We start from the raw sequence: 144,179 nt of genomic DNA on the forward strand, positions 1-144,179 counted from the left end.
CTTTTTTGTGTATGTATTTATTTCTTTATTCATTTATTATAAAGATTCAATTCCTTCTAAATTAATGATTGGCCACAAAAACAGAAAGCATTTGCTATCATGCTGAAGCTTACATTTTACATGTGATACCATATTTCACACAAAAATTATAGTTCCATTATTCTGTATATATATATTTTATATACATATTTTGATAATAGTAGCTCTTATACCAGTGGTATGTGACTACTGCTTCTTCAGAAATAATATGAATTTTTGTATACACGATAACCAATTCCACGTATATTTCTGCTCCAAGTTTATTTTACCATAAATTAATATTTATATTAAAATATATTACAGTGCAAAAGGAAATTGTCTAATCTTCTATGTAGAATATCTTACTAAATTTGCAATCACATTGACAATAACTTCATATGTACCAAAGACCTTATGTGCTAGCGGCGGCCCGGAAGGGACAGACACGCACGCATACATATTGCTTCCCAAACTCAAGATTCACTCTGGGACTCCAGGTTAAGAAAGGCTAAACAACCAAGTCAATCCTGTCTCTTGCAGGTGACCGCTTGTCAACTTGGAGCCAGTAGTTAAAACGCCTGGAGGACACCCCTCTCTGGGAAAGTTGTTTCGGGACCCCCACCCTATTCCACGCTCTGCCCAGCCTCCAGGATTAGGGCCCGGCCTGGGTGGCTCACCTTGGCTGAGTAAGAAGTGTAGCCAGACGATCAGCAAGAACAACAGCAAGGCCACGGGCAGGCAGAGCCAGAACACCAGGAAAGAAAATGTAAGCTCGTTTACCAGCGGCACCAGAGGGTACTTCATGGTGCGTGTGTGGCTGGGCCGGGCCGGCCTGGGCTGGCAGGGCTGCCCTGGGGACCCGGCGGGCCGGGCCACGCTCTGGTCTCAGCCCAATTGTGACTGAGCCGGTGATGTAACAAGGAAGCCACCACGTCCTCCAGGCAAAGAGAGAGTGGTTTTGGACAAGTGGGCAGAAGCTGGGGTAGTGGGACAGTTTGGCTGAGAACAAAAGCCCAGGCTTCCAGGCGGGCAGGCCTGGGTTTGAATCCCTGTAAGATGCTGTGGGATCACAATCTTCTGGTAGAATGGAAATAATCCTTACCTCACCAAGCTGCTAAAAGTTAGAAAAATGGATACAAATTGCCCCCAGTGGATGCTCATATGTCTGAGATCACAGATTCCTTCTGGAGCCAGCCAGGCCCTCAACAAATGACTATTATTTGATCTGGAAGCTTCTGTATCTCTCCTTATTAGGGTTTTCGGTGAAGAGCTTCTAACACTTTAACCTTGTTCCTTTCTCTCCCAAGTGGGCAGGACACCCCCAAACACCTGGAGCTGCTCTCTCCCCCCTCACCCTTGTCATTCTTTCACTCATGGAGTAGTCAATAACTCTCCATGTGTCAGGTCGCACGACAGGAAGGAGGCTCTGGACCTCCCAGCGCCCAACAGCCCCTAAGCTGGAGGGAAGACTCTGGCCCGGCTGGAGCCCGATGGGTGTGGGAAGTCCACACGAAGAGTGGCTGCTGCTTGTGGGGGGGAGGGAGGCAGAAGCCTGATATTCTCCAAGCAGGTGCGTGGCCCCCCTGCCTCAGCCACTGCCAGCAGGTGGGGGGAGGGAGCTGAAGGGTACTTACGAAACATGCCAACTGGCACTCTCATCCTGCTCTACTGGGTCAGAATCCCCAGGGGGTGAGGCTCAGACCCAACACATCAATGGGCAACCAGTCTGATGCCAACTTGATTTTGAACCATGGCATCTCGTGGAGTACAAGTTGGAAAGCCAGGAAGACCCAGTTCCAGGCTGGGGGAGCAGCTGCAGGAAGTGGGTGGTAGACGTAGGGGAGACATGCAGTGGAAAGACCCCCTTAGAGGAAGACAGTGGCCCAGGGAGAAGGGCAAGGGGGGGTCCAGCTACAGTAAACATGGGGGTGGGGACAGCTGGGGTTTGGAGGGCCAGTGTGTTTAGAGGGAGTCTAGCTGCGGAATAACCAGAGTCCCCAGCAGAGGTCAGGGCAGATGCATCCATGAAAAACACGGTGGCCTGGCGAGCTGTGCCACTCAGGGGCCAAGAGCTGGGTGGTCTGGGTTGGGGCGATTTCTCAGCACTTTTTTTTTTAATATTTATTTGGCTGCATTGGGTCTTAGTTTTGGCACGTGGAATCTTTGTTGCAGCATGTGGGATCTTTAGTTGCAGCATGCGAACTCTTCGTTGTGGCATGTGGGATCTAGTTCCCTGACCAGGGATTGAACCTGGGTCCCCTGCATTGGAAGCTTGGAGTCTTAGCCACTGGACCACCAGGGAAGTCCCTTGGCACTGGATTCTGAAGGGGCTGGGGACACAAAGAGCTGAGCAGCGCAGCTGAGAAAGGCTTGAACACGCATTTCCTTGCCAGACCCCAAAACAGGGCCACCACACAGTCAGCCCAGGGCCAAGCTCCCTGGCCACCAGAACCCAGTGGCAGGTGCTGTGGTGCGGTGGCAGAGCAGGCGTGGACACACACCTGCAGGGGACGCAGCTCCCAGCCCTGGCTTCCAGGTGAACTCTGGGGGGGGCGGGGGGAGTATGTCACACATTAACATCACATGGAGTCAGTGCCAGGCTGGAGGGGTGGCTCTCAGCACAGACACGCACCATTGCTGTTTGCTCAAGTGGTACAACCACCCCGCCATGTGTGACCTTGGCATTAGGTGTTAATTTGGCCCCACGGAACCTTCCGCAGCCAACCCTACTCAAAGGGCCAGTGGGCAGGGGGAAGACCTCCCCTGCATCTCTGCTTTCCTGACTGGCCAGCCCTGGCAGAGCTCAGATGTTCTGCAGGCAGGGAGCACAGCTGGCATTTCTGTGTTCCCAAGACACAGAGAGCCCGCCAGCCCCTTGGCAAGTGCTAGCCTCTGTAAGGTTGGCAGTGCTTTAGTTACACAAGCTCCTTTCAGCATAGAAGGCCAAACACTTTTAAAATTTACCCAATTTTGAGTATTTCATGATACTCTACCAAACCAGGGTGAAAACCCACTATTTAAATTATGAAGAACACCCATGCCAGAGTCAAACCAAAAGCACACATGACATTTTTAGATAAGAATCTCCTTAAAATTTAATTGACTAAATGTATTACATTCAATATTCCATGGGTTTCTTCTGGACAAAGGGTCTGCATAAATACAAACAAGCCTCTGGGCCTTCTTCCCTAACCGACGAAGAGGAAACACAGGAGGCGAGGGTACACGGGACACCTTCATATTTACATGTCGCCTTTACTTTACAGTTCAGTGCCAGAAATATTTACAGAAAATACAATAAGAAAAAGATCATGTCTTGGCAACATACCAAAATTCATACAAATTGTGTATATGATTTCAAGCAAATAATGATACTGCTTATTTTTTAGCCACAACTGCCAAGCCCTTCAGAGGAGAAAGGTGTTCTTGGTCACTGCAAGAGACAAGGACTTGGGAAACTTGGTTTGCTTCAACAAATATTTATTGGGCGCCTACTGTATGCAAGGCACTGTGGAATCCCAAATTATACCTTTCCCTCACCATTAAAAAAGAAAAGCATCTGAAAAACATGAGTTGATACTCTGAGAAAAACACTATACAGTACATGGCTTCTTTAGCTACTGAGAACCCACAGCTTGATTCCACATTGAACAGGTGGATTACCTCCAATCTCTCTATCTCGGGAAAAGAGGCTGTCACGGAAACCCCTAGAACAGACCATCTAATGCAACTTACCGTTTCATGTAAACATATAAATCAGTTCTTTTTAGGAAGATATAACCTGAACGGGTTTTAAAATGCTGAATGGAGAACTACTAGCAGGAGTGTCAAATTACCTCCAATACATTTTTTACCATCTACCACGAAACGTGTCTTTGAGCAAGGCTGACTCCCACTTTCTTTGGGTAAAGTTCCATCCTCCAATATAAATAAATACTCTTGAAGACTCCGCTTCTCTAAAAATCACTCTGCAGAATCTGACAAATGTTTCCTCAGTGTCTATGGTAAGTAACCACTCACGAAGGCCTCACACACACAACCTCTAGAGAACTGACATTACTGGCCAAAGATGTAGGTATTCTGTTTTTATAAATGAGTCCAGAGGAGAATGGGCGGCCTCAGGGAACCTGAAGACCTAGAAATGGAGGACAGCATGCATGTGTGTCGTGTATATACTGCCAGGACGGGAGGGGCTCAACCCACCACGAAACTATGCCTGTCGAAGAGCCAGTGGACAGGAGGGGAGTCTTAGGAGGAAGCACTGGACAAAAGAGAGCTGGCTGAACAGGAAAAGGCAAAAGCCCCCTCACTGTCCTCAGTGCTCCCAATCAGAGAAGGGGAGAGAGCCCCAATTGCAAATGTGAGAAGGGACTTGGAGGGGCTACCTGCGTCTGTCCCCTGGGTAATGCTTTCCTTGTCACCAAATGCCACACTCATTCATACCCTGGTGCACCTGTCACATGCAGCAACTAAACTGTTTAAGCCAAAGATCAAAGTGGTCCTGGCTTTCCCTCAAAGGTTCTGAACCTAAGTTAGCAAATTTATCAAGTGGACTACTAAAGATTATCATTAGGGACTAAACATGCTCCTCTGGCATTATTCTACTCAAAGTGATTTTCACAAAGGCAGTTGAGAGAACTTAGTGACCATGAATTCAAACCCACACTAGGGAAAGCTCCAAGGGTCCTCACCACACTCCCTTCTTAGGCAGATGTGATTTTGAGCAGAAGGAGCCAGCGCCTGACGAGGTAAGCACCTCCCATATCCTGTCTGCGCTCCACACACTGGGGTCTCATGCCTCGGGGAGCAGCACAGTCCTGAATCCATCCCTCCTTCCCTGGGAGACCACAAAGTCTTCCAGATCATAAATGCATCCAACACAGTTGTTTACTGACTTATCAAAGCCGTAAGAATTACAAGGAGTTGTCAGATTAGAGCAAACTGAAGCTTCAGGAAGCCCGTCCCTAACACCCCGCTGTACATTTTGCTGACAGCAGAACTATGCCAAAGGTAAGAGCATTAACTGAAGAGTCACACTGAGGAGGTATACCTACATCAGTTATTTTTAACCTCTGGAATGTTACAAGTTGCACATTAATTTATAGCCTTCTTTGTCCACATCCATTAGAACAAGGGCCCATTACTCCCACGAAATGTCAATCTGGAATTTCCATGAAAGTTGTTAAACCTCACTTTATACCTGCTGAGCTACTAAAACATTTTTAGGGTAGAACCTGCTACTCATACATCCCCCTCCCCCATGCTACCATCTGGAAACATCAATTTATTGCCCAGATGAAAAAGAAAATCAATTATTGAATAATATTATACCCTGAATGGAAACTGCAGTCATCGAAGGAGGAGGTCACCTTTACCTGAGCTTAAAACAAACATGAAGGAAAAGGTACGGCAAACTTAAAACCAAGAGCTGCTATGCCCACATTTCTTCCTCATAGATATCAATACATACTTCCGGGACAGCAATATCTGCACAGGGAATTAGGTCCTATACTATCCCCCACCCCCTAATTTAAACTACCAAAACATCAAACCAACAGACCACTGTAGCCCTGACCCACAGAATCTACTGACATCGGAGTTCAAGTGGGAAATCACCCCTTACACAACTGTGATCACTCCTCTTTGGACTTTTAAATGCCACTTATTTTCTTAACATAAAATAATCTTAATAAAGAAGAAAGCACATAAGAATAGGAGAAATGAGCAGTGTATACTCTAGCACTGTAACAGGAATCCTTGTAAGGATGTTCTGGGTCTGGCCACCTCAAAACATTTATCCCTGGCAGAAAAGTAGCAGCGAGGTAACAGAAGTATTTCAAAAACCCGGGCAGGGATTTGTTGTGCCTTCAACTGGCAAAGTCCAGAAAACATGACATCAGCCATTTCTAAAAGCAGCCACCCAAGGAGGTGGCCACTAATGTTTGTCGATTATGATGAAATCCAGTAGCTCTCTGGGAGAGACCTGAATTAGTAGCGTTGAGAGGCTATTTCCTGAACCCCAAATTAGAATCCTTCATAAACTACTGTAGTTTCCTGCTTGGTCCTGAAATAAGAGAGTAGATGAAACCAAATAATGTTTAACCTTTGCTGTGAATTTGTACTTCTTAACATTTAACCAAGAAACTACCAAGGAATTATATAAATGGTTAACCTGTCATTATGTCACTGAGCTAGACAACAATGGAGACAGTGGAAGCATCACTGCTGTCTTCTAACTTGTAACTCCACGAACTCCATTTGCATCCCCACTTAAGGACCAGGCCATGCCTCCATTTTAGATCCGTTCCTGGGCTGCCCAGAAACTGAGGCCTTCAGACAGACCTTTGCAGTGATGAGAGTAACTTTTTGAAATGTGGAGAAAAACTATGAAATATTTTAATGTCAGACTTCTTATCTGAGCAAAAAACACTTATGTTCTTTTCTGTCAGTTTGACAGCTGGGTGACAGCCAGATGACAAATGGACCTACGAGTGAGCAGAAAGTTGAGATTTCCTTCCTTCTCTTCCATGCTATCAACACGAGTCTTTGAATGTCCTGGAAGATTCTGAGACAGATTTTAATTTTGTACACGACCTCCTAAAAAGTGAGGTATAAAACTATCTTCAACTTCTAATTTGCAAATTTGAAACTACCAATGCACATGTTTAACTGAGATGCATAAAAGCCTTTCTCCTCAAAAGGCTTATATTTAACTAAAATTGTCACTTTTAAAAGAAAGTTTATGGCTAAAATGTGTATCATCATTACCAGCAGGAATATGATTGTGTCTGGGAGCCCATTTCACTAGAAAGCTGAAAAATCTTCTCTCAAATGGGTTTATAATGTGTCTCTTCTATTCTGGTGATTAAACAGTAAGCTCTTGGGGAGTGATTCGTTTTATTTTTTACAGTGATCACCTATCAAACTGTTTTGCTTTGATATCATAGCCCCAAACTAGAGTTCCACAGTCCTACACAGGCAGGGGTCTAAGAACTGCAGTTCTTGAGTCCAGCCTCCTGAAAAAGTGCAGTATAAAACTCTGGCTCCAACTGCTTGCTCCGGTACTTGTTGACAATGTCGCTGATCTTCTGTTTCCGGCGCACATGAGGGGGGCTGTAGGAGTCACTCTCCAGTCTCTTTCTTCTACAAATATTAATTACAGTCTGCCTCACCAGAAAACCTTGAAAACAGAAGGTTTTAAAATCAATGTGAATAACCAGTCAGCTAGGTGAACTATCAGTATTCAAGTGAACTGTTTTCTGCAAACTCATACTATTTCATTCCATTCGCAAAACTCCTCATCCCTGGAGAGACAAGTAGAGCTCTAAGATAAAAATGTCAGAAGAAACACACAATGACAAGGAAAAACAAAATCAACATCTAGCCTGACACTCTATTTCCTGCCCTGGAATATAAACACCTGTATCTGTTTTCCACTGCTGGCAGTTTGTGAATTATGGTTTTACTTGTACTTAGTAGATGATGCGCACTTCAAAACAGAACAAAACATGCTTCCTTTTAACAAGAGCCACAGGATCTTCTACATATGGGACCTGTTAAATATTATCACCATTTCCTTATTTATACTTCTTTTTGGTTCCTGAAAATGTTAAATTTAAAAAAAAAAAAAAAAAAAAGGAAACAATCCTTCAGCCACATACGAAGCTTACCGAGTGCTCGCCTGCTGACAATCATCCCATCCACAAGAGGGACGACCATGTTAAATTTTCCAGTGGCTCCTTGAATTTTAATCCGGAATAATCCAGTGTTTAAAGGGTGGATGAAGAGGACAGGAACTTCTTTTTCAAGAGCAGTAGATCTTAAGAAAAGAAAAAAAAAACTCTTCTTACCCCAGATATTCAAGAGCTAAAGTCCCCCATGTGTACTATAAGAACATCAGTGTTTAAGAAAAGCCAAGTGATCAGTCTGCTCAGAACCTTCTTTCTGGGAGCCCGCTCCCCCCAACACCTGACCCTACTGGGGTCTGCCTTTAGAAGCTGACCAAAAAAGGGGTTAAAAATTGTGCTTAGAAAACCACTGGGGACACAGCATGTAAGGAAAGGCCAGAAAAATGTATGGTGGGAAATCAGCAACAGCAACCAGCTGTGGGACTTTTACTTAGTTTCTCCTTCTTGTAGGGAACAAGAGTAGGGCTGCCCAAAGGGCAGGGAATTCCACCACAGTCAATGCTGGCACCTCAGAGCAGAAGTGGGAATACAGCTTAGGCCGACTATGGGAATCCCTGATACGATTTTTTCAGAGGTGGGGGAAAGAGGTCGGGAGGACCTTGGTCTGGGACCTTGGCAAACGTCCTCCTCATCAGAGGTGATAAATGGCTGAATCTTAGCACAGCCAAAGCCCTCAAAGACTCTGAACAGGTAACAGGCGCCAAGGTCAGCAACCGTACCCTTAGAAGACTGAATTACACACCATCACATGTCGGGGATATGTCAATACATCTGGAGGTTCCCATGTTACTACTCGATGCTATATGTCAGGGTTTTGGTTTGTTTTCTTTTGCAACACAATGAGCTTTCTTTCTAAAGTGATTTTGGCCAAAGGAACAGTGAGTCAATTTTTCAAGACGTTTAATAAAAATCAATCCTATACTAATTCTGTCCCCAAGACAAACTCTAAACTTTGCTAAACAACTAGTAAAACACAAATTTTACAGCCCAATCATATTAGAACTTTTAACCTAAAAAAATTAAAACAACAAAAAAAACAGTAAAAGACACTTAAAAGTTCTTTTCCAAACTAGTTCTAGAAAAGTACACCTCATGAAATCTATCCTGGTCTCTTTCGCAAGTCAGTGTCCTGTGTCTTTAATACAGGGCTTTCTGTATTAAAGAGCGACTGAAGGAATTAATACCAGATACAAGCCTGAAATGGATGCTGGTTTAAACAAACCAGCTCTGCAGACTATTTTAGGGAAAATAGAGAAACGTGAATATGAACTGGCTACTAGATGAAATTAAGAAATTGTTACTAACTTTATTACTTTGATAATGTTATTTTTATCTATTTGGAAAGTGTTCTTGATTTTCAGAGGTGTGTATTTAGAACGTTAGAAAATCTGTAATTTGCTTTAAAATACTTTAGCGTAAAAAACATGGGGACTCTCCTGGTGCTTTCACTGCAGGGAGCACAGGTGCTGATCCCTAAGTTGGGGAACTGTCAATAAGACCCCACATGCAGTGCAGTGAAGCCAAGAAAAAAAAAAGGAAGTTTTAAGAATGATTTGCCCTATTCTAGAAATTTAATATGATAATGTTAAACCATCTTTACTGACTTCATTTCTAGAACAATACTCTAACAGTGTTAGACTAAATTCACCTTACATGCAATCCAAACCAGATCATGGAAATAGAAAGAACTTGCTCAAAGGTAAAGGTTTAGCTTGATATAAATTATTTGTTTAAACAAAGAGAAGCAAGCAAAAAGCTCTGACGTGATGAAGCCTGCGCAGGTGCATTTTCATTGTCCTTAGAACCATACTACTCTGTTTTTATCCCTTTTGTGCATGAGAAGCTAAAATAAAAATCTTAATATTATAATAAAGTTAGTATTATGTTTTACTTAGGAATATCTTTCCATTAAATAGCTCATATGATGAGGATATTTTAACTGTTATCTATCCAGAATGTTTTGACCAATTTAACTCCATTATTTCTATCTAATATTGCTATTCTATTATCAGCCTTCATTAATACTTCTTCTCCACCTTTCTTTTAGCCTCAGATAAATGTAAAACAGCAATTAATTATGCCACTTAAAAATCCTTGCTAATTTGATCACCTTGTGCATTTACCTACAAACTTTTCTTTGATTCTTTTTCCCTAATTACGTTCACTTCTTACTGCCTTCATCCCTTTTGTTTCATTAAAGTCTTTATTCAATTAAACTGCTATCAACAGATTATAAAAAATAGGTTTCTCTATGCTTAAAGACAATGCTGATAAACTTCAAGCAAGTCACAGTGTACCTCAGAGAAGTGCTACTATTTGCAGTAGTTTCCACACCAGTACTGATTTCTGTCATCAGGTCTGAGAGGGGAAAGTTTTCTGGAAGAAAATAATTAGCATTACAATTAATATCTCCGTCCTAGGAAACCTAACTTCCTAATCTCTTCACACAGCGGGCAACAAATATATGGACCATGCTATTCTAAAATATATAATGCTAACTATTCGTCACACACACACAAAAAATTCTCCCTCAAGACAAAGAGCCTTTAGAGAACATAATCTATAGTCTTGGAGGGCTTGGAAATAGCTTTACAAGTGTTGGAAAGCAACTATCACACTTTCCTATAAACTCTGAGCTGGATGAGATCCTAGGATAAACACACATTTCTGATGTTCTTATGCAGCTTACATAAAAGTCATGAGAAACATAGCCACAGCAGAACCCCTAAGGACAAATCAACATTTACACTAAAACAAGACAGCAGGGTCTGTGGAAACAGGGTGAGGGAAGTGCTCCCTCTTTGTCTTTCCAGAGGTTCTGGGGTGACTGGGAGCTACATGCAGTGGGACCACGTGGCCACAAACCGGTAACTGTCATACCAAGAAGACCCAAAGGCTTTTTATCCACGAGTCTCATCAAATCTTCACAACTATGAAATAGGCGCCAGGTCACTCATTTAACAGATGAGTGACCTAAGGCTTAATGAAATCCAGGCTTGCTGAGCTCTTGGCCACTACATAAGGTCTATGCTGACACTCCCTTTAGACATTTAACAACTCATTGTCATCCTATTATAATTTTTTATGGACAAAGTCCTAACATAGTACCTATATCATCATAGCGTTCCACCCACACTACAGAAACTCTTGTCTCAGGTCCAAGGGGAGGCACAGGGCGACCCTGAGGCAGCTTCTTCATTCTGGAACTGGGACTGAGCTATATGAGGCAGAGAAAAGCAGACGAGGAAGAAAAAACAAAACAAAACAAAAACTGGCTTAATAAAACTACAACCACACATTTATCAAGCTACCTAGTGACATAAGGATCAGGTCATGGGAAGTCACTTCTGGAAAAAAGTATAAAATACATTTGCAAAAAAGCCCTCCTTTGGCTCCTCTGTTTATTAAGTCTCAAACTAGAACAAGGAAATGAAGGTCTAAAATCTACAAATGAAAAAAGATAAGGAATACCGAACAATTATAATTCACATTAATAAAAATAAAATAAATTTTACATGTGATGTCTTAATGAGCGCTTAAAAGGATCTGGGTCTCCAAAAAAAAGAGAAAAAAGGATCTGGATCTATCTCTATGGTCAGAAAGCAGTACACTTGTTCCACCATAGCAACATCACTGCTTTGCCTGGGGATCCTTTCAGTCTTGAATTCTTGTCAACTGCTTTTCCTGTATCTACTGAGATAATGATATGATTTTTCTTAAGTTTGTGAGTAGTCTGCAAAGCACGTGGTAAATGAAAACATGGTGTTCTAAAAGTTGTCATTCTTTGGATTTTAAGAAATAACCAACCTTTATGCATTTTATTTCTTATTTCCTTGCATAAAACCTCCACTATCATGCTGAATAAAAGTGGTGAGAGCAAACATCCTTGCCTCCACTTAAGGGGAAAGCTTCTGGAATACTGTGTAAATATAATGTCAGCTGCAGGTTTCTAGTAGAGTTCTGTTTCAGGTTGAGCAAGTTCTCTTCTAATCATAACCACACTGGCATTCAGAAAATGAGTACAAGGGCAGCCAATCCCTGACTATCAGGTTCGACTAAAATTCTGCATTACCTGACTTGTTCTTCTCCAAACTGTATTCTGTGAAACCTTTTTAAACGTTAGCAACTCATGATTGTCAAAATCAGTCTACTTCAGAGTTTTACACAAGCTAACTTTATTTTCCTAAATCAATTTTAAAGGTGAACCTCTCCCATATTCTTTTAAGCAAATACTTATGTTAAAAATAATTTTAAGCGTAGAAAGAGGAGCCAAATTAAAATCCTTTACAATGGAAGAAGGGCTTCAGAAAAGTTCACACTACACTTCTTTTGTCTTTTTTATTGTTTGTTCTACATCAATTTTCTTACACCTGTAAACTGATCCTGTACTCTTGCTACCACTTACTGGGTCACTTTCCAGTAAGGATTAAGAGGTAAGGAGAGGAGAACACATATAAGACATAACATCTACTCGTAAGGTAAGAAAATAGTATAAAAGCCAAATGCTGTCTTCTGGTAGTAGCTGCTGTGTTGCCTCACTCAGTGCATTTATTCAAACACTGGGCTATTCTTCAAAATGCTATTATCTGTATGCTGTCAGACTTAAGTTGAATTTTGCATGATTAATGCCGTGAAATGTATAGTTACTGTTGTACCTTTAGTGAATACTTCAGGGACCAAACAAAAACCTAGGCTTGAGAAGGAATGGGTGAGAGAGCCAAGCATGGAACTGAAATGGCTTAATCAAGGAAAACAACAAAGGCTGAATTAGAATGAATTATTTGTTGCAAGCTAAAAAAAAGAAAATCATGAGAATTTGATTTTAAAAAATTAAAATACTAATGAATTAGTACTGCTATAATTACTCTCTGGGTTAAAGTTAAAAGCTTTTCAGGTGTGATTCTATAATTACCTCTATTTCACTACAAACTTTTGGAGATTTATCAACAAAGTGACTTACCCTCTGTGAGGAATTGAGATTGTCTGTGTGATTAGGGAAAAGCTCAAGTGTCAGGGATGGCTGTTTCAGAATTCCTGGCATAAGATCCATATTTGAATCACTATCTTGGTCTGAGATGTTACTTTCCAATGAATCAGCTATAGGGTTAAAAGAAAATAAAAAATTAAATACCTGCTACTTCTTTAGCGCAAACATGTTTATTAAACTAGTTATGCTAATAGTCCAATCTAAGTCACTTAAGCAAAGCATTGCTTCTGGAGTAAGGGTTGGCAAATTTTTTCTGTAGAGGATCAGGTAATAAATATTTCAGGTTTTGCTGGCTATATAGGTCTCTACTGCACATTCTTCTTAGTATCTTATTTACAACTCTTTAAAAATGTAAAAACCACTCTTAGTGTTCTGAATGTGGCCTGTGTGTCATAATTTACTGGCTCTGGCTCTACCAAGTTGGTGCAAACAGGCTGCGCCAGAGATACCAGGCAGGTACTCGGTCCACAGAGGATGGAAGGGGCCTGGCTTCTGGAATTAAGGTGGTAGATCACCAGCCTTGACATGAAGGCAAACAGCTGCTAAGACACTGACCTAGACCATGGAAGGCCTCTCCTGCCAGGGACACAACTGGCCCCAGAGTAAGAGACAGAGAGGAGCATCAAGTGCAAAATCAAGAGTCCAAGTACAAAGGTTAGGAGGCTGCCAAGGCAGGGTACACACAAAGTCATCAGCCTAGAGATGAGATCAGGAAAGTGTGATGTGCAGCATGCCATCCTGTGGACAGTCTCAATGAAGGTGAAGTTTTCCACATACTGCCTGGTCAGGCACAAAGAAATAAGCTGAACTTGTAAGAAGCAAAGGTTCTAGGCAAAATAAGACTAAGAATTCAGACTGGGGAGTAACGATCACTCCTGATCTTTGTGAAGAACAGGGTTAATCGCCACCTTTTCTAGGCTGAAGTTTCTCCTCCTCAGTGTTAGAAGATCAGCCAGATGTCATCATGAGAGCCTTCCAACTCTCAGGTGACATATAAAGGCTCTCACGTGGAAACAGGGAAGCAGGTGAGGGCTTACTCATCATCAGAGAAAGAAAGAAAGAAACTGGAAAATAGGGCTTCTACGTATTAGGTAAATTAATCAGATTAAAGAAAGTTTAAAAGTGGGTCATAAGTGGACCTCCTTTATTTAAAAATTATTATTAGAGGGTCAGTCCTCTTGTTTTTAACTACTTTCCTTTAGTTAGGAGGGGATAACGTCCCACACCTCTGCATAATCTAAAAGTTGCCATGTCTCCGAAGCTGAAGGATGTCTTAGATGACTTCAGAACCTCCCCCAATGCAATAATACTGCACAAGCCAGTGAATACAAAAATAGTTCCATACAAAAAAAACAGCACCATACAGAAAATGCCCTTACTTAAGGACTCCACAGGAGAAGGAACCACAAAAGCTATTTCCGTAAGGGCATCGGCATAATACAGCACCTTCTTCTGTCCGTTGAAAATGCTAGCCCCAACATCTTCAGAGGAAATCACTTCATCTAGGAATGAGAAACACTACATTACTGCTCTACAAAGTGGGGAAAACCAATATCATCCCGCTTCATGAAATTTTAACTGGTTAATAAAGTGATAATAAATAGAAAGTACACTTCCAACATAAACCAATCACTGTGCAAGAAGAATAAGCGATACATGTTCACTAAATGTCTTTACACTAACTTTAAATCATAAAATCTTAATTTCATACTTTCTGAAATGACTCTAAATCAGACCACTTCTGATTAGTAGGACCTTTAGCTCATTTGTATAAGGCAGATTTAGGGAATAGTCTTTTTGCAAGAGGTAACAGTAATCAAAAGGGAGAAGACCACCACAGTCCCTCTGAAGGGAGGTGGGCCAGATGTCTGCATGGGTGTACTCTTGCTTTCAAGGCATTTCTCTCCCTGGTCTCTCTCTACTGCTCCTCAGCTTTGCTTCTGTTCTACTTTCCCCAATGATCAGTGATATAATATGAAAATGTATAGGCAATTTAGTAATAGTATCTGCTCTAAGCCAGCAAGACTGAATTAACAAAAGTAACACTCCTGAGGGCTAATACAGTTTTCAATTACAATGAACACAATGCCCTACCAGTAATACATAAAAGATCGACAACCTGACAAAAAATTGGGAAGAGGAAATGAACAAGTAATTCTCAGGTAAGAAATAAAAATATGAGAAAATGCTGAAACTCAAGCATAATCAAAAGTAGAAATTTCTCACCTAATAGATCAGAAGACACCTAATTTGGTGAGGATGTGGCAAACAGGAAATTTAGACCAGAGGTTAGCAAACTTTTTCTGCAAAGGATCAGATAGTAAATAAGGCTTTGCATGCCATATGGTCTCTACCACGACTACTTAAGTCTGCTGTTGCAGCATAAAAGCAGTCAGGTAATACTTAAACAAGCATGATGGCGATACAATAAATTTTATTTACAAAAATAGGCATGGGTTGTAGTTGCTGACCCCTGGTTTAGATGTTGGTCAGGCACCTGTGTCTACCTGTAGTAGACACTGCGGTTACTGCCCCAACACCTACTCCACCCTCCTTCCTCTACCCTGTTTATATCTGTCAGGGTCATTCCATCTCTCCTGGCACAGCAACAGGACGGGGGGGGGGGGGGGGGGGGCGGGAGGGCTCCCCAATCACTGCTTAGCTCATGATGTGGGGAGAAGGGAGGTTCTGAGACCCAGCTAATCTCTCCTCTCCAAACTAGCGTGGTATGTGAATGTAAAGCCTGGAACTGCCTTTTTTGCACTATGAGGAAAGCCAGGCTGGGACAAAGCCAATACATGGAAAACAGCTAAAGGATAACCAGAGAAATAGAACAGGCGTGCTGATCAAATGGCAATAAAAAATGTACACTAATCTCTGGAATTTTCAGTTATATGAGGCAATAAATGACCTTCAAAATCTAAGCCAATTTATGTCAGGTTTTCTATTACTTGCAACCTTAAGCACCCAACTGATACATTTACACATTTATCAAACTGAAAAATGTGCAAATCCCACTTATGAGACTCTACTTATTAGAATTCAGTCTATAAACACACTCAAGCACATATGAAAGCATATATTAAAGGTTATGTGGCAATTAAAATTAAAGCATATCCTTAAATACTTTGATTCAGCCTTGGATGAAAGTAGAAAAAACTACAAGTCACAATGGTATTTAATGGGAAACCTTGAGAGAGTATAATCTTGAGACAGAAAAACTCTGCTAATTCAAAGCACTGGACACAGGCATCACCCACTTGAGAGAGGTCTTATTAACTTTCCAGTGATTTCAAGAGCCCTCAGAACAAAAAGCATTAGCCAGGTGGGGCAAAGGCCTTGAGTGTGAACTTATACATGCTCTGGTACTCGTTATCCTGATTACAGTTCCGCAGGGGGATCTGCAGAGATGGGCATGAATCTCTCAGAGACAGTCTGCTGTTTACTACAGAGATTTTTACATAATACCCCAAGAATGTAACCTTAAATGACAGCCACAAAGTCTAAACAACACATCTGTTAATAGAAAACTATATTTATTAAGCAAAATACACTTGTTAGGAAACTACTGTTTGCTATAGATAATTGACTTTATCATAATATTGTTACAGAAAATGGAATTTGTTCATTACACTATAAAAAAAGGAAATTCTTAACCTTGTGATAATTAAGCCATTAATTTTATATTAATTGTCATTATTATGTATATAACATATAAGTTCATTTATATATACATATACATAATTATTCCCCATATTAACAGAAAATGTCTGGAAAACTATATAAACAATTATTAAGTGACCTCCTGTGAGGATTAGAGGAAGGAGACTTTTCCATTCTATACCTCTGCCTGTTTTTTTTTTTTGTTTTTAATAAGACTACAAACTCATAGTAAAGGGGGAAAAGTCAAGAGTAACAGAACAAGAAAAAAACAAATGACCATATAAGTTTTACCTTGTTCAGGTCCTTCACCTTCATCACAACTGTTAATAGACCAACTGGTGGAAACATGCCCAGTCCAGCCAGGGTGTCTGCCCACATCTACTGCCCAGCCAAGGGAGAGCAAAAATTCTAGGAAATGTGGCTGAACATTTCTGGAAGACTCCACATTCTTTAAAATCTGAAATACATACCAATCATCAGCTATAACGAAGGAAACAAAAGAGCATATCAAAATAATCTTCATAAAAATTGATTCACTTTGAAGTGTCTGACAAATCAAGGCCAAGCTTAGGATAAACTGGGGACTATATATATACCACTGCAGTTAAAAATGCATGCTTCCAAGTTAGACAGATTTGGGTTCAAATCCAGGCTGGGCCTTGGGCAAGTTTCTTAACCCCAATGTTTCAGTTTTTTCATCTATAAAGCAAATAATAATGATGGTCGTGAAGACTGAGATAATACAAGAAAATCCTTTAGCTCCCTCCCTAGCAAAATAATTATTGAACTAGACATGTTTGCTAAAAGTAAACAAAAAAACACTAGATCCCTGCCTTCACGGTCTGATTAGTGAAAAACGTTGCATAGGTATGTGATTGTTTACTTATAAATCTTGACAAATCTATAAATACAAACCTATTAAAAATTCAATAATTAATGACTGGGAAAACATCCTTCTCTTAGTCCAAAGAAGAGAATGCAACCATTCTAGAAAAAAATAAAGTGACCAGAAAGGTCTCTCCTCTTCACCAAGTACCAAATTTAATTCCTGGGCCTCAGAAAGAAAAATCTCTTGTTCTAAAACAGTGGTTCTCATGGGGGTGATTCTGCTCTCCAGGGTACTTTTGGCAATGTCTGGAGACATTTTTGATGTCACAACTGGTGGAACACTGCTGGGATCTAGTGAGTAGAGGCCAAAGATGCTGCTATGTGTCCTATTCTTATACAACAGTTCCCGTAACATGGAATTATCTGACCCAAAATGCAACAGTACTGCTGTTGAAAACCCAATGTTAGAGGAAGAAAAACCAGAAATCCTCTACAAATTAAAAATGAAATGGGGAGAGGGGTAGTGTATCAAAATCACCTGGGGAATTTCTTAAAACATAAGATTCTCTTAGCTCACTCCAGAACTTCTACATCAGATCAGCAGAGACAAGATTCTGGAATTACTGCTTTTAAAAGGTCCCCCAAGTAACATTTGATGCAGCCAGTCCACAGATCACTGATGTAGTTCATACAATGTTAATCTATGGCAAGACCATCTGGAGGCCTAATAAAGTCAAAATATGGGGTATTATATCGAATACATCTCAATCCACTGGGCACCGCTGCCAGGCCATCATCTCTTAAACACATCATCTCCTTAGAAGTGTACCTAGTTAGTTCACCCACATCTCTTCATATTCTTCTAAGTGCCAGGAAACTGATTTGACAGCCAGTTCTTGTTTTCTTCCAATTAAAATTCTTTTTCAGAAGCGAAACTTTTAAATAAACAATTTGAAATTTTAGTCAAGATGCAATAAGTAAGTCAAATTCAACTTGCAGGCCACTGGCTGGCAGCTGGAAATTAATCTAAATCTTCCCTGTGGCTAGGGAAGGCAGGTCTCAGCCAATCTAAAGGAGGCCTCAGAAAATCTTATTGTTTTCTAGTCACAGTCCCTAGGAAGCTAAGGAAATTCAATTGGTTTAAGAATCACCTCAAGGATTTGTAAAATTTACAGCATAAAAAATTATCCCCAAAATCCAGAATTCTTACCTCCTGGTTTGTTTTCTGACCTGGCTTCATATAGAAAATAAAAACTGTGTCAAAGGGACGACATGGCAAGAGATCCAGATACCCAATGTCATCAAAAAATCCAGGTATCGTGGAGTCAAGTGCAATAAGGTGAGGAGGTAGACGACTATTTGCAGGTTCCTACCACCAAAGGAAGAAAGGAGAAATTATTATCTTTTCACTATTCTAATTATAAAAGCAACACTTGCTCATGGTTTAATAAACATTAAGTAAAAAAAAAAAATTATAAAGTGGCAGGAATAAGTACAACCATAATCCCAAACTACAGAAATTATTTAACATTCTTGTGTACTGCTTTCCAGTTCTTTTATTTGCCTTTTTTTGTTAAAAACAGTTGAGATCATACTATGTATATAATTTAAAATTCTATTTTCTCTATAACATATCAAGCTTTCTAGAAAAAAATTTGTATGTATTTTATTCTTATTCATTGCTGGCATTAATGCAAAAAGGTACAGCCATGCTGGAAGGCAATTTGGCAGTTTCTTGCAAAGCTAAACAGTCTTACCATACAATGCAGCAATTACATAACTTGCTTTTTTCCCATATGAATTAAAAACATGTCTACAAAAAAACCTGCACATAAATGTTTACAGCAGCTTTATTCATAATTGCCAAAATTTGCAAGCAACCAAGGTGTCCTTCTGTAGGTGAATGGATTAGCAGACTATTCATACATCTACACAATGGAATGTTATTCAGTGATAAAAAGAAATCAGTTATCAAGTCATGAAAAGACATGGAAAAAACAAGTGCAAAATTACTAAGTGAAAGAAACCAATCTGAAGAGGCTACATACTATATGATTCCAACTATATGACATTCTGGAAAAGGCAAAACTGTGGAGACAGTAAAAGATCAGTGGTTGTCAGGGGTTGGGGGAAGGAGAGGGGATGGGATGACTAAGGAGACTATGGTGGATTTTTAGGGCAGTGAAACTATTCTGTATAATGTTATAATGATGGACACATGTTATTACACTTTTGTCAAAACCCACAAAACTGTATAACACAGAGTGAACTCCAATGTAAACTATAGACTTAAGCTAATAATCCATCCCATACTGGTTCATCAATTGTTACAAATGTGTCACAATAATGCAAGATGTTACAATATGAGAAACTATGTGTGTGGAGGAAGAGAGGTTATATGGTAACTCTCTGTACTCTTACACTCAATTATTCTAGGAACCTAAAACTGCTTTAAAAAATAGTCTATTAAATTAAGGAAACTCTCCCATTCACCATTGCAACAAAAAGAATCAAATACCTAGGAATAAACCTGCCTAAGGAGGCAAAAGACCTGTATGCAGAAAACTTTAAGACATTGATGAAAGAAATCAAAGAGGACACAAACAGATGGAGGGACATACCACGTTCCTGGATTGGAAGAATCAACATCGTGAAAATGACTGTACTACCCAAAGCAATTTACAGATTCAATGCAATCCCGATCAAATTACCAATGGCATTTTTCACAGAGCTAGAACAAGAAATCTTACGATTTGTATGGAAACGCAAAAGACCCCGAATAGCCAAAGCAATCTTGAGAAGGAAAAATGGAGTTGGTGGAATCAGCCTTCCTGACTTCAAACTATACTACAAGGCCATAGTGATCAAGACAGTATGGTACTGGCACAAAAATAGAAAGGACGATCAATGGAATAGAATAGAGAACTCAGAAGTAAGCCCAAACACATATGGGCACCTTATCTTTGACAAAGGAGGCACGAGTATACAATGGAAAAAAGACAGCCTCTTCAATAAGTGGTGCTGGGAACATTGGACAGCAACATGTCAAAGAATGAAATTAGAACACTTCCTAACACCATACACAAAAATAAACTCCAAATGGATTAAAGACCTACATGTAAGGCCAGACACTATAAAACTCCTCGAGGAAAACATAGGCAGAACACTCTATGACATCCATCAAAGCAAGATCCTTTTTGACCCACCTCCTAGAATCATGGAAATAAAATCGAGAATAAACAAATGGGACCTCATGAAACTTAAAAGCTTTTGCACAGCAAAAGAAACCATAAAGAAGACTAAAAGGCAACCCTCAGAATGGGAAAAAATAATTGCCTATGAAACAACGGACAAAGGATTAACCTCCAAAATATACAAGCAGCTCATGCAGCTTCATACCAAAAAAGCAAATAACCCAATCCACAAATGCACAGAAGACCGAAATAGACATTTCTCCAAAGAAGACATACAGATGGCCAACAAACACATGAAAAGATGCTCAACATCACTAATCATCAGAGAAATGCAAGTCAAAGCCACAATGAGGTACCACCTCACACCGATCAGAATGGCCATCATCATAAAATCTGGAAACAACAAACGTTGGAGAGGGTGTGGCGAAAGGGGAACTCTCCTGCACTGTTGGTGGGACTGTAAGTTGGTACAGCCACTATGGAAAACAATTTGGAGGTTCCTTAAAAAATTACAAATAGAACTACCATATGATCCAGTCATCCCACTACTGGGCATATACCCAAAGAACCATAATCCCAAAAGAAACTTGTACCATAATGTTTATTGCAGCACTATTTACAATAGCCAGGACATGGAAGCAACCTAAATGCCCATCAACAAATGAATGGATAAAGAAGATGTGGCATATATACACAATGGAATATTACTCAGCTATAAAAAGGGATGAGATGGAGCTATATGTAATGAGGTGGATAGAACTACAGTCTGTCATACAGAGTGAAGTAAGTCAGAAAGAGAAGGACAAATATTGTATGCTAACTCACATATACGGAATCTAAAATTGGTACTGATGAACTCAGTGACAAGAACAAGGATGCAGATACAGAGAATGGACTGGAGAACTCAAGGTATGGGAGGGGGCGGGGGGTGAAGGGGAAACTGAGACGAAGCGAGAGAGTAGCACAGACATATATATACTACCAACTGTAAAATAGATAGTCAGTGGGAAGTTGTTGTATAACAAAGGGAGTCCAACTCGAGGATGGAAGATGCCTTAGAGGACTGGGGCGGGGAGGGTGGGGGGGACTCGAGGCGGGGGGAGTCAAGGAAGGGAGGGAATACGGGGATATGTGTATAAAAACAGATGACTGAACTTGGTGTACCCCCAAAAAAATAAAAAAAAAAATAGTCTATTAATTTCTTTAAGGCATTTTTTGTTTTGTTTCCCCCCAATCCCTTATCTTCTTTGAGATCTTGATCTTGCCCAGCAGGATGTGCCACCCATGATATTTTTCAGGAAAGCATCCCCCAGAGACGGCAAGGATTACTCTTTTCTATATTAGCAAAGACACTGAGACTGGTCTTCTAGCCCATTATGTAACATCCCTAACAAGGGCTGAGGCAACACCCTAACATCAAAGACATTACTATTTCTGCAGTCAAACAGAAGAGTATTCACCCTATGAAATAAGTAAAGACTACAAATAGCCTCGCATCAATTTAGATCAAATTTTTCCACTAAATGAATTTTCTACAAACATACAAAAAACTTCTGGTTTTCATTTTTCACTTTGAAATAATGGATAAGGAACTGTAGACCTGCAGCATGCTACAATACATCTTATTGGACAAAGGCTCCTCTTTTTTTTTTTTTTTTTTTTTTAAAATAAGCTATCTCATCAGCTTATTCTTCTGGGTGATCTTCTAATTCAGGAACATAACATGCACATATTTTATATCTCTTAAAAGCATTTTCCTCTAGGAAAGTTTAGAAAGTTTTTTCCTCTAGGTCTGTATTTTTGCTAATACATTTTGTTAGAATTTCTATCAATATTGCAGTTGTAACTGAGGTATTTCTGCATCCTATTTCTAACTGGATATTACAGCTATAGTCATTAATATCTGTACTTTATGTGTAGTGATCTTAACTCTCATTTACTTTTAAACATCGTATTGATTCTTGTATGGTTGTCTAATTAGAAATCATATTACCTGGGAACTGTCTTTTCCTTTCCAATGGTTTTTGCCTCTTATTTAGTTTCTTTTAATATTTCATTGACCTTCCTGGTTTTGATATTATACTATCGTTATGTAAGATGTTACCCATTGGGGGAACCTCCCTGAACATTTTTTTTTTTTTTTTGGCACACGGGCTTAGTTGCTCTGCGGCATGTGGGATCTTCCTGGAGCTAGGATCGAACCCGTGACCTCTGCATTGTCAGGCGGATTCTTAACCACTGCGCCACCCAGGAAGCCCTGAACATTTTTTTAAAAACTTTCTGTTAATCTATAATTATTTAAAAATTAAAATAATTTTTCATTAACTCTCAATGTTAAACAGTGGCCAAGGCAGATATCCTTTACCTCTGATTTTAACAAAGCGTGGCTCTAGTTTCATTTCCTCATGTCCCACCCTCATTTTCTAAATGGGCTGCCATTTACAAAGATCTACATTACTGGCCCTGACTAAGTTTTTGGGTTTTTGTTTATTCATTTTTTAAAAAATCAGACAATTTTATTCTATTGAATATTGACTAGTTGTTTTAATGACTGATCTGCTAATAGGATCAAGTTATTTTCTTAATAACTTTACTAATATTTACCAGTATCTGACTCTTCTTGAGTTCCTAGGATAAACTTTACTTGGTTATAGAAGTTAATTTGTTTAACATGCTGAATTCAGTTTTACTAGCATTCTCCTTAATACTTCTGCACATATATTAACAAGTAAAGACTGGTTTACAGTTTTTCTGTATGTGTGTGCTGTCAGGTTTTAAGTTAGAGATATGCTAAGATTCATAAAATAAACCAGGTTACTTTCTGACTTTTTCCTATGTTCTGAACCAGATGAGAAAGCAGGAGAATTATTTTTCTTGAAAGGTTAAAAATTTCAACTTGAACGGATAACATGAAAGGAAAACTGCAGTTTCAGGGACAGGGCTGTTAGGGCTCTTCTTGTCTCCCTTCAGTCCACAGGATGTAATATTTTCTTCAAGTATATTTTTATTTACTGCTTCTACTCTGTTCAATTTTCTCCACTAGGAATACCACTAATCACTTGTAGGTTGTACCTTGTTCCTGGCATTCCATGTTTATCACCGTATTTCTCATTATTTTCCTCTTTCTCTTCTGCATTTTAGGAGTTTTTGTTACTCTCCACCACTAACTCAATTTCCTACAGCATAGAATATTTTTCATTTACATGCTGAAATCCAAACTCAGACAGCAATGTTCCCCTCTGCTTTCTCTAAAAGTTAAATGGCCTTTAACCAAGTAGCTGCTAGAGAGTAAGGGCAGGGGGCAACTTGCGCAATAAGCAACTTCTTGCCTGGCAATCTTCCGTTGTGCTTTTCGAAACAAACAGGCCTTAGTACAAACTCTAAATCCACATTCAGGGAAGCTATTTCACATTTCTGAGGCCCTGTTGCCACACCCGTGAAGCAGAGATACCATCATTTCCCTTGTAAAATTGTTTTAATGGAATTAAGAGTAATGGCAATATTTACCTTACAAGGCTGGCTGACTTTGCACTACGTACTACATGAAACACCTGCATGGTCACAATGAGATGGATACCCTTATCACCCCTATTTCACAGCTGAGGAACTAAGACTCAGAAAAGTTGGGCAGGACTTCCTAGGTGGCGCAGTGGTTAAGAATCCACCTGCCAGTGCAGGGGACATGGGCTCGATCCCTGCTCCAGGAAGATCCCACATGCCGCAGAGCAACTAAGCCTGTGTGCCACAATTACTGAGCCTGTGCGCCACAACTGTTGAGCCTGTGTGCCGCAACTAATGAAGCCCACGTACCTAGAGCCTGTGCTCTGCAACAAGAGAAGCCGCGGCAATGAGGAGCCTGTGTGCCACAATGAAGAGTAGCCCCCACAATCCGCAACTAGAGAAAGCCCGTGTGCAGCAACGAAGACCCAACACAGCCAATAAATAAGTAAATAAATTTAAAAAAAAAAAAGAAAAGTTGGGCAACTTGTCCAAGATCACACAGCTGGCAGGTAGTGACGCCAGGACATAAACCTGGACAGCCTGAGCTCAGAAACTGCACAATGTAAGAAGTGCTTACACTTGTTCCTTTTTAAAAGTGGTATAAAAGAGCAGAGTCAATTGTAGCCCATGCTTTCAGTAATAAAGTTTACTGGGGAAGATTTGTAAGATTCTTTTTTCTAATTATCTATAGATTTCATTAATACGTGTGATGTGAGTCCTACGTTACCTAGGAAAATTCAGAGGTGGATATATTATCAAAGCAGTCCTCTCAGACAGAACGCTGAATAATATTCATGGGAAAACTGTCTTGGAGCTCATATTGTAACCTACAGCATCACAGAATTTCATTTCCTTGTATGAAGGGTAGGTTTTAAACAGTTTTTGTGTTTTTAAATTCCTTCTATTGTCACAAAAATGCTTTAGCTATCATCAGTTGAATGTTAATTTATGAATATATTTACTCATAATAAAAGTTTATAAAAATTACCTTCAATGCTTCTAAGGACAAAAATCCAAAGTGTGAAAGGAAAAGGCGTGCTGTTTGGAATTCCTGGGCGGGAGGTGGGGGCTTACAGTCTGTAACTGGATCAGGAAAACTTCTCTTCTGCAATTCCTCCTCACTTTGTTGTTCAAGGTGTATTTCATAAGCAATCTGCTGGGCCATGCCATTCCTTAATTTTTCATGTCTCTCTTCTAACTGAAATAAACAGAACATTTCATTTTTTTGGAGTTATCATAAAAGTAATAGCATTAATCTTAAGTTTTAAATGAAAATAAAACTACAAACAACAAAATAAACAAAGATAATTTTCAGTGATCAACACTGAGTTTCAATTTAGTACAACCAAGAGCACACAACCAAGCAAATACTTTCAAATTAAAACAAATACACAAAACATGTCCCCACAGCCTCAAAAATTGCTCCTTTATCTCCTCGCTGTAAGTGAAACCATTCTGTCTCTGCCTCCCTTCACACTGGCAAGAAGAGGGGCAGAGGTGCTGCTCTCTGCCAGATCCCTGTCCATCTTTATCCTTCAGTGATCCTCTCACGTTTAAAGTCCACAACCATATGCATTAGTTGCTATACTTTTGGAGTTACCTCTGCTTCCCCTCTGATCCATCCTATTTAAAATTCCATCCTCTTTGGTGGAAAAACAACCTGGCTTATGTTCCTCAACCTTCATGACTCTGGCCATCCATGACACACTTTGTTCCTCAGATGTGCTGTGCTTTCAACAGCTACAATTCTGAAATTCCTTTCCTACAGCTCACCCATACCCCTACTCTCCCTTTACTATCACTGTGAGGCAAAAAACCCCTCCCCAGGTTTCCCCAAGCCATTAGGATCCTTCTGGCTTCATCTACTTCCCAACCAAAACTAAATCCCCACACCTGACATTTTAATACCCTCTTCTAAGCATATAAAATGGCTATGTTGTTCCCTATGCCTTCTTATTCACCTGGCCAATCTCCACATCATTCAAATTTTTTACTTATTCCTCCGGATACCAAGGACTTTTGAAGAAAGTCAGCAGAGTTAAGTAACTTCACTACAGATGACACTACTTAAACCTAGCTGGGCTGCCTGACAATTTTAAGAATCATCTTTGCTTCCCTATTTCACTGCTAAGAACTAAGATTAAAATTTACAGAAGCTGCTTCAATTTCCCTCCTTTCCGCCTCTCTATGTCTCTGAACCTTCACCTACCCTCTCGTTTCTCCTGTCTTATTAGAAGTGTCCCTCTTCTAGACTCACAGATTCTTGACCCTACTGCCTCCAGGGCCTTTCTCTATTACTTATCATGTCCCCAGCCCACTTTACAGGGTTAGCAGGTGCAGACTCTTCTCCACTGCCTCCTTCCACCTCTAATTCTTCTTGAATTAAAAAAAAAGAGAGAAAAAGAAAAACTAGCCCTGCCTTTCCTCAGCTAAGGCTATTTCCTTACACTATCTTCCGCTCTGTACCCTTTCCTTTACTGCTAACAGTAACAGTGTAGTTTATATTCACTGCCTTTTCCTCATTCACCACTCATTCTCCAGACCTTTACACTTTAATACTCCTTTGGACCTGCTCTCAAAGGTCACTGACATTTCATGACAAAATCCAGGGGCCTCATCTTAGTGCTCCTTCTCCCTTTTCTCTCTAGCATTTGATGTTGCAGGCAGTCTTCACTCCTGCCCTTCTATTCTCTCATGCCCTGAGATACCTGTTTTCCATTTCTTAAAATTCTTCTCTTGATCTAAGCAATCATTTATTTAATCTAGCTAAGTACTTAAATTAATCTAAAACCAAATAATTTTCTCCCATTTTCCCAAACCTGTCCTCTTCCTAATGTCTATATGTCCATTATCTTTGTCACTCAAGCCTTAAATCTAAAGTTTTTCGGCTCTTTTCCTTCCCTCTTCAATCCCAGACTGTGTGGATCTACCTCTACAAGACATGCCATATATTTAAACTCCCACCATCCATAAGGTAGTCCTTCCCATCCCTTGCCTGGATTGTCATAACCGTCTCTGAACTGGTCTCTCTTCTCCAAATATCCTCAACTAGAATCTTATCATATCACCACACTATTGAAACCACAGACCAGCCCAGGCAGCCCAGTGCCACCTCTATAAGATATGTCCAGTTTGGAGCTTCCCTGGTGGTGCAGTGGTTAAGAATCTGCCTGCCAATGCAGGGGACATGGGTTTGATCCCTGGGCCTGGAAGATCTCACATGCCTCGAGCAACTAAGCCCGTGAGCCACAACTACTGAACCCAAGCACCACAACTACTGAAGCCTGCACACCTAGAGCCCGTGCTCCGCTACAAGAGAAACCACTGCAATGAGAAGCAAAGACTAGCCCCCGCTCTCCACAACTAGAGAAAGCCTGTGCACAGCAACAAAGACCCAACACAGTCAAAAATAAAATAAATAAATAAATAAATAAATCTTAAAAAAAAAAAAAAGAAACGAAAAGATATGTCCAGTTTCTTTCAATCAGCCACAAGCTGTATTTGTCTTACTACATGGTAACCTCCTGGATGACAAACAGGTCATCTTATGAATCACCTCCAAGAATACCAAAGAACGGCAGTGTCTCGACCACAGAAGTTGTTTAAGAATGTTCATAGTCATTCTCTTAACAACAGCTGATAACAATTTATCTTACTTCTTCAGTGACGATTTCATGCAAATCTGGAATGCTCAGATCTGCTTTCACAAAAGGAATCTTATCCACCTCTTCAGGAAATGGTCGATGTTTCACAGTATATTTAAATCCAACATCATTTTTAGGAACTGGACGAGGTTCAGGCACAAAAATCTGTTAAAACAAATAACATTATGTTTACTACATTTGGTGCCATCTGAAATGACATATATTTCCTTGGTCTCTTAGATGCCTGTGTTTCCCTAGGATTATATGACACAGAAACTCAGTAAGAATCTGCAAATACTACCACTAATGGTAAAGGTACCAGTGTACTCTATTTTATGTTTATAAAAATGTTCATCAACTTATGATAGGTTTTTGTGACTAATAAATGGGTTACGGACCTCTACTGCATCAGGCCTGAATCTTCCATATTCAGTGGTAAGCCAATAGATAAGGCATTTCAGAGCTCAAGGCTCAAACTTTCTTCTTCCCCAAGGGCTCTCGAATCATTCCATAAAATAAAGTACAAGTTAACATCCCCTGGACATCTCTAGACAGTGAATTCAATAATTAGAATCTCAGCATGGCTTAACTGAAAAAGTATGGCACCCAATCTAGGTCTTCATGGCTCCAAATCCCTGCTTTAATATAAATCAGCTGTGTGACTTCCGTTTTCACACCTGAAAAATGGAACTAACCCATCACAAGACTGTTGCATGGATTAAATAAAAAAATACATGGCACATATTAAACTATCAAACAGTTTTAGTGCCTTTCCTGATCTCCTTCCGCCTCAGTCTTTAATGGACTTCAGTGGCTTACACAGTGCTGCTGACAGAATGTGAACGTCATGACACCACCAGGAGAAAACAGGGGTGTGCTCACAGCAAACACATCTCATCTAACAGAGACATCTAGAACGTTACATTGTTTTAGGCATGTGCTCTAATTTTATAAGTGTCTCTCTTAAATGCGGGTAAAATTTTATTGTTATGTTTTAAAGAATTTTTAGTAACAAGTAAAAGCTTATAATGTGATAAGTGAAAAGAGCAGTATACAAAAATGACTAAAATTCTATATACGTGTTATGTACAGAAAGGAAAAAAAGATCAGAAGGAAAGCCACTAAAATATTAACAGTGGCCATCCACTTCTGGAGAGTGAGAGCACAAGGAATTTAAAATGTCTTCTTTATTATCTGAATTTTCCAACTTCCTCCCATGAGCAAATTTTATTCACATAATTACAACTGTTATAAAGAAAATAAACTGTGCCACCCCAAAGAAAGATTTCATTAAATTATAAAGCACATTAAAAAAATTATACAGCATATTACCAATTATACAGTTATATGAAACAATTTGAAACTAAGTACTGTTGCCAGAGACATCAAGGATCTGGCCAATTTTTTTTTCACAATGGCGTGTATCTAAATTTTATTATATTTAACACTGCATGAAAAAAATTAGGGTCACTGTTCAGAACAGTTCTTAATTGTAAGTGGATGTCTGAGTCACCTGGAAAGCTTTTTGAAAATACACCTGCCTTGAAGATGTCTTTAAAGAGTATTTCAGTGCACCTGGAATTCTAGACTCCTAGGATGATTCTGATGTGAACTCACTGACTGAGAATCTAGCTAGGATCAAAAATATCTATTTTATCTGTAATTTTTGTTGGAATATTATTTAACTTTAAATCACAACACACACAAACATGCAAGCGCACACACTCACTCCTAGTCACTTCCCTGTAACTTCAGATGGTTACCTTCTGATTTGCTTTTGCTCCTCTGGGTAAAAGGCAAAGTTGTTGTGCCCAAGCAAGTCTTCCAGACATTCCCCGGACCAGTACAGTGACAGAGGGGAAAAAATCATCTAGAATAAAATGTTGGTGGAAAAGTTTTTATTTCCGACAACATATAAAATACACCTGTTGTCAATTTTAGAGCCTCTAATGATCAAAGTCCTAGCACAGTGCTTCCTTAACTTTTATCCTTCGTAAACCACCTTGTGGATTCTTCCATATCCATGTACCACTGTTACTATTATCTTATATCAACCACCTTCTTCCCTTTTTTTTAAACTTAAAAATTTTTAAGGAAATTATATATTTCTATCTTAAAAGGAAAACCATGAATTCTGGTATGCTAATTATATATTTTTAAAACACGTTTAAAAATACATAAAATAATGTTCACCGACATATGACCAAACATCATCTCACATACCTCCAGCAGTACACATACACATTTTTGGGAAACACTATCCTAGCAAATACTCTTAACTTTCAGTGTTGGGAATGACCTACGTGCAGAGGACAGGCTCGCTACTTGCGATGCTGCTGTTACACTCACCCATGCCTTTGTGAACCACTGCCCACCACAGGCAGGCACTGTTTTCATCCCAGCACCATTCAGGGGCAGTAAGAAGAGGGGTAAAGAACTAAGGACTGACGTCCTGACTATCCAGATCCTTCTTCCTACTCCCTTCTTTTGGCTCTAGTGTAGGAGTCAAACTTGTTCAAACCTCTCTCTCACTTCTGTGATTAACTATTACAATGAACCATTAAAATGTCCTTGTACATCTATAAAATCCCAATTGTTTATATTCTTGGTAGACTTCCAAAGCAATGAAATTACTTAGAATGAGAGTAGAGGAGTCTTTAAAAGTCTGGAAAAGGGTTGACACTTACCCCTCAGGCCAGGGAACCTGGAGGGGATACTGGGATTTTACACTCTTTAGCAGGTGGCTTAGGAGTGGGAAGCCAGAGGAACCATGGGTAATCGGCACAAGCCAGGGAAGAAAGTCAAGCAATTCCCAGGTCTAAGGTAGAGAAGGATCAGGTACCTGCAGGAAAGACTTGGAACCAGTGCTTCTGGAGCTGGGCAATGACTAAAGGCTTCACCTATTTCATATTAAAGTCACTATATCTTACCACAACATGAAGGAAACCTGTCATGGTATTCACTCATCTCCGAACCACTGGGAAACGTCTCATTTCATTTCACGGATTTATGAGATCCTACCTATAGGATCTGCATGGGACTCTAAGACCCTTTACACATTTGCAAAAGTAAGAAGGTAAGTCTTTAATCACTAAGAAAATCCTATCACTGTGGGGCAACAATAACAAAGACAGTATGAGGTTCAAAAATTTGAACTCTAGTCCTGGTCATACCATATACTTCTCAAGTAACCCTGGACAAGTCACATATCCTCTCTGAGCCCCAGTTTCTTCATCTGTAAATGAGGGAACTGTATGCTAGGTGATTCCCTGGGTCCCTATAAGTCCAAAGATTTGTAACCTTCACTTTCCCTCACCTTCCCAGCATCAAGGGTCTCTCTAAGAATATGCTTCCTTTACATACTGGCTGATTCCAATTACCATAGAAAAAAACGTACTTTGAGTAGCCTGCACTGCAGTAGTAATCACACACCTTGATATGGTTTGTAAGTGGGGGAAAGAGGGGAAGAAAGCAGTGTATGTTCTGTCAATGGAAAATCACTAACGGATTTTCAGGAGGGCCCTGGCATGGTCAGATCTGAATGCAATGGTGGCAGCAAGTAGGAGGTAAGGGTAACAAATTGTGGGACTGGAAGGAGGGAGAATCAGATAAGGTAGGAAGCAACTGCAATAATCTAGGTAGAAATAGTAAAGTCCTGCATTTGGCTATATTGGGAGGGATGCAGAGAAAAGAAGACTCCAAAGTCACTAGGGGGGTAGAAACTTGGAAACCAACTACATAAGGGAGTAAAAGGAAGGAGCAGGCAAAGATGATCCCTCCAATTTCCAGCCTGTTTGGGTGGCATCAATAAATGATAAAGAACAATGTGGAGTGAGGGGCGGGAAAGGACAAGGGCAGGATCCAAAGTTCAAGAAGGAAGGAAGAGTCATAATGATTTTTATACACAGTAAACAGAAAATATCCCACCAAAATAAACTTTCTATAAAACCACGGAGCTCTTTTCTAATGGATATACATAAAGAGCCTCTAAAAGATTCTATTTAATATGTATATTGCATTTTCTGACCCTCTATTTTTCAGTTGCTATTCTCTCATCAACTAGAAGACTTTTTGACAAATGCAAAATCACTTAGAATTTGCAGTTTTTCCTCCCCTGATGCTGGAAAACAGCCTGCTAATACTGATGAACATGCTGATTTAGCAGTGGAAAAAGCCCAAAGTGCTGAAACTTACTCTGTTCATTTCCAAGAGGTTGCTCCAGCATTGCCAGGATGACACTGTTATCCAAGACAAAGTACCGGAAACTATGCTTGTTTATGGTTGGCAGTCTGGAGTATTTAATCAAAGTGGTCTCATTCACCAGACTACAGGGAGAGGCAGGACCACTGGGAGAAGGAAATGCGCCAAGCAACTGCATAATACTACGGAGAATGCAAAAGATAACAGTTAATCCCCAAAGGAAAGTCTTATTTACGTTTACCTCATGCATCAATCTGTCCTTCTGTTCTTTTGGATTTATTTGACCACAGCCATGCTTCCTCTTTGAGAGTCAGATTTACTCCCTGTGGTGGATGCCGTGGTGTGCTGTCCAGATCTCCCTCTCCAAGACTGAAAGACCCCTTCCCCCAGATGCAGGAAGATAGTGGCCAGAGCTTTCAGCTGAGTCCAGGAGAGGTCAATGAGAACCACTTCACTCAAGATCACAGCTTCCTCCTGGGAAGTTCACATCCAATGAATTGCTGATGCACAGGTATAAAGTCCCAGCCCTCGGGACCCAACATGAGAGAATCCTGAAGGGTCAGGCCAGCTCCAGAGCTCTTTGTTGCAAATACGTCACAGTTTAGGTCTTCCCTCTGCTCAAACCTACTTCATTCATTCCCCCACAAGGCTTGATCCTCAGAGCACTTTCCAATAAACTTCTTGCAAGCAAATTTCTCTCTCTCAAAGTCTGCTACCCAGGGAACCTGACTAATCATACCTCCAAATCATGAAGCTCCTAAAGATACATTTCAGGATAATGCTAAAGCACCCTAGACCTAGAAAAGGATCCAAAGATCAGCCAAACCCCCTCAACTTTTCAAACAAGGAAACTCAGGCTCAGAAGAGATAAGTGATCATCGAGGGACCAGAAACCAGGGCCTACTGACTTCTCACTGCGTGGCCATGAATCAATATCATCATTTTACAGATGAGGAACTTGATGCACTATCAGTTACATCTCACAGAACTGTTGTAGTTATTAAACGAGAATATATAAGAAAAAATGCTTTATAAACTGGAATTCAATTGATCATCTTAACATTCCACAATGTTTATATCCACAGAGATTTCTGCATGCCCAACACATAATAGTAATAGCTTACACATACCACTTACCATGTGCCAGGTCTAACTACTTTACACACATTATTTTATTTAGTTATCATAACAACCCTATGAGATAGGTACCATTATTATTCCCATTTTATAATTAAGAAACTGAAACACAGAAAGAACCTTGTTAAGAAAACTTAAAGATTTTACCTTGTGGTCCTAAACCTGATCCTTCATATACAACTCATTTGGAAAATTAGTATTCCCCAATACCACTTTCCTCATCGCAATCCTCTCCCTCTTTCACTCTAATGCTTGAACCCAAATCTCTCGATAATAGAAGTCAACATTGCTCAACAGATACTTTCCTTCCATTTTCTTTCCTCCTAGGAGGAGGACAATCTAAGAATTTTAAGGACCAGGAGAATTTCATGATGAATTCATGCCCAAGAATTTGTGGAAAACCAGGAGACCAGTAATGGGAAAATGTGGGTTTTCTAATGTGGGACAGAGATGGTTGTCACAAAGCTTATGGACCATGTGAGCTTATGCTCCATGCAAGATTCTAAGACACTATCAAATAGGTTGATGGCAAGGGAATAGTCACTAAGATCAAATCACACCAACATAACCACATTTTCTCTTCTTGATAATAACTAGACTGGAAAGGCAGAGAAATATCTCTGAAATCAAGACATGCAAGTATTTGGCAGTGTAGCATTATAAACTTACAGACAAGATTTAAAAATCCCTGAGAACCTGAAGGGAAGCCTCTTATCATGTGCTTTTTGAGTCTTTCTCCGTTCAAAAAAAAATTTTTTTTTTTTTTTTAAGAACTAACCATTTATTTTTTTGGCCATCCTGCACAGCATAACGCGTCTTCCCTGACCAGGGATAGAACCCATGCCCCTAGCAGTAGAAGTGGAGTCTTAACCACTGGACCACCATGGAAGTCCCTGTTCAATATTTTTATCAGTGTTTTTGGTTAGGACACACAGGGTAGGCTCATTAAATCTGTAGTTGACCAAAAGTTGAGCCATGGAGTTAATATATCAGAATAAGAGTTGGGATCCAAAAGAATCTTAAAAGATTAAAAATAATGAGATAGATCTTACATAAAGAAATTTCAAGTTTAAATGTAAAATTCTGTACATTACATCCAAATACCCCCAAACAAATAAGTACAGGATGAGAAAGACAAAAGGTAAATATGTTAAAAAAGCCTCTAAGATCTTAGTTGACTTAGTACAAATCACCAGGTTCGTGAAAACCCAATGCAGTCTCCAAGTACACTTTAATGAAAATATATTCTATAGAGTTTAAAGGTTATTAACCTTTAAAGAGGTACATAACCAAACCTATGCCATTGAAAGGAAAATGACCAGGATGATAAAGGTACTTTAAATCCCTGTCATATGAAAAATAGTTGAAGGTACTGGCAGAAATAAATCAGAAAGAACACGAGCGCTGTCTTCAGGTATCACCACTCCTCTGAAAACAGCGTTTCATTGTCAAAAGTTTGAAACAGAACTAACGGGTAGAAGTTAAAGTGGGAGAGATTTCAGCTCAATGTAAACATCAAGTTTTTAACAGTAAAAATGAAATGGGCAACCTTGGGGGTTAAAGTGTCCCAAAATTAAAGGCTAAATAACTTGGTAAATAAGTCTTTAAGGTGACTAAGCAGAGGGGCTGCTGAAAGCACTTCCAAGAGTCCTAATGCATATAATACAACAAGGGGAAAAACACCAACCAGCTGCTCTGCATTCCATAACTATCTCCTGTGTCCTCAGCACTGTGAGGGGTGTGAAGACGGAAACATGGCCTCTACCCAGGTTGGGGAGATAACACTAGCATATATCAAATACAACCAGGTATGATCATGACACTACAGAATTCATGCAGTGTGGTAGGGTCAGACTGAATGAGCACAGAGGTGCGGAAAAGAAGCAGAATGACCAAAGAAGGTCCATGGAGGCAGTGCATGTGATGTGATGTGATGTGATGTGAGCACTGAACAATGGAGGATGTAGCCAAGAGGAGAAGAGGGAAGACCTAAAACCCAGGGGAAGCATATAGGCAGGTATGAATATGTGCACGTCACAGCCACAAGTGGCTGCCAGTTGTGGCAGAAGGGATGTGCTGGGAAAGATCAGACAGTTTGAGTGTGGACCCAAGGAGAGCCTTGAAAACGAGACCAAAAAAATTGCATACCATATGGCAGCAATCTATTCGGTTTTCAATCACTCAAGCAGCAGAATGAGCACAGCACCTAAAATGATGAGATCAGCAACAGAGCGCAAAACGAAGAGGGTAGGAGACAAAACAGGGCAATCAGGGAAGAGGTGAGAAGGGCCTGGACTGGGAATGCTATCTGGGGTTAGCAGGAATGGAGGAAATACTTTCAAAAGTAAAGTCTATTGGACTCAGCCACCAGAATAGCTTCATATGGGGAATGACAGATAAAGCAGAGATACATCAGAAAAAAGGCAGTTTTTGTGTTTGCATAACTGGAAAACAGCAATGATACTGACGTAAAACTGTAATTGTGAGGAAACAGAAAAAATTGGGTTTGGATATGTTTCATGATGACTCTTCAGGACCCTCTTCAAGACTTAAACTGAAGACGCCTTTCGTAAAATTGCCAGCAGAAAGAAGACAGATGAGCCACCTAGATAACTGCTGCTGGCTAGGTTAGGGGGAAGCATCCCTGACTCTCTACTCATTCCAAGCTCATATTCAGTCCTTGCTGCCAATCATATTCTCAACGGAATGTCCCATCCAGGCTAGGATGGAGCAAACTTATTTTTATATAATGCAGAGTCCCAGTGAGAAACATCCTTCCCCCCTTCTCCATATTCCTCTTACTCTTTAAGGTACACAGCAAATCTTAGTTTTTTAATAATGCTTTTAAGTCCACCCCAGCCCACACATGGTCTTCTCTCTGGACTTTTATTATTTCTAGTACTCAATCCCATTTTTCTGATTTTCTAGCAATTAGCCAAACCTCCACAAAGTCAATGAAAGCCCAGCATTAGCAAAGTGAGCAGTGAACTAAAGCAAGTATGTTTCTAAAACTTTACTGAATGACCTAAGCCCATCGGGAACTGAAACCCAACTTCACTGTGCATACCCCAAGTTATCAACAGGTCACGGAACTCATAAAAGATTCTGGGATCTTGGTAAGGGCTGATTTACATACAAGTCTTCTACAAGCTGTCCTACCTACCACTTTACTAAAGAGACCGAGATGAGCCAACCCAGACTGACTGGACATTCCTCCTTCCTGCTTTTATGTTGTTCTGGGTTCTCATCCATATATGCCCTTTCATAAGCCTCATCTTTCCATCTGTACCAATTCTACCTAATCTTCTCCACCTACCTCTTCCATTCAGTCGATAAACTGCCTTTCTTCCCTCTTTCTACTCTGTTCACTTACCAGCCAAACACAAACTCTTTCAATTCTCTCTGCTACTTTCTCAAGATACCAACCTGTCTCTGTCCCTTCACTACCAAAATGCTTGAAACAGGAGTCTTCTTTTGCTGCCTTAACCACCCTGCAATCTGATTTATAGCTCAAACTTTATCTATTCTCTAAGGTCAGGTAATGTCATTTTCCTTAGGAATCTTACTTTGATTTCCCCAAATTTGGAAGTATTCATTTCCTCTTTCCAACACCCCAGCATTTCATTTGTACCTCTTCTCTTGGAGCATTTACTTTCCATTTAACATTATAGGTATTTGTGTTCACATCTTATCTTTCCTACTGGACAAGAAGCTCTTTGAGGATGGTCACTGAATCTGATTTATCTTTACAATCCTATTACCAGTTCATAAGAAGAATTTTATATATCTTGGCCGAATGAACCTATAATACATAATATAAATGGTGCAGCAGAGAATACAAACCACTGAGCTGCCAAGTAGGAGACCTAATGGTGTGACCACAGACACATCCTGTCTTTAGACTCAGCCATCAAAGTGAGGGGGTGGGTAAGGCTCTCCAAGATTCTTTCCAGCTCTATAACATGATATGACTTGAATTACTGACAACCAGCATAGAAAAACAAGGACCCAAACTCTCAGTCTCAAGTTCCTGGTTTTCTTTGGTCCAAAAAACAAGACATTTTCTTTTCCATTTTATTTCTGGAGAAAAAGTATCCTAAATGGGGTTATGTCACTTAATGCTGAACAACTGCAGAGGAGATGAAACAACATAGGATGACATCTAATCCCATTTAACTCTTCGGCACAATCCCTGTGCAGTCACTTTCATACCATGTTAGGGTGGCTTCAGCAGCATCCTTTACCCTCATAGATGCAGGGTTTGGCTCCTTATCTCCTTTGTACTTGACCTCCTGCTCACTGTTCTTGGACTTGCTTCCTGAAATACCCAGTTCCACAATCTCCAGCACTTCCTTAAGACAGTCCTAGAAAAAGGAAAAGCAGATTAGCTTTTGTAATACACCTATCTCATGAGAAGTCAAGGCAATACATCAAAGTGTCAATACTGATATGTTTTGGTGGTGGGACTCTAATTTTTCATTTTCTTTAATAGGTACATATTAACTTCATAATAATTTAATATAATAAAACTAGTCCCCCCCCCCAATTTTTCTTTAAAGAACTAAATTTGAGTGTAAGAGATTTAGATAATAAGTAATAATAAATTCAATTCAATTTTATCAGTCACAATTCTTGTAAAATTACCATGGACTGTAAATTATGAAAGCCCAAGTGAAAGAGATGTAACAATAATTCAGTTACACTTAGATGGTTAAAAACACGTTACATTATCCAAAGGGAAGCTCATCAGTTATTGATATTTTAAAGCAATTTTGGTATCATAACCTTAAAAGTCATCATGAAAATGACTAAGATTTAATCAACAGCATTATTTTTAAAAACTATGTAAAGCTCTCTATAATTTTCTTTTATTTACACTGTGAATTCTTTGTAACTGCCTGCCTTCCCATTACAAAAGTATTACATGGAACAATGGTAGAGAAAGCAGCCTAAATATCTGTGTCTACTTGAAAAGAAAGAAACACGTGAAAAGAAATTTTTAGATACAGGCAATCTTTACAAACAAGCCATGCTCTAGGTTTGCAGCCTAGCTATCAACTGCCCTTCTTGGTTTGATGATAGGTGACCAAAGTACCTGGTGGCTATCTCAAGGCTACCATCCTTTCAAGAAAAAACAATCTTGATAGTTCACAGATAAATTATTCAAAGCCCCATCTTTGAAAAGAATTTCTCTATGGGTTAATTTGCAACCAAATACAGTTGACCCTTGAACAACATGGGGGTCAGAGGTGTCGACCCTCAGTACAGTCGAAATCCACATAAAAATTATAGGCGGCCCTCCATATATGTGGTTCCTCCTTATCCACAGTTCCACATTCATCGGTTCAACCAATCATGAATCATGTAATAGTGTAGTATTTAATATTTTTAAAAATTTGCATGTAAGTGGACCCACACAGTGCAACCCCATGTTGCTCAAGGGTCAGCCATACAAGCATGAATGACAGTTGCTGAGTTATGCTCAACAGGTCATGTCTTCTCCTGAAATGTAACAAGCATACTCAGCTTAAAGTATGCAATGTTGTATTTAGATTTAGATACTCTCTTTTAAAAGATATTTTCCCAACATACATTTTTGTTTCTATTTATTGTTTTACCTAAGATCTATTTACTGTTTAAGTAAACCTAAGTTTACTAAGGTTAGTAAACTAACCTTTTCATCAAGCATATCAGGGTGCTCTGTCAGCCAGACGCAGAGACACTGAAAAGCGGCCACTATCATGGAGTGCAGATCCCGGGAGTGAAGAGGAGCTGGCCGACTACACTGGTACACAATGTAGCTGCACACGGAACTGATGGCTCGCTTCCGGTCTCCTGAGTCAACCATCACCTTCACCTGAGCATATCCGTATGGTGAACACAGTTAGCCAGGAACCACTGTACCAATGTCAAAGCCTCTACACTGAGGCCCAGCCTCTCTCAGAATGTGACACACCACAGGAAGCCTTGCTTTTTAAACTATTATTAATATAGAAGAACATAACATTTCAGATGTACTATCATATACTACTCTATAAAAAGAGGGCATTATTCACATTCTAAAACAGTATTTCATTTTAGCATACTTTTTCACGTTCTAAAGCCTAAACTCCTGGAGTGCAGCTACTCATCACTGCCACAGATCATAAGGAGAGCTGGCAATGGAACATGTGCACATTTCTTAAGCTCCTTAACCCAACCCCACAGCAATGCTCTGTGGGCTACAAAGTTCTGTGCAGCTACTTAGAGGTATAACTAACATCCAGTAAACTATGCATATTTAAAGTGTACAATCGGATCAATTTTGGCCTAAGTATACACCTGTAAACTATCACCATGATCAAGATGGTGGACATAATCATCACCCCTCAAAATCGCATGTACCTTTGTAATCCTTCTTCCCACTCCTTTTTGCCCCCTCCTTAGGTTACTGCTGATTTGCTTTCTGTCACTATAATTTGCATTTTCTAGAGTTTTTTATAAATAAAATCGTAGAGTACTGCACTGTTTGGTGGGGGCGGAGGGAGGTGGGAGTCTGGCTTCTTTTACTCAGCATAATTATTTTGACATTTATCCACATTTTTGTGGGTATCAATTGTTCATTCCTTCTTATTGCTGAGTCATATTCCATTATATGGATTATACCACAATTAATTTATCCAGTCACCTACTGGACATCTGGACTGTTTCCAGCTTCTGAATATTACAAATAAAGCTGCTATAAACATTTACATACAAGTCTTTGTATGGGTATATGCTCTCTTCTTTCCTAGGAGTGGACTGATTGGATCATATGGTAGATGTATGTTTAGTTTTTTAAGGACCTGCCAAGCTGTTTTCTAAAATGGTTGCACCATTTAACATTCCCTTCAACAGTATATGAAGAGTTCCAATTCTTCTACATCGTCACCAAACATTTGGTATGGTCAGTCTTTTAAATTTCAACCACCCTAAAGTGTATGGCATGGTAGCTCACTGTGGTTTTAACAGCGCTTCCTTAAAAAGTAGTGATAATGAGCGCCTTTCCTATGCTTGTTTGCCATCAGTATATCTGGTAAAGCATCCGTCCAATCTTTTGCCCATTTTAAAACTGGGTTGTTTGTTGTATTATTGAGGGCTTTTGCTGTCATTGTCATACTGTCTTTTTAAAAGATTGTATTAAAGGTCTTTACAAAGCAATATCCAGACTCCAGATCCAGGTGCCAAGAAGACCCTGTTATGCAGTGGGGACTGGCTCGAGCATGGCAGGCAGCTCTGGCTTCCTATCCTCTGTCCCAAGATGGAAATAGTGGATAACATCTCATCTTTAGGGTACACAATGTTCATGTGGTCAGAAAGGGGCTTCTTAGGGCCACTCTTACCACTTGGGTCCCAGGACAACATGATCTTCACTCTGATGCCCAGCAAGACACTGACACATGGTGGTATCAATATAGTAATTAACAGGGTCCCCACTGTGGATCATCACACCATCCAGAAACTTCAGGGATTCAGCCACCTGCTCTTGGAGTTTCCCTGACACCCATGACCCAGTAGTCCTTGACAGCCCTCTCTATGATGAACTGCAGCACCCCATAGCAGGCTCTCTGCATAGCAAGCCCTCCTAGCAGTTTGATTGCAGAGACTCTGTCTGGGTAATGGCAAACAGACCTTGTTTGGCCACCTTTTCAGCACAAAGCTCTATCATAGCCCTCAGGGAATCCACACATCTTCTGAACTATGTCAGTCAACTCCTGGATTCTTCTCATGAAGAATACTCTGCTCCTGGAGGCCAAGGTAATGATTTCTGTCCTGAATGGTATAATTTAGACCTCAATAACAGAGTAGTCATTTACAGCAAGTCTCTGGATGAGGGACTCAGTTTAATTCTGAAAAATCCATGAACAATAAACCTCTTCTTAGAAATTTTCATCACCATATGCTGCTGCACACCACCAAAATGAAAGGCTATTACTCAGTTTTGAGGATTCTTTATATGATCTGAATACAGGTCCTTCATCACATACATACACTGTAAAGATTCTCACCCAATCTGTAACTTTTCATCTCATTCTCTTAACCGTATTTTTTGAAGAATAGTAGTTTTTAATTTTAATAAAATCCAACTTATTAGTTTGTTCCTCTATGGTATATATCTATATCTAAGAAATCGCTGTATAACCCAAATCTTTGTACAACCAATAAAGATTTTTCTCCCATGATTTCTACTAGAAATTTAGAGTTTAGTTTTTATATTTAGGTCTATAATCCATTTTGAGGTAATTTTTGTACATAGTACAAAGTATGAATCAAAGTTCTTTTTTCTTTTTGTATATGAATATCTGATTGTTCCAGCACAATCAGATATTGTCGAAAAGACTATCCTTTCTCCTTTGATCATGGTACTGTTGTCAAAAATTAGATGTCCATACATGCGTGGATCTGTATCTGGACTCCCTATACTATTCCATTGATCTAGTTGTCTAATCCTATTCTAATACCAGACTGTTTTGATTACCATAGCTTTATAGCAAGTCTTGAAATTAGGTAGAGTTAGCCCTTTATGATTTGTTAGATCCAGAGAGCACTCCATCTAGCACTAATTATTTCTTACTGCTGCAAGTGCACTGAAGGTCACAGGCAACAGTACCTTGCTCTCGAAGACAGTGTGGTCCTGCATGTCTCACAAATGGCTGTTCTTACCTCCTGCATCAATAACTGCTCCTCATAAAACTATGGCCGTTACAGCTATCCCTGAGAATCTTTGAGGTGAGGGTAAGCTCTAAGTGGTGGTGAGAACATCGTAGGTTTTCTTGCCTATTTTGTCTCTCATGACTGTGACTGTAAGTCACAGCCTCTGCTCACCTGTCCCCTCATTTGTAAAACGAGGGCTTAGATTTTATCATCTCAGACAATATATCACCTTTACATTTACAAAGTGTTCTACATATTTCATTTCATCCTCACATCACCAGGTGTTATATACAAGATAATCCTGCCCATTTTACAGATATGAAAACACTTAGATGTTAGTGAAGATGTGAAGAACCTGGAACTCTCCTATATCACTGGCGGAAATGTGAATCGATTCAGTAGCTGTGGACAACAGTTTGGCGGCTCCTCAAAAAGTTAAATATAGAATTACCATGTGATCCAGCAATTCCACTCCTAGGTATATACCCAAAACAACTGAAAATTGGTATTCAAATAAACACATGTACGTGCATGTTCATAGCAGCACTAGTCATGATAGCCAAAAGGTAGAAACAGCACAAATGTGCAACAGAGGAACGGATAAACAAATTGGTACATAATATGATGGAAGATCATTCAGCCATAAAATGGAATGAAGTTGAGACATACTCCACAACATAAATGAGCCTCAAAAACATATTAAGTGAAGGAAGCCATACATAAAAGAACATAGGTTGTATGATTTAATTTATATGAAGTATCCAGAATGGTAAATCCATAGAGACAGAATGCAGACTGATGGTTGTTAGGCATTAGGGGAAACAGAGATCAGGAAGCAACTGCTTAATGGCTACAGGGTTTCTTTTTGGGGTGATAAATGTTTTGGAACTAGATGGAGGTGGTGGTTGCACAACACTATGAAAATACTAATAGGCACTGAGTTGTTCGCTTTAAAAGGATATTTTTATGTTATGTGAATTTCACCTCAATTAAAAAAAAATACTCAGAGAAATGCAAATGGATACCCAGCTATAAGATTCCACAAAATTGAAAAAGAGCTGTGAAATAAATTTGAAAATAAAGCCAATTTTCACTTATCATGGTAATGGAAGATGGAAGAGCCATAGTCCCAAACGGCATATTTTAAGGATAAGCTTTCTCTTTTGTTGCCAAATCTGCATTTGTTCATTAAAGTTAGATGATTTTATAATGGCACAAAATGTTGTTGAAAATTTAAGTGTATTATAAACAGAATCCTATTATTCTGTGCCAATGAATAGCAAGTATTGAAATGTTTCCTGTAATTTAACAGCAAGAAATATCATTCATACTCTTTAAACCTATTAAACAAAACAGTAAAGATCATTTTGTGAAATCTCACTTAGAGGCTCATTTTTGCACACTTTGGGTATCAAGTGCGTTGAGTGTAACCAACACTGCAATACCCACAAGTAGGGGTCAGGAGATACAGAGAAAAAGAGTTACAGTCCAAGGCTGCTAGGCTAAAATAAAAGGACTGTCCTTCTCACCTTTGCCAGGCCAGAGAGGAGCTCTAGAGCTGCCAGTGATATGCTCATGTCTTGCCGCCACTGGGAGTTGAGTCTTTGGGTGACGAGATGAATGCTGCGAATCAGGAGCCCAGCAGCTGAATCTGTATTAAGAGCTAGGATATAACCCCAATGCCACATCCCACAGGGAGGGAAAACAACTAAGCATTAGTAACGAGAAGCACAGCATTCCACTAGGCACAGACCACAGCAGCCACAGTGAGCACGACGGGCACCCACACAGTGCTATGTTCCCCGCCCCACTGGCCTGAACGTCAAGCCTGACTGAACAACAGTGCGCAGGGCAAACACAATGGACCAGAGCAGCTTCTAGCTCCCAGCTCAGGTACTTTCATATAGACATACACTGGGATTTGAAAGTTCCAGTATCATTCTTATAACAATGTAAATCTTAAATTTTCTAAATTAACTCACAGAGTTACATTTTTAAAAAAAGCAAAGGCTATCAATTATTTCCTTAGAATTTTTTAGAGGCAAGAATTCAAATTTTAGAATCTCCTCAGATGCTGAGAATTACCCTAAAGCATCTGTTGAAATTGTTTTCAGGGTTTAAACCACCAGAAGTCACATGCAATGTCTTTTCAAACAAATTTTAACATTTAATTCTCTAAGACAACTTTAATACGTCAAAAAAAATTAAACAACCAAGTTATTGTGCTCTTATTTAGCCTCCAATTCTATATTTAAAAGTAATTACTACTTAATAATAAATTAGGACAAATTAAACTGAATTTATAAAGGAAGCTTTAGGGACATTATACCTGTCGATCCTATCAGAAAGAGGGCAGTGACAACAAAAAAAGGAATGATCATTAAAGAGAGACATTCATGCGACACTAACACAAATCTGGATTTCTTAGTAAAAAATATTTTATGACATTACAAGCAGAACTCACTAACACCAGTTCAAAATACTGAAACAAACAACCACTTCAAACATTTATATTAGAACACATATAATAATGCAAAAATTTATTTAGCAGCATGAAAAATAAAACAAATTTTCACCTATACTTAAATCTACAAGAATAATGAATAAGATAGCAATTTAAATAACTTCTTCATAAATGCAATATTTAAGTGTGTTAAATAGCCACATAATGACCTTATGTATCTGACATGCTGAAGGATACTTATGGCAAACTTAAATCACTGAAACATGCCTGCACTCCTGGGCTCATGAACTCTCCAAATGATTAAAAAAAATTAAACTCACATCTAAGGAGCTAGATTTCATTTCAATCTAGTTGGATTAATCCTCACAGATTCAACACACCATTAGTATTTATGTGTAAAAACATAAAGGCACCCACAAACTCACAGAACCCATAAAGTAATTACCCAGGGTAAAGGAGATTACTGAATAGGATGCTCTAATGACAAATGTTTCCTTACTCTTTCTTACTCTTTGTGACTGAAGAATCTAACTAGATATAGTAGGGCATACAGGCTTCAGACACAGACTTTCCTCTGGGTTGCCCTCTAATGCATAAGCCATCACCCACCCTCACTGGCTGACTCTGCCATTAGACTCTGAGGCAGAGTGTAAATCCTATTTGTTTCTGTATTACTAGCACCTGGTACAGAATTCAGAAATGTCTCCTAACCAAACATTATAATCACTTATAAAATCTAAGAAACCACCCAAAATCTAACTCTTAAAAGCTATAGAGCTAAGTTTAAAAGATTTGTTTTCTTTTTCTTAATGTTTTAGACTAATAGCCTCTCTATTATACTTAAAAATCCTGAACTTAAAATCTGGTTTAAGATTTCTTTGCTTGTTTGTTTTGTATATCTGGGCATTAAAAGTTATTCTATAAACTTTAGATATAAAAAAAAAAAACACACACACAAAACAACCAAACATGGCTTACCATAATCTCTTAGGAGAGCCTGAGCAGGTCTTTCACTGTCAGGAGTTGTGGGCTCCGCGCTTCCACCACTCGCTGAACTAATACCACTATTTGTGCGACTATGACTCTTCAAGTTATTTTCTCCACCACCCTAGTCAAATAAAAATGAATCAAATGTTTGGCGGCTACCCCCAGAGTTGAAAAGTATAGGTAGAAGTCAATCATTAAAAGCCACGTGGATAAAATGGAACGTGCCAGCTAAATAGCACAAACTGATACATAAAGAAAAATTGACAAAGGATCAAAACTGCTGTGGTGTTTTTGCATAAACGCCATTTATTGGAGGTATCAAGGGTCTGATGATTAGAGGGTGCCCATTCTGGGGTCTTCTTTGCTGCTATTTAAAAGGGCCAGACCTTCTCCATCTTCACTAGACTTCACTAGCTAATGACTCTAGGTCCTTAAAGAAATACCCTAGTGCCTCCCAAGCAAAACTTCAGGACAGGAATACAATCTTAAAAAAACAAAACACAAACAAACAACAATAACTTTCAAATGTAGTTATATCATAAAACACAAACAATAAAATATATGATTAGTACAAAGATTAAGTCCTATATGTATAGGGGCCAACAAAGGTATCTGCCAAAGACTTCCCTCATTTTTTTCCCCTACAAACACAATTCATTTTACCCAGATAAGGTGACTGTTATTAGCCACCTACTGGGACATGAACATACTTTCTTTAATAATAATTTGATCACCCATCCTACATCCACCCATCTCATTCCCGTATACTCTACTAATTCCCCACCCACCCACCGCCCCACCTCTACTCCAGGTATAGGGATCACACATCCTGAAGATAGAAGGGAGCACTGAGAATCTCTGGGAAGTTTTTTTGATTTAGAAGCATTGGTGCTTTGGGGGGACCTTTAAAACCTTGGTCTAGAGGGGCCAGAAAGAGCTGATGAGATAGAAAAGAATAAACTAGATGCTATTTACAGCCAACATTAGATCAGTAGGGATACAAGGAATTATGGAGTAGGGGGCTTTTTCTAGATTATTCAAGCCAATTCACCAACACAGCAAAAGAATTAAGAGCTTTAAGTAAACACTGTCCAGGAATAAAGATAGTGCTTAGCTGGAATTTGTCTCATGCAGAATCTCTCAGGGACCTGATGAGGCACTGAAAGGTAAGAAACCTCAAAACAGATATTTTAAAAAGGATCCTTCTGAATCAGTGGGCTGAATTTACAAACAGATGCCTTTAAAAAACACATGGACAGACATTTTGGAATATAATTTACATAAATACAAGTTGATATTCTCAGACAAATCACACGTATGCTTCTTACCATCTCCATTTGGCAACCAATGGCTTCTAAAAGTGCTGAATCTTGAACAATATTTAACATTGCCCCTGAAACAACAAAAAATACATTTAAATACATGACAAGAATACTAAAATGGCTAAAACACCTCAATTAATACAGAGATAAGAATATTGTTTCAGCTGAGTACTCCTGAAATTTCCAGAAAATTACTAGTAAGTCCATTGGTTGGTCAGAAAAGATACTCTTTAGAAATGACCTAGTCAATATAAAGTAACAACAACAAAAAATCACAGCTATATCTTTCTTTTTCTTTTTGGCTGTGTCGGGTCTTAGTTGCGGCATGCAGGATCTTTGTTGAGGCATGCAAGATCTTTCGTCACAGTGCGCGAGCTTGTCTCTAGTTCTGGCCTGCGGGTTTTCTCTTCTCTAGTTGTGGTGCACAGGCTCCAGGGCGCATAGGCTCTATAGTTGTGGCGTATGGGTTCTGTAGTTCGGCTCTGTAGTTTGCGGCACACTGGCTCTCTAGCTGAGGCGTGCGTGAGCTCAGTAGTTGTGGTGCATGGGCTTAGTTGCCCCATGGCACGTGGGATCCTAGCTCCCTGACCAGGGATCGAACCCACATCCTGTGCATTATAAGGCAGATTCTTTACCACTGGACCACCAGGGAATTTCCACCTATATCTTTCTGACCAACTGCTTTTTAAGAATGGTTTAGGGCTTGCCCATGGCTGCATATTCTGAAGGCAAGCTGCATGTATTTATTACCAAGGAATTCATAACCCTGGAAAGACTAGGACAGAAACAAGATGGTGAGCCTAGCACACTGCTTCTTGTCCCAGTGAGGGAGTGTTCTTGTCCTCTATGGATAGAGAGGACAGACACAGCTCTGCTAATCTATGGCAAGAGTGACAACTGGCTCTTCCTTGGAATACACATAGGAAGCTTCCTCAGAACAAGGATAAAGCAGAACTAAATACTCTAACAACTGTAGAAATTATCTGATTTCAAGTGGTATGTTACTTGAATAACCTTAAAAAGTACAACTTGGAGACTCTCTCATATCAAGATTTAACCTCTGTTCCTTCAACTCCTTTCCAAAATGAAAGGATTTACTCTTCCCTATTCATTCCCCTCTCCTGCTGCATAACATACTGTACTTCCTGAGTACCCATTCCAACCACTACTGCCACCAATTCTCTGGCCTTGTCATTTCCTCTCCTGGAATGAAATTCTAACCTCACTTGGCACCTATTCAAATCTGGCCCTACAAGATCCAATTTAACTTCCACTTCCCTCTATGAAGTTTCCTTGCTCTTTTGGTTTCTTCTCTCTCAACACAGAAGACACTCAACATAGAATGAAATTACCACGGCCTTCTACTGTTATCTGAGTACTCTGTGAAGGTGTTCCAACTTCTGCAATGCGACTTGCTCAAGAATAAAAGCCATGCCATTCTCTTCTTCCTCCTTAGAATACTTGTACCTAGGACCATGCCCTTGGTTTTGATAAAAAACCAGAAGTACAGACACTTCCCTGGTGGTGCACTAGTTAAGAATCCACCTGCCGATGCAGGGGACATGGGTTCGATTCCTGCTCCAGGAAGATCCCGCGTGCTGCAGAGCAACTAAGCCCATGCACCACAACTACTGATCCTGTGCTCTGGAGCCAGTGAGCCACAACTACTGAGCCTGTGTGCTTTGGGGCCTGCATGCTGCAACTACTGAGCCCACGTGCTGTAACTACTGAAGCCTGTATGCCTAGAGCCCGTGCTCCACAAGAGAAGCCCGCATACTGCAATGAAGAGTAGCCCCTGCTTGCCACAACTAGAGAAAGCCCATGCGCAGCAATGAAAACCCAATGCAGCTAAAAAACCCTCCCAAAAAACAAACAAAAAAACCCCCAAAAACCAAAAACCCCCAGAAGTACAGCAAGAGACAGCTGTAGTAAACAAGTTGAGAGGTGACAAGGGTTTAAAATATGGAAGTGGCTATAATGAGGAGCCATCTAAGACAGAGTCAGTATGATTAGAAAACCAATAGGAAACAATAAGGAAAGAGGGAGGAGGCACAGCAACAGCTATCCTTCAATCTCCTCTTGGCAGGATTGAACACAGCTTCCAGAATTACACCCCAACTCCAAATATTTTCACATGTATGCAACAGGCAGAAGGAAGAGGCAAAGGCAGATGTAATGAGGGCAGAAAGGAAAGGGAAGAGAAGGAAGGGGAGAAGAAGGGGAGGGAAGGGGAGAGAAGGAGAGAAGAAGGGCAAGAGGGAAAGAGAAAAATAAAAAACACAAATAAAACTAAGCCAACATGACCTACCAACACAACTAGGATGCTTTCCTTTCCTCATCTCACCCCTTCAAATCTGTTCACAAATAAAAGCAAACAAATTCTGCCTCTGGTTCGGAACAAGTAGGGCTATTTTATGCTTAGGTTCCCATCACTGACCCCTGCCTCTTCAACATGCCTGAGGTCAATAGTATCTGGGTTTTCACTTATAAAAAAATGTGTGAACACAAACCTAATATCATTTGAGTGTTGTTGGGGTCCGTTTCCGTTTGCAAGGCACCTATTAGTATATTCACAAGTCTCAACTTCAGGGACAAAAAAGTTACTGGTTTATCGTAAGAAGAGCTGTCATCATTACTAAATTTTCCTTCCAGGACCACCTATAGAAAAAAAGGAATAACACTTAACATCATCTGTTGTGGTACACTACGTCCATGTAGGAATTGCTACCGTGGACAAACAGAAGGTCAGCCTAACCAGCAAGGCTTTCAGTCTGACTAGTATCAGCCACTGTGCTAAGACTATCACTAACTCACGCAACATATGTGATCAGACATCACTAGCCCGTCACCACTTGAAATAGTAGGCCAAAGGCATGTTGGCTGACAGAAGATATACCTTAACATGTCAACTTTGTTGATTCACTTGAAATAATTAAAAAAATTTTTTAAAAGCTCCTGTTCCATTTTAAAAATACAATTTCACTTGAATTAACACACAAGACAGAATACAAAATATAAAAAACTTTAATAAAACCTTACCTCAGATTTGACTGTGCCAAAGTGATGTGGGAGGGGCAACAAAGAAAGCAGGATATTAATGGAAGATCTTCTCAATTCTGTCGGATTTACATAGCTTTTGAATTTTGAGAGTTCTCTGCCAAAAAAAAAAAAAAAATAGCTATTAGTATTTCTGAACTAAAGTACGTTTTTAGCTACTGCCAAATATACATTATGCCAATTTTTCACAATACACGTACTGGGTTTGGTTTTATAAAGAATGCAGTAACTACTTTCTACTGAGTTTTGCAATATATTCTGTGCAATTTGTGTGTGTATGAGAGAGACTCTCTATGTTAAACTGTTATGGAATTAAACTAGAATCTGACTGACTGAATTTAAATGTAAGGCCTACTCTACAAAAGCCTTCTGCACTGGAGCTGCTCTTATCCCTCTAGATCAGGCCAAAAAGGATTCAACACGCCCATGGACAAATAGAACTGAAAGAGTTCAGGGACGAGGTGGGCCTGGATGTTCTACTCATTTAATGTGGCCTAAGTCCCCTTGGGCTATGAAGACAACTGGACAGGATAAACTGGGAAACTGGGGAGGAAGCACCAAAATGGACCAGGCCAAAGCCGACAACTGACATACTAGTACAGAATGATAGCTTACCTGTCAGGCAAAATGGTTTCAAGAGCTGAAATAAAGTAAGGAACCACAACATCAATCCCTTTCAAGTCACAGCAGAACAAAGGAGGGGAGTTTAGAATAACGCTGGCCAAGACAGGATGGCACACATAATCATTTATCTGCAAACCTTGAATTAAAAGCATGTAAAATCTAGGAAAGCAAGAAAAAAATTTTAAGCAAACTGCTGATCAACTGTCTTCATAATTATTAATATTTTCTACAGTCATCTTAAAGTCTATTTCCAATCTTCACTACTTCTATGCTTTAAAAGGTATTACTGGAGTTAGAACAATTCAGAATCAAAGACACTAAGAACCAAGTTATAGTTCCTAATCAAAAAAAAAAAAAAAGATTCATGTCTATTACACTTTCTTGAAGTTTTAAGCCTTGCAACTCAGTTACAGGTGCCTGCAAATGAAGTAACGAATGATAAAAACAAAAGGCTGCAGTAATTATCAACAAACTGGAGGAATTACTTAACTGAATTCCATGTCAGTAAAACTTTGCAGCATTTTACAATTCCTGAAAATAAGTGGGGGTTGTGTCTTTTTTCCCTTCCCCCATTATTTTTGGGGCACAATGAAAGAAAGAAACCTCACTGTAATCACCACGATATGAAGGTCACTTTGAATAAGAGTACTTTTAGGAATGTACTTGAATATACCTTACTTTCAACATCCCTCCCTAACCCCACCAATGAATTAAGCATTCAATCTTCCATCATTCAAGAGCAACTATACTGGTATACTCTTCTACTTCTGTAAGGCACTTTTCTCTACAAAACTCCTCAGAAACAACTTCCTCACCTCCTGGTCACTGCTTAACCCATTTTAATCTAATTTCTCTCTCTAGAACTCAACTAAAAGCATGTTATAGCAAATAACCAATGGCCTCTCAATTGCTAAATCCAAAAGACATGTCTAAGTCTTAACTTACTTTGCCTTTTTAAAGCATTCAACCCTCTGATTACTCGCTTCTTCTCTTATGCTTCCTTGACTTCTACGGCTACTTCCTTTAACAGATCTTACTCCATGTGCCTCCTAACACTGGTGTTCCTCAGGCTGCCAACCTCGGTTCTCTAAGCTATCTCTTCTACTAGCCTGGTTTTAAACACTACTTAAGCCACCACACATAATCAAATTAGTCTCTAGCTCCAGATCTATTAGCCAAAAGCATACTGGAGACCTGAGGGCAGGGCATTTCTATCAATTCTTCTAGTACTCCCTGTGCGCAGCATCTGGCACAAAGTAGGAACTTAATAAATATTTCTTGATAAAAATCCCACAGGCACCTCAAATTCAACAGGTCCGACACTAAGCCCATCCTTGGCCCCCTCACAAATCTGCTCTTTGGTCACACTTTCACCCATCCAATCTTACAGGCCAGGTGCAAGGCCCATGGTCACAGCCTTTTCCCTTACTGCTATTGATACTGTTTGGAGTATTGCCCAAACCCACAGTCTCCCTCCTGAGAACTGTGCCCCCACCACGTGGGGTACCAGTATCCAATATGACCCATCTTCACAGCTGTAGCTGATTAAACCAGAGGTAGACACCTGATTCATCAGATCCTCTTTCCCAGGAATCTGAAATTAGGATTCAGAATGCTAACTGGCCCTGCTGATCACCTAGACAAATGCCATGGAAATTTGAACTTAGAACCATACTACGGTATAAGAAAATGATCTGCAGGTAAGAGAAGAATGAAGTAGTTTTGAGAGACCATGATGACAGAGAAACAGAAAGCAGGAAAGTTGTTTTGGTCCCTCAACACTTTATAGCCCCTGGTTCTTGCCTTTCGTGAGACCCTGTTGCATGTCCTGACCTTAGAAGATATTAAATAGCACAAGTTTCTCATAACTCATTCCTCTTTTGCTTAAGTCACACTGAGAGGGTTTTCTGTTACTTAAAGTCAAGAGCCTGTTAAGATACTGCTGATTAGTTCCCTGCATGTACCATTCTGTTTCATATCTATATTCTTCTCTACTTTCTCCTTCTCAGTTTAATCCTCTCTCCTGAGAACCTAGTATGTACATAGACACCTGAATGCTCTCATTAACATTATCACCTCAGCAGCTGTGTGAATGATCGGTTGAGGAGGGCAAAAGAGAATCAAGAAAAATAGGAGGCCATTACAAGTTAGTTAATTTAGAAAAAAAGTGACAAGGCCTGAAGTGTCATGGTGGGGACAGAGTGGAGACATTAGAAAGAGGGTTAAGTAGCAGAAAGGCAGGAGCCGGTTGACCATCTAAAGATACAGACGGAGAGAAGAGAAGCCTAAATTGACTCCTAGTTTCTAGCATAAGCAACTGAGTGGATGGCAGGGCCATTCAAAAAGACTAGTTGAAGTCATAGATTTGGATAGGATGACCCTACCCAACTTGCTAACACAGTCCAAATACTAGTCATCTTTAATAAGTCCAGCGCAATCATCCAATCAATCCTCTGTAACTCTTTCCTGAACCCCCAGGGCAAGTATATGCTGCTGCTTCCTCTGAATACCTATAACACTTTATCTGTGTCTCTCTCCTTCCAACTTTCTATTGCTATTGGATTGGTACTACTTGTGTACATGGCTTTGTTCACTTGAGAAAATAAGCTCCTTAGAGGCAGGATTAACAGCTAACATTTCTGGACCATCTATAGTATCTAGTACTGTGGTAAAAATGTATTAACAATTTAGTGTGGCCCTTCCAAATCTCTCTATAATTAATAAATGTCATATAAGATGGAATAAACAATCATTCTAAAATAAAAAGGGTGTTAGGGATCCTCACTAAATCTGGTAAGGTAGGTAAAAAGGAAGAATTCAAGCAAAAATTTCAATTACTTACATACATTTGCAGGTATTTCAAACCAACATTTACTTATCAATTCAGCCTACCAAGCCATGCTACAACAGTTTCACTATCACAACTATACAAATGGAAAAATAAACAAAAAAAATTCTAAGACCTGGATAAATAAGCTGGCAGAATCTCTTCTCCAGTCTTCTTGCTACAAAAAATCCTACACAGTGTCCCACAAGCCTCAGCTCTTCCTGCTTCATAGTTATCAGGAAATTCACTTGCATCAAACATAGGATTGGAAACCATGGTGTCTGTGGACATTTGTGACCCTTTCCGTCGAAACTCCATGCTAGCTTGTGTTGTAATGGCTGGGGAGAAAAAAGGAGGGTTTTATTATATTTGTTGATATGCAAATAGGCTCATGGGACCCTGGACACAAAGATCAAATGTTGGTGTCATTAAATAGCTACTTGAATAGAATCCAATAATGCTTTTGTTTAGCAACTATGTCTTAATTTTTTTTTTAAAAAAGGGCTCTCTGAAATCTTCTTTGAAAAGGGATAACAATTAATTTACAGTGGCACTGTCAGTTTAGCAGATTCTACAAGATGCATTTTTCAACTGAATTTTTGGTTAGCAGAGTACATTTGTATATATCTGTATTCACATACATACAGATATATAACACAGAATTTGGCTTTTCTACTATTTATTCTCTATTTTTTTCTCTCCCTATAAAATGATGCTTAAACATTAAGAAAAATAGGAACTGCAATTTACACATTACCCCAGACAGACATAATTGAATGGGTAATCCCATGCCAGGTTGTATACTTTAGGGAGAGGGCAAAGTAAGGATAAGAAATGGGTAGGAAGAAAGAGAGAGCGTTCCCACCACCCACCCAACTTCAAAACACACACCAAAGAATCGCCCAACCAAGCAAAATGAGAATGAATTTTAACAACCACAGACAGCAGCTAACCTGAGGTTGATAAATCAGAAAATTGGACTGGTAAGAGAGATTATCGTGGTCATTTGTTGTCACTGAAACAGAAGCCCTTCGAAAGTTGCTTTTATTGTTAATAAAAGATTTCACAGTGTATTGAAAATCACTCTGAAATCTTTTATCACTCTACATGAAATGTTTAAATTATTTTGTAATAATAGATTTAACAGAATGCAGAGTCAAGCATAAATCTTTATGCAACTTCCCATGAGCCATTTTTAGTCCTGAATAAGCTATCCAGCAATAATACATTTGAAAAACACTACATGCAGAATGCATACAAATCAAACACTAAATCTGTATAAAAATAAGCTTAAAGCTTTAAATTAAAAAAAAAAAAAAAAAAAAAAGCCAAAACACAGTTAGTGCAAAATCCTGGAATTCATGACATGACCAGACTAGTGTACAAAAATAATGGGACTGATTCAGGCAGATTAATTTGCTTTTGCCAACAATCTTCCCCATTCAAAACACAGAAAAGTATTTTTCTTCCCAAGTGCAAAAACTACAAGAGACAATGACAATCAAAAAGTTTAATGGAATTATGAAAGAAATAAAAACATGACTGCAATTAAGGAGAAGCTTCTGGTTCCTACTTACAAGATTTATAAGAAAGAAGAATTTGGATAAAAGATGCTGCAAGATAATAGAAATAAATGGAAACAAATCAAAGGACAGTAGTAATTATAAAATACTTTAAAGATGGTGAAATTTTACAATAAGTTAAGAAGCTTTTTAGCTTTTTAAAAGTTAGATTAAAAGCTTTATGATACCACAAGCTAGTTCAAAAACAGGAAATTGTGCATTCAGATCCAAAATTATGATTTTTGTATCATGCAAAACAATGAACAAAGAAAATTACACAACTACAAAAAATTGAGGTTTTGAATTGCGTTATTACGTGCATTAAAATTTTAGTTCATTAACCCTTCCCAGCTCAATGTTACATTTACAAAGCACAGTGTACTGTCAGGTAAATCTAAAGCTAACCAGTTCATAGAAGCAAACAGTTTAAGTTAGAGGTGAACTACATGGCAGAATTCCTTGATGGCAGCCAGTACTTCGAGAACAGACTAGCAGAGTCAGCATTCTCAAACTTCCCACCACCCGCAAGACCTCAAGAGTAGCACCCAACAGCACTCTATCCCCATTCAACTATCTGGACACATCCTATCTCCTGGGTAATACAACAGCCTTTTTCATCTCTAAACACAAGGTGGGGGAAGAAGTGAGTATATCCTTTCCCCACCAAGGAAAATGGTAAGAGTTAAAAGTAGGAAGTTGTTGCCCACATATGATTTGAATTTTAGCTTCTATCTTTTGGCACAAGAGGGTGAGCAAAGCTGTTAAAAACTCCCTAGAGAGTGGGAAGATCTATAAATTCCCCTTAAGCAAGCCCACCAAGGAAGCAGCAGGTTGAACCATTCTGGATTTAAGGGATTTTAGTGTCAACAGCTCGATACCCAAAAGTTACACTGTAAAGAATGGTATCTTAATAAAAATAAAAAATAAAAATATGGCTGACTCAATCTAGAAAATACAATACAAATTAATATAAACATGGATCATAAAACTCAAAATATAAGGCACATGAACATAAGAAAACATAACCCAAAAATGTTTTTTAAATGTTTTCATTTAGTCATCAAATAAGTACATTTACTTATCCATAAGTCAAACTTGCAAATAAAATATATGGAAATGGTAGACTATAAAGTGCCTGAATTTGAACAAAATAAAGGAATCCCTAAACTCAATCATGCAATCTCAAATTATATTTCTGAAAATGCCTTTACATTCACAACTTTTCTAAATTATTTAAAGATTTGTAAGAACATCCAAAATAATTACCTATGTACAATGCTAACAGACACTGACCCTTAGTTCTGAGATGATATATAATAGCAAAGAATGCATTTCTAAGAGAAAGCCAGAGACCCTTATGGCCATTTTATTAGTTTGATCCTTGAAATTAACAATCTCTCGAGACATGCATAATCTAATGCAATCAGGCATCCTTTTATCTCAAGTTATTTCCAACCCCAGTGAACAAATACGTCTCTTACCAACCAATCAATATTAATTATATTATTACATAAAGCACAATTAATGCATAAAGCATAGTGCCTGGCACAGAGTAACTGCAGCTCAATAAATGCTAGCCATTATTATACTTCAGCTCTATGAAACAGTCATAAATATTCAGTACACTCAGCAGTACCCCACCCTCCCATCCCGCACCCTATGCCACTACTTCCAAGTGTAATGGTAAGATGACAAAAATAAATCAGATTTAGATAGAGTTTCATTTCTGTAATAAAACCTACATGAAGATATCAGGGTTGAGTTATTAATTCTTCACCAGTCTTATTTACTTACAGAGCAAATGATATTTTTTAAAGTGTGCCCTTGAACTAAAGTTCCCTAGCCTAAAACCTAAAAGGTTAGAGTCTTCTGAGAAGCAGAAATTTTCTGATATTTATATGTAGTAATGAGTGAATGGCTGTCAAAAGGTAAGCAAACACTTCTTGTGAATAAATTTCTGGTCAATTATGTTTAATTCTTTATATCAATATTATTATCCTGGCTGACATGAAGGGAACTTCCAGGTCACCTACTGAAAGGAAGCTGATCTAACAAAAAGTGGCTAATCTGAAGTGTGTCTAATAAAACCAGACAAAAGCCAAACCTCATAGAGCAAACATAAAAAAGGACAAGTAGGAAAACTTTCAAAAGTACTTCAGCTGGAAGGGGTTAAGCATAAGGCACTGCTTGGTCAGAGACAGAGAGCTTTTTAAGATACATATTAATCTTGCAGGTAGGAAAGATTAAAAGGAAAAGAAAGAAAAGAAAAAAAATGATAACGTATTTCTTGAGCAATATTTACCAGTCATGCTGCTGTCTCTGTTTATCCCATTATGAAGTTTACAGTGAACAAATGCTGCATCAAATAACCATGATCCAAAGAGATTCAAGATGCTGTTAACCTTTGGTCTCCGTGGGGCAGGCAGTGGCCGGGGTTCTGAACTAGTCTGATTTGGACTTGACAGAGGAGAGGTGGAGGATGTCTGGTGCTGAACTTTCGAGGCATGAGCAGTACTAACCTATTAGAACACAAGAATACAGCCACACCCATGAAAAGTCTGAGAAAACAGCAGGTCTTTTGAAAAAGAATGGCAGACTAAAAAGCCAGTTTTATACAGTATAATAATGGTGATGAAAACTCTTACTGTGCTTGTCTTCATGGTGGCCTTATTCACAGTAACAGCCCGGTGCCTCCGATTATGTGGTGGGGTGGTATTGACAGCAGTGCTTTGAGGCATACTCAATCTATTCACGGGTGTTGGAGGAGCACTGTCTGATCGGGGTCTAGAAATGCCTTTAAGGAAAGACAAATGGGAGTTATTCTATGAAGTTCAAAATATGTGGTCACTAAATCTTCCTCAGTCAACACCAGTGAAGGCTCAGGACAGACTACAGCAGAGACTGCTAGTTGCCTCCCAATGACCATTCGTCCTTTCTTCCTGAGTTACAAAACACAAATTTTAGCTGGACATGGCTACCAAGAATAAACAACTACATTCTGAAGGCTCCCTTACAGCCAGATGTGGCCATGTTCTAACCATAGAGAGAGCTGGGCGATTATTGGGTGGGTCTTCCCCAAAAAAGCTCCTTAAAAGAACCAATCAAAGGTAGATGCTCCTTCCTTCCTAATTCCTGAACAGGACTGCTGGAATTCTTTCAGCCATCATGGCCCATGAGAGTGTGCACAAAGGATGAAGAGCCAGAAGATGGAAGGACCTTGGGTCTCTGACAATGGTGGGACTGCTACAGCAGCCCTGTACAGCTTAGCCCTGGGCTTAACATGTGTGAAAATCAACTACCTTGTTTAAACCACTGGTATTTTTGGCTAGGTGGCAGCCAAACTTAACTACTATATTACCTCCATAATATATTAAGTGCACATAACAAATGACTTTGAAAATGATAGGTATTAAATATCACTGCCTTGTAATAGGTTAAAAAAAATTCTGACTTTTCATGTGAAAAACAGTTTAAAACAATGGTTCACAAAAACTATAAATTGCTTCCTAATGATTCACTTAAGAATGATACCTCATGCGTTTTAATCTGTATTTTCTTGGATGACTAGTGAGAATGAACACTTTTCTCATTTGCAAATCATTTAGTCATAGTCTTTGTCCATCTATCTACCAGGTCTTATTCTTTTTCTTTGCATGATTTGATCTATTTATATAATAATAACAAAAACCATCTAGCTATTACATTCACTGCAAATAATTTTTCCCAGTTTATTATTTGTAATCAAATCTGTTCATCTTTTTCTCTGGGCTGTCCGTAATAGTTTCTAAAACTAGACTCCAGAGTTATCTTCAAACATCTAGCAACATACACAAAATTCACCTAAGAATGCATCCACCAGACAGCTGATTCCACGCATGGCACGAAAAAATATCTGAGGCAGATGTTTAAGGCAGGGATACTGATTCAATTCTTGCGGCATTCCGCTCACATTTAAGAACTGTTCCTGAAATTTGGGAGTAGAGCTTATAATGGCTGGGTTACTCAAATCCACGGGATTACTATCAAAAGAGAGAGCAAGAATTAATTATACATTTAGATATTTCCTTAGCAATAAAATGCATGCAATCTAATTTAAGAACAGGCTGTCTGTGCCTATTTCCTTGATTCAGAGAGGAGATTAATCTGTATTTAATAGGTTAGGGACTCAAACATCAACACTACTTTACAGAAGACCTGCAGTGTGCTTACATGAACCTACTTTGCCTATTCAGAGAATGAGAATCAAAATAAGACTAGAAATTTTTAATTTTCTTAATGTATACATGGATATTTTGTAATATGTTTGGAATTAAGCAATGGAATGTTAAAACTATAAATAAATAAATTCGAATTAAGCAATGGAATGGTAAAACTATAAATAAATCAACAAGAATCTCAAGGAGAAAACTTTCATATTAACATTTCCAATTTTTTAAAAACTGTGTGAAAATTGGGATTAGTGTTTGTGTTCATGTGTACGTACTAAAGCCATACATTTCAATGTATTTAAAACAACAGGTGTGGACTTCCTAGGTGGCTCAGTGGTTAAGAATCCGCCTGCCAATGCAGGGGACACGGGTTTGAGCCCTGCTCTGGGAAGATTCCATATGCCACAGAGCAGCTAAGCTCGTGTGCCACAACTATTGAGCCTGTGCTCTAGAGCCCGTGAGCCACAGCTATTGAGCCCATGTGCCACAACTATTGAAGCCCACGTGCCTAGGGCCCGTGCTCCACAAGAGAAGCCACTACAATGAGGAGCCTGTACAACACAATGAAGAGTAGCCCCCACTCGCACCAACTAAAGAAAGCCCGTGTGCAACAAACGAAGACCCAACACAGCCAATAAATAAATTAATTAAAAAAGTAAAAAATAAAAAAATAAATAAAACAACAGGTGTGAGTTATATTTTGTGTATACATAATTTAAAATATTTCCATTGAAAAATATATTTAGGTTTCTATTCAAAATAGTCTGCTTAACTGTCCTTTAAACAGCCTTTCCAACTCAAAGTAATACTGTTAGTCACCTATAGCCAGCACCTGGAAAGAACCTCCCCCTAGCTACAAGACCAAAAGAACTAAGCTGAGAAATATAAATCAGTGGTTTATAGATGCTCTGGGACTTTGAAACCTTTTTCTATCTACTCAGACTCTGAATTTCAAGTAACTGCAAATGGGGACAGGGAAGTATGTGTGCATGTATGGAAAAGGGGCTTCTAGTGTTAGTACACTGCATCCACAGAACTGTGGTCCATTATGTGGGGTACAGAAAACAAGAAATCTCTAGAAGCAGCAGCTACTGGAGGATTGTAGTCCTCTGTTTAAAAATTAGAAAAATGAGCAATAGTTTGGAATGGACTACACCTCAGTCCAGCAGCACTCCATTACATTCATGTCTATTCGATATTAAAAACTGGGAAGGAAGAAACAAGGGCCCAGGGGAAGCCTGCCAGAAAAAGACCGCAGTGCATATGCACAGGAGGAGCAAAAAACCCAAGAGAGACAGATGATAGAGCAGCCTGTCCCCAGGCTGCCTTGATCTCTCCCTATTATGAGTATTTAATGTTCATTGCTTCTTGGAGCCCAGTGAGACTTCTCTATCATCACACAATAACCCTTTTTCACTTGCATTTGTTTAAGTTCCTATTCTGTATATCAAAAATTACCCTGAGTAAAATACTAAAATCTTGCAGCTCAAGAAGAAAGATAGAGCCTGAAGACATCAATTAATAGTGAAGGAATAGGAAAGGATTATCTAGGAACTACAAACTCTTAAGGAATATATAACTTTCATGCAACAGAGCATAGAAAAAGAAAGTTTCCTATTTAAGTTACCAAAATATAAATTAGTCAAAAAATAGAAATAGAGATAATTTGGGAAAACATTAAAATACCATTCCATAACCAAGCAGAACTTCTCTCTAAAGAAGGAAGGATGATTCAATACTGGGGAAAAAAATTAACATACTATCAATAGATAAAAGAAGAAAAAACAGTTAATTGTTTAAATAGATGCCAAAATATGATTTGAAAATAATTCAGTACTATTTCCAATTTTATTTATATTTTTAAATTTAAAGTTTTTTAATTGCTTAGAAAATCAGGAACATAAAAAAGAATAACTATCTAATATCAACAACCAATATCACACTCAAAATTTCATGCAGTAGAGGCATTCTAATGAAAATCAGAACAAAAGAAGGATGTCAAAACAGTATCACTTTAACTCAACAATGTTCTAGAAATTCTGACTAATGTAGTAAAACAACATACAAAACTATAACAATGGCAACTTTTCAAGCATTAGATATACTGTTTTACATACTTTTTCTTCAATACTTTTAACAAGATGGATACTATTATTACCATTTTATAGATTAAAAAGAGACTGAGACTCAGAGAGACTAAATTGCTTGCTCAAGTTCACAGAGAAAAAAGTAGAACATAAACTCATATACATATCTTACTGCAATCAAAGCACTTATAATTAATCACTACAGACTTGAGTATGAATTACTAGAAAGGAGACATTTCTTATTTGCAGATATGTGTCTATTATATCTAGAAATCTAAAAAGAATCAGTGATATACTTAGAGCATTTTTAAATCCCACACAATATTCAAAAATAAGTAAAACATTTTCTTTACAGCGGCAATAGCCACTTCCAAGATTTAACTGCAGAAAAAAAGTTAGCCTTTCACAACATCAGCAATAAATACATAGGAATAATGGTTAAAAAAAAAAAAAAAATGCAGATCTCTGTGAAGAAAACTACAAAACACTTCTGCAAGATATTTTTCTAAAAAGAAAAATACCTACTCTTACAAAGGCAAATGCAATATATTAAGATGTCAGCTGTTCCTAAATACAAATACAAGTTTAATACAATTCCTAGTTTCTCTTTTCCTCCTATGTTCTCTTGCAATTAGGTGTGGCATATGTCTGAGTTCCAGCCAATGGAATGTGGGTAGCAGTGATTTACAACATTTCAGGAGCTGGTCCATAAAAAGCTTCCACACAATTTTCCTTGCTCTCTCTCTCTCCCATCTTCTAGCCAGATACAGAGGCTCCTGCTTACAATGTTAAGGCCCTGATAAAGCCACATGCTGAGGATGGCAGAGCCTCTGCCAGCCCGGGTCCCTGAACAACTACCTAAGCAGAGCTGCTCCTTACCCAAGACTTTATGAAACATACTGTACTAAGCCACTAAGATTTTCAGGTTCATCTGCTAAAGCAGGACACGTTCCTCACCCTAATTAATACACACTCTGAACCCCAAAAGGTTTTGTGAGGTTCTTCTGTTTACTTGTGCTTTGTAACATGTCAAATGGATCCTAAAGTTCATCTAAAATGTTAAACAGGCAAGAAGAGATTTTTTTAAATATTCCAAGAAATGGAAAAAGGGAAAAAGATATTACTTTTACCAAATATCAATAACTATTATATGGTTAAAATAATTAAAAGTGTGAATCTCCTATAATAATGAACTAAAAGGCTGACGGAATAATACACGACCCAAAGAAAAAACCCATATATATAATGGAACTTAATGGTACAAAAGAAACAAAGAAGAAATCATAGGTGAATATCTATTTGATCGAAGAACACAGACTTTCTAAACTTAAAGGAAACAGCAAATGATCACAGGAAAAGATAGATTTAAAAAAATAAACTAAAATCACTGAAAGATGAAAAACAAAATACAAACTGAAAAAAAGAATGGTAGAAAATGGTTAAGATCCTTAACTTATAAACAGATCATACAGAGTAATTTAGAATCACGAATACACAAATAGAAAATGAGGCTCATCAAACCAGAAAGAAAAAACATTCAAGGAAAAAGTTTTCCAAATCAGGACGGTACACAACAGAAGCTACAGTGCACAAAGATGGGGCTAGTAGAGAGAAAGGTAGGAAGCAATGAAACTGGGTTGAACAGAATTACTATAAAGAAAGAGCATGAGGTATTACTTTTAGCAATTTGTCCTTCTGTGAAATTTTATCAGTGAAATTTTAAATAAGGATACTAGAAGGGAGGCCCTGAGAGCCAGACGGACCAGTCAGTGCTGGTCACAGAGAGGAACAAGGTAGTCTCCAGTCCCCACAGAATGTGACAAAGTTCTGGGAGAGAGATCATCATCCAGGCTGCAGCAATAGGCAAGAGAACAAATGCTGCACCTACCACAGGGAACAAACTCCTGGAGAGTGTGGCCCAAGAGCAGCTGAGGACAGCCTGACCTGCTGGGACAGTGAGAGCAGGGGCACATGATGTAGATGTGTGTGCTGTCAATTTAGCTCCATGTGACGAATGGGCTTAGCAGCCACACTGTGAACTCCAACAAGGAGTTACAGCGCAGTTCCTGCCCTAAAACAGTCATTGGATAAAGAACGCGTGAAATACAACAACAGTACCTTAACATATGTAAAAAGCGAAACCATGTCTGTGCAACACACTCATTATCCATTTCAGGAGGGATCAGACTGGCATCTTCATCAGGAACTTTAAATGGAGGAAATGAAGGACCATATGTAAAGCGCAGCAATCTAGAAAATAAGAAAATCACACCACTAAGTTTGGTAACAGAATGGAAGATACATTCAAACATTAAAATATAATAAGAGAAATATGATAAGAGAAAATAGATGAGACCTATATTATACCTTACTGAAATGAATAAAGTAAATGAAAACCCTTGTTTATAAATAAATTGGAAGAGGATTTCCAGTTTTGTAAAATATTTTTTAAAACATTTATTTCTTTATTTAAATAATTAATATTATTTATAATTTAGTTCATACATTTATAAGTTATATAATTTATATTATAAATTTATGTGATTTACTTAAAATTATTTTTTATAAATTTATGTATTATTTAATTGTAAGTTTATTTTATTTATGATTTTACTATAATTATCAAATGATAGGTGATATAAATTAAATATTATATCTCACAAATTTTATAATACATCTTATATAACATTATAATGTATAATATGTAACACAACACTGTATATAATACTTATAATTTATAATTACACATAATATGATTTTATAATGTATACGATAACATAAATTATGAATTATATATTACTTTATAAAATTACAAATTAAATTTTTAATTTATAATTGCAAATAACAAATAATAAATCATATACTCATAATACACAATTATGTTTACATTGATTATATAATTAGTCATGTAATATAAATTATAAATTCTTTATTTGTAAAAGATTCATGGCACTGCAAACACCTTCAACACAAGTAAGCTATAATTTATTAACTGCTATATAACTTTACATGAAGTTTAGAATTTATGGTGTATGTGCCATAAATTGAATTTGACAATTCAAGTACTTAACTAAATAGTAATATTCCAAATGTATTAAAACTCTTCAAAGCCCCTTGACTCAATTATTAATATTATGAGGGTGAGTCAAAAATTATCCGCACTCTGGTTATATTAAAACTTGTGTTGGCCACACTGTCTTATCAGCACTTTCCATTTAAGGCTCCCTGTCACTGCTGTGCAGGTGAGAACGTGTTACGTCAGTTCATCTGTAACTGTGGTGTGAGGAAAAATGGATGCCCCACTTGCGATTTGCACAAAAGAAAAGCAGCATGCAGTGAGTTGTTTTATGTGGTCTGAGGGTGCACACGTCCACAAACTTCTGGCCAAGTCCACACACTTCTGCCCACACTGTCGACACGCTGCAAAAACTTCGTTTTGAGGTGTTAAAGCATTCTCCCTATAGTCCTGACCTTGCTCCATCGGACTTTCACCTGTTTGGTCCCCTGAAAGCAGCCCTACGAGGATGAAGATTCACTTCTGATGAAGTGAAGACAGCAGTGCACTCGTGGCTCGCAGCTCAGTTCAAAACATTTTTTAATGAGGGAATACAAAAGCTTGTTGACAGATGGACAAAGTGTACTGAAAAGCAATGAGATTATGTCGAAAAATGATGTATTTGTCTTTTCTAAAAGTTAATTAAAATAAATTCTACAGCCAGAGTGCAGATAATTTTTGACTCACCCTCGTATAATTAGAATAGATTATAATCTATTATACTACAGTTATATATTCTAAAGATTATATTCTAATAATCAGAATACACACAAAGACTATGTATAAAGTACTCACATGTCAACAATATTTTTAAAGTAAAACACAGGGAACAATTTAATATCAAAACAGCAGGAAAATTATTAAATGAATTATAATTCCATTTATAAAATGAAAAACTAGAAAGCCATTAAAAATATGACCTTGAGACCTAGTTAAGAAGAAAAAGGGTATGTGTAATTACTGGGACAAGAATCAGACATCAAATGAGAAAAAAAGCAGATAATACTATATAGAATAATCTCAAATTGATTTTTTTAAAAGAGAAAACAGAAAAAATACATTCAAACGTTGGTTATTTGTAAGTGATGGATATTTCCCCCTACATCTTCCAAATTTTCTATTATAAGCTTGAACACCAGTCAACTTCTCTGCTTTTACAATCAAGATAAAAGGACATATAATTTTTAAATAGATTCATAATACTGACGTTCACAAAGATATACCAGAATGAACAGAATATTCCAAACTTTCATCTTCGCTTAAATGATGATAAAGACATAAACATTTATTAACTCACAAAAGACCAGTCTACCTTCCGATACGTAATACCACCTACACATGATCTGTTCTCACCTCCACCACTACCCTCCACCCCATCAAATATGAATCAGATCAAGTCTCTAGATCTAACCACCAGTGGACAGAAAAATACAAGGGACAGAGGAACATGTTAATCATGACACAACTAGGACATATCACAAAAATCCAGAATGTGAAGCATTCTATAAGACAAACAATCCAGCTCAACAAAAAAACTGCAAGGAAATAAAAATGAGAGAGCAGGGGCTTCCTAGGTGGCACAGTGGTTAAGAATCCGCCTGCCAATGCAGAGGACACAGGTTCGATCCCTGCTCCAGGAAGATCCCACATGCCGTGGAGCAACTGAGCCCGTGCGCCCAAAAAAAAAAAAAAAAAAAAAAATGAGAGAGCAGAAACCTACAGTTTAAAATAGGCTTAAGAAATACGTCAACTAAATACAATGTCCAAACCTCGTTTGTGTTCTGATTCAATGGAATCAACTATAAAAGAAATTGAGACATTACGGGACATTTGAACACTCCATAGCTAACCAATATTAAAAAACTTAACATCTTGTTTAGGTATGATAACAGTATTGTGGTTATGTTTAAATAAGAATGCTCAGCTTTCACAGTCAAATATTAAAAGAAATGAAAAAAACAAGTCTGAAAAAAATCAAGCTTAACAGTTTACTCGCAGAATAGTGATGGCATTATATACAGTTAAAAAAAAAAAGTAAAATTATAATAATAAAAACTGCCTACTTTGGTTACATAGGAAATCGTCCTATTTCTGTAAAATTATATATAAACATATATAATAAGTTTCTGGTGAACTGAACTCTTTCTGTTATACCTTTCTTTGGTTTATTTTTTAAAAATAATGATCATGAATACTTTAATAATCAGAGTAAGAGTGGGATGTTGGGGGTGGGAGTGGTAGGGCTCAGAATTTAGCTGCCTCTCCAAAATACTTGCTTAATCTAAAAGGTTTTAGATTAGATAGGCACTAGCCAAATTGCTACATCTATTTTTAAAAAGTGATTTGATTCTGTATCTAAAGTACAGTACTAAGAGACACAGAATAGACTTTTTACCATGTAATCCACGAATCCCAGAAGACACAGAACTAGGGGAAAGCCACCTAAGGCCAGATGGATGAAGGCAGGTCAAGTGGATGATGATAACTTACCTTGAAGTGAGCGCACAGATGACCTTGCTCCATTGCTCCACCACTGCCGGGTGGTGCCTCCAGTTAGCCACCATCTCCTTGGCTGTTTTCCAGTAAGGAGGTGTTGGGAAGCACCGAGTACAAGCTAGTAACCAAACCTCAAAGAGAACACCAATCAACTTCTCTGCTAGATTCTCAGCAATGCCACCTTACCAACAAAAAGAAAACATCTTTGGCATACTTATTTGTAAAGCAGAATCTTTAATTCACTGATTTGAGAGAATTGGTCAAAAAATTAAAATAACTGCAATGTTAAGTTTTGACTTTCAAATAACCACTTAATAGTGAGAACAAAAAACTATTCTTAGGAGCTCCTATAAAGGAAATCATGGATACATCAACCCATTATCACTTTGAAAGTTTTCAAGTGGCCCTGCTCGGTTCTTACTGAAGATCTTAACCCCTCCAGCCGTGGGACAAGGAGCACAAAAGGAAGAAGGGAAAGGATGAGTGTCTGTAATGAACGACTGCTATGAGTCAGTTTCTGTGCCACACAGCTCATACACATAACCTCATATTAATTCTGCAGGATAGGTATTTATAATATCTCTTACCAATTATTGATTATACCCATTTTGAAGATGAGAAAACAGGTTCAGGAAATTTAAGTAACTTGCCCAAGTTCACACAGCCAATAAGTAAAGGAATCAGAATAAATACCCAGGATTTTCTACCTCCAAACTTTGCTATAAAATGCTTCAGGTGTTTGAAAGCCACCCTTCAAGGGAGAGGGAGACAGACAAGGGAGTCAAAGGACTGATACTGGGCAAGACAGAGCCTCGACCATGAAAACAGAGCTGCTCTTCTGTTCTGAGCTCTGGAACTAGGGAGAACAGTAGTGGTCTGTGCTCTGCATAGCTCCAGAAGGCAAACTTGGGACTAGAAGGAAAAGTTCTAAGGATTCTTATTTCACATGAGCAAAAATGAACTTTCAACGATAATAAGCCCCAGAAGGGGATGGACTGCCTGCCTTATGATGCTGAAATCCCTGGCATGGGGAGTGTGTAGCAGAGAGACATACTATCTGTGTCTGGCCAGCTATCATCAATACTAGATAGGGTATTCCTATTATAGGGTCCCTTTCAACACTAAAATTCTGGGTTTTAAGATATCTTCCTGGACACTGCATTTCTGTGAGAGCACAAGCACACACATATGTATTAGTAAAGAGACCACAAAGATGAATAAGCAACAAGGAAACCTGGAACTAGAATATCAACTTATTGTCTGTGTATACTGTGCTATAACATACAAAGCAGGACATTTAAAATACACTCTAAAATCTTATAAAATTGGAGGCTTTTTAATGGCTAGGTAATGAATGACATACTGTCATACTTCCAAATAGAACACTTTAAGAGTCTGCAGGTTTCATTTGCTAAACAAAATCTCTTCTGTAGCTATCAAGCTTTCAGAGTCTTCCTGGATAACTACCTTGTAATCAGGTACATTAGTTGTTTCTTATATAGGCTCTATCCTAATATACTGAACAAGCTACTGTTCCTATCATTATCAAACATGCATTAATTCAGAGTCCCTTCCTATATGAGCAAAATCATCACTGAAGGTAAAATAACTTTGCATTGTGCCTTTGAGGGGTTTCCATCCCAAGAACTGTTCATCTTGGTTTGTTAACTGTAGTGCAAAAATTTAAATCCCCACTGAGTCTACTACTCATTGAATCAAAAAGTAAACTGCATTTGAAGCTGAGAAATAAATTAGAAAAAAATTAACAAACCTTGAACAGTTGGTGGTGCTAGAAGTATGTCATTAATCTGCAGAAGAAACAACAATAAGACTTCCCAGGTTTCTCGGGCCATAATGGATGACTCACGGGCCAGTTTCTGAATAGCTCTCAGGACTTGTAAGCATAGTCGGATCTGACTGGAGCCCTGTTCCTGTCTGAATAAGACAGACAGATATCACTGACAAGACTTGAGGAGAGAATGCAACAGTTAAGGACAGGCGATTTTTGGACACAGCAAGCAATGGTCCAATGATTCTCCCTAACAGCATCAGCAGATAGAACTAGGCGCACGCTCTTCAGTTCAAAGCTACTTCCTTGTCTTACGGTCTGACACTGTGGGATCTCAACCCACCACTCCTAAAGAGCTTGAAAGGCTCCCGGGGAGAGGGAGGATACTAGAACATAAACTTCACCTCTGGATTTTCTAAGTCTGAAATGTGCCTGGCACATACAATAGATACTCAATAGGTTTCTGCTGAATGAATGAGTAAATACCCACAGCCACTTCTGCTGCTCACACAGCAGAATGTCCTTTATATTCTTTAAAAAATTTTTAAGCACACGTTCACAAGAATTCTGCACATGATTTCATAGTGCTCACAGTCCCTTTGAAGCCAATGTCAACTAGAGAAGAGCCTACTGAAAGGAATATCCTAACAGGTCCCCAAAACTGATGAGATACAGAGGCAACTGCCCAGAAATAAGCACCTGCTACTGCTGCTCTACTAAGAAAAGGCAAGTTAACCTAAGATAGGGGCTCAAAGGTACCCAACATACTCCTGAAAAACAGTTTTATAACTCTCTTTAGTTCAAAGGACCATTTTTCTCAAACAGAATTATATCAATAGGGACTTCCTAGGTGGTGCAGTGGTTAAAAATCCGCCTGTTAATGCAGTGGACACGGGTTCGAGCCCTGCTCCGGGAAGATCCCACATGCCGCGGAGCAACTAAGCCCATGAGCCACAACTATTGAGCCCACATGCTGCAAGTACTGAAGCCCACGCACCTAGAGCGTGTGTTCCACAACAAGAGAAGCCACCTCAATGAGGAGCCCGCGCATTACAACAAAGAGTAGCCCCCGCTCACCGCAACCAAAGCCCATGTGCAGCAATGAAGACCCAACACAGCCAATAAACAAATAAAATAAATAATAAATAAATTTATTAAAAAAAAGAATTAGATCAATATTCCAGGGGTAGGTTGAAGAGGAATACAGAAGTTCAAGCTCCAGCCCTTCTCCCCATTGTCCAAAGCAGATCACCCTGAGAATTTCAAGAATTATAGTAAACCCACTGCATTAGCAAGTGGGTGAACTGGCCTCCAGAGCTCCCATGTGAAACCCAAGACAAGTTAACTAACACTACTGAAATAAATCTTGAGGCCAAGTTTCCATATATTATGACATGTCACAAAGAATTCATAAAACATGTCTGAATCAGAGTAGGGAATCTCAGAGCCTCCTCAAGAAATCCAGAAAATGAAGTGAGTGCCCTTAGAACTCCCATCACAACCTTAGGATAAAGATTCTCAGATTCTGGGCCATGACCCAAAAAACCAGGCACTTATACCGGAGTTGCAAAAAAAATGACAACCCTAAGTTTTCCCTAAAGAATTCAGATCTAAAGTAAAATGATGAGACATTCACTTAGGAAAAGCCAAGAGTCCCCAAGAGCAGGGAGATGTCCCATGTTCAGTTTGAGGTGAATCCAGTCCATGGAAAGCCATGACACTCAACCTTGTGTCTGTTGCTCTGGCTACTAAAGAAGAGTAAGAAATACATAATAGCCCCAAACCTCATGTAGCCATATAAGAGAAAACCCACAATAAGAAATAAAAATACCACTAGCAGTCCTGGGGACTGACAGCAATAGCACTGGAAGCCTCCCAAATGGTAACCCAGGCCTACCCATCATTTCCAGGTACGACCTGCCCAGTGGCAGAAAAGGAAACACCTGCTCCTTAGGTACTGTAGCCTCACTCAGACAGCCTAAATTCAAGAGCAGTGTCCAAGTTTCTACAGCTAAGAGAAACAAGGTAATCTATGCTGAAAAATAAACAGAAAGGTCTAAACACCAAAAAAGTTCCTTTCCCCCTAATATTTTCAAAAGCAACTTGTGAACTTCAGAGAATCTGTTCTAAAACATGGGCTGGTGAACTATGTGTGGCCTATGGGTCAAATCTGGCCTGCCATTTGTTTCTGTAAATAAAGTTTTATTGGAACACAGCCATGCTCATTTATTTATATATTGTCTACAGCTGCTTCTCTACCCCAGCAGAGTTGAATAGTTGTGACAGACACTGTATGGCCCACAAAGCCTAAAATATTTACTATATGGCTCTTTACAAAAAAAGTTTGCTGACCACTGCTTTAGAAGAACATCACAGTTTTTAAAGAACAGTATATTCGAGCAATGAAAATCCTAATCAATTTTAAATGATGAGTCACTCTTCACTCAATTATGCAAAAAAAAAAATCAAACTGATAGGCAAAAGAAAAAGGTTACACGAGCTCTGACTTAATCTCTAGCAAAGTGGTAGAGGCTGTTTCCTCTATTTTGAGTGTTAGTTTTCATAAAAACAACTAATTAAGTAAACTTGATGACAATTTTATGAAGTAACTGAACCAAAAAAAAAAAATGAAACTTCCAATAACAGGAGATGAGATTATAACTCCCAATATTTGGCACTGAAAATATTCAGCGCCCTAAGACATTATTGGCCAAGAGAACTCTCATACTCAGTTCAGCACCCATTCAGAAGTATGCGCGTGCGCACGCACACACACTTTTGAGAAAACAAGCTAATTACCAATTAGTAAGATGAACAATTTATAAGGTAGTCATGTTTCTCAAAAGAGAAAAGCAAAAGCCTAATTAACTCAAATGCCATTGGTTTTTCTCATCAATACAAAGTGCTCTCTGAGCACTGAGAGTTGGTAAGAGCAAAAAGAGGAAAGAGACACAGAAACAATACTACCCATGAAACTGTCCCAACGCACTAAGAAAAAGCCTAGCAAATTAGTTCCCTAAATGCGATGGCAAGAAAGCTTTAAAAGTATTATAACATTTTAGAAGAACCTGCTTAGTCACTAACAATATGCCACTTACTTCCCATCATTTCCTGCTATAATTTCTATTTGAAATCAATAAATGCAAGCGATGAGCATTTAATTTACCCTAACGTGATACCAGTACTGCTTCAGGTACTGTGGAAGTTCAAACTATACACAACACAGTTCCTGCCCTAAAGTTGGTTATATGGAGAAATGAGATGTATACAATTTTAAAAGATAAGCAATGAAACTGGAGAGATACAAGAGGTACACAGGAAGTACTGTACAGGTTCAAAGAAGGTGTGATCTCTACGGGCCTGAATGGTCAGGTAAGGCAGACTTTAAGATGAACTGTCGAGAGTGAGATGTCGACAACTAGGACGGGGAGAGGAGGACGAGGATGGCAAAAGAGTAGGTAATAACGGGGAAGATCTTTGAGGATTCTTGGGAGAATGTGTAATTTATGAGTCTGACCAAAGAGCAGGGCTTTCTGCTGCTGCAGAATTTGAGGCAGCTAATCTGGTTAGAGGCCAGATTACAGCAGACATTTCACACAAGATAAGGAGTTAACAGGCATACCTTGTTGTATTGCACTTCGTTTTATTGCACTTCACAGATATGGCAGGTTTTTTTACAAAGTGAAAAACTGTGGCAACCCTGCACTGATTGAGCAAGTCTATTGGTCCCACTTTCCCAACTGCATTTGCTCACTTCATGTCTCTGTGCCACATTTTGGTAATTTTTGCAATATTTTCATTATTTTATGTTATGGTGTTCTATGATCAGTTATCTTTGATGTTACTATTGTAATTGTTTTGGGGTGTCACAAACCACGCCCATATAAGACGGCTAACTTAATTGATAAACGTTGTGTGTGTTCTGACTGCTCCACCGACCAGCCATTCTCCTGTTCTTTCCCTCTCCTCAGGCCTCCCTATTCCCTGAGACACAGCAATATTGAAATTAGGCCATTTAATAACCCTACAATGGCCTCTAAGTGTTTAAGTGAAAGGAAGAATCACGTCTCTCACCTTAAATCAAAAGCTAGAAACAACAAGGACCTGCTGCATAGCACAGGGAACCATATTCAATACCCTATAATAAGCTATAACGGAAAAGAATCTGAAAAGGAATATACGTGCGTGTGTTTGTGTGTGTGTGTGTGTGTGTGTGTGTATAAATAAAACTGAATCACTCTGCTGTACACCAGAATCTAACACAACATTGTAAAAAGCTAGAAATGATTAAACTTAGTGAGGAAGGCAGGTCGAAAGCCAAAACAGGTCAGAAGCTAGGCCTCTTGCACCAGTTAGCCAAATTGTGAATGCAAAGGAAAAGCTCTTGAAGGAAATTAAAAGTGCTACTCCAGTGACCACAGAAATAAGAGAAACAGCCTTATTACTGATATGAAGAAAGTCTTAGTATCTGGATAGAAGATAAAACCAGCCACAACATTCCCTTAGGCCAAAGCCTAACCCAGAGCAAGGCCCTAACTCTCTTCAATTTTATGAAGGCTGAGAGCAGTGAGGAAGCTTGCAGAAGGAAAGTCTGAAGCCAGCAGAGGGTTGGTTCATTAAGGAAAGAAGCTGTCTCCATTTAAAAAAAAAAAAAGTGCAAGGTGAAGCAGCAAGTGCTAATGTAAAAGCTGTAGCAAGTTATTCAGAAGATCTAGCCAAGATAAATAATGAAGATGAAAGTGGCCACACTTAACAGATTTTCAGTGGAGACAAAACAGCCTACAGCCTTCCATTGGAAGAAGATGCCATCTAGGACTCTCATAGCTAGAGAGAAGTCAACTGCTGGCTTCAAAGCTTCAAAGGTCAGGCTGACTCTCTTGTAACTTCAAGTTGAAGCCAGTGCTCATTTACCATTCTGAAAATCCTAGGGCCCCTAATAATTATATTAAATCTACTCTGCCTGTGCCATACAAATGAAACAATAAAGCCTGGATGCCAGCACATCTGTTTATAACATGTTAAGCCCACTGTTGAGACCTACTGCTCAGAAAAAAGATGCCCTTCAAAATATTACTGCTCATTAACAATGCACTTGGTCATCCAAGAGCTCTAATGGACGTGGACAAAGAATGTGGCCTGCCATTTCAGTAAACAGTGTTATGGCCGTAAAGCCATCAGCGCTGTAGCCACCCTCTATGGTGCACCCTGAGGGGAATTCAGGACAGAGAAAAACAAAATAGTGGCCCTAGATAGTTAAGATGCATATCAAAGGAATAATTTCAATGAGCACCATCCCATACAAAAAAAGGCACTAAAATTATTAACTTGAGATGTCTGTTTTTTTGATTAGCAGTAATCTTCTGAAGTTCCGACTACTTGGTCTTTGTTGCAAAAACTCCTATACATCCTCGCTCCTCCCTTACATCTTTGGAGCAGCTCCTGAGAGCTGTGTGAGAGACAGTATCTGTGCTATAGTCTTCAGTAAGTCCACCGAATAAAGCATAATTCTCAACTTTCAGGCTGTGCATTTTTTTCAGTCAACACTGAGATGTACAACGAGATTAATGTTTGCCTGCTAACCCAACACCCATTTTGCTGCCCATGGATGAAGGAACAATTTTGCCTTTCAAGTCTTATTATTTAAGAAATACATTTTGTAAGACTATAGCTGCCATAGATAGTGATTCCTCTGATGGATGTGGGCAAAGGAAATTGAAAACGCTCTGGAAAGGGTTCACCATTCTAAATGGCATTAAGAACATTTATGATTCATGGGAAGAGGTCAAAACATCAACATTAATAAGAGTCTGGAAGAAGCTGATTCCAACCCTCATAGGTGACTTTGAGGGGCTTAAGACTTCAGTGGAGGAACTACGGCAGACATGGTAGAAATAACAAGAGAACTAAAATTAGAAGTGGAGCCTGAAGATATGACTGGATTGCTGCCATCTCACAATAAAACTTTAATGGGCGAGGAGTTGCTTCTTATGGATGAGCAGAGAAAGTGGCTCCTTGAGGAGGAGTCTACCTCTGGGGAAGATGATGTGAACATTACTGACATGACAACAAAGGATGTGGAATACTACATACTTAGCTGATAAAGCAGCAGCAAGGTTTGAGAGGATTAACTCCAATTTTGAATGAACTTCTACTGTAGATAAAATGCTATCAAACAACACTGCGTGTTACAGAGAAATTGTTCATGAACTGAAGAGTCAATCAATGCAGCAAGCTTCATTGCTGTCTTATTTTAAGAAATTGCCACAGCCACCCCAACCTTCAGCAACCACTGCCCTGATCAGTCTGCAGCCATCAACATCGAGGCAAGACCCACTACCAGCAAAAAGATTACAACTCACTGAAGGCTTAGATGATGGCTAGCATTTTTTAGCAATGCTAGTATTTTTGATTAAGATAGGTACATTGTTTTTTAGACATAATGCTATCGCCCACTTACAGACTACAGTATAGTATAAACATAACTTTTATATGCACGGGGAAACCGAAAAATTCACGTGACTTGCTTATTTAAATATCTGCTTTATTGTGGTGGTCTGGAACCAAACCCACAATATCTTGAGGTATGTTTTTACACTTGATCCAGAGCTCTTAACGGAGATTCCTCTTTTTTAACTCAGATTTTCCAAAGTAATCTTCCTTCTAAATTTAAAAAGCTAAAATTTACAGAGCTGGTTTTGGGATGATTCAAAATCCCGCATTATCTGACCGACCAAAAGCCCTAACCAGAACTTTTCCAAAAGGAGGGAAGCCCTCTTGCTCCTTTCACACATGTAAAAAACAGCTGAAAACAGATTCTTCTCAGAGGCAATCCCTACAAATGGGTAGGAAACTAATGCTTTCTTCTCCCTTATTTTCTATATTTCCAAAATCCTTTACAATGACATACAATTCTTTTAGAATGGGAAAAAGTGTTTTAGACACAAGTAAGGCAATCTTACATTAAAATATTTAAGGTCTCTGCAGCAGAGATGGGGAAAAACTCAGTAACAAACTGGCAAACATATTCCTCTGGCCTACTACAAATCTGCCCATAATTTCAAATCTGCTTACTTCAATGTCTTCATTCTCTCATAAGAAAGGTTCATTTTAAGGTAGAGGGCTTAGCTGCCTTTAGCTTAAGTGGTGACGAGAATTATGTTAGGCAAAGTATGTTTTTTTGACTGGAAGGGAAAGGGATCACAGTATTTTAACATCTAATAGCTATCAGATCTTAGAAACAAAGCCAAAAGCTGTTAAAATGAACACACACTTGTTAAGAAGTCCTAGTAAACATTATATGAGCCCATCTCTCTCATTCATATTAATACATTCTTTAACTGAACAAGTACTGAAAGTTACTGTTCAAAGGACTAACAATAAAATCAGTTCCTGTAATATAAAAAAGTAACACTGATGAATATTTTATTATGATCCTGATAACAGGCCGGATAGACTAGCACAGCTTACCTTGGTACAAAAAGATTTTGCAGGTGTTTTAGTATACTTTGAACATACAGATTAGGCTCTTTAATAACTGGCAACGGAATAGAATCTTTCGGCAACACTAAAGCCATAATCCAGTCAGTATATACATCAACACAATATTTTACAGTCTCTCCGTCCAATGGAAGGGTCAGTCCATAGCAAATTACTTCCATGGTCCATTTTACCTAAACAAAAGAAAATATACATACAGAATTATTACACATCCCTATCTGTGTATCAGCAGACTGACTTAAAATGGTAACCTCTTTTATTGCCAAAAACCTCTCAACTGAGGTATATTCATCTCAACATACATCAGATTAATTCTAAAGAATGTACTTTGCATGTATAAGACATACTCAGACAACATGTCCTAAGCAAAAGATTTAAAAAGAAGATAAATTATTTCTAATTATCAAGCCTATGTTGGCTTTTACCCCTCAGACATTATTGTTGTTTGCTCTATAAAATAAAAAGTAAGTAGAGGTCATTTTGATTTTCCACAGAGAGGAAACAGAAAAATTTAGATATTTTCCTCCACTTAATTTGCGTGGAGGTATATGTGTCATTTAGGAAATCATTTACATAAATTTAATCATAATCCATTTCCAGATTATGCAACTTTAACAAACAACAGGAAGGAAGATGAACTGCCCAACTCTTATTTTGTGACTATTTTCGCTGGCAAAGAAAATCATATTTTAAATGGAAGGGCAAGAACAAACACAGGTCAGAAGGGACTGAAGCAAGATAAGATCTTAAAAAGGCACTGAGCTGTACTAAATGAGTTCCAGCCTCCGGACCTGTATGAATTATAGGCGCTGAGAGAAGCTGCCTAAGAGATTGCTGAACCACTGCCTGCAGCAATGAATGAATAACGCACAATGAGAAAGGGGAAATGGCCTAATTTGCAAAAGGGGATGAAACTATACTCCAGATAATATAGACTGGAAAGTTTAAGTGAATTCCAGACAAAACTCTGGGACAAATTACTAAGCAGATGATCAGTGAGCACTTATAAAAGGGAAGCAGGGTCACTGAGAACCAGCCTGCTCAAAAAGAACAAGTCATACCAGACAAACTTCATTCCTTTATTAAGAGAGCTACTATGAAGGCAGCTGCCAATAGTATAAACCTGGCACTGATTTAAAATCAGTTTCTGAGGCACTTTCATAAATACTATCTAACCATCAAAATAACCCTGTGTGAGAGAGTAAACTATCCTTATTTATTTATTGGCTGTGCCACATGGCAGGCGGGATCTTTGTTCCTCAACCAGGGATCAAACTTGTGCCCCCTGCAATGGAAGCATGGAGTCTTAACCACTGGATGGCCAGGGAAGCCCACATCCTCATTTTATACATAAGAAAACTGAAGTTTAGCAAATTAAGCAATTTGGCCCAAGGCACTGGTTTGGAAATGCTGGAGCTAAAAACTTGATCCCTGGTCTTCCAACCAGAAATCTAAAGCTATTCTCACTATGTTATTAACAGCCTTCTCTGGCAAAGGGAGACCTGGGCTTTAACAAGAAATTTGGTCCTTGTGGACAAGATAGAGACATACAGTCCAGAAGAAGGTAGAATGGCTGGATTTGTAACTGGTCAAAATAACATGGGAGAATAGCAATGGATTACCGTACCAAGATCATTCTGGAAGAAGATGCCCAATGGGATGCCAAAGGCTCTGCCAAGATTTTAACTTACAGAAAAAAAAGATTACATGCTGACCATTTGTAGATATCACAAAGGTAAAAAAATAACTTGCTAAATAGAAATTCAAGTTTCAAAAAGATTTCAACAACTTAAAACTAAAGCTGACTCGAACAAGATAAATACATGTATTGAAATTTTTAAGCTCAAAACAACTACAAGGCTAAGGGTAGAAAATAAGTAACAACAATATAACTAATATAATAGAGGTGGTGGGATGAATTGGGAGATTGGGATTGATATACATACACTATTGAAACTATGTATAAAATAGATAGTTAATGAGAACCTACTGTATATAGCACAGGGAACTCTACTCAGTGCTCTGTGGTGCCCTAAATGGTAAGGAAATCCAGAAAAGAGGGGATCTGTGTATATGTATAACTGATTCACTCTGCTGTACAGTAGAAATGAACACAACATTGTAAAGCAACTATACTCCAATAACAATTTTAAAAAATAGAAAATAACATATAACAGCAATAAATGTTAAAAACGACTATAACAACACAGTGAAGCTGTGACAAACGAGGTTGGGAGGGATGTGGAGAAGGCAGGATTTAGCTGAGCAAGAGAAGGAATTTTAAGAGGCTGCAGGTCCCTAATTATCAGAGTAAAGACCAAGGAGAAGGTATCTTTGGTGACATCTCCACATAACAGTTCAACTGTGTAATTCGAGAGGACACTGGATTCACGAATTATTCTCTCATATCCTTTCGAGGGTAGGAAAGGAGAAAAAAACAAGAGCTGCACTGAGCACCTCTATCTACTCACGTGCCACCTCTTCCCAGGAGAAGGCAGCAAGGAATTAGAACACCAAGAGAAGCGTGTGCCAGGGCAAGCCTCTGCCAGGGACTCTGAGAAGGAAATGCTCCCCAGTATGAGGGGCTTCCCCTTCGGCAACACAGGCTCTTCAGCCTACAGAGGGAAAATAAACTGCCTCCTGAGCTATAAATTTAGTCTTCGATCTAGAGTGGTCTTACAGCTATATTAAGTCTAATCTCTGCTTCGCAAGAAATCAAAATGTAAGTGAAAAAGGGTTGGTGGGGGTTGTCTGAGAAATAGGTAAACCCAAAGCCTAAAGGTTGTATGAATGTCCTCAAGCACAGGGGACAAGTTCTAATTCCCATCTTAGCCAAACCTCATACTAGCAAGCTCTGCATCACTCCATTCTCAGGGTCCCTTCGTGACTTCCCACTGGCAACTTAACTTCAACCCAGTCCTCTGAACCCAAGAACAGAGGACCAGCTCCAGGCCAAGCCACTCCAAAAGCTCCTCATCTTTAGGGACAGCAAACACAACCCCCATTCCAATCACTTGGGCTCACAGCCATATAGACTTAGCCACTCTGCAGCACTCTTAAACCTAGAAGTTAGGCAAGGGTAGACTGGGATGGAGACAGCAGGAGAGCCTCAAGCTCAGCGCACATGTGTAGCCTGAAAACCACACGAAATAGGCCTGCAGTCAGAGGCCATCTAGAGGCAGGAATGAAGACCTTCCAAACACAACCTCCGAATGGAAATCTGAAGACTGAGCCTAGAACTTAGGGAAAGAGGCCTGACAGGCAAGTCTCTGTCTCAGCTCACAGCTCAAGTGGAGAACTGGGTCCGGCTACCAGGAAGTCCCAACAGCACAAAGGTACAACCTATTCCTTATAACTCCCGCAAACTCTGAGCCCCAACCCTCAACCCAAAGAAGGTCAAATTGAGAAGTCACACTACAGTGAGCAGAAATTCATTTAAAAAGACAACATTAAATAAATTATTCAGTAACAAACTTATATTTTCACATAGTAGAGTGAAATTTAAAAACACTTACTTCTTTGTCAGTTTTCAACAAACTCTCACTACCAGCCACTGTAGGGGTACCTAAAGCCTGCCCGAGAGGATGAACCACCGCATTTGCCACCTCTCGCCCAACGCTCTCTGGATAGCTGTGTAGCACACTGGTGTGGCCCTGATCATTCTGAATCACCAAATGCAGCGACCTCCACTCAGAGTACATCGTGCTGCTAAAGGACTATCCAAATGGCACCTGAAAAGACAAAAGAGAATTACAAGTCAAACTATACTGCTGCAAGCTAATAAAAATAAGTAAAATACATATTTACCCTACATAGCAAGATAAAGAAGCTGTAAATATACTGTGAGAAGACTGAGAAAAAAAAAAAAAAAACATTTAAATGTTTTGAGAATGTCCTAAATAGCCTCTTGGTGAGATCAGATAGGAAAGGTAGACCCTGGGAAGCAGCTGTCTGAGCACCTCCCAAAAAGAGCCCTCAGAAGCCCAGAGTAGAGCTGGGGCAGATGGCCACAGTGCAAGGGGATAAAGTAACCAGATGTGGTACACTCACAGCATGAAGGAACCCTCCTCATTCCACGTTCCAGGATAGAAAAAGATGGAAGAAGGGTATGCTCTAAGTAGGAAAGAGAGACAAAAGAAAAGGTTTACTCTAAGCCCCAGATTTTTCAGTCAATGGTTTCCAAGTACCTATTACATGCTAGAAACATACCCCTGCAACTTCCCACCAAGGCCCTCAAATCAGACATAAAATTCTTTGAGAACATTTCATTCTCCACAGCAGTGGCTTACACTCTTCTGGTAATGGAACACTTGGAAGTCAGTGTCCTTCAGAAAATATATAAAGACCTGCCACTTACTGAGCATTTACTACATACTACTCAGGAATTCACACAACTCCTCTATGAAAATTAAGTAATGTTACCCCAATTTGACAGATGAAAAAACTGAGGCATAGAGGTCTGCTGCTTCCCTGAGGCTTCAGAACTATAACATGGTAGAGGTGGGTTTTGAGTCCACATCTGTTGGGCTCCAGGGACCATGCTCTTCACCATAGCATGTACTGCCCCTCCCTATCCTACACATTCTCCATGACATGTACCACTTTTCCCTATGCTGTATATTCTCCATGAAAAGATACCTAAGTCTACCATACAAATGAGAAACTTTAGCCACAGAAAGCATATTTATACGAATGCAACATAAATACTACAATCATAAATGCCATACTCATGAAGAGAATCAAAGATGGTTAGTCCTTTCCAATTAATTTCTATTAACTTTCATTTTCTACTTGCTCTGAAATCTGTCTGCCCAGCCAGCATAGTGTAAGGGAACACTTAAACTTTAAAAATTTCTATCCTTTAAACTCCTTTTTCTTCAAACTGGTAGCTTTGTTTAATTTTATCTTAGAAAACCTCATTCCAGCTTAACGAGTATCAGTGTTTTTCAAGAGGATATGGTCCTCCTCTGGACCAAGAGGCCCTGAAAATGGGAAGGTAGAAGGGATGAACCAGCATTGAACAAGGGACCTACAATGTGAAGGATGGGTCGATGCGACTGACTATTAAAGTTGCTTCAATTTCTTTAGGATTTATAAGGAACTCCCCACTAAGGATATCCTGATGTCCCCTCCTGCCCTAAAATAAGCACTCTCAAAAATGGAAGGGAAAAAAGGGGAAACTCTGATAGGGTGCCATTCCCATCAAAGGACAACTTACACCCACACATTTTTTCTCACCTTTTTTAATAAACATAAATATATATACACACATACATATAGTATATATATACGTAATATATATATACACACACTATAATCTCTTACATACATGCACAAGAACATTATACTACAGGGGTTTTTTGTTTTGTTTTAGTGTGATTTTTCACCCTTTTCATTTGTTTGTCTTCATTCCCTATCCAAATAACTCACTTCTCTGAATAGGTAATCCATTTAAATAACCTAACACTCCCTCTTGTGTTGATATCTTGTTCCACCCTAACTCAATCACATTAAAATAACTTAAATACACACATAGCTTGGGATATACTTTTCTACAACTTTTTTCCATTCACCAGTACCTCGTGAATATCCTTCTAATAACAGATTCTTTTTAATGGCTGTGTAATATTCCATGGTACAGAATAATTTATTTAACCAGTCTCCCAATGATTTACATTCACTTCATTTCCCATTTTTCTTTGTCACCAAGAAATAATGATGCAATAAACGTGCTTGCTTATACATCCTTAAGCAGTGGCCTTTTAATTTCTATGGAATAAGTTCCCAAGAGTTGAAACCACTGGATCAAAGAGTATACGTATTTTTAATGTTAATAGATGTTGCCAGATTGCTTCCCAAAAAGCTGTAACAACTCCCATTTACATTAGGAATGGATGAGAGCCCTTTCCTCCTCTCACTCCCAATCTTTTGCCAGGAATCAGATTTATTTACATACTTATTTATTTGCCAGTTTGGCAGGTATTAAGTGAAATTTCATTATTCTAGCCAACTATAATTTTTATTTTATAACATCTAGTTTTGAGTCTGGATTAGATGATTTCTCCCTCCTATCGCCTGTTATCAGTGTTTTTCAAACTGTGGGTCATAAAATAAACATAATAGATAATACTTTTTAATTATATGGAATAGAATTACAATAAAGGCACCGCGCACAGTAAAGGTAAGCAATGTTCTGTGAAACTTGTTTCATTTTTATATATACATATGTTCTGAGTTACAATGTAAAATACATAAAATATTTATTATGGATCTAGGTCCGAAAGTTTAAAAACATAACCCTAAAGTGCACATGTAGTCTACTAGATTTCCATGCAAGATTATTAATTCTTCACATCTAAGTGTTATATCATCTGGAATTTACCTCTATAAGTGGTATAGGAAAGATTCAATTTCATTTTCTTATAAATGTATAGTCAGTTGTGTCAACATCATCTATTAAAAACATCCTTTCGCACTGACCTGAAATACCAATTTTGTCATATATTAAATTCTCATTTATATAGGAATCTATTTACAGATCTGTTCTGTTCAACTATTTGTCTAATCCTATGCCAATGCCATAATGATTTACATTTAGTAGCTTTATAGACTCTTAATCTCTAAAAAGGAAACCCCCTTTACTTTGACTATTCTTTTTCAGAACTTTATTAGCTATTCTCAGGCATTTACTCTCTTACATAAAATTTAAGATGATTTTATCCAATTAAAGACAAAAACCCTGCTAAAATTCTAATTGAAATTGCTTATCCACCATTCCAGTTTTACCTTCTACTGCCACTTTCCCACCCCATCCTGCAAACTATGGCCCAAAGAACTACCGATGACTGCTCAAACCTGACAGGTTTTTTCATACCCTATATTACTGCTCATGTTGTTCCCCACCTCGATCCACCTTATGAAGTCTTTACCCTTCAAAGCACAGCTCAGAAGTCCTCTTTGGTAAAACTGTTTTTGACTCCTCCAAGCACCCCACTTCCCCAGCTCTGAGTACCTATTACAGGCTATTCATATTAAGCTTCACGTTAGGCTATTCGTTAGCTTTGTAAAGATATCTTCACCACAAGTGTGTCAACCTTTTTTGAGGGGAAACCTCACTTCCTGAATCTTTGAGAAGTCCCTGGCACACACTGCATACTGAATGTTTCAGAATGCCAAGGTTTACCAATGGTAAAAAGGAAGATGTTAGAAGGTGTTCCCTTTATGCCGCCGAAGGAAGTCCAAAATTTTGCATGCTGTATACAAATAAAAATTGAAAATGTCCATTCGCTTTAAGCTATTTATTAGTTAAAAAAAAAAGTAGTTGGATGGTTTTCAAATATTTAAGGAATATTTAAATAATACTTAGCATCCATTCCTGACAATACATTATTGAAGGGGAAAAAAATGTTTCAAGGAAAAAAAAAAGACACGCTAGCTCTCAAACTCCACTGCACACATAAGAATCATTGGGGGGTGGGGGGGTGGGGGTCTCTGGCTTAAAATGCAGATTCCAAAACTCCACCCCTAAAAAACTCAATTCTGTAGGTCTGAGTTAGGACCTGGGAATTTGCATTTTTAAGAAACAGCTAACATCCTTCCCAATTCTGAAGTAAAGACAGTATCTTTCTTGAAAAAACACTGAAAGACCAATCAAAACAGGATTAATAGCTCTTAAATTCTTCTTAAAATTTTTTAAAACTTTTTAAATGTAAGAGATTTTAATTCTTCAAATCTATTAACGTTTAAATGATTACGTGGAAGAAAATGAAATAAAAGCTTCAAGAAACATGCACAGGCGTAGAAAGGATATAATGAAAAAGTTGAACTAAAATATTTAAATGCATGTAATAGAAACATACAGATGCTAAATTTCAACAAAAGGCATAAAGGACAAAAAATATTAAGATAAAAAGATGTACATTATAATTACAGTTGTCTCTTGGTATCCACGGGAGACTGGTTCAAGGACCCTCCGACATTACCAAAATCACAGATGTGCAAGTCCCTCATAGAAAAGTATCTGCATGTAACCTATGCACATCCTCCCATATACTTTAAATCATTTCTAGATTACTTATAATACCTAATACAATGTAAATACTATGTAAATAGTTGTAAATACAATATAAATGCCATGTAAATAGCTGCCTACACACAGAAAATTCGTTTTTCTTTTTGGAACTTTCTGGAATTTTTTTTCCCCAAATATTTTCGATTCATGGTTGGTTGAATCTGCGGATGCAGAACCCGCCAACAGAGGGCCAACTGCACACGCAAATTAAATAAAACAATGAAAAGAAAACAAACATTGGAAACAAACATAAAAAAATCAAAGAAAGTAAAGCAACTAAGGTAACATTTTGTACCTATTAAACTAGCAAAATGAGTGATAAAAACTCACTCTGATTTAGGAGGTAAGGCAAACAGGACACAAAAGTTTAGGGCAATGATTTTCAATAAAAAAAACAAACAAAACAAAAACAAACAAAAAATGACTGCCCCCCCCCCCGGGGGGGGGTGGTGTTTCGGAAATATTAAGCGCATTTTTGGTTAACACAATGATTGGGGGATGCTACAGTTATTTATGGGCAGATCCAGGATATCTAGACATCTTGTAATACAGGCGACAGTCCTGCACAATGAATAATTATGCTGCATTTCACCTGACTTTCTAATGTCTACCAGAAAATCATTCTGCTCTTAACTGTCTAAACCTAAAAATCTAACTTCATTTTACACATACATATAAAATAATTTTGCTATTTTAATATATACTGAATTTTCCAATAACACAATTAACCATGCAAACTGAGGAAAGATTCAACTTTTTTATGTTTAGAATCTTATCATACCAAGCATTGCGCACCATTTCAGAACAATCACATCATCAAATGCCATACCATTTGTGGTATCTGAGTTGCTAATACCACACACTGCTGTCAGGAACTCAATCACAAGAACTACATACTACTTACTTAGACCTTATTTCAAAACGTCAAAAATAAAGTGCCATTACTATCTTACTTATCAAATTATAAGTAGACACAAGCATCTGACCACTTTGCTATGTCCTCTAGTATAGCTGTACCTGAGCATTTTTACCGAAATATCAATTTTATTGGAAGGATAGTAATTTATCGTTTTCATTTGCTATTGTTAGTTGCACAGTTTTTTAAAATTCTGTGTGTTGGTAGGTTATATGTTATATGTTAATTTCAAGATAGTGAAGTGGTCATTACCAATATTAGGTCTGGGAAGGATGAAAACCTCCAGTCTAGGAAACCAAACACACAATAAGTAGTGAAGTGGGTAGGGTGGGCACTGTGGCAAATTAGAGAATGAAGGTTCTCTTTAAAGGACACAGTCACTACTCAGCCCTACCCAACTATTACTTTGAAGGAATGTGGACCCAGTGTTGCCATATAATCCAATTTTTCAAGAGACACAGAAAATCTGGACATCTCTGCGAAGTCTACTCTTTAAATGTTGGCAACTAACTCAAGTTTAAAAAACAAAACAAAACAGGATGTAAGCTAAAAAGAACTCATCTGTGGGTCAATTTATGCCTCAGATTAAAGATGAAGGCATATGCTAGTCTGGGTAACTGAATTCAGCATGATTCTCACGGAGGGACATAGGGAGGCATGCACTATGAATGCGCCATTGCTGCCCTGAAAGTCACCCCAACCCACCCCTGCTCCAGGGTCTGGGCTTATCACCCGATTAGGGTCCTATTGCTTCATTTTGTGTCATGTCTGTTGCTGTTGGGGGGAAAAAAAAGATGAGGGCAGAGTGTAATGTGACAGAGTTGGCAGGGTTAAGTCCTGTTGGGACCAGTTTTGTCAGGGGCCAGCCTGCTCTTAAACACACAAATAAGATCCCCCTCTTGCTGCTGCAGCGCAGGCTGTCCAAAGCAACCTGGAGATCTCAGAGAACATCTGTAGTTTCAGGAACCAGAATTGCTTCACATCCTAGGTCCTCCTGGGCAAAGATGTTCATATCTGCATCAACCTCTCAGGACAGCACCATGGCAAAACCTGTTGGGCCTTGATTGCCTAGTCCACTTGCCATGGAACTGCTTGCAGCTCTATCCTGTCAATAAATTGACACACTTATAAGACACCTCAGGCTGCTGCCATTTTTCTGACCATTCACCTGAAGATAGCATGAATGTTCTGCCAATACATAGTGGGAGATATAGTGATATCAGCTGCTTTGACCCAGTAATACCATTTAATGTATCCTCATAAAACAACTCAATAGAAAAATTCACAAGACATTCACTGTAGTATTTGTACATACGATGGGAAAGTGATCATAATTTAACTGTCCAAATGCCTTCATAATTAGGGCATATTAACTCTGTATATTATAATGTAGCCATTAAACACACAACAAAGCCTGTGCCCGCCGCAACTACTAAGCCCATGCCCCACAACTACAGAGCCCATGTGCTCTGGAGCCTGAGCGCCACAACTAGAGAGAAGCCCACACACAACAAAAAGCCCACACACCTCAGCTAAAACCTAATGCAGCCAAAAATAAATATTAAAAAGAAAATACTGCAGAAGTAAATATGATAGGAGGAAGGCAAAGAAGATGACAGTGCTCCTCTGAAGACGGATCTTCTTTCCAACTCTATATGCATCCATTTGCTAGGTAATCTCTGGCTGTTTCTATTATCAGATCACTGTGTGCTGGGTAACAGCTTATGGCTTTATAGGTAATACCACAGAGTAACATGAAGGTTTGGTCTAATTGACAAATTACCAAAATGATCAATACAGTGGTAGACACACTAAGACCACAGCTTGGCAGTAATTACATCAATTGACTCAGCCAATATTTATCACATGCCTTCTGTACACTAAGCACGGGGACTATAATAATGAATAAGCATCATCCTTGTTCCCAAGAAGCTTCAAATCTAATTACAGAGAACAATTTTTTAACTTTGTAAATTTGTACATCAGTCATTTCATTGAACATACATTTATTAAACACCTGCTGTATGTCAGGTATTGTCCTGATATGTAGGGAGGCAGGTATGAATAGGATACAACGGCTGCCCAAGAGAGAGTTTCACAGTGAAGAAGACAGGAGAAACCATGGTGAATAAACCCATGATACAGTAACATTCAACATGATAACTGACATGAGGCGTTAGGAAGGCAGCATCCCACAATAGAAAAACTATTACAGATCTTGCTTGATAACAATGTACCTCTGTATAATTATAATTGATCACTTTCAAAGAGCTTTCATGTGTTACTTCGTTTCAGTTCAATAACAAGCCTACAAAGTTAAGTAAGAAGATGTCACTAGCTGCTACAACTTGTTCAGGGTCACATTAAGTAACAAAAGAGCTGGGACAAGAAACTGCACCTCTTGCCTCGAAGTCCAATGCTCCTTCTTTTGTTCTGACTGCACCCCACCATAGGACCTTGGACAAGTCACTTGGCATTTCTTTGTCATAGTTTCATCACCTGTAAAATTGGGAGAATACCTGCAGTACCTAGCTAAAGTGACTGGGGAGAAAAATCAAATAAAGCAACGTAAGTCAACATACTTTGAGTTATACAAATGCAAGGTACACACTATCAGGCATGCCTTGTTTCTCTTAGGAAAAATAGGGTATAGGGTGCCAAAACACTGAATAAATGAACTGAGTAAATAAATGCTGAGTTTTAAGGTGAATAAGTGCATTCAAGGTCATCCATATAACTTTTACAGCTAATAAAGGCAAAGGAACATACTTCATGTTTCTGCTGCAGTCCTATTGACCCCTAAGGCAAATATCAATCAGGCTTGGCCAAAAAGGAATGTATTCACCTGTGTACCAGATTCTAACTGTTAGGCTTCCTATCAAACACCTGAATTACAAGAAAGGGAGACAGGTTCTGCCTGCATTCCTCCCCAAAAGTGAAAACGGGTAGTTTTTGCTAGTCTATCCAAAAAAAAATATGAATACCTCGCCTGCCCCCACCACACCACACAGTTCTCATCTTTTATGCCTCAGACTTGCTCTTATACAGTAGCCATAACCACATGTTACTTAAATTTAAGTTACAAGTTCAGTTCCTTAGCTACACTAGTCACATTTCAAGTCCTCAATAGTACATGTGGCTAGTGGCTACCATACTGGACAGTGCAGATACAGAACAGTTCCATCACTGCAGAAATTTCTATTTGACACAGCTGCCTTAGATACTATACTTTTACTTTTACTACAACACTGACTAGATATTACAACCCTATAGATTCTTGAAGGAAAGGGACTGTCTCATTTATCTTAATTTCCCCAGTTCACATAGCAAAATACATGTCATACAAGTACTTATTATATATCTAACTTAATATCTCAAAAATAGCAGACTACTCTGTCCACTTCCCCCATTCCCAACACACAAACACACACACACACACACACACACACACACACACCCCTGCCCCAAGAAACAAGACATCCTCTCACATGAGGGGCATGAGAGTGGAAGGGGATACTACATCCAGAGGAAGGAGATCTGTATTCTAGTCTTAGATGTGCTACAGCCAACCACATAGTGGGCAAGTTACTTACTTTCTTCATCTATAAAACTCAGACTTAAACTCCATGTACCTTAATTCTAAAATGTTGAATCATCTTGCACCAAAGAAAATCATGTCTTCTATCGAAAAGGCCTTTACACACGTCAGGGAACATATCTGCTAACACTGATGGGCACTTCAAATTAAAAAGAACCCATTTCTAGGTCTCAGGCTATCATGCTTAGAGTCACTTTTGGTCTTTAACTGAGCATGTGCAGTTTTTCACCTTTTCTTGAGGATCAACTAGAGACTTAAACCTCAGGCTTGAAGATTGAGTTTCTTCCACGTGCTGAGGCCAGAACTGGATACTCTGCCCATATCTATCAGAGAAACAAGGGCAAGTTTCTTGAGTATCTGAATTTAACATAAATTATCCCATCAGTTTCTACATTAGCCTTAGCCTAAAATTTGAGAAAACAGTACAAAACTGAACCAAGAAAAATCTTTCTATAACAATCTGTATAGTGTAAAGAATGTCATTATGTGAAATGTGTTTTTTATTCAGTCCACATACTTCACCGCTATAGAAAACCTTTATTGTCCGAAAACCTTTTCATAATGACCTTCACGTACATATTCACTCACTTGCTTTTATAAACCTTACATGGTTTTAAGACCAGCCAAGAACAAACATAATCTGAATTACCGGCCTGCCTTCCTTTATAATTTGTAAATATGTTGAGCAATAGCAGTTTAGGCAGTCTGCAATAAATATATACGAAATTTGTCAATTCCTCTGACATCAAGGTTTTAATCTTATAAAGTACTTCTTTAGTCATCTCTCCTAGCAACAGGATGAACTACTACCAACAGCACTTCCATCTACTAGCATTTACCAAGTACCAACAGAGTAGTAACATCTAGTGGATGACAACTAAACACTACTTTGGACAGCATAGTGTTTAGTAGGAAACATATACAAAGGCCTAAGAGCAATAAAAAGGTTTCCACCACAGGACTTGACTATATCTGATTGTGATAAAACTAGATATTAAAAGTCAACCAATGTTGACTGTACACAGTTAGTCCTTCCTAGTGTCTCACCAGTGGTAAGAACTCAACGTGTTTATTCAATTGCTGGATGGAAAAATTAATGAACTTTACTAGAGTATTTTCAAGCAGAAAGAACAAAGCTCTGTAGATTAAAACACTTTTTACAAAAATGGAAATAGAGAAGAATCTGTTTGCAATATGCAGTCGGTGACATAAAAGGGACTCAAACATTCCATTCAGTAAAACCTCTGTGAGTCTGTGCGTCAAAGCACTGGGAGGAATACAGAGGTGAGAAAACATGGTTCGAGTCACTCACAATCTAGTAGAAGGGACAGAAGTACAACACAGAAGAACCACTGGTAAAATTCCATTATGATGATGTTAAAGGGCAGACAGGAGAGACCCCAGGTGGTTGGGAGTGAGGGGTGGAGGTCACAGACAGAGGCAGCGTGAATGCTGGGAATGTTAGGAGTTATGCAGCCAGAGACGGGAAGAAAAGGCTACGTGCATGTGTGTGAGAGCAGAAGTGTGTGTGTTTGGGTGGAGCAGGGAGAAAGCATAGAGGATAGACTAGGCAGAGGACAGCACATGCAAACAGGACCCAGAGATCAGAGACACTACATCCAAGAGTACTGTGTATCCAGTAAAATTGCAAACTAACAGTTTTGCATGAGATGCATGCAGTTTAAAAGGTCCAGCTGACTCAGAAATCCTCCAGAGAAAGTTACTTCCCATCCCAACAGGCTTTCACAAGGTGTAGTAGTCAGTGGGCCTAATGAAAAGATAGATCTCTGCGGTGGAACGGGCCTTTTTAACAAACTCCCAGAAGATTCTCCTACGCACTTAAACTGGAGAAACACTGAAACGTTTTCTTGAAATGCAGAATTATCTACGGTGGCAGTTCCCAAACTTTGCTGCACACTGAATTCATGTGGGGGATCTTTAAGAAATACTGCAACCTGGCCTCTCCCACCAACCTCAACCCCCCCGCCCCCCCCCCCCCCGCTGATTTAATTGGCCTGGCTCTGCTACCTGGGCATCGGGAATCTTTATAAGCTGCCCCAGGTGATTTATATGTGCAGCGAAGTTGGAGAGCCACTGACCTAATTGTTAGGAACTGGAATCTGGAGTCAAAATTACCAGCTCTATGACCTTGGGCCAGGAAGTCACCTAACCATTCAGGGCCTCACTTGCCTAGTCAGTAAGATGGGGATAATCATTGTCCCTTACTGGGATGTTCTTAAGTTAAATAGGAGTGAACGTAATGGTCTGGCATAATGCCCGGCGTATAGTAAGCGCTTAACAAGGGCTAGCTGTTTGTTCTTCTTATTAACTCTTCCTCCTCCGAGAGTCACCGTGCAATGGGCAGCATCGTCCCCACAGGGCGCAGCCACTCGACCAGCCCTGCTGCTGAATCCGATTCTTCGCCGGAGTTGTCTAGCTCGGCTCCAGACCCGCCCCCTCCCCCAGGCTGCCAGGAAAGAGCTCCGCCCGGCCGGGGCAGCTCTCAAGGGCCACCCCGGGTTAGAACAGACCCGACAGAAGCTGCCGACTCCAGGGCCAAGCTCCCCCGGACCCCATGGGTCCCCCCTCCAAAATGAGATGCGCTTCCGAAGGCCGGGCCCTTGGAGCCACCGGGGCAGGGACACAAGGCTTAGCCATCCCTGGACCGCCCGGAGCGGAGGAGAGGGGAGGGTCCGGCCGCGACGGGGAGGGCCGCCCGCTTACCTGAGGCGACGGGCGGGGCCCGCATCGCTGGGGCGGGCGCCGCCGCCGGCCGCACTCGGCCTTCCGCCTCACGCCACCCGCGCCATAGGCCCGGCGCTTTCGCTGCCCCAGCCGGCTGTCCTCAGGCCGTCGCTCCGTCCACCCGTCAGCGACTCTCCCAGGGCGCCCCGGGACGACGAAGGCCGGTCGGGCCGGCCGGCTGGGCTCTGCTCAGGCAACTTCCGACTGCCAGGGGCGGCAGCGTCAAATAACTCCCCGAGCCGAGTGGACCACTGCGCGTGCGCGGCGCGCCTGATCAGAGGTTCGTGCGGGGCCGAAGCGGCAGCGTCAAATAATTCCCAAGACACGGAGCTGGACGCTGCGCGTGCGCAGCTATCCCATATCGCCGCGCGCGGGGCATAGTCCCGCCTCCCTCTCCGGATCTAAAGGAGCGGGAGGAGTGAAGTGACGGATGCTCCTACCTCATCGCAATACAGGCGTGGAGGCGGTCCACCTGCTTGCTTAGGAGACAGTCGGGACTTAGCCTGTTTTTGATGCGGACGGAGGAATTGTCTTCTCTGCAAGGTTCTGGCTCGCAGTCAGGTTCTAGGAATTTCTCACATCCCACCATTGCAGCGCCCTTCCTTTGAAATGTTGCCCTTTACCCGCCGCCCCCTTATAGCATTATGAACAATGCTCAATTCCAGGCCAGATGTGGGTTACAAAGATGAATCAGATTCAGAATCTGTCATTAAGGAGCTGAGTCTGATATAGGCGATAAGACATTATTAATAGTAGTAATAATAGCAAGAGATTGCAGTTTGAGCACCTACAGTGCACCACACATTTCGTCAACAGTACCACTTCTAATCATTTGGTTTCAGCTTCAACGAAGAAATTGATAAATATAATTAGACAGATGCAGCTCAAGTGCCTTGGGAGTATAAAGGAGGAAACTTGGGCTGAGAGAGAGGAGGAGTGAGAACCTGGCCTTGAGACTGTCCTTGACATTCGGAAAAGGGATCAGGGTAGTAGTGCTGAAGTCACCGTGTCTGAAAAGAGCAGAGTGGAGCAAAGAAGATGCTGACTCCTCCTCCTTACCCTCAGTTAGAAGAGACCATGGAGGAAGGAATGACAAGGGAACTGGTATCCTTATGGAAAAAAAATAAAAGAGGAGTGTTTCCTCAAAATTTTATCCTCTTCCGCACACACACATACATACCCAGGAAAGTAACTAAAGGAAAGAAGAGAAAAAAGAAGAATATTCCAGGACAAGAGCAGGCCATATCCAGAACTCTTTGTGGATCAAAGCAATACATTTCCATTAAGTGCAGTGTGGCAAATGTTGTAAGAGGCTCTCGTTATTTATTCCAACCACTTAGCCCTTGCCTTTCTAAACTACAGAGGCTGGAAAGCAAAGCACACAGTTCCCAACTTCCCTTGCAGCTAGGAGTGGCAATAAGATAAAGCTCTGGCCTATAAGATGTAGGCAGAAGTCCCAAGGGAGAGCTTCCATTCCAGAATAAAAAGGAGCTCTTTGGAGAAGTTTGTGACCTTCACCCTTCCCCTACTTCATGCTTGGAACTGAGGCACAGCACCTGAAGATGCAGCAGTCATCTTGAGACTATGAGGAGGATGGTGCTAAGGAAGGTAAGATAAAAGGACAAAAGAAGCCTGGTACTTTAGGACATACTCAAGCAGCTACACAAATTCTGTACTGCCTTCCTGTTTTATGAGGGGATGGGGGGGGATCTTATTTAGACCACAGTTTGTCAAGTTACCTGTTACTTTCAACCAGAGTCATTCCTAGCATAATAAAGATGGAACATGTAATATATCAGACAAGTAAGGGGCTAATAATGGAGGTGACAAGTTGGGAGAGCAATGAGTGATGGGAACTGGAAAAATGACAGACAGAGGACTGGGAAGCTGTCAGAGCTCTTGGGGACATGATGAAAGTACATCTGTCTCCCACCTGGTGACTTTAATTCATTCCTGAAAATTCTGCCTCTAAGTGAAAAGCTGATAAATGAAAAATATATATATTCCCATTAATTTTAATGGGAAAAATGGGTGTTCAATTCCAACCCAAGACACCTAAACATTTTTAACAGAAAAAAAAATAGCAATGGAACAATGCAATAAACAAATAATTTTAAACTAGGAGTATGGCTTCTACATAAAATGTAAGGTATAAGGACTAATGTACTGACCAAGAAGACAAGATTTAATATTGGGGGGTGGGGGGAGGGAGGTGGAGGAAAGATGCAAATGAGTCATTCTTTAAAGGTGATATTATATTTCTGCACCTTTTTCTTCACCAATTTTTTAAAAAAATTTTAGGGTTTCTCTTAAACCAACATAAAAAGTTATAACACACAAAACACTTTGAGGGAAAATTAAGACTAAACATCAAAACAGGGACTTCCCTGGTGGTGCCATGGTTAAGAATCTGCCAGCCAATGCAGGGGACACGGGTTCAATCCCTGGTCCAGGAAGATCCCACATGCCACAGAGCAACTAAGGCCCTGCGCCGCAGCTACTGAGCCCACGTGCTGCAACTACTGAAGCCCACGTGCCTAGAGCCCGTGCTCCATAACAAGAGAAGCCACTGCAATGAGAAGCCCTCACACTGCAAAGAAGAGTAGCCCCCGCTCACGGCAACTAGAGAAAGCCCACGTGCAGCAACAAAGACCCAATGCAGCCAATTAATTAGTTAATTAATTTAAAAAAACATCAAACCCTTTGAAACATGGGGAAAGTGTGCATGCACAAAAGACAAATGAAGTGCTATACAGAATAAAACAGTTGGATTCTCCAAACAGGGCACAACTCAAATTTGTTCTACATCGTAAATTTTAACTATAAAAGAATAAATTGGGGGATTGTCTTCATCTGAAACTGTAATGTCAAAATAATCACCTTATATTGTGTACTTAATTACTGTGTATTAAAAGGCATTGCATTTGAAAAAGGAAAAAAAATGGAACAGTTGAATTAACGTTTTGTGTCAGACTTTTTTCCTAAATTGACCACACCAATATATACTATATACTCTATCCCCCAGATCTTCTTACAGTGTAACCAACAGCTTCCCGCTGAGAGATGGGATCCATATTCCCTCCCCTTGAGTCTGGTTGGTGTCTGTGACTGTTCTGGCCAATAGGACAGAAGTAATGCTTTGTGACTTCTGGGGCTAGGTCATAAAGAGGATACAGCTTCCAGCTGGCTTACCCCCTTTTGCAATGCTCACCCTCAGAACCCAGTCACCATGCTGGGAGGAAGCTCAGATCACACAAAGGGAGCATGTGAAGATGTTCCAGCTGACAACCTGCGACAGCGTCTCAGCTGACAACATCAATGGCAGGATGTGTGAGTGAGGAAGCCTTCAGGTGATTCCAGTCCCTGGGCTTCAAGCCAACCCACTTGAAACCAAGCAGAGAAGAGACAAGATAACCCAGCCCAAATAGCAGATTCATGAGCAAAATAAATATTGTCATTGTTTTAAGCCACTAAGTTTCAGGGAAAATTGTATGCAGTCTTAGTAACTGAACAGGTTTGAAGAGTCGTAATTGAGAAAAGTTGTTAACGGAACAGATGTATGAGAGGTATGTTGTCTGTAGCCAATTGTTTTTCCTTTTTTTCCTTTTCTTCCTTTTTTGGTTGTGCAGAACTAGCTTGGTGCAGATAATGGTTGGGAAGATCCACTTCTGTTTCTCCTGAACCTAATGCAATACGAACACAGTGTAGGTGCTCAACGAACATTTGTTGGATGGATGGGTGGGTGGATAGAGGATTCATTGGCTCAGCATTGAACCTAGTTTCTTGCTAGACTGTTAAGTCTTAGTGAATAATATCCAGTGGTAGAGGTAAAAACCATAATTAGACTTAGGTAAGAGGTCCCCTGCCCCAGACCCTGTGCCTCAAGCAGTACTGCATTTTGGATTGGTATTCTTCAAAATTTTCTAAGTGCCCCTCCAAGGCCAACAATGCCATCTTGGCCAGGTTCCCAATCCACACCAGGCCCCATGTGGATCCTGTTAGTCAGAAATGTCTACCTTGAAATTTTCTAAGTCTCACTTCAGTGGTAGGGACTGACCAGAGGTGCCATCCAGGAATGACTACCCAGTCCCAGACCACGTCCATCCCCTGTGGGTCTCATTCTCCATTTCTTTTCTTTGAAGAACTCTTCAACCCTCTATCTTACCCCCATCTCCCCTCACTTATGTGTGGGGTTGACCAGATGCCCTAGGACTCATGTCTGTGGAGTCATCATGGAGCCTTATGGCCAGTTCTGGTTCCAAGAGGACAGCCTAGCAAGGAATTCACTCTTGCTATCTGATGCAGTAGTTCTTTCACCAATTTATGCCAGATTGGGCTGCCAAAATGGTTTTAATATGCTGATTTTGATGACTCTCACTCACATTGAAACCAGGCTGGGTTTAAGACTCTGAGCTATCAGGACTTCCCTGGTGACACAGTGGTTAAGAATCTGCCTGCCAAGGCAGGGGACATGGGTTCATGCCCTGGTCCAGGAAGATCCCACATACCGTGGAGCAACTAAGCCCATGTGCCACAACTACTGAACTCCACGTGCCTAGAACCAGTGTTCCGCAACAAGAGAAGCAACTGCAATGAGAAACCTGCACAGGGCAACAAAGAGTAGCCCCTGCTCAGTGCAACTAGAGAAAGCCTGCGCACAGCAACGAAGACCCAATGCAGCCAATAAATTTATTTATTTATTTTTTATTTTTATTTTTTTTTTAAAAAAGGATTCTGAGCTACCAGTAGTCTACTGCAGATGCTTGAGCTGCAAGCGCAGACCCAGGCATTGACTCGCACCTCTCTGTTCAGACCACAGTGCCTCTCTGACTTACTGCAGGCTGGGCAATGGGAGAGAAGGGCAGCAAATGTCCTTTACTCTGTGAGTTCTGCAGTCTCTTCCGCAGCTTGCTCCTGGGGTGGTCACCTCACTCCCTTTGGTAGCAGCGGCCATGCCCATCTCTTCCAAGGACTTTTGAGATGCTGCTCTGCAATGCTAATGTGTTCTTTCCATTGATGTACTTTCATGCTTCCAATCAATGTGATGACATGGTGCTCTCATCTGTCTTAAGCCACGAAGAACAAGGGACAGATGTATCTTGTATGAGGGGGACTGCTCTTCTCACTTTGCTCACAGGCCCCTTTCCTGTGCTCCCCGCTGGTGTGGTATGTGGAAGGCGGGAGTGTGGTCAGCATTGAAAGCAATTATAATTCAGGAACGCAGTGATTATGGCCTAAAGAGTTCAAGATATGATTGAAAGATGTATTGCTCCACATTTACGAAACAATATTCCAAATGATAAATTTGACATGACCAGAAAATAACTCATCAGTCTCATCTTCCTGCATACTATGGGTAAGATTTGTCTTTGTAGTTCTCATCAAGGAGGCACAGTAAAAATCTTTGACAGGGGCTTCCTAGGTGGTGCAGTGGTTAAGAATCCGCCTGCCAATGCAGAGGTCACGGGTTCGATCCCAGCTCCAGGAAGATCCCACATGCCGCGGAGCAACTAAGCCCGTGTGCCACAAAAAAAAAAAATCTTTGACAGTCCTTGGAAGTCAGTATGTAGGGACCACCACCCACGGATGCTGCAGCCTCATGAGTAATGTATGAATTGTAGTGTAATATATAAGTGAAGAAATGTATTAAATACGAAGTTAAGAAGATCTATATTGCTTCAATATTAACAGGTTCCAAACAGCATACTGTTTTTTTGTAGGGGGAAATAGGGAATTAAGCAAGAATGGCACATTTTACACTAAACATGAAGAGATGGTTCTTGGACTTGAAGAGGAGGAGATGGTGTCTGGATACTACCAAGAATCTTCACGTACACCCATAGAACAAGAAACAAAATCTCAGCACCTTTTCTCTACCCATGATCTAAATCTCCATCAATACATCACTCAATCACTATGCTCCACATGGGGCCCATGAATTTTTTCCCCCCCACACTACATGGCTTTCAGGATCTTAGTTCCTTCAACCAGGGATGGGACCCGGGCCCTTGGCAGTGAAGGCACGGAGTCCTAACCACTGGACCTCCAGGGAATTCCCTGTAATACATTTTTAAATTATTTATTTATTTATTCGGCTGCTCCAAGTCTTAGTTGCAGCATGTGGAATCTTTTAGTTGAGGCATGTGGGATCTAGTTCCCTGACCAGGGATCGAATTCGGCCCCCCCTCCCCCCCTGCATTGGGAGACCAGTGCCTTAGCCAACTGGACCACCAGGAAAGTCCCCTCTGTAATACACTTCTAAGCACATTTTTTATATAGACAGGTGCTGTACAAAAAATATTTGCCAAGGCCTTGCACATGCTAGGGCTGCCTTGGCTGGTATCCTCCTCTTCTCCCTACAGGCCTCTTGAGCTCCTCTGAGCTCACTTCCTTCACTTTCAAAAGCACCATTTTCCAGGCAGTCTTAATTGCCAACTTGGGTCCCCACTGGAGTGGCTGCTCACACCCTAGATCATCTCCTCCAGTCAAAAGGTCCAAATCACACCTACATCTCCTGCATGGAGGGAGTGTGCCTGCTCTTTTATTTTTAATACCAGGAAATAAATTTAGTGACCAACAAATAAAGACAAGCCACTGAGAGTGGACTGATGTCTGAATGCCAGGAGCAAAGGCTGTCACTGTTTATTCTGAAACTTCAACATGCTGCCCTGTTTGCTGGAATCCCCCTTAGGTAGGCAAAGTCCACCTGGACAAACAAAATGCCCACAAACCCTCCATGAAATACCTTAACAACTGGCCATTTGGGGCAAGTTAAGGGGAAAACTCAGGCTTTTAGCGAGGGTGCACTGGCGATGAAAATCCAGCTTATACTTTATTTTTTTAAATTAATCTGTGTATTTATTTTGGCTGTATTGGGTCTTCGTTGCTGCACATGGGCTTTCTCTTGTTGCGGCAGGCAGGGGCTGCTCTTTGTTGGGGTGTCCGAGCTTCTCGTTGCGGTGGGGCTCTAGGTGTGTGGGCTTCAGTAGTTGTGGCTCGTGGGCTCTAAAGCGCAGGCTCAGTAGTTGTGGCGCATGGGCTTACTTGCTCTGTGGCATGTGGGATCTTCCCAGACCAGGAACTGAACCCATGTCCCCTGCATTGGCAGGCAGATTCTTAACCACTGTGCCACCAGGAGAGTCCCTATCACAGGATATTGAATATAGTTCCCTTCATCCCTTTTCTTTGTAGGATTGAATAGGAACTGTTCTGTGCCTCTGTTTTCCAGAATTGGTGGGCCACGCAATCTCAGTGGTTCCCTGTGGTTCTGATTCCCTCAGGGTTTTGATAAAGTCGTGGAGGAGTGCCCAAGACTAGAACATTGGGGAGAAACCCTCTGAACTGCCCACACTGGTCAGTGCAGGTAAATCTCCTGTGTGATGAGTCACATGCTTCCTTCACTGGAGGGAAATTCCCAATGAAAGCATTTGAAGTTATAAACTTCTCCTTAGGTTTTAGCTGCATTCCACAAGTTTTGATATATAGTGTTTTCATTATCATTCAAGTCTAAGTATTGTCTAAAGTTTTGCTTTTATGTGTCTTTATGCTGTAGTCACATATTATGGTCTGTGTGATACTGATGCGTTGGTATTTGAGACTTGCTTTGCAGCAGATTATGTGGTCATTTTTTGTAAATACTCCAAATGTGCTTGAGAAAGAGATATATCTATTAAAATCAAGCCTATAATCCGAAGACTAGAGCATGGGGGTGGGGTGGGGTTTCTGTCTCCACTTTTCCAAACACTTCTACTTTGGAGCCTTCAACCGCAAAGTCCCCAAGACAAGGAAACACACACAAAATTTGGCCATCTTCTTGATATGGTGGAGAAGAACCTTCAATAAATAATAACAAAGGTCAATAATTTAACAGTGAGACAGGGCATCTGCTGTATCAAGAGTTTCCGTACATTGCTTTGTTTAATCTTCACCATTTCCCTCTAAAGGAGGTAACTGGGGCCCAGACGGGTTGAAACTTGTCACCCAAGTTTCCGGCTGGGTTGGACCAGGTCTGTGTGACTCTGAAGCCAGGACTCTCCCCTCCATTCCAGGCTCTGCACTGGCCGTCTTAGAGCCCCTCCCTGCATTCCCCATGCTGCTTTTGCATGTGGACCACTGCCCCTTTGCCCAGTGAATTCTGTTTCCTCCGGGAGAACTTCTGTGACCCTCAAAGAGGTCAGGCAGCCCTGTTGAATCTCACATCACCTGTCATTTGTCCTCCATAGCATTTCTTACAGTTTTTAATGATTTCTTCATTTGTGGGTTACTTGTTTATCGTGATGGGACTGTCAACTGTCTATGTTCGCTGGTGTGTGTTCCCAGTGCTTACTTTGCACCGAGGCTGGTACTTAGTAGGTGCTCAATTACCAAGTAGTAACTGACTGAATGAATGCACTCCCAGCACACTGAGGTTAACTCTAGGAGGCGGGGCTTATGCTGGGCGAGCACTAGGGAACTTGGCATCCAGCCTCCAGAAGACTCTGGAACACGATGCAGGGATTCCATCCGGCACACCTGATATATACCTGGCCCTGCTCTGCCAAGATGGGGAAGAGGGCTAGCAGGGGATGGGGAACCCAGGCTGCAGCAGCTTCTTTAAGCTGCTACAAGATGCAGCAGCCTTTCTGTAAAGGAGGCATCCTTGCAACACCCTTCTTTCACGGAATTAGCCTTGAACCCCTCATCATCTAGATCTGTGCTGTCCAGTAAAGTAGCCACCAGCCACACATGCTATAAGCATAACCAAGATGTGCTATAAGCATAAAATGTACACCAGATTTCAAAGATTTAGTTTGAGGGGAAAATATAAAACATCTCAATATTTTTATATTGATTATACATTGAAATGACAATATTTTTTGATGTAGTGGATTAAATAAAACATCACTAAAATGTATTTCATCTGCTTTTTATTTCTTTAACGCAGCTACTAGGAAGATTTAAAATTACACATGTGGGTTTCTAGTGGACAGTGCTGTTCTAGACTGTACATCCCATGAGGCCCCTCCTCAGCTTTGCTCAGGGTTGTGTGTGCAGCTTAGAGCAAGGCCCACACACAGTGACTGTTCCCTAAATACCTGCAAATAGAACTTATTATCTATATACCTGTATGTGATCCCCATGAGGGCAGATCCTGATTCTCAGTGCAGTGCTGAACCAATCTTTTTTGCATGGACAAATAAACGATTCTCCCAGCTTTCCGTTCTCCTGGCTTGATTCTACTATATATACTCTCACCAGCTGCTTCACTAGGGCCTCTGGTACCAGGCACCAAATCGCTGATAGGATCATGGCTCTTCTTGACTCTAATCCTGTATCTTTTTTTTTTTTTAATATTTTATTTATTTATTTGGTTGTGTGGGTCTTAGTTGCAGCAGACAGGATCCTTAGTTGCGGTTTGCGGGCTACTTAGCTATGGCATATGAACTTCTGGTTGGGGCTCGCATGTGGGATCCAGTTCCTTGACGAGGGATCAAATCTGGGCCCCCTGCATTGGGAGCACAGAGGCTTAACCACTGCACCACCAGGGAAGTCCCCAAATCCTGGTTCTTGGGCCACCTTGGTCATACCCTGCAAAGGTTTCCTCAAACTTAGAAGGCCTAGGATGACGCTTGCCTCAGACACAACCATAATGAGATGCACACTTGGTATTTTAGCACTGGCTGAAACATGCCTGTCACCTCCGTACATGTCAGGTTCACAAGTTCAGTCCTCAAGACTGGTGATTGAGATGGGGACTATTTTAGGAAGGCTGGATAATAGGCAATAATTTGAAACAGATGGAGGAAATAGTAAAATATCCTAATTTCCAGTTTTCCAGTACAAACAAGCATCTGACAGCCTCGTATGCTTGTGCTATTTATGAAATCAGCCTGCAACATTTTTCATTACTTGATACACCAGGAAATGGAAAACCAGCTGAACCACTCATTGGGAGACAGGTCTCTTCATTTCTCTGGGTTTTGATTTCCTCATTTATAAAATGGAGGATAATTAAGTCTACTTCACTGGGTTGTTGTGAAGATTAAGTGAAGTATTGATATATACAGGCTCACTTGGTACAGCACATGGAATTTAATAAAAGTTCAATCAATGGTAGGGATGATTAACACCGGCTCCACGGGAACGTCTGCAGATTTGCAAAGAAGTAAGTATTCATGGTGTCACCTTAACAGATGAGTCTGTCATAATGACATTTTATATTTGTTCGTTTTAACTATCAACAAGCTAGACATGCTCATCAAGCAAAAATAGCCGATGTGTACAGAGCACTCACTATGAGGCAGGTACTATGTTACACATTTAACAAGCATCATCTTATTTCATCATTACTATTTGTGGTTGGTCCTACTCTGATGGTCAAACTACAGAGCCAGAAACTGAGGCTCAAGGAGGCAAAAGAATGTGCTCCAGGCCCCACAGCAATTGAGGGACATCAGAATTCAACGGGCTCTTAATAATTTCTCTAGGTTGCTTCCTAATGCAGGAGGAGTTAGGTATCCTGGTGACATGGCAGTTGTAGTCACGGGGGGCAGAGGGGTCTCAGTGAACTATTCCTGGTACCCATGGTCAAGGCCAACACGGGCTTCAACCCTCGTCCTTAATGCAGATTGAGCTCTGCGTCCATGTCAGCCGCTACACTGATTAAGTAATACCCTGTAGGCTGTTACGAGAGAGACTCACTTAGCTCCCCCTAGTAACGGTACAGTGATGGTGAATGTAACATCTCTTAGAAAGAAAAGGAAGATGGGAATTTTGGTTACTTGGCCACACCTTATAAAAATTCAGGGAAAACTGAACCCCAGGCCTTGCAGCAAGTGCTGCTTAGACTCCACAGCCAGGCCTTGTGGAGCACAAACATGGTTTGGAAATTGGAATCTCATCCTCTCCCTGTAAGAATTCTAGAAATGGTTCTCTTGCCTACAACAGGAGCTCCATACTCTGCGCCTCTGGACTCTGCTGTTAAAGAGACTTAATTCTTCCATTTGTTCCTGTTTTTGTTTCTGCAACCAATTACTCAGGCTCTTGACACACTAAGAACTCCCCAAGAGGAAAACGTACCTGGCTTGGTTAGCACTGTTCTTGGTCCTAGACCAAGGTCATGGGTTAGGCTTGCCCTTGGGTGATGGCACTGAGTCTGCCGAGCTGTGGTTGGGGCGGTGGGGCGAGGGGGCTGCAGAGCTCACAGTGTAGAGCCTGCCCTCAAGACACACACAGCCTGGTCTGACCAGCTAATCCCAACTTGACCTGGCTGCCGCCCTCACCATGTGGCAGCCGTTGCTAATCAGCCGCAGCCCTGCCGAGGCCTCAGACACCTCTCGTTCCCCCAGTTCCCTGGGCCTGGTATCCCAGAGGAAAGGTTCCTCCCATCCCTGGTCCGTGCTGTAATGGAGGCCACACAGGCTGCCACGAACGCCCAGAGGTGAGCGCCCCTCACGCTACTCAAATCACAGCTCCTCGCAGAGGCCTTCTCCACCTACAGATTCAAAAGGTCATGACCCGCCCCGCCCTGCCACCGCCTTCCTGTCCTGTTTCTCTGCTTGATTATTTTTTCTCTTAGTCCTTCTCTAGACATTTCAATACTTTATGGTAGGTCTCTGTCCTCTAACATGGAAGCACCATAAAGGCAGGGGTTTTTGCTCTCTTGCCTTCTTTTATTTACCATTTCCTAGAACTATGCCTACCCAAAATTGACACTTGATATGAATGAAAGGAAGTGCAGGGAATCCAGTCTGGGTGGAGGTTTAGCCAGTGAAGGCTTCCTGCAGGAAGTGACACAAGCTGAGTCAGGAGAGCTCCGAAATGGAAGGCACGCAGGGCAGGAAAAGGGCAGTGTGGTCAGGAAACTTACACGGTAGCGTGGCTGTCCTACGGTGCTCCCCAGTCAAGGTGATTCAATGTCACTGGAAAGAATGGACAGCAAACTCCTCCCTTCCCACCACAGCCTTTGGGAGAGTTCCCTTGCAGAGTACCACATACCCACAGGGTGGTGAAGCACACCACTGCTGTTATTGTTACTGTAACAGTAACCCCAACACCTGGCCTTTGCCCACCACACCCCCAGAGTTCTCCCACCTCACTCCCACCCCAGCTCCAAACCATCTCCCTAAATGCACCCCGTGTACTTTCACCCCCAGAACCCAGGGCTCTTCTGCCCTCCTCAAGGACTTCAGCCCCACTCTGTCTCTACGACCACCGCACACTCATCCTCTCTTGCAATGCTAACAATTCCCTCCTCTCCTAAACCTGAGCCCCTAGAGGCACTTGGGGTTGCCCGACCCCATGGTAATCCTACATCCCATCCCCCATCCCTAGGTTAGGCCTCAGGAGTGTGCTAAGTGCAAAGTCTCAGTGAGTGAAAACTGGAAGACCTGCCCCTGTGACCCACTGTCTCTACAGCCAGCTGTGCACATGGAGGCAAGGATTAAAAAAAGAAAACAACAAAAAAAGTGGCAAGGCAGTTTTAAGATTTATTGAAGTGGGTGAGAGGACAAGATGCCCAGTACAGATGACTCCAACAGGAGCTCTTGTTTCTAAAAAGTTACACCAGAAGCAGACGGGGGACACAGAGGCCACTGGATGACCTGGTCCTGACGGAAGGGAAGCAGTCTTCTGGGTCCACGGTGCTCTGTGGCACCTGCTGGGGAGGGGCAGAGACAGCCGAAGGCCTCCAGTTCTGAATCCCAAGTCCCCAGAGTGCTAGGACTTTTCCTCTGCCCTGCTCACAAGGGCCAAGTCCTTCCATACTGTGCTGAGGTAACAGGAAAAGGTCGGTGACGTTCATGCAGCAACACCCCTCTTCCCTCTGCTACGCCAGCATCCGTGATCAGCCCCAAAACAACCTAAAGAAGGAAATCAGATGAGGCCAGCAGCTTGGAATTTCCATCTCAGAACCACAAGCCGACTTAGCCCTTCGGCAGTAACTCACTATGAGGAGGCCCCTCCAGGGGAGCTGGAACCCAGGTCACCATCCTGAGAGGCCAGAGCCTCCACCGCTTGAGGCTTCCTCCAAGGCAGCACCCCTAGAGAGATGAGGAGGCCACAAGGCAGGAGGTCAGGACCAGGACCAACGTTACCTCTTCTCCAAGCTGACATGCGTGAGAATGCCCCCAAGTAGTCAGGGATGAGCTGCAGCATTTTTTCACACCAAACTTGGCTCAAAAAGGAACCTCAAAGATCCCAGAGAAGAGTCAAGATGCATACTGTCTTTTAAAAATGGGCCTTCTCAGGGCAACAGAGCAAATGTAGTAATTAGCAGAGAGGTGGCTGGAGAGCCTGCTCTCAGGAGCTCCTCCCCATTGGCCCCACCACCCTGGGTCAGGAGTGGGGACAGCCACCCCAGCAGCTGTCCCCCCAGACTGTCATTACCTGCCCGCACACCTGACTCCCAGTGCTCACGCTCACCCCAGCCTCAGATCATCCTCGTGTGCCTCCCCTCCCCTCAAAGACCTTCCTGTGGCCTATCACACCCCATGCCTGCAAAGGCCTGCTCACGGCTACCGCCTCCAACAAGCTGCTTCCCTTTGAGAAGCTTACGGCAACCACTCTACACCACCCGACATCGTGCGTAACTCTTCCCGGCTCCTCACACCCCCTAAAGTATCTAAACCTGACACGGACACAGCTTGGCTCTGGTAACGGGAGGCCAATCTGAGACAGGCCAAGCTTGGAAGTCTCCTGTCACTGCTTGTCACACAGCAGCCCCCAGTCCCCGAGGGCGGAAAGCGCAGGCTGGAGAGAAGCAGGAGTGTGTGAAAGCGCCAGCATTTGAAAGGGACAGGTGTGGACCCTCCAAACACGGGAAATTGCTTTCCACAATTCCTCTCCCTGCATTATCAACGACCAGAGCACGGACAGCCCATGGTCACTTTTGAATGCAGGTGCGTACAAGGCAGAGAGAACTCTGGGAAGAGAAGCGCATGCCAGTGGCCTACAGGATAGACAGGGTCTGAGAAAACCACTCAGCCAAGCACGGAGTGGCCATTCTTTCCTGTGAAAGCCCAAAAGAATCTTGCTCCCAAGGGGAATCAAGGAGAAGTCACTTTGGGCAAAGACACTGGGAAAATAGTACAGCTGGAAATTACAGGAATCGTGGTCTTAAGAACGACCACAATGTCACCGCTAACATAGCTTCGATTTTTCAAACAAAAAACACAAGGTTATGAACAGGACACTAACTGAGATGGTGGCAGAAGGGGACTCAAGCCCAGAGGGGAGGAATCTCTGATGCCCAGGTCCACCCACTTTCCAACACAACATGCTTCTGCCCCCACTCCAGGGAAGGAGGGCAGACACTACAGAACCCTCATTGACTAGTGGGACTCGAGAGGCTCCACCCCAGCAGCAGCCGCTGAAGACAGTGAAGGGCCAGATGTGACCCAGGCTGCCCAGGGCTGGGGTGGTGAGCAGATGTGAGGCCTCGTGGATGCTTGCCTTCATCTCACCTCTCGGCTCCCCTACATCTTCACCCCATGCCCCTGGGCGCACACACATGACCACCGGATGTGAGGACCCAACAATCTAGAGAATGGACCGGAGACCTTACCTCAAGGACACTGGGGTCTAGAACGCTCCTCACGTGACCACTTCCATGACACCTCTGCACACAGTGGACTCATCTACAACAGACAAGAAGCGAAGGCTGAGCACCCAACTTGCCCCTGCTCACAGCAGGGCATGGCAGGCACCAGGTAAGGGCTGAGCTCAAGAGTTATCAGACAGTAAATGTTCCACACGTGTTGGCTGTTACTGTTTCCTGAACAGATATGCTATTTCCTCATACAAAAAACAGGAGTTAACTCTAAAGAGGGAGACCAGGATGGTCTACAGCAGGGTGGCCAATGCTGATTAATGTGTAACTGACTAATGACGGGCGGAAAAGGATGCCATTGCCAGGTTTACAGGAACGTACCATGGCCGACTGACAGTGACGGCATCAGAGGGAACTTAAGCCACACACAGAGCCTGGTTCCCAACAGCAGGGGCAGGAAGCAAACACCCCAACAGTGACACTAATGCACGCACAACAGTCCCCGAGGCCCTGGAGGCCCAAGCTGTGCGCAGGGGAGCAGCAGGAGTGTGGAAAGCTCCCAGCTGGATGCTGAGGATGTGGAGCCTCCAAATGCGGGACAACCCTATCACGTCCCCCCTGCCTGCACTACCAATGCGCAGGCCACAGGCAGCCCGTGACTGCTTCCAAGTGCAGGGGCAGGAAAGGACAGAGGGCCTGCTGAAAAAGGAGGCCAATGGCAGAGGCCCAGAGCAGTCAGCCCAATGGTGCAAAAGGACCCAGTATCTGCTTCTAATCCTGCAAAAAAGCCTTCCACATGGCCCAGAAGGGAGAGACAAAGGGAGGACACCTCTGAAAGAAAAGCGACGGAGCTCTTAGGTTGTAAAGGACACAGGGACTACATGATCCGAAGACAAATGGCCTCATTGTAGTCCTGCTTTCTGGAGGATGAAAACAGCCATATGAGAAAGTCCCAAAGTTAGGGGGAGGTAGATGTGCCAAAATCCTTTCCCCATTTCCATGCACACACTTTGCTGCCAACACAACAGTTTGAGGAAGGGCTCCCCAAGGGCCCTCAGAAGCAAGCATGTAAAGAAGAACCAGGTGTGTTCCCAAAGGCCCCAGAGAGGGTAAAGCTGAGGGCCAGGATGAAGCTGTCCTTGTCTCTTCTCTAGCTACTTCCCAGACTATATCACCCTGGGGTACCTGCGTGTACCTTACAAGAGGCAAAGCCCCAGATCTCCAGGGGACAGAGCTCACTTCAACATTGCCCAGTGCAGCCACTTCTTGACAGGATGCGGACACCTCTCAAGGGCCCCTCTGCACGTGCTGCCTCCTCTGCAACCACCGAGACGCCCTGGATGAGCAACTTGGTGACAGCATGTCCTGGGAAGCCCAGGCAGAGTGCCCAGAACAGCAGCGAGCTGTTTTGTAAAGGGGGGCTGTTGTTACCAACCCACGAGCCGTACCACCTTCTCATGAGCAGGACGGAAGTTCACTGCTCCATGTGCGACAACGGCTCATCTGCATCTGAGACAGGGAGGGCTGTTCACGTCACCTTTTGTGCAAACTCTGATGACATTGTACAGGTTCAGGAAGCTGGATCCTGAACAGGATAGAAAGTCCAGGATAGGTGTGGGAGCGTGCGGCACCTGACAGGCAGTGCCTGGCCTGGCGTTGACCCCAGGGGGTGGGGGAGGGGGCAGCGCGAGAGGTAAAGGCACCTCAGGCTGCCTTCGGAGGTGAGGTCTGGTGTCTGTTTAAGCCTTGTCCAACTGCATCACTGCTCTGGTTCCTGCCACCGTAACTGCAGGCCATGGGGAAAGTCTCCCTTGATGGAATGGGCTCTGTCTCATGCCAAGGGGCCCCCAATGCATAAATACTGGTCAACAGGAAGAACAACTCCAAGAAAAGGAACCACAAGAAGTGCCCCTGCCTCTCTCCTGGCTGGCTGGTTCACAAGCAGTCCTTCCCTGATTCTCCATGACATGATGGGCCATGCCACCTCACCGAGATGCTTTTCTTCTCTCCTACTGGGCACTTGTTCCACAGCTACTAAGCACCAGACGCCTGCCAGACACTAAGCCTACAGAAGCAAGACTCAGACACTGACCTTGAGATCAGAGCAGAGAGAGGCAAAAAGACAAGAAAACCAACAATTTCGAAAAAGTATGATTGGTGCCCTCTTCTCACATCAAGCCACTTCCCATACTACATCACACCAGGAAACATGCTGGACTCAGGACCTGGAAAGGGGAGAGGGCAGAGGCAGACCTGGCTTCCTGGAGGGAAGCCCTTGGTGAACATTACCCAAACAGTGGCTCTACAGCCAGCCCATAGCTCCTAGACACAGCCCATGCTTTATCTTCCTTTTTAAAAATCTTCTCAGCAACTAGCACTGAGCCTCGCATAGGGAGCACTCAATAAGCTGAACACCAGGTGCCAGGAGGTGGGAGGGAGGAGGTGTGTGACAGCTCTAGAGTTTGGAAGGGACAGGAGTGAACCCTCCAAACACGGGGAAACGCTTTCAGCAATTCTTTCCCTGCACCATCAATGACCAGGGCATGGGCAGCCCACCATCACTTTCCAATGCAGGGGCAAGAAAGGGTAGGAGGGGAGCCAGGCAGAGGAGCCCACGTTAGCAGTCGGCTCTCCGCCCAGGCAGGGGAAAGCTGCCCAGCCAAGCCCAGGACCCCAACCGCTATCCTCACTTCATGGAAAGCTTCCATCTCCCCTCATCAAGAGAGGCCACGGGAAGACCAACTTCTAGTACAAATGCCTCAATTATTCATCCACCCTGCAAATACCAACTAAGTACCTACTACGTGTCAGGCACTGTGGGGTCAAAAACACAGAAAAACACAGGCCAGGCCTCTGCCCTCCCAGAGCGTTTGCCTTGCCCCCTTGAAGGACAGGAAAGCTCAGGAGAAGGAAGTAACCCACCCAAGGCTCCACGGCTAACACAGGAGCTGAGTCAGGATCTCAACGCAGGCCTTTCTGGCCACCACACCCAGCCCCACCCTCCTGCACAAGGGCTTTGCAAGGCAGTTCCCGGAACCCCCCGGAGCCCCAGGACCACCCCTCTGCGGTGGCCCAGGAAGGCCACAGTCCCAGGTCAAGGCCCTCAGGAGCTGCGGCACTTACCCAGGGGACGGCTCCGACCCCGGACACAGTAAGGGCGCGGCAGGCAGCGGGTCGGGGTCCTGCCGGAGAGGAGGGGGCGCTGCCAGAGGCAGGGCCCGCAAAGCCGTCCGAGAGAGGGTCTTCATCGGCGCAGGGCCTGGCCAGGGAAAGCGCGCGGAAGGGCTTCAGTGCAAAGCGGGAGGAGAAGAGGCCAGACTCTGCCCCTCGGGGACCCTGGGGGCGTCCTCAGTCGAAAGCTGATCTATCCAAAAATGGAGGTTTTTTAACACCTTCCCTTCGAGGTTACGGAGGGGAAACCGGCTAACGGTCACGAGTGTATCTGGCCGGCAACCGACGAGCGGCTTTGGGGATGAAACGCTGGAGTCGGAGGGGATGGGCAGTGAACCAGGGGCCCTGGTGCCCCCTGGGGCCCGGTTCACACGGGCTCCGCACGACCCCCTGCGGGACCTCGGGCACCTGCGTCACCCGACCGGCCTCTCGCCATCGGCGGGCACACACCTCCCCACGGGGCGGGTGAGGCCGGGGACCCGACGCTCCGAGGCGGCACCCGCTCGTGGCGCGGTGACCCGAGACCCTTTTGTCGGGCTCAGAACCGGGAGTGGACCTGGGCTCGGAGCTGACCTGTGGCCGGCCCTCCCCGCTCCCTCGGGCCTCAGTTTCCCCTGCTGTCCGGGGCAAGAGGACGGAGCACCGGCCACCGGGGGCCTCTGGGCAGCGCTGCCCCGCAGTGACTCACCCGGGGCGCCGGAACTGCCGACTGCAGGTCAAAGGAGACGATGTGAGGTGGTGCTGCACAGTTCCCGGCGACTCGGATGCAGGATCCGCCCTCCATCCGGTACACGCCGCCGGAAATGCAGTTGAGGTGCGGCTGAGGGCTAGAGCGGCGGTTCCCCCCGGGCGGAACCCGCGCAAGCTGGCTCTTCGCGCCCCCTCGTGGACCGGAGCTGAAACTCGGGCCTGCCAAGTATCCAAGCATCCTTCCATCTTCCCAACCATCCGTCTGAATATTAAATGGCTGTAGTTTTGACGTGTCTACTCCTTCTCCCCGATTGTCTTGTAGCATTCACTTTTCCTATTGAATTCCGTCGTGTTGTAAATGTCAATTATGGTGTCCTGCCCTCTTCTGACAAAGGCTTGGGCATGGGACCCACGCTGGAAAAGTATACTTTCTTCCTTAATTTTCTATCTCCAGTGTGAGAGCATGGATCCTAAAGGACCTGGGAGGCTAGTTATGGAATTATGAGTGGAGTCATACTTCAATCCATTTCCAAATTAAGGTGGCTCTTGGATGTGGTGTGCCTTAGCAGGGTTTTGAAGGACTCAAACAAAAGGGGAATGGGAAGATGTTCAGAAAAGAGAGGAAGACTCAGAAGCTGATGTGGGAGAAGGATGAGAGAGTGGATACATGTGTTGGGATGTGAAGAAGTTAGAAACTGGATAAGGCATCTCAGTGCATGGCCTATAATAGATGAATCTCCAAATGTTCATATAAGAGAAGAAGGAAATTCTCATTGTTGCAATGGGAGAGGGACTCAACTTGATTCCAAAATGTAAGAAAAATTCCATATATCTCAGTCTGCTGTTGGTTCCTGAGGACTTAAAAAAAATGAGGAAGAGAACAATTGAAATGATCCTAATAAAGTAAAATCAATAAAACAATGAGTAGAAACCAAAATGGCAGAAAATGAGCATAACCATATTTAAAGAAACATAACTAAGCAACTTTAAGAATAAGAAAAGGGACTTTGTGCAGTTAGAGCATAGAGTAAAAAGTTAGAGAACGATATTTGACTTTTTGCCCATAAAATTTTAAATTTAGGTAAAAAGAACACATTCTTAGAAAATATTTAACAGAATTGCCTTAAGGAAAAATAGAAAACCTAAATAATTGCATAACAGTTTAAATAATTGAATCAGTAGTTAACACTCTTCCCATAAAGAAAACATCACACCCAGGACTTCCCTGATGGTCCAGTGTGTAAGACTCTGTGCTCCCAAGTCAGTGGGCCCAGGTTCAGTCCCTGGTCAGGGAACTAGATCCTGCATGCATGCCACAACTAAGACCCGGAGCAGCCTAAATAAATAAGTATTTTAAAAAATCATACCCAGGTGTCTTAATAGGTAAGTTCTACAAAGCTTTGCAACCTTACACAGTCTCCCAGATAATGGAAAAAGAGAGAACAGTTCTAAGTTACATAATGCCCAAATTAGGAAAGGTCAATAAAAGAAAAATAAATTACAGGTTAATTTATTCGCAAATGTAGACCTAAACATCCTAAAAATATATTGATACATTTCAGGTGGCAGCAGCCTTGGTCAATGATGACAGCTGGATAGAGAACCCAGCTCAGATTCAACCACCTTCAGGCTCCTCTTCCTTTCACCACTGTTGCCCGCCTTCTGCCCACCACATCACTGGGTAGGGCCTGCCTAGTGAGTTCATCCAGGAAGGAGTTGGGTCTTGGCCAAGCATCCCAAGCAGGGCAAACCAAAGACACCCTGAGGTCTATGCATGCCCAACACCTGTGCACCTATACACGCTCAACACCTCCCAACTCCACCCATGAGATGAGAAACCTCTGAGATGGGTGACTCCTCCCACAGCTAAAAAAGGTGGAAGTGCCTATCCTTTCAAAGTAACTTTGAAAATTGAGAATTCCAAGATTGTGGTGTTAAAGGGCTGCATTTCTCAGAAGGTCCCTCTGCTTCTTGCAAATCATTCTCTTATTGTAATGGACCTACACAGGTTACACTGTAACAGGTTGAATTATCTTCTGCTTGTCCTCATGAAGCTTGCGGGAAAATTCCCCCAAAGTGTTGCCCTTTAAAAATATTCCCAAGAGTCTTCATTAGAAGGGTCCACCTTAAGGATTAGAATGGAGATTTTTGAACTCCCCCCGGCCCCCTCAGGATGGTAGAACGTAGAGTGACTCTGCTGGACCAGAGAAGGATGTGCTAGGAAAACATCATGTTTTGTCAACACTCAACCAAGTACCCTAACATCTCTGCTTCTCAGCCAGAGACTACAATGTAAGTAGCACGTTCACAAGTTGGGCAGTGCACAACCTGCACAACCATATGTGGCAATCCTGCCTACTGTCAGTGGAAGATGGATGGAGATGTACTTCAGGGCAAACCCAGCACTTATCCTCCCACCCCATATGCAAGAAACAGAGTAAATGTAAAGTCAGCAGTCCACATGCAGAGAGGGGAGACATGCAGGATAGATAGTCCTTGCAGAATTTCAGTCCCTGGTGTTTGTCATTTTAGAAGCACAGCTCCACCTCCACCCATCCTCATTTAATTACATAAGGTTTCTAATAATGCAATTCTTTTTTTAGCATAAGTTAGGTTTCTGTCACCAACAGTCCTGGCTAAGAGCCCAAGTCTTTTCCTTAACTTGTCCCAAATGGCCAATTATTAAGGTATTCCATTGGTGGCGGGGGCTGGAGGGGAGAGGTTAGCTGTTGCATGAGACACTGCAGGCATTTTGCTTATCTCAGATGACTTTCCCATCTACGACACTGGCCTACCTAACTGGAGATTCCAGCAAACAGGGCAGCATGTTGAGGTCTCAAAATAAATGTGTTGTGACAATCTTTGCTCTTGGCATTCAGACAGCAGTCCATGCTCAGTGGCTTGTCCTTATTTGTCAGTCAGAGATGTGCCTGCAGACATTAAAAACAAAACAAAACTGCGGTGCACTCTCTGCAAGCTCCAGAAGGGATGGATGTTTCGAGCGGGTCTCTTGCCAAGAGCGCATGTGTTGGGAACCTACCCAGGTGGGAGTAGGCTGGTGGTCAGGTCTGCCAGGACCAAGGCTCTTTCAGGAGAGGACACAGGGGGCTTAAGGAAGCTGTAGGGGGAGGAGGAGCCACCAGCTACTTGGAGCCACTGGTCATCAAGACAGAACAGTAGCAGCGAAAAGGGAGCAAGGGCACTACTAAGCCAATGAACCTTCTATTCATTCATTCATTCATTCAATACATGGTAAATGAGCACTTCTACTCTAAGAGGTACTGTGCTGGTGGGTGTGCCCAACGGATATCAACAACAGCCTGACTGGCAGGAAGTTGAAAAAGGAACAACAAAAACTACAACCTAAATAATTCCCCAAACAACTGTTCAAATGATTTTTCCCCATAAAGGCACTGGAAAAGCAATATCACTTTTCTAACACTGTTTTTTGTTTTCGTATTTGTATAATGACCAGGAGGTAAATGGATGAACAAAGAAACCCACTGTGTCTGCCTTCCTCCAAGCTTATAGTCTAATAATCCACCAATATCAAATAAGCTCTGTCCCATAAATGCAAGCATGGTTTTCTATTGGGAAGTCTAATAGTTGATCACATTAAGAGGTCAAAAGCGTGGTCAATATCACAGAATTGGGAGGAAGACAAATACGGATTGAGCTATGCACCCTCCCCCCCACCCCCACCCCCCGCCCCCGAAGGTGTTATATTGAAGTCCTAACACCTGGTACCTGGGAATGTGACCTGATGTGGAAATAGTCTTTGCAGATGTAATTAAGATGTAAATTAAGATAAGGTCATGTTGCAGGAAGAAGGACCGATAATCCAATATGACCGGTGTCCTTATAAGTGAGGAGAAAGGCACTCCAAGAGAATGTCATGTGACGACAGAGACAGAGATTGGAGTGATGCAGCTGCAGGATTGATGGACACCATCAAGTGCTAGGTAGAGGCAAGGAAGAATCTTACCCAGAGTTTTAGAGGGAACATGGCTCTGCTGACACGTTGATTTTAGACTCTAACCTCCAGAATAGTGAGAGAACAAATTTCTGTCGTAAGCCACCCGGTTTGTGGTACTTTCTTATGGCAGCCCTAGGAAACGAATTCAATAGACATACTTAAAATGTTTCCCTACCACATTTTACTCATATTAGCAAGCTACTTAATCTTTCTGAACCTCAGTTTTGCAACTTTAAAGTAGATAAAATATGCGAAATCGTGCAGCCACTATGGAAAATAGTATGGTGGTTGCTCAAAAAATTAAAAATAGAATTGCCAGAGGATCCAACAATTCCACTTATAGATTTAGCCTTGAAACAACTGAAAGCAGGGTCTTAAAGGGATATTCGTCTACCCACGTGAATGGCAGTACTATTCACAATAGCCAAAAGTAGAAGCTATTCAACTGTCCATTGATAGATGAATGGATAAACAAAATGTGGTCTATACATACAATGGAATATTATTCAGCTATTAAATTAAACCTATTATTAAACCTTTTATTAAATCTATTATTAAAAAGGAAGGAAATTCTGGGACTTCCCTGGTGGTCCAGCAGTTAAGACGCCACACTCCCAATGCAGGGGGCCCAGGTTCAATCCCTGGTCAGGGAACTAGATCCTGCATGTTGCAACTGAGAGTTTGCATGCCTCAACCAAAGATCCCACATGCCACAACTAAAGATCCCACATGCAGCAACGAAGATCCTGCATGCTGCAGTGAAGATCCTGCGTGTGGCAACTGAAGACCTGGTGCAGCCAAATAAATAAATAAATAAATAATTTTTTTTTTGCTTAAGTTAAGAAATTCTGACAAATGCTAGGACATGGATGAACCTTAATGATACTACGCTAAGTGAAATAAGCCAGTTATAAAAGGACAAATCCTGTATGATTCCACTTATATGAAGTTCCTAGAGTCATTAAATTCAGAGACAGAACGTAGAATAGTGGTTGCCAGGGGCTGGGGAAAGTGGGGAATAGGGAGTTAGTATTTAATGGGTACAGAGTTTCAGTTTGAGAAGATGAAAAGGGTTCTGGGGACTGACTGCACAATGATGTGCATGTACTTGACACCACTGAACTGAATTTTTAAAAATGGTTAATTTTTTATTTTTTTAATAAATTGATTGATTGATTGATTGGCTGTGTTGGGTCTTAGTTGCTGTGCAAGGGCTTTCTCTAGTTGTGGTAACCAGGGTCTACTCTTCGTTGTGGTGAGTGGGCTTCTCATTGCAGTGGCTTCTCTTGTTGCAGAGTGTGGGCTCAATAGTTGTGGCTCACGGGCTCTAGAGCACAGGCTCAGTAGTTGTGGTGCATGGGCTTAGTTGCTCCACAGTATGTGGGATCTTCCCGGACCAGGGCTCGAACCCGAGTCCCCTGTATTGGTAGGCAGATTCTTAACCACTGCGCTACCAGGGAAGTCCCATGCATTTTCAAAAATGGTTAAGATGATAAATTTTATGTTATGTGTATTTTACAATTCAAAAAATTTGAAATAATTAAAATAATACATTGGAATACATGAGTACCATAAGTGCTTTTTTTTTTCATAGTTTTTGGCTTATAGTAATACATTTTAGCTATCACTATCATAATTTGATAAAAATTAATATTCATTCATAACTTTAAAAGATTCTTAGAATTCTAAAAATAGGATATACATCACAAACCATCAGGCACTATCACACATAATGGTGACATCATAGAAGAATCCTTCTATTTCTATCCTACAAGTCCCAGAAAAATAGTCAGGGACATCTGCTGCCTTTGGTCAGGGCAACCCAAGGTCTTTTTTTTTTTTAATATTTATTTACTTGGTTGAACTGGGTCTTAGTTGCGGCAGGCGGGTTCCTTAGTTGTGACATGCAAACTCTTAGTTGCGGCATGCATGTGGGAGCTAGTTCCCTCACCAGGGATCAAACTTGGGTCCCCTGCATTGGAAGTGCAGAGTCTTAACCACTGTGCCACCAGGGAAGTCCCTAACCCAAGATCTTAAGAGTGCAGAACTGATACAGCCAGCTGAGAGATGACAAGCCAAAGTCAACTATCGTTCTCCTGGAATGCCAAGTATTCAGACAAGAAAATTAACAATTCTCAAGCCAGGAAAGTTTAAGTAATTAGCCACAAACATCTCAGTTATTTAGTTAGCAAAGGAGGTCCACAGTTGTTGTTCAGGGAAACCCAAGTTAATTAGCTAAGACCATCCAGATTCATGAGTCAAGAAGGCTGTTTTCAAGGATTGTCCATCACCGATAGAAGGAAAGTCCGATGTCACCGGCCAAGGTGATCAGTCTTTTGCTCGGACTGTGGTTCCCGAGGGCCCAGCCCTGCCCGTTTCTGAGGAAGAGGGCCACCTCTTCTCCTGTCTGTCTCCATGGCAGAAGCCAGAGACATTTAGACCTTCATTGAGCCCACACTGACCTCCTCTCCGGAACCAGTGTCTTTCAGCTCAGGACAAAAATGAACCAGAAGCAAAACTAGTGACAGAGCAGCTGTGGGGGTCAGAGGACCCAGCTAGGGGACCCAGGGAGGAGGAGGTGCTGAGACCTTGGTGGGAAATGACCCTGGTGGGGAGACCCCCTGTCTCATCTCAGCCTATGTGAGCATCCAGTGAGGGCCTGGGGCTGCTGGAGACCCCCACATAGGCCCAGACCCAGGCCATGGGGCAGCAAGAGGCCCTGACAGCTGGACTGGCCAAGGCTACCAGTGGGCCTCAGTCCCAGCCTGCAGGAGCCCAAGCCTATTCCTCCTGAAAGATGCAGTAACAGAGGATCAGTAAGATGACAAGGAGGAAGATGAACAAAATAAGCAAGACCGCCAGCATGCTGATCATTCCTAGTGCAGGGGTGGGGCCTGGAGCTCCTGCAGGGCTCACAAGACCAGCTGCTGACTTCCAGCCTAGACCCTGGGCATCACCTCCTTGGGACAATATGTCTAGCCAGCCGAGGCCTCGTCTCCGCCTCCCACCCCCGTCTCCAGGCTCCAGGAATCTCTCAGCCACTGTGAGGTCACAAACTCTAAGATGGTGCAATGTTGGCCTCCCAGCCACAGCCCAATCCTTTATACATGTGACCAGTATGTTGAAAGCGGGACTTCTGGTATGTCATCATAAAAAAAGATTTTTTGTCTGCCTCTTTGTAAGTGGAAGTATCTTTTCCCTGTCCCTGGAAAAATATCAGGCAGTCCTCATAAACCTTCTGATCATTCTTAGGTAATAGATCTTGTATTACTAAAAATGGGGGACATATTTTTCATTCCAATTATTTTAAATGTCCATCTCATGTATTAATCATGTTTTCAATGATCATTGATAGGTCAGATTTTTCAGCTCTCCACCAGCTGAGGCCAAGTATAGGGTGGGTTGCTATCTGCTGGGAGGGGATGGGAAACTTCTCCCCTTACTTAACCAAATGTGTTTCTCTTCACCAAGTTGCTGACCACTGCCCCACCCCCCACTCCCAATACCTCCAGGATCAGATGAAATGAAGAGTGAGGTGGGGGGGACATTTCTCTCCAGGTTGGGCATGAAATTAACACTGAGTATTCTCCATCAGCCCCTATTTCAGGGGTTCTTCAGAGACCCCCCCCCCTCTCCTGGTACCCTTTGACTATACCTCCAATGATGTGAACAGGCCCTCTCTTGGGGTCCCCTCCCCCAGCAGGCTCCGTCTAGGGCACCTCTTGGGCACCAGGGGGACAGTCCTACCACAGATTCTACACCTGCCGAAGGAGATGATGAATCTTTGACTGAGGAGCAGTTTGGGCACGGGACACCTGTGCTCCCCAAATCCAGGTGATATTTATCAAGTTCCCATGTGTTCCTGCTGAAGCTCCTGGTACAAGGATCGTCAGAGAAAGAGGAGCTTCCTCCTACTCTCCCTCTTGGGGGAAGGGGGGGTACTATTTTAAGACGTAGAGTGCATAATTCCCTCTCTTTCTCCTGTCCAGCACTGCACTGTTAATACCCTCAAATTAGAAGAGAGGATTGAGTCACAAGTAACCATTTTCCAGTTATTTTCTTCCTAAATTCTGCATCTGGTCCAACACCTTCTCTGGAAGGCAGGTGCCATTACATCAGGTGGAACCTTCAGAAACTGCCAGGACTGAACCATCTTTTACCTACCACAACTGTCATTTGTTCATCTATGTGTTCCTATATCTTGGTGCCTCCTTGGTGCTTTGGCTGAAGTGTCTATTTTAATATCCTGTTACACTAACAACAAGCATCAACCACATCTCTTAGATGACCAGCCTCCTCTAGGCACTGGGGATGCAGAAATGAACTAGCCCAGATCCCCTCCCTGGCATCACGGGTGCAAAGGATGCAGAAGAATCATCTAGGTTGGAACTGTGGCTCTGCCCCTTCCTAGCCTTCTGAAGGCACCTTTCCCTTAATCTCCAGCTTAGAATGATGAGGCTCCCAACCTGAGTGGTGCAAGAGGCCCAGCCCCTCCTAGAATGTCCCAGGCTCATGGCCCATGGCTGGGCCTGTGGGAGGGACATGCTCTTAGCCTCCCACGTGCTGCTTTTATCCTCTGGCTCCGAAGGGCTCATCAAAGCCAGATGGCCTTAGAACTGCACTGATGGACACAGCAGCCACCAGGCACATGTGGCCACAGAGCACTGGAAATGTAGCTAGTTCCAATTGCAATGTGCTGTCGGTATGAAACAGGCACTGATTCCAAAGACTGTATAAAGAAAAAGAATAGTAAATATCTTACTAATAAGTTAAAAATATTGATTACACACTTAAATGTATTATTTTGGTTATATCGGGTTAAATAAAATGTATTATTAAAATTAATTTCACCTTTTGGGGTATTTATTTATTTATCTTAAAAACATTTTTTGGCTGCGCTGCACATGGCACGTGGGATCTTAGTTCCCTGACCAAGGATGGAGCCTGTACTCCCTGCCGTGGAAGCAGCAGAGTCATAACCACTGGACGGCCAGGGAAGTCCCTGATTTATTATTTATTTATTTATTTATTTATTTATTTTTATTGAAGTATAGTTGATTTACAATGTTGTGTTAATTTCTGCTGTACAGAAAAGTGCATCAGTTATACACATATACACATTCTTTTTTGTACCCTTTTCCATTATGGTTTATCCTAGGATATTGAATATAGTTCCCCGTACTATACAGTAGGACCTTGTTGTTCATACATTCTATACACTTGGTACCTTTTTAATGCAGCTCCTGGAAAGTTTAAAATTACACGTGCAGCCGGCTGACATTATATTTCTACTGGATAGTGCTGCCTTAGGCTCTTCAAATACAGCACATACTTTCTTTGCCTCATAAAGAATCCCATGGTGTCCTCACAGTGACAGAAGCTCTGGGCATTTTCAGAAATACCAAAGTATAGCAAATACCGTGCTTAGCCACCTGCTCTGTGCTGTGCTCTCAGTGTGCATTGCTTGACTTCATTCTCATGGCAGCGCTATTGGGGGGGGTGGGGGGCAGCTATGACTTTGTTCATTTTCCAAAAGAGGAAAACTAAGGTTGGGCAAAGTTAGGTTATTTAGCCAAAGCCACTAAGGGCAAGAGCAGGAGACGACTGTGTGGGCTATGTGCACACCTGACCCCTTTGTCCCGTGTCCTTCCAGCCGTGGCATCCCATGCCCCCTCCTCATCACGGAGACCCCCATGTTCCTACAGTCTTAGAAGCACATGGGCTCCTCCCAGGTACAGAAGATGGGATGTTCTCACCCTCAGAGATCCCCCCGCCATTTCCCTCTTGGTTGCATCGGTCAGGCCTGGATTTCTACATTGCGCTAACTTAGGAATCTGAAGGGGGGAGACCCTTGCTCAGACACAAGGGTGGGCCGTTTGCACTTCAGAATGTGGGCCGAGTTAGTGGCAGGGTTGCCTCCGGTCTGAGAGATATACCCGGCCCAGGATGCAGGCAGTTTTAGTGCTTGTGCAATTAGGGGCTGTGAGCCCCTTCTCAAGCCTGTCTGCAGTACCATCGGGCATATGGGACCTCTGTATGTCTCCTCTGGCACAATGCAAATCTGACAAGGTCCCCAAAATGCAAATTCAATTAAGCCCCTCAGCTTCAAGGCTGCTTTTACTTTTAGGATGACGTTTTAGCAAAGCACCTGACCACCTCTGTAGGCTTATCTCCTCGTCACCCTCACGTTCCAATTTCAGGTCAGCCAAACAATATTTTAGTCTGGCAATGTCCAAATAAGTATATGGCCAGAATTCATTCATTTGTTCAGCTGTGCCAGCCACTAAACTAGGTACTCTGAATACAATGGTCAATAGGACACGATCCGTATTGTCCAAACTCAACACAACACGTGAGCTTTTCAACCTAAATGTCCATCAACAGATGAATGGACAACAATGTGGTACATATATACAATGGAATGTTACTCAGCCATTAAAAAGAATGAAATGATGCCATTTGCAGCAACATGGATGGACCTGGAGATTGTCACACTGAGTGAAGTAAGACAGAGAAAGACAAATATCATATAATATCACTTACATGCAAAATCTAAAAAAATGATACAAACGAACTTATTTACAAAACAGAAACAGACTCACAGCCTTAGAGAACGAATTTATGATTACCAGGGGGTAAAGGGGGGGAGGGATGGATTGGGAGATTGGGATTGACATGTCCACACTGCTATATTAAAATGGATAACCAACAAGGACCTACTGTATAGCATGAGTAACTCTGCTCAATACTCTGTAATAACCTAAATGGGAAAAGAACTTGAAAAAGAAAAGATACATATATATGTATAACTGCATCACTCTGCTGTACACCTGAAGCTAATTCACCGTTGTTAATCAACTATACTACATTATAAAATAAAAAATAAAAAAAAATATAAGCTCTTGTTAATCAAAGCTCCTTAGGTGGAAGAGTAACCATTCCTACAAATTAGTGACAAATCAGTGACAGCAAACAGAACACAGAGAAAAGCAGCATAGATGTGGGAATGTTATTTCCAAAATTCCTGACGGCTTCTGAAAATTACCTAGTCATCCAGATGCCGAACTTGGGCTCCACTCCACCAGGGGATGCTGCAGGACAGGTTGTGCGGGATCCACCCCGGGCGAGGCCGCTCTAGGCCGCAGGTCGCGCCTCCGCTGCATTTCCGCCGCTGCTGCGCGGGTGGAGGAGTTTCCCGCTGTGGTGGCTGCAGTTCCTCATGCGTCCACGACATCTCCCCACGTCCGCGGACCTCCGCACTTTCTCGCGCTGTCCGCTGTGTCTCCGTCGCCGTCCTGCGCCATCTCTCACGGCGCCTCAGGTGAGTCATTGCGGGGAGCGCTGGGCACGTGGCGTGCCCCCCCACAAGGAGAAACTGAGGCCCGAGCGGGAAGGGAGCGCCGCGAGTCCACCTCTCGGGACGCGTGTTCTCAACAAAGGGGTCTCGGGTCACCGCGCCACGAGCCGGTGCCGCCTCGGAGCGTCGGGTCCCCGGCCTCACCCGCCCCGTGGGGAGGTGTGTGCCCGCCGATGGCGAGAGGCCGGTCGGGTGACGCAGGTGCCCGAGGTCCCGCAGGGGGTCGTGCGGAGCCCGTGTGAACCGGGCCCCAGGGGGCACCAGGGCCCCTGGTTCACTGCCCATCCCCTCCGACTCCAGCGTTTCCTCCCCAAAGCCGCTCGTCGGTTGCCGGCCAAATACACTCGTGACCGTTAGCCGGTTTCCCCTCCGTAACCTCGAAGGGAAGGTGTTAAAAAATCTCCATTTTTGGATAGATCAGCTTTCGACTGAGGACGCCCCCAGGGTCCCCGAGGGGCAGAGACTGGCCTCTTCTCCCCCCGCTTTGCACTGAAGCCCTTCCGCGCGCTTTCCCTGGCCAGGCCCTGCGCCGATGAAGACCCTCTCTCGGACGGCTTTGCGGGCCCTGCCTCTGGCAGCGCCCCCTCCTCTCCGGCAGGACCCCGACCCGCTGCCTGCCGCGCCCTTACTGTGTCCGGGGTCGGAGCCGTCCCCTGGGTAAGTGCCACAGCTCCTGAGGGCCTTGACCTGGGACTGTGGCCTTCCTGGGCCACCGCAGAGGGGTGGTCCTGGGGCTCCGGGGGGTTCCGGGAACTGCCTTGCAAAGCCCTTGTGCAGGAGGGTGGGGCTGGGTGTGGTGGCCAGAAAGGCCTGCGTTGAGATCCTGACTCAGCTCCTGTGTTAGCCGTGGAGCCTTGGGTGGGTTACTTCCTTCTCCTGAGCTTTCCTGTCCTTCAAGGGGGCAAGGCAAACGCTCTGGGAGGGCAGAGGCCTGGCCTGTGTTTTTCTGTGTTTTTGACCCCACAGTGCCTGATACTGGGTAGGTACTTAGTTGGTATTTGCGGGGTGGATGAATAATTGAGGCATTTGTACTAGAAGTTGGTCTTCCCGTGGCCTCTCTTGATGAGGGGAGATGGAAGCTTTCCATGAAGTGAGGATAGCGGTTGGGGTCCTGGGCTTGGCTGGGCAGCTTTCCCGTGCCTGGGCGGAGAGCCGACTGCTAACGTGGGCTCCTCTGCCTGGCTCCCCTCCTACCCTTTCTTGCCCCTGCATTAGAAAGTGATGGTGGGCTGCCCATGCCCTGGTCATTGATGGTGCAGGGAAAGAATTGCTGAAAGCGTTTCCCCATGTTTGGAGGGTTCACTCCTGTCCCTTCCAAACTCTGGAGCTTTCCCACACCTCCTCTCTCCCGCTACCTTTTTATTATTTTATTTATTTGTTGGCCGTGCCACGTGGCTTTCCAGATCTTAGTTGCCTGACCAGGGATTTAACCCAGGCCACGGCAGTGAAAGTGTGGAGTCCTAACCACTGGACTGCCAGGGAATTCCCCGCACCACCTTTTAGGTGCCTCCTGGCACCTGGTGTCAGTTGAGTGCCCTCTGCCTGGCTCAGTGCTGGTTTCTCTGAGGCTTTAAAAAAGGAAAATGAGAGAGTGGGTCCTGCCACAGCTGTGGTCTTCTGACCCTGGTCTCCAGTGTCAGCCCTGTGTTCTTTCCTGCCTCTGGATTTGAAGTGATTACAGGCTGCCTGTGTCCTGGTTATTGGTAATATGGGCCGAGGAAAAGTTGGAAGTTTTTCCTCAGGTTCAGGGTTCCCATACTTGTCCCTTCCATCCAGGACAGCCTTCGGTGACTGTGGCAGCGACCAAACAGGAGGCAATCTGAGGATGGAGGGAGTCGGGCTGTAGTGTGTTCATTGCCTGAGAGCCGATCCCCCTCAGCATACGCGCCGTGCTTTCCTGTCGGTGAGCACAGTGGTTTCCTGCCAGGGAGGCTGACCACCTGCAGGAGTGTCACGTGGCCGCTGTTGCGTGAGACATGTCGTCAGGGAGAGCGGGGACTGAGACGCAGGTAAGTGGTGTCCTGCCGGTTCTCTAGAGCTCAAGTACTGTGCAGGCTGTGAGGCCAGAGGTGGTGGGTGCTGTGGTGCGGGGAGTGAGGATGCAGTGGGGGCCTGGGAGCCCAGATGGAGGCTGCTGTGATGTTGAGAGGACAGATTCACATCCAGTGACCAGCTGAGTGCTCTTCTGTGAGCCTGAGTGAGAATTCTGTCAAGTGTTCAATCCTGGTGCCGCTTACACCCATTCCTTCAGAACCCAAGCGTTCTCAGGAGAACAGTAACTGTTCTCCCAACAGTTTCTGCTGTTAATCTTTCCTTCAGCTTTTGGCAGGGACTGGTGAATAGTCAGGGGTGGCTCTGTCATCTTAGACTATGGTCAGTGACCTGTCTTCTGGTCTGTTCCTAGGCCAGGCCGTTCCTAGGATGCTGGCAGTGGCCCCGCTTCTGGGCTTCCTCACTGCCCTTTTCTGCACCTGCATTCGAAAGTGGTCGTGGGCTTCCTGTGCCCTGGTCATTGATAGTGCAGGGAGAGGAATTGCTGAAAGCCTTTCCCCGTGTTTGGAGGGTTCACTCCTGTCCCTTGCAAACTCTGGAGCTTTCGTACATGTCTTCCCACTGATTTGTGTTACTTCCTGGCACCTGGTGCCGTGTGCTCACTGAGTGCCCCCTTTCCTGGGTAGGGCCCTGCCTCGAGTTTATGGTTGGCGGTGGAGGGCTCCCCTCCTGTAAGCTTTCTCTGCTTCCCCATCACACCCCTTCCTCATCCCACATCCTCAGCCCCACCCCTCAGCGCTATCCTACCTGGCCTCCTGGTTCTGTGTTGCGTCTGGTGCCTGATGTATAGCACCTGGACCCCCTCTCCCCCCAAAACAAAAACAAAAAACCTAAAGAGGCAGAGAAGACCCATGTGTTGTGACGTGACAGGCTCCTCCCATTGCAGAGTGTCAGGGAACCAAGCTCTCCAGCAAGCCAGCGTGCTGGGTCAGCTTCCTCTTCTCCACTGGAATTGTTCTCTAATGAAAGGTAGACTTGCTATAATCTGCCTTTAATCCTGGCCATGAGCAGGGCCCCTGGTCCCTGTGGGTGATTCTCTAGTAATGGACCTGGACAGAGCGCAGTATGTATAGTGGATACATATGTAGCGCTTATACTAGATGGCAGGCACCGGACCCTCCCCCACCTGTTACCCCTCCTGATCCATTCTAGCTGCTGCCCGTCGGCCAGGGCCTGCTCCCCAAACCCTGGCCTCAGCATGCTTTTAACAAGACTGGTTAGCAGCGAATTGATCACAGTTGGCAGATAGGATAATGTGGGTGTTATTCGTGTCACAGATGATCTGCAGAGCCCTGCCTGGAGTTAGAGTGCTCTTGTTCCTGAGACCATAGTGTGGCCGTTCAGGTACTGCAGTCACAGCCCGCACAGGTGGGTGCTAGATTCGGCCCTCTGCTGTGCCTGGTGTTCTCTGCCCACCAGGGCCTGCTGTGAGTGCCCGCTCACCGCTCTTCTCTTGCAGGTGGCCCTGCGTGCACAGAGGCTCCACAGGAGGCGTCATCTTCATGTCAGCCAGGCGCTAGGCCCTAGGGCCCCAGGTAACGTTTTTGGACCTTTCTCAAATTTTGTGTTTTTTGTAAAGTCCCGTGTGTGTTCCTGGGGCTTGGGTGCTCACACAAGGGGAAGTGAGATGACAGCATCCTGCTGTGGGCCAGGCGCTCACATGCCTGCAGGGGACGGCCCTATAGAAACCTGCTTGGGTAAAGGGCATCTCCCTTCTGAGTCCTGGGGTGTCAGTGCGAGCACTGCTGTGATGGAGACGATGGCCCCGCCTCTGAACCTATCTAGCTCTGTGACCCCGTCTCAAACTCCACTTCTTCATCTGAAAAGCAAAGCTGGGATAGCAGCAACGATTCTAAAAAATTTTTCATAGTGGTGTCATGACTATGGGATCCTGATCTTTTTCAGCCTGAAAGCATTTCCAGTTTTTTATGCTAGAAGTGTCTTGTCTCCCCCGAGCAGGGAGGGTTTGTGGGGTGTTGGCAGGACACAGCAGAAGCTGCTGGGACTCGGCTGGGCCGCTCTCCCTGACTCAGGCCATTCACCAGGCCCCTGGCACCATCCTCCTGTCCTTCCTGGCTCTCCTTCTGTCCTTTTCTGCTCCTGCATCGAAAGTGATCGTGGGCTGCGCGTGCCCTGGTCATCGATAGTGCAGGGAGACGAGTCGCTGAAGGACGTTTCCCCGTGTTTGAAGGGCCCAGTTGTCCCTTCCAAACCCTGGAGCTTTCACACACTAGCTTTTTTGTCCTGCCATTCCCTTCAGTGCACGGGCCTTTGCTGGCCCCTGTGGAATATGGTGACCAGGCTGGCCGCCAGACTTTCGGGGGTTCTTTGAAGTAAAGGAGTCTTTGAAGTAAAGGAGTCTCTGGACAGAAACCAGTCAATAAATACATGTGTATTTGGACCTCACACTGGAATAAGTTCAGGTAGTGCTGCAGGGCACATGGGAGAGCTATACGTCGTGGGTTCTGCTCTGTGAAGTTAAAAGGAGTGGAGGAAACCCCACAGAATAATACACTATTCAGGACAGCCCATGGCTGACATGCTTGTTTGTGTGTTGTCTTTGCTCCTTTACTCTTTTTTTCCCCCATTTCTTGAGCACAAACGTGTATTGCTTCTCCAGGAGCTGCCAGTCGTGTCGAGTATATGGAGAAAGAACATTGAAGGGGGGGCCAGATGTAGGGCCAAAGAGGGTTCTACCAATCCTGAATCAGTCAAAAAGTTTCCGGTTGTCATGGTCTACCAGAAGCCCAGGGAGTTTTCTTGTCAGTCACTGATGAGAAGAGAGTGCGTTGACTGACTGACCTCTTTGTAGCCCCCTCCCTTTAATCTGTGCTTTTGCGGGTTCTCTTTTAAGAAGGGGGACCCCAGGGGTTCACTAGAGAAGAATGTTCCAGGCCTGTGGATCTGTGAGTCTGTATTTGTAGACTCAAGGCTTTGCTTTCTGGTCACATTAGACTGTTGTGTGGCTGGCGGAGTCCCCAGCCCTGCAGTCACCCATCAGCAGGGGGCTGACCTTCTCTCCCTTCGTGCTGTGCTGCACGTGTGTTTGGTGGGAGGCAGAAACCCTGCGCTGGTGCCTTTGCTTACTAGACTTTGCAGATGCAACGTGGTGCTGCCAGGAGGCATGTCTGGCTTCCACATAACAGGTGAGGTGGGGTCCCATTCACCCCGCCCACTTTTCAGGGCTCCTGCCTAGTTTTCTTCTGTCTACATTCGAGTTTCTTCTGTTTGATCCTGTTTTGTCAGATGTTTTTGTTCACATCTCACTATGATGTGAAGGTAGTGAGACTAACATATGTGAACCACTTGGTACTTGGTAGCCATCCAGCAAACCTGAGATTTCCCTTGACTTTTTTTTTTTTTTAATTTGTATTTATTTCTTTATTTATTTGCTTGCTGTGTTGGGTCTTTGTTGCTGCACACGGGCTTCCTATAGTTGTGACTAGCGAGGGGCTACTCTTCATTGTGGTGCATGGGCCTCTCATTGGAGTGGCTTCTCTTGTTGTGGAGCTCCAGTAGTTGTGGCACACGGGCTTAGTTGCTCCGCAGCACATGGGATCCTCCTGGAGCAGGGCTCGAACCCGTGTCCCCTGCATTGGCAGGCGGACTCCCAACCACTGCGCCACCTAGGAAGTCCCTCCCTTGTCTTTCACACCCGTCCTTTGCCCCTTTTGCATCAGAAGCTTGTCCTGTCCCACAACCTAGTCCCTGGTCCTGGTGCTCCTCAGCCAGCCTGGAGGATTGAATGGCCAATGGTGACCATTTTGAGAAGACTTTATCTCCCCCCCACCCCCAATCCCAGACCTGGCACTTTAAACCTCTGGGTGTAGAGTCCCACACATTGAGTTGGGGTCACTTGTGCGCCCTTAAGCGTTAATATTTTCTCATTATCCTTCAAATGGGCCTTGCAGTCTTGATTTTCACTGATCTGGGCACCTAACAAGTCTTTATGGGACTTTCTTTGTTTTGCCTTTCTTGGCTGGTCATATTAAGAGAGTCTTTGCAGAACAGGATGACAGCTACTGGGGCCTTGGGACAGACTGGGCAGAGAAATTACGACAGTGGTGGGAGAGCTGCTGAGGATGGTGCGCTATCCTTTGTTGAAGATGCAGTGGGAACTTGGTGTCAGAGTCCCTGACAGCAAGCGCTGAGCTCTGGTCTGTGTGGCCAGTTGCCCTGATGGGGAAGTGCTTGAAAGAAAATTGTTTGTTCTAAAAGCCGAACCTTTGAGATGTTTTCCTTTATTACCCCGTCTATTTTTGTTTTAAATATTTATTTTACTTATTTCGCTGCGCTGGGTCTTAGTTGCAGCATGTGGGATCTAGTTCCCTAACCAGGGATCGAGCCTGGGCCCCCTGCATTAGGAGCGCAGAGTCTTAGCCTCTGGACCACCAGGGAAGTCCTATTCTGGCAATCTAGTTGGGCTCCCATAAACTGGGAGCTTGGCCCTGGTTGATTGGGATGCTCTCAGTGATGTTACTTGAGCAGAAGATGGCGCTGGAGGCTAAATGCTTGTGTTCGTCTCCTTCCTAGGTCAGCCTTAGATGTGGAGATTGAGGAGGTCCCAAGGCCAGTGACCTTGGGGTGACTTGGGATCTGGGATGGCTGGTATTTCTCCCCAAGGTGAGTTAATGCCACGAGCTGGGAATTGGGTTGGCTGGTTCGAGTTTATGCAGATGGGAACTCACAGCCATCGGTCTTGCCTGTCCTTTCTTGTAGATTCCTTTTGTTTGTGGACACCAACGGCACAGAGAATGGAGAGTGCAGTCCACACATGAAGAGCTCCCTGCTGACTGATCAGAGCGTCACAGGAGAACTGTGCACCCAGCAAAGCGCTAGGCTGGGGGCTTGGGAGCCCCTTCAGCTGGCTCTGAGTCCTGACAGCAGCGCCCTTGGAGGGCCGTGGAAGGGAAGGCCGGCCCTGGTCCCTCTGCCGTGCCTGCGTGACTTCAGTGAGCAAGAGATTTTCTTTTGAGTTGGCAGCTGCTCAGCATCATCACTTTCCTCTCCACCCGCACGTTCAGTAAACCGTATGCACCTACCGCACCTGTGTTTTACGTCAGTAACGAGCCATGTACCAGCGAGGATGGGTACGGAGATAGTGGGCCACAGGCCAGATCCTGTTTCTACTCCTTGAGCTTGGCGCGTGGGCTCTTGTCGAGGTGTTCTGTTAGGAAGGAGGTGAACAAGCATTGGTGGTTGGCTCAGGTTAGAACCAGTGAGAGTTGAGGGTATCAAGGAACAGTCACGCCAGGGCTTGGGAAAGGTGACGGGGACCAGAGTGGGAGATGCTGATGTCATTGGGGAAGCTGGGGGGCCTGACTCATGAGTATGTACCTGCTTGTGTGACCAACTGGCCCTGTTTGCCTGGGATTGAGGGGTTTCCCAGGACATGGGACGTTCATTTCCAAAGCCAGGAAAGTCCTGGGCAAACTGGAACAAGTTGGTCAAATTACCTGGGGTGTAAAATACATGGTTTCAACTTGAGAGGACAGGTTACTGAGTAAAGGTGAGAATGGTGAACGTGGAATTGCCATTGGTGGACTTAGGCTTTTGGAGACTATTGGGGTAAAATCAACAATTGCACTGAGGACATGTATGTGAACTTTTTAAACTCCATTTTATAGATGGAGGGGTCTACATGAGGAAATATGTCCCAGAGGTTGGACTTCATTGTCCAGGTTCTGCATTTGGAATTGAAACCACCTTGGCTGAACTGAGGCAGGATTCAGGCTGTCAGGCGTGCTGTGGTGGCTGTGACACCCTGAGGGTCTCCTGCAGGGGCAGGCATTCTTCATTGCTGAAGTGTTCTACTCTGCCAGCCAGTTCCTGGCACAGGTGTGCAGAAGTGGAAAGTCCTTTTTCTGTCTTGCTCCAAGGACTGTCCTCTGACTTCTGTTGTCACCTTTATTCAGCGGGTTGTAACTGCCTGGAAAGATGCCAAGAGGAGTCTGGGCCCCCTGGAGACAGCTGTGACTGGGTGCGGTGTTTGCTGCTGTGCCGGGGCAGCAGCAGGACACAGGCCAGTACTTAACAGACGATCCTGGGGACACCGGACAGCAGGTCATCATGGCCGCCCTGCTCCTGCCCTGTGAAGCAGGAGCCGTCCCAGGTCTGCAGGGCCTGAGGACATCCGAGGAGAGCATTCAACCGAGGTGACCCAGGAACCAGGTCTAGAAGGCACAAACCTTGGCCGGGAAATGGCCTCACCGGAGCAGCTGGTGGGAGATTAACTAGACGTAGGGGTACAATGGTGAACAAGACAGTTTGTGCGCTCAGGAGGGTCACTGATAAACAGAAAATGTGTCTGCACACCAAACGTTACAGAACATGCAACTGCTGGGCGCTGTAGGTGTTGGGTATGCAGCTCTAAAGAAAATGGGATGCCTCCTGAGCTTGCTGAGAACTGCTGTCCGTTATGGTAAGCCACCCGCCACATGTGCTGTTTAACTTGATTTAAATAAAAATTCAAAATTCAGGTCTTGGCTTGTATCAGCCATATTTCAAGTGCTTGAAAGCCACAAGTAGCTGTGGGGTTGGACAGTGCAGATACATGTTGATGGAATAGTCCCATCATTGCAGGAAGTTCAGACATCACCAGTCTAGAAGATGAGTTGAATTCTATGAAAGGAGTTGCTGGGACACCTTTACAGAAAGGCTGTCATTTGAGGAGTCCAAGGAGGGCTGCTGTGCCTGGTGCTGCATCCCTGTGATTGGGGAACTGTGCGCGTGGGGGGTGGGTAAAGTGGGGGCAGCAGCCTGGAGGGGGTGTGAGATCATAGACCTGGGGTCTAACCAGGCAGGGTGACACGTGACTTCCCATCGCTTGACCTCTGTTTCCCCTTGTGAAATGAGAACCGTACCTCCACAGGAATATAGTGAGGTAAGGGTTAAGTAGACTGATGTATGTGGAAGCCTGTGTAGGGTGTGACTTCACAAAGTGTTCCATAATTAACAGCTATTGTTTATTGAAAGTTCCTCTCCATTTTTTTTTTTCAGTCTTGAGACTTTCAGGGTATAGCCTGTAATGCTGAAGTTTCCAGGAAAGCAAAAATCGTTTCCCTCCTTTTACAACTTAAGACACGTATAATGCAATGATTAATAGATATTTAGAAACATATACCCCCAAGTTAGAGGATATATGCTTTTCTCAAGCACCTAAAGAGCATTTTCAAATACTTCATATATTCCATGTTACAAAACAAGTCACAAATACCAAAGAGTCAGTCATACAGATTACATTTGTATTATACTACAATATAATCAAGGACAATAGCAACAAAGACAGGTTTAGAAAAATCCATGTTTGGCACTTTTAAAACATTTAAAAATAACTCATGAAAGATGAAACCATAGGGGAATTAGGAAATACTTAGAACTGAGTGATAATGAAAATTTCTACATACCAGTACTTGTGAGATGTAGCTAAAGTAATTTTGAAGAAGTTTATGCCTCACGCTTATATTAGAAGAAAGGCTGAAATTTAAGTAATAAAAGAGAAAATAGAAGCAATGAGGATAAAAATTAGAAACTAAAGCACAAGGCAAAAATATAGCAATGAAAATCAACATGGCTAAGAGTTGGTTCTTTAAAAAGTCATGAAACTCATACAGATGGCCAACAAACACATGAAAAGATGCTCAACATCACTAATCATCAGAGAAATGCAAGTCAAAGCCACAATGAGGTATCACCTCACACCGATCAGAATGGCCATCATCACAAAATCTGGAAACAACAAATGTTGGAGAGGGTGTGGCGAAAAGGGAACTCTCCTGCACTGTTGGTGGGACTGTAAGTTGGTACAGCCACTATGGAAAACAAGTTGGAGGTTCCTTCAAAAACTACAAATAGAACTACCATATGATCCAGTCATCCCACTACTGGGCATATACCCAAAGAAAACCATAATCCCAAAAGAAACTTGTACCATAATGTTTGTTGCAGCACTCTTTACAATAGCCAGGACATGGAAGCAACCTAAATGCCCATCAACAAATGAATGGATAAAGAAGATGTGGCATATATACACAATGGAATATTACTCAGCTATAAAAAGGGATGAGATGGAGCTATATGTAATGAGGTGGATAGAACTACAATCTGTCATACAGAGTGAAGTAAGTCAGAAAGAAAGACAAATATTGTATGCTAACTCACATATACGGAATCTAAAAATGGTACTGATGATCTCAGTGACAAGAACAAGGACGCAGATACAGAGAATGGACTGGAGAACTCGAGGTTTGGGAGGGGATGGGGGGTGAAGGGGAAGCTGAGACGAAGCGAGAGAGTAGCACAGACATATATACTACCAACTGTAAAATAGATAGTCAGTGGGAAGTTGTATAACAAAGGGAGTCCAACTGGAGGATGTAAGATGCCTTAGAGGACTGGGGGGGGGGGGGTTAGTCAAGGAAGGGAGGGAATACGGGGATATGTGTATAAAAACAGATGATTGAACTTGGTGTATCCCCCAAAAAATAATAAATTAATTTAAAAAAAAAGTCATGAAACTGGTGAAGGAAAATAATTTCAGGAAGGGAAAAGGGGACAGGACAGGACTGAGACTAAAAAGATAAATACAGATTACTTTCTGCCTATTAAAATTTAAACTTTGGGAACTCTGGCGGTCCAGTGGTTAGGATTTGGCACTTTCACTGCTGAGGGCCTAGATTTGATCCCTGGTCAGGGAACTAAGATCCAGCAAGCTGCGTGGTGGCACAGCCAAAAAAAAAAAAAAAATGACAAAATGAACACCTGTTTGGATGGAAAACATCATCCAAAGAAGTTGCCTAAAGGAGAAAGAAAACTTGAATAGTCTGATAAAACCCACCACAAGGAAACAACAAAGTCGGATTTATTTGCCTGTTGCAACATGAACGTTTTTGGTCACTGTTAAAGCTGTAACTTTCTCACAAGGAATCATTGATCCATTCTTGAATAGACATAAAATGAACAAAACGGATGTCCCATTGTTAAGGGACAATTGAATGCAGTCCATTTGGAGGAGGTGGAAGGGACCCTGAGGCCCTGGCTTCAGACTGTCCATAGTTTTGTCAGAATTTGGTTGTAGACAGGACATGCATGAGAAACATTGGTCTGGCCTTTAAGTTTTTCCCACCAATGTAGGCTTTTGCTTATAGGAACTTTCTGATCAAGTCTATTTTCTGCATAAGCGCACTCAAGCTAGGTGTCTGTCACCTACAACCCAAAGCATCATTGATTCTTTTTCTAAGCTTGTCAGTTTTTTTTAAATAAATTTATTTATTTATTGGCTGCATTAGGTCTTCGTTGCTGCACACAGGCTTTCTCTAGTTGCTGCAAGCAGGGGCTACTCTCCATTGTGATGCGCAGGCTCCTTATTGTAGTGGCTTCTCTTGTGGAGCACGGGCTCTTAGGCGCATGGGCTTCAATAGTTGCAGCACGTGGGCTCAATAGTTGTGGCTCATGGGCTCTAGAGCACAGGCTAAATAGTTGTGGTGTGTGGGCTTAGTTGCTCCGTGGCATGTGGGATTTTCTGGAGCAGGGCTCAAACCCAGGCCCCCTGCGTTGGCAGGCGGATTCTTAACCACTGTGCTGCCTAGGAAGTCCCCTTGTGCTATTTTTTTTTTTTGGCCGCACCGTGCAGCATGTGGGATCTTAGTTCCCTGACCAGGGATTGAACCCACACACCTGAATTGGAAGCGCAGAGTCTTAACTGCTAGATCACTGGAGAAGTCCCTCATGCTGTTTTAAAATTGAGGAATCTGGGGTTTGGAGAGGTTTAGTAAATTTTGCTAAGAGAGCAAAGAGGTGATGGAGTCACAATTTAAAAGCAAGTCACACTTGCCCCAAGTCTATGCTCTTTATTATTCTTGTAATCAGGTTAGTAAATTTCCTAATTGTAAACCAGGCTTGCCTTTGTGGTGTAAATCCCACTTATTCTTGGTGGATTATTCTTTTAGACCAGGGGTTGGTACACTGTGATCCATTGCTCAAATCTGGCCTGCTGCTTGTTTTCATAAATAAAGTGTTACTGGAACACAGCCACGCACACTCATTTACTGTCTGTGGCTGTTCTCTGCTGCAATGGCCGTGTTGAGTAGTTACAACAGTGTATATTTGGCAAAGACTGAAAGAATTGCTGTCTGGACCTTTACAGAAAAGGTTTGCTGGCCCCTGTTTTTTGGCTCTAAGCTTGATGAAGGCAGAGACCGTGTGTTTTTCTCGCTCTGTGATCCCTCCTCCCACAGCACTAAGTCCAGAGACAGAAGCCAGTGCAGGCACTTCATCAGAAAATTGAAATCGGTATTAGTTGAATAAACGTGTAACCTGTGTAGAAGCTGGGTGGTCTGTGGTCCCATTTCAAAAAGTATTACACACCAAGAAAGTGGCAAAACAAGGCTTTGAACCCATTTCTGTCTGACTTGCTTCCTTAACCATGACATCAAATGACACGTACAGAGTTGTTCTACATGCATGTTTAATGTTGAGCAGGATGCTTTGGGCTACATGTGACTGCACACTGATCATGCTTTTTTCCATCATTGAAGTTTTTTCTGGGGGTCCACGGGCAAGGAGTTGGGCTTGGGCTCCCCAGAGTAAGGCTGAGGACAGCTGTATGGGCATGGGAAGGGGAAGGAGGAAGAGAAAGGTGGGGAAGGTGTTCCATGGTCAGGTGTGTCTTCGGGTGCCAGATGTTCCCTGATGACTAGTATCCATGGGGACGGGGCATTCATGGGAGAGGAGGCAGTATGGCCGCAGTCTCTGGACCCCCACAAGGGCAGTGGCAGGTCCAGCTGTACTGTCGTCCACTCCTCCAGCCACAGTTACTCCTCCTCCATCTTCAGCCTAATCAGTGTCGGCCCCTAAGAGCAAGAAGTTCTGGAGAGAAGGCAAAAAGGACAGATGAGGATGATCATGTTCTGAGCTGCATGGGATAGGATCTTCCTGAAAGGGAAAACCTTACAGAAGAGGCACGTTCTCACTCGAACCAAAAACCAAGTCAGTACACAAACCAACCCATTGGAGGCCTTTATAAAACCTCTCCCTATCAGCTGCCTGTCCCTAGGAATTTATCTGCATTTCCTGATCTTCTGATTTCTGGAAGACATCCATGGATATCACTTTGCTGCTTCAATTTCTTTTTGTTCTGGGAGAACCATGTGCACATGGGTGCTGGCTGAGTTTACTCCCCTCACCTAATTAATTTCTGAGGATGTAGCCCAGGATTACCTTGGAGTAAGAAATATTACATACAGTGAAGACACTGACAAACTAGGACTTTGGATTTATATCATAAAGTGTCCTGTGATTGTCCTTGGCCCTGCCCCTGATATGTTTCTTCTAGAAGGCATGGTCAAGTTTTCTCCAGGACCATCCCTTGTTGCTGTGGGTGGGAAAACTCGCTAGGGACCCAGTGGGGACTCTCATGCCACCAAGGAGATTCTGGGCTTTTCAGGTGGCCTCTTATCAACTCAGAAGTGGTGCATCTAATCTGATCCCTTTGCACCATCTCATCCTGCCATCCATGGCTAATGGGCCTTGTATATTGCAGGTGTTCAGTGAACATGTTTGAACTGAATTCTTGAGAACTGAACTATTCTACATGAGGTCAAGATTCCAAATCATCAAAACTTGCTATTTATACTCCAAAATTGAAAACAAAAAATATTTTTTTCCTATAAAAGTTATGTTGAGGATGTATGTAGGGGTCAGGGGTCCCCCTAGAATCTACTAGCCCTAAAGCAGACCTCCTGGGAGGCCTTAGAGCTCCCCACTCAGAGCTTTTCACTGACCTCATGGATTTGGAACTCCAAGCTGCTGAGGTATGTGTCCCTTGGCAGAGGGAGTGGGAAGCCCTCCTCGAGCTTTGCTGAAAGATGAAGAGCAGAGAGGGGTTGGCTGGTCAGAGAAGAAAGGGAAGATGCAAAGATGCATTTGCAGCTGGCCAGTGAGAGAGTGGGCTACTTTGGCAGGTGGCAGGCTACTGGATGCAGGGCACATAGAGATGCAGGCCTCTTCAGGAGTGGACAGATGTGGACCCTCTTGAGCCTGTAGAAATTGGCCCCTTTGAGAGCCCTCTTTCATCCACTATCCAAAGAGGCCTGGGCTGGGACATGCAGTGTTTACATGCAAGGATTCATCCTTGAGGACCACCATCTCTCCCATTTTCCCTTTTCCAGGCCAGTTTCGCTGCTCTTATCTCTTGGTCATAAAAGGCAGATGGCGATGCCTGTTGGAGAATGCCCTAGCATTGGAGGAGGCCCGCTGGGTTCACAGGTGGCCACTCTCCCAAGCACTACTTCCATCAAGGTCACCCAGCAAGTCAGTGACCTAACCTGACCAGGACCCAAATGTACTAACTCCAGGTGCTCTCCATGGTGCTACCTGGAATGCTCCTCCTCCCTTGGCCTAACTCCTTGTGCTTTGGGACTCAACTTAGCCCTCACCCCCTGGAAGTCTAGACTGACCTCTAAGTCATGTTCAGTGCCTCCTCCTAGCTCCTGCAGCCCTCTAGTTCCCACAGCTTTCTTCCATTGTGGCATTTCTCTAACTGTGTTGTCATTTACATGTCTGCCTTCCCAACAAAGTGTGAATTCCATGAGGGCAAGGGTTATGCATTGCCAGTTCCCCAGTCACCACAGAAGAGAGGCTCACCTTGTTGGATGAATGAATGAAAGAACAAACCATGAATCCTACAGAAAAGATAGAATTCGGATTTTGCATGGGGCAGCCAGTTAGCGGCTATTCTTACCATCGAGAGTGGGGTATATGATGTGGAGCACATAGTAATTGAGGATGAATTCCATCAGATTCACCTGGAGCAGAGGAGGGGACAGAGCAAAGAAATCAAGTAAGAGATGAATAAAAACAGAAATCCAAGGGAAGAACATCTGACTCCCCGGAAGCATCAATCTGTCCTCCCACTTATAAAATACAGGTTGGCGATGACCATCGCCATGACGTATAAACAGCTCCTTATTCCCAGTCCTCAAATCCCAAATCTCTGAACTTCATTCTTCATAAGGACCCGCAAGCTTATTTTATGGCAAAGCATGGCCTGGACTGACATGGGGCTGTTTAGTGCTTTTTTATCTTACTTTGTGCGAATGTTTCAAAATTTTGTTGCAAAAATGTGAAATTTGTTTTGATTATAGAACGCTGCCCCAGATCCTGCTGGAAGTGTTATATAACACAGGGGACGTGCCTCATGTTACCTCTTGAAAATTCCCAGTTTTGAAAGCCATCAGTCCCAAGGGCTTTAGAGAAGGGATTTTGCGCCAGGGCGCTATTATTACATAGTGACATATATTGAGAGCTTCATATGTGTGAGGCATTTGGTCAAAGTGTCTTATTGAATCATTGCCCCACTTCAAATTACAGCCCCCATTTGAGGTAGATGCTATTATCATTCCCATTTTATAGTCAAGAAAGCTGAGGCTCAGGAAGGTTAAGTGATTTGCCCAACGTCACACAGCTAGCAATTGGCAGAGTTGATAGAAGAGCCCAGACCTATCTTCCTCCAAAGCTCATGCTCTTAATCTTCATGTCCTGTCGCCCCTTTAGTCCTTCTTGGATGGTTAACTTTCAGACGTGGTATCTCATTTCCTGCAAGACTACAGCGTCTCTTTATCTGGGACCTCATTGTTTCTCATGGAGCCCTTCCATGAAGCTTCTTCCCAAGAAGCCCTGCTTGGAGAGGACATTCAAGAAATGCTGATGGAAAACAACTCACATTGAAGAAACCAACGTTGGAGTGCTTCAGTTCCAATTTCAGCTTACTGCGGAGAAAGAGAGAAGCACGGGTCACCCCACGTCACGGCTGGTACTTTCTCTGAGGTTACCCCAGTGGGGTGTGCCGTGCTTATGGCCAAGTGCATTTCTGGGGGCTGGACGCCCACTGGTTCCTCTGCAGTGTGGTGCTTGTGGATTGAAGACTTTATGCATGCATTGTGATTTAAGAAGTGACATTGTTAAAAATAATGTTTGCTGAGCCTTTTTGATAACTTGAAGAAATTAGGATGACATAAATACTAACTGGAAAAAGTGGAATACAAAAAGTAATGTACGTCTCCAGTGATATAAAAATGTATTAAAAAAAGACTGGAAGAAAATGTGAAACTATTAATGATGATAATCTCTGTGTGACAAAGTGATGGGTGATTTCGTTCATTTTTCCAATTTTTTCTTGCCATGAGTATGCAGTACTTTTATAATACAGCAATAGACAATAAAAATGGAAAAGAGAGGCACCACAAATGATGCTGGCATGCCGATTGCTGTCACTATAAAAGCCAAGCCCCAATTCCCCGCATTGATCTCTCTCCTAACAGGCTTTCCCTTGGCTACTGACCTGGTTCCCTTGTTCAGGAGTTCTAGTTTCCCTGGACAGATCTCTCTGCTTTCCGCTCATGGGATGAGGAGTTTCATTGATTCCTTGGTAAAATCATTGTGTGAGATTCTCACAAATCCTTCTTACTTTGTTGTCTCATCATAGTCTAAGCCCTTGGCTGTCTTCCCTGACACTGCAGAGACCCCCCCAAGCCATAGGCATAAACTCAAATTCTAGGACCTCCAAAAGTCCCAAATGCTCATCATTAGCTCCTCTTTTTAAAGATCCGTTAAGGAGATGTTCATTTTAATGGGATCAGGGCATTCTATTAGCCAAAAACATCTCACCCTGAGACCAGGAATTCATTCCTCTGGTCAACCCATTGCACCTGTACCTCAGCAGGGAACAGTGCCCGGAGTGGATGAGATGTGGGACACAGGTGAAGGTTCTGGACAGAGGACACTGCTAGGACAAGTGCCAGACCATCCCATCCTCTCCCCTTCCCTGACCCATGGCCTCTTACCTTCCTGTGGTCAATGAACCAGTGATCCTGCTGGAGTTCACATTGATGATGATGGAGATGTTGTTTCTCTAGAAAAGCAAAAGAGGATGACCCAGACTCTCAGCCCATGATGGCATCCTGTTGGGTCCAAGTCAGGGAGAAAAATCTCCAAAATATTGGAGATACATACTATAGCTAGATGTAGGGACAGATGAGTGAAAAGCAGCTACCCAAGGATTAGGGACTGAGGATGCAGGATGTTGTTGACTCCACAGCTGACTTTAAGAGAGGTGAGCTGAGATTTCAGAGGTCTCCATCTTCATGGAAACATCAAGAAGGGGGAATAAGCCCAAACTAAAGACAGAGCATTTGAGTGGGGAGATCGTCCACCTGTAAGCAGGCTACCAAGGGAAGTTCAGAGAGTCCCTGAGCCCTAACAACATTTAAAGACACCAATAATTGACATCTGTGTTTAATGATGAAGCTTGACCTGTTACAGAGGTGGGGTTGAACCAGGTGACTGTATCTGGAGGCCCCGTAAAGCCTGTCCCATCTGTGATGGTGAGCTGTTCTACCTGAGTCCACTTCCTCTTTCCAGGAGGTGAGATCTTACCTGCAACACTTGAATGAATGCCTGTGGCAGCATCACTGAACAACTAATTGATGTCCCAGAGGCTTGTGGTAGGAAAAAGGGAACATTATTTGTGTCCCAGCCAAAAGACAGAAGAAGGCTGGCTTCTGCTTGGGTGTAGACAAGGTCATTATCAGTTTGAACAGTGGCAAAGAAGTATTGAAGATGAACAAGGACGGTCCTGTGGCAGAGCCTGCTACATGTTTCCTAAGACACCAAGCTGGACTATATTTCCCAGCCTCCTTTGCAGTTAGGTATGGCCATGTGACTGAGTTCTCGCCAATGGAATGTGGGCATAAATGTGTGTTACTTCCAGACTTTGTCCTGGATTTCCCAGTTTTCAGAACCGTGAGAAATAAATTTCTGTTGTTTAAGCCACTCAGTCTATGGTATTTTTTTATGAGAGCCTGAGCTAAGATAGCACTTGAAAAATATTGTGTCACTTTCTTCTGGCCCCCATGGTTTCTGATGAAAAACATACTGTCATTGGAAGCATTTTCCTCTTATAGATAAGGTGCCATTTTTCTCTGGCTGCATTCAAGATTTTTTTCTTTACCCTCAATTTTCAGAAATTTAATTATTACGTGTCTTGGTATAGATTTCTTTGGGTTTATCCAGTTTGGAATGTGTTCAGCTTCTTGAATCTGTAGATTTCTGTCTCTTGCTAAATTTGAAGTTTTCAGCATTATTTCTTTGAGTACTTTTTCAGGCCCTCCCACTTTCTCCTCTCCTGAGGCTCTGATGACCTGAATGTTAGATCTTTTATTATAGTCCCACAGGTCTCTGAGGCTCTTTCCATTTTTTTTTTCTTCAGTCTATTTCTCCTCTGTAGTTCAGATTGGTTGATTTCTACTGTTCTATCTTCTAGTTCCCTGATTCTCTTCTCTGTTCCACGGACACGACCCCACCCCAGCAGGGGTGTTGGGGCACTTGTTACAGCTTCATGAGAATAGAAGTCTAGGCTTTCTAATCAGTCTTTGCTGGCATGGGTGGGGTTAGGGCCACATTTCTTTTTCTCTGGTGTTTGGCTGCAGTAGAGCAATTATTGTCTAAAAGTTTTCTATCTTACTAGACTTCCCTTTTTCTGGTTCTTTGGGTGGAGAAAGGGGGTTTTGTTGTTGTTGTTGTTGTTGTCTGTGCCTGTTGGTATTTCTGGGTTGCTGACTTCTTCAGCCCCAAATTGGGATATGTAGCACAAAGATAAAACTCAGAGACCTCATGATTATGTCATTGCTTAAGTCCTGAGGTTCCTAGCTAATCTGCCTTCTTATTTCTGCCTTTTGGAGTCTTCTTATGTTTGTTTTATACATAATGAGTTTTTAGTTGTACTTAGCAGGAGGGATAGGGAAATGTCCATCTACTCCATCTTCCCAGAAGTGGAAGTGTTTTGCCCATTTTTACATTGGGTTTTCAGGACTTCCCTGGTGGAACAGTGGTTAAGACTCCACTCTCCCAATTCAGGAGGCCTTGGTTCGATCCCTGGTCCAGGAATGAGATCCCACATGTATGCCACAACTAAGGAGCCCACGTGCCACAGCCAAGACCCAGTGCAACCAAATAAATAAATAAATACTAAAAAAGATTAGGTTGTCTTTTTTATTACTGACTTGTAAGAATTCTTTATATATTTTGAATGGAAATCACTTATCAGATTTGTGATTTGCAAATATTGTTTCCATTCTGTGGGTCATCTTTTCACTTTCTCAAATGGTGCCCTTTGAAGCACAAGTTTTCCATTTTGATGAAGTCCAATTTAGCTCTTTTTCATCTTGTTGCTTGTACTTTTGAGTCGTATCTAAGAAGTCTTTGCCTAACCCAGGGTCATGAAAATTTACTACTATGTTTTTTCTAAGAGTTTTATAGTTTTCGTTCTCACATTTACTTCTGTGATCCATTTGGAGTTAGTTTTTGTGTATGATATAAGGAAGGGATCGAGTCTCATTCTTTTGCATGTGAATATCTAGTTGCCCCCGCACCATTTCTTAAATGTTCATTCTTCCACATTTAATTGTCTTGGTCTTCTTATTGAGAATCAATTGACTATAATTATGAGAATTTATTGCTGGATTCTCAATTCTATTCCATTCCATCAATCTATATTAGTACCACATTGTCTTGATTACTATAGCCTGATACTAGTTTTGAAATAGGGAAGTATGAAGTCTACAACTTAATTTTTCATTTTCAAGATTGTTTTGCCTATTCTGGGCCCCTAAAATTTACAAATGAATTTTAGGATCAGCTAGCCAAAAAGCCAGCTGGGATTTTGATAGGGATTGTGTCAGGTGTATAAATAAATTTGGAGAGTATTGCTATTTTACAAGTTCTTTAAATTTTATACCTTCTTTAAAAAGGTAATTTGATGATTTTTATTTACAACAATTTAAATAAGTTTATGCCTTAAATTAGAGAATTTTTTTTACAGTAAATGTCACAGTGAGAAAGCTAAAATTTTCCACCTCAGCTGGAGTGAATGACTTTTAAGATTTCTTGCAACTCTGACAGTGTATGATTTGACTAACTATGCCCTCAGGAAGCCTGTTGTTCAGACCAGGAATGCAAGAGCCACTCACAAGGCTCCAGAAACAAATAGCCTCCAGCATCTATCAGCTGTGAGGGAGGGGCTTAGACCCATGGCATACGTGACCCTTTATCGCCCTGGCCAGGTTCAGACTTACCTCCCTGAGTTGGAAGAGGAGCTTGCGGCCAGAGGAGTTGGGCAGGAGAGCGAAGGCCTGGATGTCCATCACTGGCGTGAGGGTCACATTTCCAGGGCTGAACATCAGGAGTGGAGCTGACTCAGGTGATGTCTCAAACTCTAGCTCCATGTTGCGGTACACTGGCCAGCTGGAAAAAGAGGGCAGAAACTTGGGGAGGACAGGAGACAGACAGAGGGACCTGAGCTGTATCAGGGAAGGCCAGATGGGCAGACCCCCAAGATTCAAATCCTCAAGGGCCCTAAAATGGTAGTAGAAAATCACAAGATGGTGGGAATTATATTTTTCAGAACTCCTTTTCACTGGACAGCTTTATGGTTGGAAAGGACACTTTGATAAAGTATCTGGGATGGGCAAGACACTCCAGTGGGCATCCTCCAATAAAAAGGGATGGTCACTGTACTGCCTCCTACGCAGGCCAGCTCGTGTTGACTGGTGTGCAAGTTTGGGGCCAGAGCTGAATTGCCTGGCTCAAAAGAGGGGAGGCTGAGAGCTCTTCTCCATTCTGCTCCTGCCATTTTTCAGCTCTGCTCTACATAAACATCAAAGAAATAGCTCTTATTGATCTAGCCCCCAATTATTAGCCTGCCCAATGTACCCCTACTTGCAACCTGGAAGGATCCTACATATTTGCACTGAGTGTTTCTCAGTGCAAATATATAGTGTTTCATATATATTTGCATTTGAGTGTTATCTCCCACTTGATCCTCCCAGCAGCTCAGTGGGGCAGGTGCTAGAGTCATTCCCATTTGACAGACGAAGAAACTGAGGCCCAGCAAGATTGAGTTCCCAAGACGGAAAACAGCAGATCCCAGATTCAAACCCAGGCGATCTGAATCCAGATCCTGTGTCTTTATGCTACAAGGAGTCAGAGAATGATGGGAATTTGGCACCCCGCCCCCCCCCCAAAACAGTAACTTTTATTTTTATCCACTTTGCTAATAAGTAAGCTGTTTGTCTGGAGAAAGTTTATGCACCACTCATAGATGTCCGCTTACAGTCTCCGCATTTGGCCCATGTTAATGGACTCGTCTTGTCCTCTGCGTTGAGCGGGCAGAGGTCTTACCTGACGAATGATGGCCCAGAATAAGCTGGTGTGCAGCTGGACTGGAAATTCCAAAGGAATCTGCAGCAGAAGGAGCAGGAAGCTACTTGAGTAGCAGGACAACAGAGAAGTTAGAGGCATGGACTTGGAGGTCAGGCAGCTTGGGCCCAGATACTTGCTTCCGCTGTTTTTTGGCTGACCGATGGTTGATAAACTTCGTTATGTACTGCACCTGAAAAATGAGGGTGATCACGGTAGCACCTGTACAGGATGTGCGAGGACTGAATGAGACGTTACAAAGGTAAAGTGCTACGTGCAGGGCCTGGAACATAGGAAGCGCTTAATAAATGTCTGTTACTGTTACTTATCACTTCTCAGGATGCTCCCCTACGGGGCCAACAAGAGCTGATAACCACTGAAATCTGGATTTCACGTGCTCCCAGATATGGCTTTCCCCCAAACTCGTTTTTCTGGCCAGAAATCTCTCCTGGTGCTATTCTCTACCCACGCCTCTGACTTGCCCTGCCTACACCTGTCCACAGCTCATCTTCCTCCATCTCTTCTTCCCTCAAGATCCCCACTCTTCACCTGGGCTGCTCCTGTAGCACTTATCACAGTGCTCGGCTGGGGGTGCCCTGCTCAGACCTCCCCTCAGCTGTGAGGAGGGCAGGTGGCTGGCGGCCCCCCCACCACTGCATCCCCGGCCTCACTCAGCCCCCACACCGTTCACTCTGGGGCCACCCTCTCCCAGATAGCTCCCAGCCCCTGACTGGGCAGAGCCCAGGTGGTAGAGCTGGAGAATGTCAGGATTGAGGTGATTAAGACAGTGAGCCACCCTCAAGTCACAATTAAGGCTTACTTCGCTTCCTGTGCGAGTGTCAGCAAGAGGCTAAAGGGGAAAGGGCGCTGGCCCCCTCCGTGTTCTACATTTCCCTGCTGCAGGATGCAGGATATCATCGTGGACCCAGGGGGAGGAGGTGGAGGACATGGGGAAGGACCAGGAGGAGAAAAGTGCTGACTGTTGAGTCAAACTGGAGAAAACTGTCTTCAAGGCCCCCAGTAAGGGGTCTCAGCTAAGGTTCCTCCCCTCCGCATCCATAAATAGTCCTCCGAAACGGAGTTGTCTAGGCTAGGAATGCAGGTTGGCGTACGAGCAAGGCCAGCCCGGGGTAGGGGTGGGGCCAGGGCTTGCGTCCTTAAGTGCGGCGCCCTCTGGAAACTAGCAGACGCTGGCCATGAACCAAGTCTGGTCTGGCGAGACCTGCCAGGTAAGGCTTCTGTGATTGCCTACTGTCGAACCTGAAGGATCACGTGTGGGATTTCACCTTGGAGCCAGACTCCTTCAATTTCTGCCTGATACGCACTCCTCTAATAAGCAAGCTCTGTGCTACGGCTCCCCATCGGCTTAGCCGAGACTTAGAGCTACAGAAGCGCTTCTTCTACCCCACCTGCCTGCCTTCCCTCTGCTTCAGGGGCATTATACCCTGAGGTTCTCTCCCCACTTGTTCCATCCTCCAATTCCCGTTATCTCTCCTGGGTGTTTCCCTAGTAAATCTCTTACAAGTCTAAAGCTGTCTTGGCACCCACTGCTTGGAAGACCTGATACGAAACACCAGAGTCTTTTTTTTTTAAATAAATAAATAAATAAATAAATAAATAAATTTATTTATTTATTTTATTGGCTGTGTTGGGTCTCTTTTGCTGTGCACCAGCTTTCTTTTTAGCTGCGGTGAGTGGGGGCTACTCATCACTGTGGTGCGCAGGCTCCTCGTTGCCGTGGCTTCTCTTGTTGCGGAGCACTGGGCTCTAGGCGCGTGCGCATCAGTAGTTGCAGCACATGGGCTCAATAGTTGTGGCTCACAGGCTCCAAAGCGCAGGCTAAGTAGCTGTGGCACACAGGCCCAGTTGCTCCGTGGCATGTGGGATCTTCCTGGAGCAGGGATCGAACCTGTGTCCCCTGCATTGGCAGGTGGATTCTCAACCACTGTGCCACCTAGGAAGCCCAGTCTGTCTTATTTGTAAGAATACTGCTAATAATAGTTAACGTGTGCATCTGTGCATCAGACACCAAGCTCTTTACAGACTGTCTTTCATATAATCTGTGGGGAATAGGCACGATTGGGATCCACACTCACAGGCAGGGAAACTGAGGTACAGCCTGGATTTGAATCCCTATTTGACAGGCTCCAAATTCCACATTCTTCCCCTGGCTCCCGAGAGCACCCACAGTGGGTCTACCGATGCTCTCTCCCGGGATCCCTACCCTCTTCCCTCCGCTACTCACATGCTCATTTTGGATGATGAATTTCATGTGCCCAGCCTGGTGGTACACTCTGCTGGCCGTGTTGAAGGTATA

At 42.3% G+C, this 144,179-nt stretch overlaps 2 protein-coding genes, 2 long non-coding RNA genes, 6 other non-coding genes and 1 pseudogene across 18 annotated transcripts in view; 4 read left to right on the forward strand and 7 right to left on the reverse strand.

Moving 5' to 3' along the window:
* ADIG (adipogenin) overlaps positions 1-920 on the reverse strand; it is a 6,213-nt gene extending 5,293 nt beyond the window's left edge. The window contains exon 1 of the mRNA XM_057703834.1: positions 696-920. Coding sequence (XP_057559817.1) covers positions 696-822 — 127 coding nt within the window. The 5' untranslated portion in view covers positions 823-920. The remainder of the gene's footprint in view (positions 1-695) is intronic.
* Positions 921-2,247: 1,327 nt separating this feature from the next.
* TRNAW-CCA (transfer RNA tryptophan (anticodon CCA)) lies at positions 2,248-2,320 on the reverse strand. Its single transcript has one exon. It is a non-coding gene; the product is annotated as a tRNA-Trp (tRNA).
* A 781-nt stretch (positions 2,321-3,101) lies between these two features.
* Positions 3,102-91,068, reverse strand: RALGAPB (Ral GTPase activating protein non-catalytic subunit beta). Of its 6 annotated transcripts, none has more exons than XM_057701524.1 (31): positions 90,818-91,068; positions 79,559-79,621; positions 79,024-79,239; positions 75,479-75,681; positions 67,994-68,157; positions 66,217-66,403; positions 62,790-62,921; positions 58,217-58,395; positions 57,022-57,170; positions 56,679-56,895; positions 52,951-53,152; positions 49,979-50,146; positions 49,346-49,460; positions 48,817-48,964; positions 46,313-46,377; positions 44,976-45,105; positions 43,063-43,196; positions 38,535-38,717; positions 37,073-37,224; positions 31,718-31,905; positions 29,287-29,393; positions 27,536-27,688; positions 24,868-25,077; positions 18,395-18,553; positions 16,648-16,813; positions 14,073-14,195; positions 12,667-12,803; positions 10,815-10,923; positions 10,004-10,082; positions 7,689-7,837; positions 3,102-7,198 (listed from the first exon to the last, which is right to left on the reverse strand). In XM_057701524.1, the coding sequence occupies exons 3-31, from the start codon at positions 79,207-79,209 to the stop codon at positions 7,005-7,007; spliced, it is 4,488 nt and encodes a 1,495-aa protein (XP_057557507.1). In that variant the 5' UTR covers positions 79,210-79,239; positions 79,559-79,621; positions 90,818-91,068; the 3' UTR covers positions 3,102-7,004. The 6 variants fall into 6 exon arrangements, with proteins under 6 accessions (XP_057557507.1, XP_057557508.1, XP_057557509.1 ...); XM_057701525.1 differs by lacking the exon at positions 79,559-79,621 and adding an exon at positions 86,894-86,994; XM_057701526.1 differs by lacking the exon at positions 79,559-79,621 and having other exon boundaries at positions 43,063-43,184.
* LOC130832760 (40S ribosomal protein S3-like) lies at positions 40,077-40,778 on the reverse strand (annotated as a pseudogene).
* A 12,223-nt stretch (positions 91,069-103,291) lies between the features above and the next one.
* Positions 103,292-109,789, reverse strand: LOC130832450 (uncharacterized). Of its 3 annotated transcripts, XR_009048286.1 has the most exons (6): positions 109,225-109,789; positions 108,489-108,624; positions 106,817-106,950; positions 105,381-105,453; positions 103,764-103,857; positions 103,292-103,677 (listed from the first exon to the last, which is right to left on the reverse strand). It is a non-coding gene; the product is annotated as an uncharacterized LOC130832450 (long non-coding RNA). The 3 variants fall into 3 exon arrangements; XR_009048284.1 differs by lacking the exon at positions 106,817-106,950 and having other exon boundaries at positions 109,225-109,743; XR_009048285.1 differs by lacking the exon at positions 106,817-106,950 and having other exon boundaries at positions 109,110-109,234.
* On the reverse strand, positions 104,584-104,717 carry LOC130834195 (small nucleolar RNA SNORA71). The gene has a single exon (XR_009048588.1). It is a non-coding gene; the product is annotated as a small nucleolar RNA SNORA71 (small nucleolar RNA).
* On the reverse strand, positions 107,809-107,941 carry LOC130834197 (small nucleolar RNA SNORA71). Its single transcript, XR_009048590.1, has one exon. It is a non-coding gene; the product is annotated as a small nucleolar RNA SNORA71 (small nucleolar RNA).
* Positions 109,790-120,381: 10,592 nt separating the features above from the next.
* LOC130833556 (uncharacterized) lies at positions 120,382-129,281 on the forward strand. 2 transcript variants are annotated; one of them, XR_009048497.1, is made up of 8 exons: positions 120,382-120,523; positions 121,081-121,216; positions 122,336-122,568; positions 123,889-123,979; positions 124,071-124,146; positions 127,145-127,234; positions 127,331-127,701; positions 128,239-129,281. It is a non-coding gene; the product is annotated as an uncharacterized LOC130833556 (long non-coding RNA). The 2 variants fall into 2 exon arrangements; XR_009048496.1 differs by having other exon boundaries at positions 127,331-129,281.
* Positions 121,764-121,896, forward strand: LOC130834196 (small nucleolar RNA SNORA71). Its single transcript, XR_009048589.1, has one exon. It is a non-coding gene; the product is annotated as a small nucleolar RNA SNORA71 (small nucleolar RNA).
* Positions 123,029-123,162, forward strand: LOC130834193 (small nucleolar RNA SNORA71). The gene has a single exon (XR_009048586.1). It is a non-coding gene; the product is annotated as a small nucleolar RNA SNORA71 (small nucleolar RNA).
* On the forward strand, positions 124,710-124,841 carry LOC130834198 (small nucleolar RNA SNORA71). Its single transcript, XR_009048591.1, has one exon. It is a non-coding gene; the product is annotated as a small nucleolar RNA SNORA71 (small nucleolar RNA).
* Positions 129,282-144,179: the final 14,898 nt, after the last annotated feature.

This window comes from Hippopotamus amphibius, chromosome 12 (genome assembly GCF_030028045.1).
Source record: "Hippopotamus amphibius kiboko isolate mHipAmp2 chromosome 12, mHipAmp2.hap2, whole genome shotgun sequence".
Lineage (NCBI taxonomy): Eukaryota > Metazoa > Chordata > Mammalia > Artiodactyla > Hippopotamidae > Hippopotamus > Hippopotamus amphibius.

Coding starts and splice junctions, on each gene's coding strand:
- RALGAPB (XM_057701523.1), bottom strand. CDS start 79,209: ATGTACTCTGAGTGGAGGTCGCTGCATTTGGTGATTCAGAATGATCAG. Junction 38,718..43,062: donor TCCTCTCTGGCCTGGCAAAG/GTGAGAAGGACA, acceptor GGATATGCTCAG/GTGAAGGTGATGGTTGACTC. Junction 37,225..38,534: donor CTGATATGCTTGATGAAAAG/GTTAGTTTACTA, acceptor TCCTTTTTCTAG/GACTGTCTTAAGGAAGTGCT.